The sequence below is a fragment of the Chiroxiphia lanceolata genome, chromosome 17 (assembly GCF_009829145.1).
Source record: "Chiroxiphia lanceolata isolate bChiLan1 chromosome 17, bChiLan1.pri, whole genome shotgun sequence".
In the NCBI taxonomy this organism is placed as follows: domain Eukaryota; kingdom Metazoa; phylum Chordata; class Aves; order Passeriformes; family Pipridae; genus Chiroxiphia; species Chiroxiphia lanceolata.
The window spans coordinates 10,451,755-10,579,274 of NC_045653.1; the positions used below are offsets into that span (position 1 = coordinate 10,451,755).

Genomic DNA, 127,520 nt, shown 5'->3' on the forward strand with positions numbered 1-127,520 from the left:
GTTCTGTGGGCTGGTGTATTAATAGGATTGGATTTGAAGCACTTTCATGAATCATGTTGCAAGCTACAGTTAGCTATTTCTAGCTATTACAATACATAAAGTTTTGAGGCAATCAAATGACATGGCAGGGGAGGCCAGGAGAAAGAATTAGGGCAGGAGATTGAAAGAGTTGAATCCTCTAGGAGATCACAAGATGGGTATCTGTTACTCACCTGTGCATTAGTTCTGGCAGTCTGTATTTATAGTATGTGTACTTTTTACAAGAGCATGCAGTGATAGGACAAAGGGGAATGGTTTTAAAGTAAAAGAGGAGAGATTTAGATTCACTGTTCTTTATTCAGATAGTAGTAAGGCCCTGGCACAGGTTGCCCAGAGAAGCTGTGGCTGCCCCGTCCCTGGAAGTGTCCAAGGCCAGGTTGGACAGGGCTTGGAGAAACCTGGTCTGGTGGAAGGTGTCCCTACCCATGTCAGGGGGTTGGAATGAGATGGTCTTTAAGGTCCCTTCCAACCCAAACTGTTTTGTGATTCTATGATTTATTTCACAGCAACATTTTTCAGAATTAATGATTGTTATTGTTTGGAGCAATAAATCATTTAGTATTATTAATGTGTTAAATTTGGTTTTCATTATTATTGAAAAGTCCCCCGAGAGAAGTGCAGCAAGGAAGACATTGCTAGGCAGAGAAGATCCCTTTAGATGTAAAGCTGTGGGAAAAGAAAGAACCTTGAGCTGGATGAAACAGCAAAGTGAGACTTCTGAGCTTTGCCCTAAGGGAATGACTTTGTGTTTGTCCCAGGGGTGACCAGTCACTTTTCAGCGTGTCTTGTCATTATTCACTGGGTTGGATCCTTTTGCTTGTCCACAGTGGAGTTGTTTTATGGATGTTGTGGAGCTCTGTGTCAAGAGCCAGTGATGTGCTTTGGTCCCTCAGCGCTGCACTGGGAGGCAGCTGAGCAGTCAGGGATCCTCCTGGATTTCACTGTGGCAGGAGCAGTGACAGCAACTCCCTGGAGAGCAGGAGAGTGCAGGTGCTTTGCTGCAGGATGAGACCAGCTGGCCCTTCAGTGTGAAGGAAGTTGAAGGATGACAGACAAAGAAGAGGCAACCAGAAGAGGGGAAGCAAGGCCCTAAATGCAGAAACATCAGCAATCATCTACTTCTAGGGCTACAAATGTAATGATTTTTTCTACTCTGCTTCAGGCTGGAAAGCAGTTCTATCACAAAGCCTGAATGTTTTGTTCTGAAAAATGGATCCTCGTCTTCATAGTGGTTAACAGTGGTTCTGAGCAAGTGAGAATAGCAATTATGCCATAAATTTTCTTGATATCCAGCTAGCTCCTTTACACACCAGTTGCAGTGGCAAGCTGTGGCACCTTTATCTGTGTTCCAGCCTCTTTGCTTCTTTACTTATGCCAACTGATACCTTTTTCCCCCAGCTATAAAAGCCTCTTTCCTCAGTAAACAATTTATTGATGAAAGCACATTAGTCTTCCTCAAGCTAAACCACATGGAACAGCTTCATCCCCTTACAGCTGTGTAGCACCTCGAGGTTAGAGATGCTGAATTCTACTGGAGTTTTTCCAGGGGCTCCAGTCACTTCAGCCCTTTCAAGCTCTTCATCATGCTGTCTCCAGCTATATTTTGGCCCTTGTATTTATTGATTGCTTTCCTTCCAAATCAGGTTGATGTTAGTAAACATATTTTTTGATTAATTATGTTTATATTCTTTTCTTCATCGAGTGTTTCAAATCACTGTCTAGTGACGGCACTGTTGATCATTATCACTGAACTATCCTGGACTCCTGATTGATGTTTACTGATTCCCACATTTGTTTGTCATTAGCTCACAGCACTCTTCGTTGTAAGAAGCATTCAGAAGTTCAGTAGGACATCTTAATTCTCTGAAAAGGGACTAAAAATGTATATGACTTACTAAAAAAGCGTTAGTATTACCTGCATACAACACATTACTGAATATTATATTTGCTTTCCAAATTTTGGTGTGCTATAATAAACCCCCCATCATTTATACACAGTGACTTATTTTTACTTGCTCTCAGCACGAGACTTGATGTCACTTCATCTTCTTCTGCTGTGATCATCTCACCAGTCCTCCTGAGCTTTGCTTTGTTGGTGAAATGTTCTCCCCAAAATCACTAGTGTATCCCCATATAAAACCAACCTTAAACCTGCCTTGAAGCTTCTGTGATGGAAGAATGTTGTGTATACAGAGAAAAAAACCCTAATAATCCCTGCCAGAATCAGTCAAATGCTGTCAGTTAACTTAGAAGGTGCTTTTGAGCTCCTATGAGATTTATACAGCTTTTCCCTCTTTAACAGTCACACTGGGGGCTGCCCAGTGCACCTCCTGAGATCACCTGTGGGAAGGCAGGTGGTTAAAGGCAGCACAAGATGTGTTCATTGCTTGTAAAATGCTTCATAAGACCAAAATTATCAATCATTTTATCAATTAACGAGTGATTTGCTACAACCCATCAGCAGTCCCCAAACAGCCTCTCTAGGAGGGACTTTGCTAAATCTGGGTCTTAGGATTTTAGGACATATCCTTCAAAAATCAACATAGAATTAGAAAGATGAGGATCCATGGAGTAGAAGAGAATGTGCAATTATTTTTTATATGCATTTTATTATATATAAATTCATTAAGGACAAAAAACCCCCCAACACATTCGCTAGTTACAAGCTTCTGTAAATGTTGTATATGAGCACTGCCCTCTACTGCTCAGGGGCTTTCATTAAAGAGTATTTAATTAAAAAAACCCCAACACTGTTCTTTGTAATGAAAATATTTGTATAGACTTGCCTGTAACAAAAAGGACTCTGGATCTTTTTATTCGAAGAAAAATCCTAATTTATCATTTTTTTATAAACAGAAACCACCTGTGTTCTTATGTTTGCACAGAGAACTGATGTTTTGTCAAGCACACAGTTTAGAATAAGCTTCATCTCTCAGGCAGAAATGTGGTAAATGAAAATGCATTTCCAAGTAATTGCAGCTTTCAAAACTACCTTTAAAATCTTCCATTCTGAACTGTGACCACAGGAAGGCAAAGGAATAGGAAGATTTCAAAATGTGAAAATGCAATGGCAGCAAAAGAGCATTGATTCCCAAAGTAAAGCCAAGGCAATCTGTTTAAGCTGTATTGAGAAAATTCTTCTTGCTATTTATCTGTTAATCTTACAGTATATTTTCTTAAGGAATGTAAGGTGCAAAACACGTGTGAGAGCAAGTTGAAAAAATGCAGAAATACTGTTATTAGAGTCTCAGCAAAATAGGAGGATGGGAGTCATTGTATCATAGGAACCAAATGTCCTGCCTGGCACTCTACTCTGTTTTAACAAGATCCCAAGACTTAGTTGCTATTATTATTTTCATCAGGGACCCAAAAGGTTTTTTTCTGTAGAAAGTTCAAGCTTATCTTTGTACCCTTCCCTGGTGACCCCCACACTTATTAAGATCAAATGTGAACTCATTAGCCAATAGGGAATTTCAGCCCAAACCCAGCCAATAGGGGAAAACAAAGCATTAGAAATAGCCTCTGAGGCAGCTGGGTTCACTTCCACCAAGGAAGGGTTTCTGCCTGTTTGAAAGAGGCTTTGCTGTTGTTGGGAAGAGAGTTGTGTGAAGCTTGTGGAGTTGAGAGAGTTTTAGTTCATGGAAGCGTTCTGGGGTTTTGTTCTTAGGTTGCAGGTAAAGTTGGTGGTTTGGGGTTTGTTTTAATAATTTTATTTTCATTGTGTTAATTGTAAGGAAGTGTCGATATGAGCTGTAATGTTGCTTTGGCTTTATATTAATGTGTAAGTAGGGGGTTGTGTGAGAATATTGGCTTTTAGTGGTGTTGTAACTATTTTAAATGTTGACTTGAAGAGCCTTATTAGCCAAGCTAATGAATTTTCTGCAGAGCATATAAATGTCTTCAGTGCAGGAAAACCATAACAGGGTTCTTCATAAGCAAAAGATAAATATATTTGTTCTCCGATATTGCATTTCTCATTTATTAAAAAAAAAAAAGGTTTTGGTGGAAGAAATAATTTTAGTTTTGTTTTGCCATGAAACTTGCTCTGATGTGCATTTCTTAAGTGGAAGTAGGCTGCAAACTTGTTCATTGTGTAGGTGAGACACAGCATTTGTTGTAGCTCAAGAGTTATAGCTTTTGTTTTGTTAGGGCTCAATATGAGAGCAGCCCTGACTGTGGAGCTGTGCCTGATGAACAAGTCTCTCTGTTGTTTCTCTGTGTTCTGAGAGCAAAATCTGCTGTGCAGGCTGAAAAAACTGTGTGCTCCTCAGTTTGCTTAACTTGCAAATTCTGCTGGGTATCAGGGACTTAATGGCTTTGGTTTTTTTCTTTTTGTATGGATTTTTCTCTATACCAGTGACATAGTTCTTGAGTAACCACTTTATTGTGTTAAATAAAGCACAGTTTCTGAAACTTTAGAGCTGCTTCCTACAACTCTGCTTTCTGTCACCATAGAAGATAATTCTAGTTGCTAATAAACTTTCTCTTCCTTGCTCCCCTTCACTCTGAGAATATATGGTTGAGCAAGCTTGGTTTTGCTCTTAGAATCTCACTAAATGTGTAATACCTATGGAGGATGGATTTATTAACTCTGGCTGTGGTCTGGTGACTAAAATGCCCTCTAAAGTTTTTTTTTTTCTCCCTAAATGTGCTGCAGCACTTCATTAAGAGGAAGAATAATTCAGAGATGTACTGGTTTGAGTGTTTCTTAAGCCCCTTCATGGTCTCTGTGATGGTGTTTACTGCAGAGTAGCTGCTACACAAGTGGTCTCCACTTGTTTGTATTTTACTCTATGCCTCTTCCAAAGAGTGCACTGCTGTAGTTATCTTAATGTGCTGTACCATCTTTGAAACCCCATAATTTTTTAGGGTGTGTATTTATATTTTTTTGCTTGTATTTCCTTATATTTGCCTTTGTGATGTTTTGGGGTCTGTGTGCTTATAATGCCTAACCCTGATAACCAGTAGATAGTTTTCACCTCTTTGGGATGAACTTACCTATCGAGTTAGGTGGTAAAAGGATCTTCAGGGCAATAAATTAAAAAAAAAAAAAGTTGATTGCACCTACCAGTTAATCACACACTTGGCTCCAAAAGAATTCCTTTGATGTAACTAGTTAAATTGTTCCTTATTTTCAGTTGTGCCACTGTATGGCATTTTGAAAGTGTCTTTGCCAGCCAGGTGGAAAATATTGGAAGCAGTAGCTGAGTTGCAGCTCACATAGAGAAGGGCTGTTACCTTAGGTAGGATGAGGGCTTGGATAATCAGGCACTTGGTAACTTCTTTAATTTCACTTTTCCTCTTGCACAGAACTAGCAAAGGCAGAAAATGAGAAAAATGAGAAAATCCTTGATTTAAGAACAATGCCTCATAGAAACTGCACCTAATTATTTTAGGCTGTCCCCTGGGGAAGCCCTTTCATAGAGGTATTTCTAGATATTCACTGTTTAATTAGGACAATACAATTATGAAAAATCTACTGATTTGCGTAGTGTTTGGCTGTAAACTGGAGATGATGAGACACTTCTTGTTTGGGTGTGGCTGTTTTCTGCTTTGTTATGGCATGCCTACTGAAATCTGCTTTTAGGAATAAAAAAATTTTAATACTAGTTTAAAGGCTGAGCAAAATGACTGGGGATTTATCTTGCAGATCAGATGCCTAAAGCTGGATTGGCTCAGCTTGGGAGGCAGCACAGGTTTTGCCCTCCCCCTCTGCTCTATGTTCCATCTCTACTGTAAATTGGCAGGGGGGCTCTGAAAGTGCTGGTCCCTTCCCATCAGACACTAGTGAGGGCTCAGCAAAAGTTCAACAGCAAAGCACAGAAGCACCGGATCTGTGTTTGGGCTGCAATTCCGAAACAAGCTCGGCTTTGTCCAGACCGGGAGCTTTCTGGAATATACACGGGGCTGAGGAACAAATAACACAGGGTGAGTGCTGCCTGACCTGGGAATCCAGCTGACTGCTCTGGGATTTCTCATCCTCTCTTTCAGAACAGGGCCATGGGGGATGCGGCACCGGCCGAGGGGACGGAGCGTGGGGCTGGCTCTTCCCAGCTCTTCGATTCCAGCATGAGGAGTGTGGCAAGGAGACTCAGGACTTTCCAGCGATGGCCACGCACCTCACCTGTGTCCCCCCGAGACCTGGTCGAGGCCGGGTTCTTCTACGTGGGTCCCAGGGATGAAGTGCAGTGTTTCTGCTGCGGGGGTGTCCTGAAGGACTGGAGGGCCGGGGACTGCCCCATAATAGAGCACCTGAATTTCTTCCCTTCCTGTAAATACATTTGTGGTGAGGATGTTGGGAACCAAGAGATGCTGTCGCTCCAGGAGATCTTTGACACTGTGGATGGGCAGTTCCTCAGTCTCTTGCAGGGGATAGTCAGTGAGGAGACAGCCCTGCCCAATGAACCAGAATACCCAGAGATGGTCACAGAGGAGATGAGACTCTCTACCTTTGAGAGCTGGCCACAAAATTCTGACATTCATCCAGAGGAACTGGCCAGAGCAGGGTTCTTTTACACAGGTAGGTACCCTGGGGAGATATTCTTAACTCTTATTCAAGTTAACTTTTGGAAGTTGCACTATGTTTTATTGCTTTTACAAATGCTTGCAAGCATGTGTGTTGTAGCTAGAAACCTCCTCCTCCCTTCAGCATATGCTGTTTCACTTGCTGCTTGTGCAGAACTTACTCCTGTTTGAGTAATGGGGGCTCCACTAGTAAGTGAATTCCCTTGCCAGCATGAGTGGAGAAAGTGATGTGTTTTGAACAGATGTTTTACTGGCAGAAAAGTGTGTACTTTAAGATCCATTGAGCTTGTTTACTAGTGGCACTTCTTAAAGGACTTGAGGAGCTTGCTTGGCACGTCATATCTTGTATAAAGTGTCTTACACTGAAGCCTTCTCTTCTCAAACCCCCAAATCTGAGTGAAATCTGTAGGTAGTCAGCCCATCTGGCTGTCAATGTGAGTTGTTGCTCTAAGGACTCCAGATTTGTAATTCAGAAATAAGATACTAATTTTTCAGTAAAATAGGCAATATTTCTTGTAATCACATGCATGTGAATATCAATATAACATTATTGTTTCCCTTTGAGAAGGCTTTGCTGATTAGGTAATAGTTTTAAAGAAATATTCCTCTCTGGATTGACCAATCAGAGGAAGTATTTACACTATGTTAATGCTTGACTGCAATTAAATATTGAGGGGAGTCCTGGGTTTTGGAAGCTAATAATTTAGGGATACTTGTGTATTACTAGTGTGATGACTTTGATATGAAAGAATCTATTTGGTTTTGCATGTCAAACTGAGACATGGAAGGAAGTCACAGGCAGGTTCTATAAACTAAAGGTCCCTAAGCAGAAACAAACGTGAACACCCTGAACACTTCAGAATCACTGTTGAAGTATGATTGAATTGCCCCTCTCTCCACTTATTTAAGTAGCATTTGTTGGTAAAGATGGGAGTGGGGAAAAAGCAGCCTTAAATATTGTGATAGCTGGAAAAATCTGAGCTGTCAGTGACAGGGATGTAGGAAAGTCTAAGTACCTGCCCTTCTGTTCTTTTAGCTTGAGTTGGAGGAAGTGGCAGGTTAGTTTGCTAGTACTTCTCAATTTCTGCAAGGTTTTCACTCAAACTGCATAAGCCAGATCTTGCTATAAATCCAACTAAAAAGCTGTGTTCTGTGTTAGATTTATCACTTTCAGAGCTGTTTGATAGCCCAGCACAGACTTACTTTGGGGACTCATTAGGCACAGCAGTCTCACATGGCACTCCCCAGCAGTCCCCTGACCTGGAGAACTCTGGAACCGAGCGCTGAGTGAAGCCAAGCAGTGCTCTAACATGATGCTTGGGAGATCATGCCTGTGACCCAAGCTCACTGGCAGCCTTTACTGACATTGTTTGTGTCCTCAGGGCAGGGTACTTATCTGCAGTTCTTCTTAATGGTGTTTGGATTTTTTTCCCCCCTGTGATTTCTCTGAAGAGAAGCACAGAGCAGCCAGGGACCACGCTCTGGCAAGTTCTTATACCTGTGAGATGGAATCTGTGTACACTGCCTGCCTGTGCCTGCTGGTTATGGCAGATTGTGGTTAGTGAACACAATGTGTTTATAGGTATAACTAGCTACAGTTCTACTCTAAATAGGGTAGAAGAGGAATTGGGTAAGGTGTGTGTACACATGGGAGCTCAGGTGCTCACATTCATGCTGCCTGTTAGCTTGTGACCCAGTTCTGGAATCATCTCAACCAGCTGCAGCTCTGGGAATTCAAACTGATTTCCTGGCCCTGCACGGTGCTGGTAAATTGTCACCTGTTCATCTGTTCTGTCAGACTGTGCTTTGTGCTCAGTGCCTCCCCAGGTTCTCCTCCAGGGTCAGTAGAGCACCCAGTGCCTCAGATATAAAATAACCTCTTGATATCCCTTTCAGGACGAGGTGATGTAGTGAGATGCTTTTACTGTGATGGAGGTGTGAGGAGCTGGTCGTTCGGAGATGATCCTTGGAGGGAACATGCCAAATGGTATCCAGAGTAAGTCAGTCTGAGTTCACAAATGCCCCTCACAGCAAGATCAAAAGATGGGTCATGCATTTTACACTGATAGATTTGGCTTTTTTTCCCCCCATAGGCTAGAAATATTTAGAACCTCTCACTTTAAAAGCAAAATAAAATATTCAAGCTCAGGTAGAATGGCACAGTTCAGACCTGAGATTTTCTAATTTGATCCAGAGTTCACCATCTAAGAGTTCAATTAAAATCACTTTCTTTGACACAAAGTCAAACAGCTTTGATTACTACTACTCTGAGGTACAAAAAGAAATGTATTGTAAACCTTGGGTTTCTTTAGCAGTTCTTATGGCTCTTTTTTTTCTGTGAACTGCTCTCTTATCACAGTTCTGTGGTCCATTCCAAAACACAAAGATTGAATTAAGGGAGAGGAATCATGAACCTCTTACTGTCAACCTTTGTGCAGGAAGTGGGAGTGAGAAACCCCATGATACCCCATCTTTAATGAATATATAGCAGTTTGCTCATAACTCATAGCACCCTTTGCTTCTAAAATTCAAACTACTCCTGCTACTTTCACTTGAGAGATCCTGTACTAATATGTGTAAACCTTTCTGCTTATAGGTGTGAATTCTTATTGCATTCAAAGGGGAGAGAATTTGTTAGCAGTGTTCAGGAGACCTTTTCTACCACCCTGCTAGCTCCAGTGAGTCATTATGTACTTTGTGTGTAGTAGATGGAGGTTTGGTAGATGGGGGAGTTTTGAACACATGCTTCTCTTTTTGTGTCACTTTCCAGAGACGTTCCTGGGATCAGACTGAACAGGACTCCTCTCCTTCCCAAGGTCAGTGCTGTGATTACATCTTCTGTGTTTCATCTTCTGTTGGAAGTGGTGTGGTCTTAGTTCTACCACCCCACCCCAGCTACTGTCCACTCTGTAGACATGGTATTTGTGAGATGTTTTGATATTCCAGAAGCAGTTTCACTTTGTTTTTAGGAAAGTCTCTAGCTCAAGAAACAAAATTACTTGTCCTTGTGAGACCTCTTAGTCTAAGACCAGAGACACTTAGCTAGTCTGGATAATGGTGTGAGTTTTGAGTGTTTGCCCAATGTTCCTTTGACTTGTGCATGCTCTTGATGTTGTTGTCTGTCTATAGAGTCTTTCACACTGCAACATTTTAAACAAGCTTGATAAGGCACAAGAGAACAGCTAGAGTGTCTAGATGTTTGTGAGGGTGTCGATCCTGGGGATTATTCCCATTCATCAGTTGCTCCTGGAAATTTAAGTAGGTGAAATTTTGCTCCCATGAGCTTAAGCAAGACTTGAGTCTTTGAACAGGCTGTCAGCTGATTTTCTTACTTCTGTTGTTACTGATGAATGGTTGAGCTAGACTGAGGTAGGAGATACTTCAGTTGGGATGTTCCACTTGATATTCATGAAAACAATTTTAAGGCTTCTGTTCTGGGATGTGAAAACAAAGATAAGGATTCTGGACTGAGGCCAAACTTAGCTCACTGACAGAGGGAGACTTAGTTTACAGTAAGAATAAACCATCCAAGATTATTCCCTGGGCTTTTATGAAATTGCTTTTGATTAACTTGCTTGTGAATTATGATTGAAAGTAAAAACTGTAAATTTGGATGTTAGTCTAGCTATATAGATAGCCTGAGGAGTGTTTAAGAGTATATTAATACCAATTTATATATAATAGCTCTGGGGAATGGCACACTTGGGGCAAAAAGTTCTGCCTTCTTGGTAAAGTATCTGCTCGCTGCTTTACAGATCCTCTGAGTGCTTGGAAAGAGCTGGCTCATCCTTCTCAGGATCAGCGTAACATAGTGCACAATGTCCTGCAGATGGGCTTTGACCCCACTTGCGTGGCAAACCTGGTAGAGAATAAATTTGGGTTGACTGGGGCTTTCTACCTTTCTGAGTCTGAGCTGGTTTCAGATCTGCTGCAGTCGGGCCGGGCAGAGAGCAGCGGTGCCGCGGGAGGCAGAGGTAGGCCTGGCTCCACACCTGGTCTGGGGGCTGTGTCACCTCTTCCTTCACCCTGAGCCCTGCTGTGGTGTCTTGCAGTTCTGCCTTCTCTCTTCCCAGGCTGGAATTAAGAGGAGTAATGCCCACAAGCCTGCCTTTCCTGGCTAGGCTGAACAATGGGATTCTGATTTAAAGAAACCTGAAGGAGCTGTGGTTACTGGGTTATCAGTGACTATCTCTGCCTCCACTAGGCTCTGGTGTAGATATCTTCAATGGTCCCCACTGCCCTTAGACCTTCAGTAGCAGCTCCACAATGTGGAGACTTTTGGCATAAATTCACATCTGATCCAGACAGAGGCAGCTGTCTGAAGCAAAGCTTCTAGGATGGATGATTACTCCAAGCCTATTTAAAATTGGATCAATAAATTGATCAGAAACAGCCATACTACTTGTCTGGATGATATGTAGCTTCCTCAACTTCTGTCTGTCTTGTGTTACCTGTTTTGTGGAGTCTGTTTGCCAAGTGAGGTTTACTTGAAGGTGCGGTTTCCAAGGCTCCCGTCTCCATAGCATGGTCTGACATTTCTGTAGCTAACATGGAAAAGAGAAGTCCACAAAACTGAAAATGTGATTAAATAGTAGGAATGAGCAGCTGATGGCTCTTGCTGTCTGATAAATAAAGTAGCTTTGAGGAGAGAATGTGATGTGGACATGCCTTGATATGGACGTTCACTTATATGGTGAGTGAGCGTGTGAAATTAAGAGCAGAGTCAAGAAGTGTGTAACCAAAGGCTCCTGAGATCCAGGATGCTTCATCTTTTCATACTGCACTGTCTGGAGAGGGAGACAAGGGTAGCATTTAATACCATCTTCTTTCCTGGTTACACAGATCCTGTTCGGAGGGAGGCTGGAACATCAAGAGAAGAAATGCAGTCTGTGCAGCAAAAGGAATCAGGTGCTCTGGGCTGACAGTGGTGGTGGAATTGAGCTTAGGCATAATTGTGATGAGTTTAAGAATAATGGCATCAGCAATCATTATATTAATTGATTTTATTATTTTTTTTTTTTAAATCCTGAAGGGGAGAGTGTGCTTGCTTGAGTGGTACCTACATTAGAAACCCTTATTCAGGAATTAGAGTTCCACTGTGAATCAGACTGTTTAAAAAAAAAAATCCAGTTTATTGGGATAATTTGCATACCACAGTAAAGTGACGTTGATCTCTGTCCCTGCTCAGTCCAGCATGTGTAGATAAACTGAACCTTGTGCAGATAAGCCAGGTTATAATGGCTGTAGTCTTCCAGCTTAAATGAACCTTGCCTGAGAGGCACTTTTGCCATGTCCACAGTCAGTCTCGGAACAAAACAACAAACAAGTTGCAGTGTGACTTCCTAAGCTGTCAGGACTGGCACTCTGGAGCTGTGAGAATATTAACAGTTTGGGCTTTTTTTTTTTTTTTTTTTCTTTTCTGGTAAAGATGAGTCTCAGCTGAGCACAGAAGAACAGCTCCGCCGCCTGCAAGAGGAAAGGATGTGCAAAGTGTGCCTGGACAGAGATGTGTCTGTTGTGTTTGTTCCCTGTGGCCACCTGGTAGCTTGTGGAGACTGTGCCCTCAATTTGAGGTTGTGTCCCATCTGCAGAGCTGTCATCCAGGGGACTGTGAGGACTTTCATGTCCTGAGCTGTGATGCACCCAAAGGGAAAGATAAGTCTGTACAGCTCACTGATAACACAGCAGAGGAAGAAAATCACTAAATAGATTGATGCTGGAGCAGTTTTATTTGCAGGGTATCTTGGTATATGTGTAAAAACTCACTAAATGTGCCTCCTGTGCACAGTGTTTCTAGGAGGAGCTGCTGGTTTGCTGTACTGTTGCTGTAGGACTGTTCCAGAAAAACTCTGCTGGGTTCTTTTGTCCTCCAAAGAGAGGCTTTTGTTGACAGACTCTCCTCCAAATTCCTGTGTTCTCAAATGAATCTTTGCTCTGTGTTGAAATCAAAGGCTGTTTTTAGTAGGCTCTCTGATTCTTTTTCACACATTTAGCAGTTGTTTAGAGATTATTCTGCTAGAGCTTCCTTCAGTAAGTTTGAGTGAAAATGGGAGGGTTTTGTATACAAAATGCATTCCATTGAGACAAGAATACTCAGCAGCAATGTGTTGTGGGAGGGGGAGAATCTAACTTTTTCTTCTGAGCTCTTTCCTGTCCTCCCCTCTTTTTTTGTTGAATTTTCAACAATTGATGAAAGGTTTTACTGGTACTCAAGTCTGCGTAACAAAATGGAAAAGCCTGGCCTGTAGTAGACTCTCCAACCTCTTTACTCTCAGTTGCCCTCCCCAGGTGAAAGACTCTTTGCTCAGGGTCACTATGGTCTCCTGGAAGCTTCTCGTGGAGCTCTTCCCTGGCTGTTGGGTACTATCCTACTAGAAGACAGCTATGGAAACTTACCTTTTTAGGACTTCTGTTTGCTGGTTAAACTGGTGATTCTTATTTAAAATGGAATATTCTATCATTTAGCCAAAAAGAGTAAGTTTTGTCCATACCAGAGGTTGTTAACTGAAGGGGAAAGGAAATATGTTTTTAAAAATAAACTGTTCTTTTTCATGGAATAAAATTTTTCCTTTGTTTAACTTAGAGGTCTGAGTATCTGATTCTAGCACAATTCCCTCCTTGGGGAGGGAGGGCTGTGGTGGTGTCCTCAAATGTTAGAGTGACATCAGGTTGTAGATGACTTCTGTCCCTCAGTGCTACATGGGCATGAGAAAAGTAACTGTTCTGACCATGGAATTCACAAGACAACAGGTCATGGAGGCATAGGACTGGGTTGGAAAGGACCTTAAAGACCATCTTGTTCCACCCCCAGACCAGAGTGGATGCTCTCTTCATCCCTGCCTTCAGAAGAAGAACGTGGTAGTAGTAGTGAACTTTTTGGCAAAGATGAGGGAAATTACTAGTTGAGCAGTTTGAACTCTCCAACTCTTGGAGGAATTGGTGGGTCTCTGCCAGACAGCAGCTTTCATGGAGAGCAGAATGTCACCAACATGCTAAACTAGGTGTTGCGTGGGTTCAAGATATCACTGGCTTTGTTTTGCCACTATAAATAACAGCAAAATATTACAGTTTAAATAGAAGTGCTAATCATAGAAGGGAAAACAAAACCAACTCTCTGCTGGAATAGTGTTATTTCCTCTTAAACTCAGCTCAGTGTGGCTTGAACCTAAAGTAAGTGTGAGCAGGACTACAGGGCTGGAAATGTGCAGCTATTTCTGGGGCTTCTCTTATTGAACACTTTGAAAACCGTGGCTTTTCCACGTCTGGAAGGGAGAAGCTGGTTTTTCCTGTGGCAAGATGTTCCTCCAGAAATAGGTTTTTAGTGGTAGCATCACTGGTAGCATCTCCAGTGATGCCTGTCCCCAACAGAGGGCACTCCTAAACTGGAGATAAGGGAACCCACTGGAGCAAAACCCTCAGCTGCTCCTCGCTCTGAGAGCACCCTGGGGGTAGAACTGACTGCCAGTCCCTGCCCTCACCACTTTGTGACCTTGTGGTGCTCAGAGTGGCTCTAGCACAAGCAGACCAGGAGGGGTTTTCAGAGTATGAAGGATGAATGGCTCTGATTAATGAAAACCGGAGGATGTAATTAAGTGTGGAATATGACCCTTGGTAGCTTCTCTTAGTTTTTTCTCAGACTGTGGTGGCTTTTTTTTTTTTTCTTTTTATGATTTATGGCAGTCATTGATACTGCATATTATAGGCTTACCTGAATATAGGCTCAGTGTTTATTTTCCTTCTATTAATTGATGCTTTATGCTGCAATGAACATAGGTAGTGGAGTAGTAGTTATGAAGCTACTCAGTCATCACACTTTTATTTATTCACTTCACCAGTGTGTATTAAAGCCAAGAAGTAATGTTGTTAAGTACATAGTTTGATGTTTAGCCCCTTTAGAGTACTTGGCAAGTGTTTTTTATCAGTTTTATTAGTAAATGTGGCATCAGGGCCTGGAGATGTGTAGTGTTAAAAACATGCAGATGTCAAAATAATGCCAGGAGTTCCTTCATATGACCACCTAGAAGAATTCCTTCCTGAAACTATTAGTGAAATATTTCAGCTGTTCAGAGCTGAAGCTGTGCTTTCTCCACCATCTGGGCTGAATTTTGTTTGCTCTCAAACAAGGCCAATAATGACTGCTGGTATCTGATGCACAGCAATTCCTCTGAGGAAAAGAAATCATAGTAAAAGCAAACCAAAAAATGTGAAGTTGGTGTTTTTGGATGAGAGAAGGGAAGATTCATTTAAAAAGCCCCAAATAAATGAAATATTTCATGGAATAATCTCATCGACTAGAGGATCTTTATTCTTCTTCTATTCCTTTTTGGTTTCTGCCCCTCCAGGGAACATCAGGGCAGGTGGGAATGAGTGGGATGCAGAAATGAACTGAATCAAAGGCGGGGTGGAGAAAGAGCCAACAGACAGGGTATGCACTTTTCTGTTCATGGTGTTGAAATGGAGAGTAGCTTGTGTTTCACTGTTTAACTTAGTGGTGACACACTATTGACTAATAACTAAGTAGTTATATTTTGTCAGGCAGAGCTGTTTGAAAGATGGTTGATCTTTTTCTTCCTCTAGTCATGACACTAGTATCAAACCAGTTGTCTGTCTTGCTCAGTCAGAAGCTGTGGCTTTCAGTGGATATAAGAACGGGGGGAAAAAACTATACAGAAAACAACATTTTTACTTGTAGCTGCACCCAACCCCAACTCAGGATGTTAATTTGCAGTGGGTATCTGGAATAGAAGCCTCCCTGAACCAAAGAAATGCTCTCTTGGTGCTTATACGTTTGGGTTTATAAAAGAGAACTTTGCTTCCTGGGTTCTTTGGAATGGGAAAAAAAAATGCTGTATCATTGTCTTTGATTTAGCACTTAATGTTTTTATTTCTTTTCATTCTTCCTTCACACTTCTCCCTAGCATGGCATCCAGTTTGACTCCTCTGAAAAGCATTTTTCAAAAACTGCCAAGTAATCCCAAACAGATTAGGTAAGACAATAACAAATTACAACAGCACTTGGAAGGTACCAGCCACAGAATCCCACAGCTGGCTGGCCAAGTGCTCTTTCTCTTCTTGATACTCAGTGTGCTGGGAGACACAGCTGACATCACTGACATTGGGCTTGTTGTTGGTTTTGTTTTTTTTTTATTAATTGCTGCAGCTCATTAATGCAACTTAATTATACTTACATTCCCCCTTCAGCCCTTTCCTTCCCCTCAAAAAACCTGTCACAAAAAAACCTCCATCTTCCATGGGAATGTTGCCAGGCTTGTGCCTGGAATAAGCGTGGCTGCTCGATGGAGAAGGCAGGGGCAAACCCACCTGTGATCCATGAAGAACTAGGCTTTTTTCAGTGTCCTGCAGGGGGATTCAGCTGTGTACGTGGCTACACCAGTGTTAATTTAATGTGGCTGGGCAAACCCAGAGCAAGCTGCAGCTGCTCTGAGGATGGCTTGGCATGTTGAAATGGGGCAAAGCTCAGTGCTGAGTAAAGATTTGGTGCTTGTAGTAGTTTTTAGCTGTTCAGCATTACAGGAGTTAGGTCACGTGACACTGAAATCCAGGACAAATGCTTATTGCCAAGTCTACAGAGGATGAGGAAGGGAGTCCTGGATGGGCAGGGAGGAAGAAGGGAAGAGTTCTCAACTATAATTTAAAACCCAAAAAAGCCTAAGTAACTCAAATGTAAAGAGCCCCCACCAAGTTCTATACAGGCAGGGAGGAGATGAAGTTGTGTTAGGGGATTTAGGCTCTTTTCAGAACAAGGGAAAGGAGAAGGGGAAGACACTAACTACAGAACATGTAAAATGTCCCAGGGCGGTGCTTCCTTCTTTATGGATCCAAGGCCGCAAGGAAGCAGCTCCGACTTCAACTGCACCTCTTGAGAGAGGCTCTTGGTGAACTTGTTCTGCCAGAGGTCTCTAGGCCTGTGTCACTTCTTGGCTAGTGCCAGCAGACTGTGGTAGGAAAGGTTCATCAGGGCACTTGGAGAATTACAAACCAACTGTGTGGTTGTTCTTTGCTGTACATTCATTGCATTTGGAAAGAAGACAAGGAACAAAAAAATGGAATGGAGTTCACCATCCTGCATTTCCTCTGCCAAAGATCCAGGCCACAGGGGACTGTTTCCTGCAGCACCTTTGATGGTGGAGTGCAAGGTTTATCCATCCTCTGGCTCCTCTTCACTTACGCAGGCCTGTAAGGGGGGAAAAAAGGGTGAATGTGGGACAGCAGTGTGGAGCAAGTACTCAATTGCTTACTTAGGAGAACAGATATGGTGGGGAAAGAATTAGGACTTTTTTTTTTCCTCTTCTGAGCTTTTAAATATGCCTTCTTACAGATGAGGAATAGGATTGACAGCTCAGAATTAACGTGGTTAAGGAGTCTTCAAGCCTGGCAAGGACACTATGCACATGTCAGACCTGAATATGCTGCAGTTAGGCTAAGGAACAGATAAAAAAGCCAGTGTTAGATCTATGGATCCCTCAGCGTTTGGAGCTGCACAAAACTTGGTTAGGAATTGAAAAAGCTGAGGGTCATCTCTAGAATAAAGTAGCTGCTTTATATTGCAGTGATGTGCTTTTTGTGTAGATGCAGCAGTATAAGCAGATCTACTTTTGGAACCAGCAGTAAAGGTGAGTGAATGTTTTTGGCTGAAACATCACCTCTTACACATGCAGCTTCAGGTTGATCAAGAGAGTTTGCAAATTCATGTTGATATTCAGCAAACTGTTTGTTTGGGGAAAAGTCTACCTAGAAAGAGAAGCAGAAGCATTTTGTTTTGTGAGGTTTCTTCTCTCCTCAAAACAAAGTGGGATTTTTTTTTTCCCTGTTTAAGTAAACGTTTCCTTTGTAAAGTATTCTGGCCATCCTTAATTAATGTTATTAGTTAGATCAACTATCAGTTGATCTATTGAAGAACCCCCTTTCAGCCAGTAAGGGATGACTGTTGTATGGGGTCTAGTTCTTTAATGCTCATGCCCACAGCTGCTCATGCCCATGGCCAGCAGCCACTGCACCACAAAAGATTAAGGGAGTATTAAAGTGAGCAATTGCTAACTGGAGCCTTAGATCACTCAATTAACCAATACCCCCTGTTGCTGCCCTGTCAATACTGAGCTCTCCATCTGATAAAAGTCACACCCTCTCCAACCATATGGCCCTTTCCACTGGTAGATCTGAGGAATGGCAAGTCAGTGAAATCTGGCCACACAATTAAAATTAAAGCTCTCAAACCATTAATGTGATGTAGCACTTGGGGTGCCAGATCACAGTGAGTGTTACAGGCTGGAGCTTCACAACTGGGCAATTTGCTGCTTGGCCTTATAAATACAGTCTTAAAAGGCAGGGAGATCTATTGCTCATCTCTGTACCTTTTAAATAAATAGAGGCCACCTCCTGTCACCCAGCAGGTTCTTGCTTTAGCACTAAACTGTGTACAAAATCGTGCTTTGAGGCTATTCTGCTTTATAATTGAGATTGCACAGCAATGCTTTCTGAAACAAATTCGGAGAATGATGTCAAGAGACTAAATGGATGCAGCAGGAGGGAAGTGCTGACAAATGATCAGGATGCTCTGGGCCTCCTCCTGCCTTGGCAGGTAGTGCAGGGTGCTTGGAGATAAGAGCTTTAGTGGGAAATGTCAAAGCTGGCTCAGTTAACCCTTCCACAGTTATCGGTGCAAAAATGCTTCTGTGCCTCAAATGATGAGAATTCTGTGACTACAAGTGAACAGGAACAAAACCTGGAGCTGAGGGCCTGAGCTGTGCAGCCCAAGGGGAGACAGTGGTGCCAGCAGGCACAGCCTGAACTTGGGCTTTAGCTAAAGGAGGGAAAGGGCTCAGCCTTTCCTTCCTGAAAACTCTTTTGGCCTTAGGAGAGTAACTTTGGCTTTCAAGAAGTGATTTATTATCCTTTGGCTACGCACTTTGACACAGAAACTCAGGCACTGAAGACTTTACCATGTCTTCTATCAAGATTCCTGAGATATTATTATTAAATAATTAGTGTAGTCCCTTAATTGGTAATCAGCAGTGAGATTAAGGGTAATTCTGTTACACAGTAAAACTTCCAGAGCAATTTTTCCATGATAATTTGAGCTTCTTTTACTTAAGGTTGTGACTTGAAATAGTAACTATCCCAGCCAAACTCCCCTGGAGTCAATGAAATGTAGAGCAGAAACAGTTGTGGAACCTAAATAGAAATAACTGTATTTTTAGACAACCATTTTTGCTGTGTAAGTGTTGGAGGTACAAATTAAGATGAAGCAAATTTACATGTTGCCATTGTAAGTAGTAGTACAAAATGATGGTTGGTTTTTTTTGTTGCTGTTGGTTTTTTAAATAGAGAAAAATAACAGCTGACTTGATAATTTGTCAGGTTTTCCTGACAACTGGAGACTTGCAACTGAGTTTAAGGAAGGCAATAGATCACCATGATAAAGCTGGGAGATAACTGGATTGTGGTCTGGAAGTACCTATTATCAGTAAAAGGTTTTGGAGGGATGCTTTTTCCTCCTAGTAGGAGGCAAAGGTATTTAAGAACTTCTTGCAGAGCAGTAGATGGAAGCTGAGGGCCAGAAATGGGGTGTACAGTTTGAATACTGAATTTAGCAGCTGATAACCACTGATTTAGGCTGCCAAGGAACACTGCAGTTTCCCTTTAGTATCTTTGAACTGTGGCAGCATATTTAAAAGTTTTCTAACTTGGGCTGTGTGTTCAATACAGAGATTGTGAGGGTTAGTCTTGGGTATAAACCATGCTCATCAGTCCAGGTCACATGAGTGTTCTGTGGGGCCTTGGATCTCTGAAAACTCATAAATTTGGAGAGATGAAGAAGAGAGATTAGGGAAAAATGCAAGCCAGGACAAGGGAAAGGGCACATTGAGAGGAAAGAGTGTGATCTGATCAGAAAAGGATAAATAAAACTGGAGTGAATAGGATAATTCCACTAGGGAAGAAAGGAAAGTGATCCTGTTAGAGAGTTGTGGCAGCCCAGCAAGTGCTGGATAAGGGAGTGATGCCATCCTGAAATGAAAGTTCATGGCTGCAGTCAGCTCCAAGTTGTGTGGAATACATTTGGTTTTGTTCAGCATTTCCATTAACAAAAAGGAGTTAAAATCAGAAAGCCCATGTTCCAGATCCCTAGCTCTTCTATAAATTTACACTTCAAAGAAGTTGGATGTATTTGTTGTTTTGCATCTTCTTGAACAGGATATAAAAATAAAATGCCTTCAAGTCATCACTAAAGGATTTTCACAGCAGGACGAGGGCATCTGGCACTCAGTGCCCCAGACTGCAACACTCCATGGTATCATTAGTTGAGAATCAATAATCCCTTCCTCCCCTCACTCCCACTCATACATGTGGAAGAAAGGCAAGAGCAAGGCTGAAATAAATAAACAGAAATTGCTGTTTGGTGGCTGCTGTGAAATTTATAGAGGGTCACTTTATCTGCTGCTCAGCAGCTGTTTTCACGTGCTGGTAGCCAGAAAGAAATATTCTTGTGTGGTGGCAGAAGCCATCAACAGAGAAGTGATGGGCTGAAGAATGGGAGTGAGGAACTGCAAAATTATCTGTGTACTTCAGCAGCAGCTTCCCATCTTACTGAGGCCCTGGCAGGAAGTCTTACATTTTGAAGTTCTGTCTGTATTCTAGTCTCCCCACATAGAAAACTTCATTTATAAGTGATAGCCCCTTTCACAAGCAGAATTGGTCATTTGAAGAAAAAAGCAGCCCCAACCCAGCACTGTAAAAGTGTGTGATGTTCCCTATGTTCCCTCAGCAGGCTGCTGCATCAAGGGAGTAAATCAGGGAGCTGCTTAAGGCTCCACAGCTTCTGCAGCCTATGAAAAATTCCACCCCACTGTGACAAAATGAGAGAGAAATCAATATTTAATCTCCTGTAGCATCCCTTGTAACAACAGTATAGAACCCCCAAAGTTACAGGGAATTCAACTGCTTTGCAAAAATTACTTGTTCTCCTGATCTTGTACTGCAGTGACAAAGTGGGCAGTAAGTCCTTGTGAAATTAGAGGGGCACATCTACCAATCTATTTGAGGGGAGTTTTTCTTCCCTCAGCCCCAGTCTTCTCCCCCCTTCTCACATCCTTCTTTTTGGCAGGACTCTGGTAACATTATTCCCCAAAACAACCTCTCTTAGCAGCTGCTTTAAACAAATTCTACGTGTTGAACTGCCTCTTACAGATCAATTTAAAAAATATTAAAAAATCACATCTCCTTGTTGTTTTGAGCAGACAATACTGGCCTTTATGGTTCAGAATCTTATTAAGAACTAGCTTTTAAGTGGACAGAGTGAAATTGTGATCTTGTGCGTTCAGCAATGGAAGGGATTATTAGAGGGCAGAAATGCGAATTCAACAATGGATCTCTATTACTGGTATGAGAGATGCTGCTGTGGAAAACTCCTCTTTCTGCTCCCTGCTCTCAGCTGAACTCTTGGGCTGCCTCACACATGGATGCCTCAGTTCTTGTAGGCAACCGAATTTAAAATAAATAAATTAAAAGAAAAAAAACAAACCCTTTAAGAGCAAATCTGTGCCATCCTGAATACAAACCACCTAAAGCTCACTTAAATTTAATTCACTGGAGCGTTACCTTTGTACCCTCCAGGATCCCTGGAAGTACAAGCAGGGACAGAGAGACCCTGTTCCCAAAACAAAGTCAATTTTTGCAGTGCTACTGTGAGAGGATTATTGGAGGATGACACAGACAAGGCTGTGGTTAAAATGACACAGATGTGTAGGTCACAGCTCAGTTATGACTGTCCACAGAGCTAAATACAGCTTAAATAACTCGATGTTGCATAAATTTTACCCCCCTACAAATGTTTTGTTGAAGCTTTGCCTGACAGACCACAATTTAACTTTGACAGTGAGGATCGTGTTCTGCTGGTGCTGTGGCTGACCCTCCCTCCCTCACAGCTTCTCCTTGGGAACCAATCATGGCTGAAAAAAACCTCCCTTTGCTTTCTTCAAGGAAAAGGCATCCAGTAGTTTGTTTACAATAATATCCTATAGCTGGCCCCACTGTTTCCTATCCAACAGCACTGCCATAAGCCAAGCACAGCAACTCCAGCTTCACCCTGGGGCTGAGCAGGGGCTGCTTCACCCCTTCTGGTGTCCATTCCTTCCCTCCTTCCATGCCTGAAAAGCCTGTTGGAGAAAACAACCTGCAAGGAGGAAAAAAACCCAAACCTGTGGTACCCTTGAGCCACCAAACCAAGACACACTCAGCACAGCCTCTTTAGCACAGGAGATGATACTTACAGGTATGTCTGCTTGAACAAAAGGTTGGTGGGTTTTTCATTGACATGGTAGAGAGGAAATGGATCAAATCCACCAATGAAATCAACTGAAAAAAAATCAAAACTCAAATAAACAAACAAACATGGCCAGAAAGTTGAAAGGAAATGAGAGAAAGGGTTGGTGCGTGTCGTGGCATAACGTAAAAATTAGTGACAGAACAGACAAATGATTTTTCAGGTATGGATTCCTGGGATCTGCTGGGATGGGCAAATGTGCCAAAGAGGAGATTCAGCCAACACAAGACTTATAGCAGAGCTAACAAAAGACTCCGGGAAAAAAAACCTCCTTGGATATTGCCAGCACGCTGTAACTTCACATGAGAGTGAGCCTACAAAGGCTCGGCCATTCCACACTGTGCCGAAGGGAGGAAGCTGGGGAACGGTTCCTGAGTGAATGCCAGGGAAAAGCTGGCAGCACAGCAATCCCCTTGAAGGCTATATAGTGAAGTGGGAATTTTCTTGCCCCACTTGTCTTTCCTGCAAGACAACAGCAGCTTTGGAAAACTGCAAGCACCTCATTATCCTCAGCTCTGATATTTTTCACGTCCCCTCTGCCAACTCAATTTCTTTTAATTGTGTACAAATAGGAACAATGATTCCCTTCTCCAGTGTTCACAGAAGGGCAGCGTAACTCAGCAGGGACAGTTTTAAGTGACAATTCCCTTAGTAACCAGAGAAGCATTTTCCAAGCCTGTCTCAGTTCCCCTGACATTAAGCCAAGCCTGTATCACTGAGCTGGCCAGCACAGCCCGGGCAGGAGGGGTGTGATGTGGTGTGATTTGTGACTGACCTTGCAGGCCTTGCAAAACCCTTTAAAATAGATTCAGCTTAGACCACTTTTTTGTGCCAAGTTAGTGCATTTCGTTTGGAAGTGTGAAAGCCATCCTGTCCAAGTGCCATTTAAAAATGACTGGAAAGTCTTATTAACTATGTAAGTGCCTGTTTACTTTTCTTTCCTGAAGGTGGCACTATTATTTTAAATTTTAGCTGAAGAGTTTTGGTATTTTTCAGTGATCAAACAACAGAAAAAAATAGTTACTAATATACTGAATGTGAAAAAAACCCTCTTAAAAATATATTTAGAAACCTAATGGCAAGAAATTCCAAGAAATTCCATCTTGATGGAGAGCTTCATGCTGACACTGTGATTTTGGTAATGGGTGAAATCCGTAGAGGTTCTAAGTTAATTGTGGGGATAATTCCCAAATAGTGAGACTTGACCTTTCCTCAGCCAATTTTGAAAACATTTGAGTATCTTAAAATCAAAAAAAGGCTGCACCTTTAAAAACCAGACACTTTATTACCTCAGTTGTGGAATGTCTAAATCAGGAAACCTTTAAGAACTGCAGTTGAGTAACTATCTAGTACCTTGAACAAACACACGTCCTATCATCTGAGCATCTATGGGATAATGGTTGAGTGCACTCAAAGTCCAAGTCACTTAAAAAAAAAAATCCTAAGTGTGGTTCATTGTTGCAATATATTACAGTGCATTAGCACATCTAAAATATTCCTGCCCACAAATCAGCATTAGTAGATCCCTACTGCTGTGTTTTCTCATGAAAATCACGTTAGCAGGAGCTTCCTGATTAATGTGCCTCAGCACTTATAATTACTTCATGCTGCATATCAAAGCAACATTTAAAGGAAGCCACAAATGGAAGAGAAAATTAAAACGCAGCTCAAATTTATTCAGGTCACTGGAAGGATCTACCCCTGCGAGTGTGAAATATTGATGGTTTGTCATTGTTAATTATTCAAACTGGCATTTTAACTCCAAGCTGGGAAACTGGGAGGGAAAGTGAATTTGTTAGTGGCAAAAAAAATAATATGTATCCTGAAATTAACAGCTCTGCATTTCTAGATAAAGCTTCCTTCCATGTGGTTGCTTCTCCTAAAGGATCCCTACTATAAAAATGAGCTCTGTCAAGTTACTGCTTTACAATATTCAGCAGGGGCTCAAAACTGAAGCTGTTTAGCTAATAGAAGAGCTATAGGGTAATTTAAAAAATATTACTATAATGTAGCACCTTCTCTAAGTGCACTGCCAAGCTCTAAATAAAATGATCAATAAAGCCACTAGAATGAGTTCAGCCACACAGGAAGGAAGGAAAAAAACATGAGGACAAGTCAGATAAGTAATGCATCTCCTCTCACTCCTATGAAAACACATTCTTCACACACTTTCAAATATTCAGTTCAAAGCTGTTGTTTTTCAGCTCTCATCCATGCCAGCTGCTCTTTAAAACAACAAAGCTGCTTGCACAAACCTAATCAATGCCTTAAAGAATTGATATTTGGATGCAAAACCTGTGGATCAGACCCTTTGCTGGAGTAAACTGACTTAGGCCCAGCACATTGCCAAAGAAATCAAACTCCACGTCTGTTTTAACTCCAAGCATCCGTTCTTCTGCTTGTAAAATTATTGGTCTCAAAGTTTTGAGTTTTAGAAGGGCAGAGTAATCCAAGGGCAGGTTATGGATACCTGCACAGATCCCACAGACCCAGGCGATGCCCCTGAGCCTTTGCTGACACACGTCCAGTGACGGCACGTCACTGAAGAGATTTGTGTGCCAAACACGAGGGGGTTGGCTCCTTCCTCCTCCTTGTAATTCAAGTACAGTACTTCCTCTGCTCTTAAATTAAGTGGTCAGATTGGTCCTTGGCAAGAAATCTCATGTTCTCCTTCATTCTCAGCTTGTGGCACATGAGACTCAGCAGGTCACCTACTGGGATGAATTGTCGTAGGTGCTCTTAATCACAGCAGTAATATCTCAGTAGCATTATTCTTAGGCTATACAAGCTTGAGAACAGAAGCAGCTGCCCAGTTTATCTAAAGCTTAGTCCAGCTGAGAAGTCAAAACCAAGCTCTTTTATGGTGGAAGTGTAGCAGAATTACAGCATCTAGCACATACTAACATGTGGGGAAAACACCCTCACAGTAAAACCAGCTGATCCTTGAGAGGCAGGTAGTGCCACAACCCATAGAGGCAGAGATGGAAAGAAATCTGATAGCAACTCAGTCCTGGCAGACAAACATCTGAGAGAGAAACACAATTCACTATAACCTTTTGCCAAGGGATCTGTTGATAAATACTTACAGCTGTCTTCTTCTTCTGTAAAAACACTAACAACGTAACAGGCGTAGACAAAGCCCACCAGCTGGAAAATAGAGAGAATAAATCATTTTAGAATCAGTCGTGTGAGCCTGGTCAAAACCAGCTCAGCAGCACTTCAACAGCCAGTATTTACACTCCTCTTGGCAGCATTACTGTAATGGTGGAGCCAAGTCTTATTTGCTGTAGGCAGGAGGTGCAGGTGTAGGTGGCAGGGAAGATGCTAATGGAGCACAATCAAAGCTTGAAAATAAAAACTTGCAAGGCCCACCCTCACTTTCAGAGTAGCAGCATGCAGTTGTGTGAGTGATTGGCAAGAACATGGGTTGGCTTTGTTGAAACTGAAACTCTCTGTGAGAAGTGATGGGGATGCAGGAGAGGGCCCTGTGTAACATTTTAGACAGATGGCTACACACAGGAGACACACAGGGGTAGGTTTTATTAGGAGGTCCAGGGACAAGAACTCATCAGCTCTGCATTCCTGTCATATGGGGCATGCAAGGGAAGAGAAATTAATTCGGTGCAGGAGCTACCAATCACATGTGAGTAGTTTTTGTGCAGATGAGAAGGTAGTTAACCATAAAAATGGTGATGTAGTGGTAGAAATATTCAGAGACATTGAAATCCTTAGTAGCTCAGCTGGTAGTTTGTAGAAGCTCTAACACATCAGAACTGCCTCATTCAGCCTCAGTAGGCAAGTTGTTAATCAGCCTGAACAGAGAAACAAACTCCTGATACTATGGGAGTTATGCATTCTAGATCCAGAAGGGTCTTATTTTGCTTTGCCTTCTTCCTGTTAATCAAATATCCTCTCCATCCTTCATTTTACATCTTTACATAACACCCCACTTAGAGAGATCTTGGTTGACAGTAACTGTGTTAGTAAAGTTATTGTGAGGCATAATTGTTTTCCACTGTGAACTCAATTCTTTCGAGCAAGAGTCAGCCTGTAACACACAGTGACTCACTCCAAGGGGAGACAGAATGATGCATGGTAGGGCTTGAAAAGTAGAGTCCATTCATTTTTAATATGACAGAAAAATACATCACACTAGAAAACAAAAGGCAAGATAATGAGATTTCTACTGGGGAGTTATACAACATTTGTGACTTTTCCAGCTCTCCCTGACAAAACACGCCTTGTTGGAAAGGAATTGAGATGTTTTTGTAGCATCACTAAACCCCGTTTTTCCTTTACATTTTTCTATAATCGTATGAAAGACAAGCCAGCTTACTCCTGTCCTCTTGGGTGAGCCTTATGGAAGTACATCCCAGTACCTCTGTGGAGGAGGGGTAGCTCTGGGGACTCCCCTCATTCCCCTGCTGTGCATTTCTGAAACCAGGGCTGCTTCAGGCTGAGTTTCAGTGAGTGACAGGGTAAAATAAATCCTCTGGGTGTGATGCTAACCACAAGACCACGTGCAATGGCCAGTCTAATTGTACCTGCTGACTTTCAGAATTGCCTCTGAGTGCAAGCATTGCTTTTTAAAGGCAGACAAAGCTGAACAAAACAATCAGATTAATCAGAGACTTTTTCGCTCTCCTATTGCCTGTACTGTGCTAACATAAAACCTGAAGTGGTTTTGGTTTTTTTTTTCTTTAAGTTTGTAGTATTTTGGGGCAGGAAAGAGCAAAAAAGCTGGGAAAGGGTCTGGAGCACAGGCCTGATGAGGAGCAGCTGAGGGATCTGGGGGGGCTCAGCCTGGAGAAAAGGAGGCTCGGGGGGACCTTCTTGCTCTCAGCAACGCCCTGACAGGAGGGTGGAGCTGGATGGGGGTCGGGCTCTGCTCCCAAGTAACAAGCAGACAAGTTGTGCCATGGGAGGTTTAGAGTGGATATTAGGGAGTACTTCTTCTCTGAAAGGGTTGTCCAGCCCTGGCACAGCTGCCCAGGGCAGTGGTGGAGTCACCACCCCTGGAGAGATGTAAAAGACAGGTGGATGTGGCACTTGGGGACATGGTCCAGTGGTTGGGCTTGGTAGTGCTGGGGGAACAGGTGGACTTGGTGATCTGGGAGGGCTTTCCAAACCCAAAGGATTCCAGGACTCGGAGCCCGGGCCGGGCTCTGGCCGTGGTGCTGAAGCCCCGAGGCCGCTCCCGGGAGCCCCGTGAAAGCCGCAGTGAGCGCTCATCCCTGGGCGGGGGGACCTCACCTTGCTGACACCGAGAGACGCTCTTGGAAAAAAACAGAGTGCTTTCTGCACACCCCAGCATTCCATGAAACGTCCACCCACCCTTCTGCTCACTCTGGTCTCCAGCATAAGTGCATTTGCCCAAGCAACAAATTAGGAGTGTGGTCACACACCCCCTCTGCACTTGCTCTGGCATTTTCATAGGCTGGAGATCCAGCCTTTCACATAAGATCAAACCATGCGATTTACATACACACAGAAAATCAGGAAAGATGCATCTTGGACGTCTACCCTGATTCCAAGGGAACTCTAGGACAGTTTTCTCCCTCCCCAGTTTTCCCATCATGCCTCAGAGTAGGAACTTCTGGGTTAACAGCCGTGTAAAGTGGCAGCCTGAAATCCATTCACTATTATTATACTCCATAACATGTAGACACAAATCTTATGTGATACCTGTGTCAGGAAACTCCTGATAGAATTAACAATGAAAATGATTTACCTGCCCAGTTTATGGGCAGAGTGTGTAAGCGATTATCAGCTCCACTGTCACAGCAAACCTGATAAACCTCCGAGCATTTTTCACGGTTCAGAAGCACCAAGCGATAGGAGTGACTTGGGAAGTTTGTTTTGCACAGAAATTAATGCCTCATAACCCTCAACCATCATTCCACTCACCCCATACATTTTTCCTTTTACGACTAAGGTGACTTTTTGCATTCATAACAACAAACCAATCAAACAGAAACTAGTGAATGAAGTGAACTTCCCTAAGTCTCTAATTCCAGCTCCATTGGAGTGGAGGGTTTTCTCTTTTTTATTTCTTCCATCTCCTGCCTTTGTTTCAAAATTACCTGCTTAGTGCTTAAAATCTACTTTTTATTGACTTTATAGTCCATTCCTGTTTTATATAATTTCATCAATAAAAACCCTGTTTATTTAATGGTACTTTTTATTCCAATAAGTTTTTTTTAGTCTTGTGATCTGGCCAGAACAGGAGAGTTTCAGTGGCAAATAGATGTACAACAAAACATGAGCTGCATTTTTATATGGGCTGACCCAAACTGTAATTAAACATACCATCTCAGGGATTAACTGAACTCACAGGAATCCTTATGTCATTTAGAATGAATTATGAATGAAATATAGCTGCAGAGTAGAAATGCCATTCATACTGTCCAGTCCTTCCCACTGGAAGAGTCTGCTGGGGTTTGGAATGAGCAGACTCCAAGAGACACCAACAGCTCTTTTTTTACTGAGTCCCTGATAAAGATGTATCAAGCCCACAGACACCACCCAGTTTATGAGCAATTAACACAGAGCAGAAAGCTTCACAGAGACCAAGAATTTGGAATCCCACCCTTGCACATCTTGGTTGCTGATTTCAATGCAAAAAGAGGGCTTTAATCTCTACTATCTCAGGAAAACAAAAATAATTCTTAGATCTTTGCAAATCATGCAGGGGAGGTGGAAGATGTAAAATGACACTAAGCTACTGCTCTAATTCCCCAAAGAATGTTCTAGGGCTTTAGTCTCTGCTGCTGTTTCTCTACTTGTTCTGCCTGTTCAGTACCAGCTTTCTCCAAGCTGCAGAAGTATCCAATTAAGCCTTTTTATTAGGAACACATGTTGTAGGCAGGTGTGTTCCGTCAGCCCGTCAGACAGCCTGGGAACGCACACGCTGCCGAACAAAAGAGGATGGAGCTGGGGCGTCCCGAGCACTCTGCAGGCAAATAAACAGAGCAGGAAAGACAGGAAGAGACAAGTGTCCCCAAAGGGAACGAGGAAAACATATGTCTGAACATCCCTCTGCCCCTCAGCCCTCTGAAGTTAACTTTTCCACAGCGATTCCTAAAACAGCAGCATCGAACTGAGGTGCTGGAGCCAGAAAGACTGAATTAGAGCAAGAGCTACAGAAAGGGACCAGCTGGCTGCAAGTGTGCAAAATACACGAAGGATGGGAAGGCAAATTTTAGGAGGTGTTACTGTTGTAGGATCTTAGTCTACTTCTGTCCTAGTGAAGAGTCTGGACTCTCCAACTCTTCTCTCAATAGACAAACTTGCTGTTGCTTTTTTCACCACAGAGAGTAGGTGCAGAGTCTCCTCCTTCAGGGCAGATGCATTCTAGGTTTCATTTCTAATCAGAGCTAATGAAGTGTGCACTCTCTCATCAGTGCAAGAGGGGGAAATGAAGAGATCTGTGCTATGAGAAAGCAAATATCCAGCTTGTGAAAGGGCTATTGTGGCCAGATAGCCAAAGGGAGGCAATCAAAATCCTTTGATTCCCTGACCTCCTTGGATGCAATACGGCCACTGAAAACCTACCTTCTGCCAAGAGCAAAGCATCTCTTGTGCCTTGATTCTCACATAACATCTGCTGTCAAGGCTTGCATTGCTGCCTTCCTGGGAACCTTCCAACCTGTCAGTCTGACTGAAAACAGCAGACAGGCAGGCAGTGAGACACTTCCAATTTCTACCGAATTCAATGAAGCCTCGGGAAAAGCCTAACCCTCCCCACCCCCAGAACTACCATATGGACAGCCCAGAGCTACGCCAGGTATTTCAGAACTGGGAATCACTCCTCTCCCTGCGGGCTGGCAAGCTGGCGAGAGGCAAGATGAATCCTTGCTAGGACAAAAACAAAGCAGATTTCTTTCCTTGAGAGAGTAGTTGCTGTTCCATTCCCTAACTGGGCTGGCAGGATTAGTTTTACAGTTCATTTCTATACCAGTGCAGACTTTTAGATGTCACAATAAGCTTTTTCCTCCGATGCATTTCATGCTAAAGCATTGAGAAAGATTTTCATGTTGGGCCCTACAGCTACTTGTATCACGTGTGGTGACTAATATGCCCAAGTTTGATGGCATTCCAGATTAAAGGGATTGCTTTTGCCTTCGAGGAGCACAGACAAGCTCTGAGCAAAAGCAGACTGAGACCTTATGTATCCTCAAATGTACGCCCAGGAGCAGGATGATACATCAGCAGGAGCCAAGACGACAGGCAACACTGTGCTCACCATATGGGTTCAGGTTTGCTTTCCCTCTCCTTTGGCATGAAAGACTGAATTCAGTGAGCCTTGCCCCACACACACAACGCTGTGCAGTAGTCTCAAGGAACTGGTACTTCCAGAAAACAACCAAAATACCCACAGCTGGGTGCTGCATAGCTAAAGGGCATGGATTTCACAGTGCTATATGTGGGATAAAAACCAAGCAAAGCCGAGCACACAACCACACCTTCACAGCTTCTAAAAACCATTAGGCAAAGCAAAAACAAACTACAGAAAACACAGTTTTGTCTGTCCCTTGCCCTTCTTAACAGGGAACTGGCTATTCTGGTCTCAGGCAAGGAGGGAACTAGGTCATGTCTCTTGCTGCATCCCCTGAGCCTTCAAGTTCCTGGCTGTGTTTTTGTACCATCGATCTGCCTGTCTGCAGCACTGTACCTGCCAGAGCCCTGGGGACAGCTGCCTGTAATAAAACCTGCCTCAAAGTGAGATAAAGAGAACAGAAAAAGATACTGGCAGGGATCAAAGAGTTTGACCCTCAGAGACTAAAAAGGGAGAGAACTGGCTGACTGCTTTCAGGCAAGGTCTGAGGGAGAAAGCGAGAAGATTTGCTTTCTGCCTGACCTCAAAGCAGAGGGGAAAAGCTCTATTTCTCCCACTACATGACAAAATTATATGAGCATTCCAGAGCCAGCAGCAGTTACAGGCCTGGGGCTTCAATACTCTCCTTTTATTTCAGGACAAGTAGAAACTTAGTTCCCTGCATAGCTCAGCCCATATGGGTTTCTTGCCTACAAGTATTTTAGCCTCATTTCCAGGGTTTAGGATTCAAAAACCCATTTCGCCCTAGATCTGAGGGAGAAGGAGAGAGAAAATATTTGCCTAAATCCTGTTTTATCTTATATTTCCCTCCTGTCTCCCCATCTGGCCCCTTAGTGGTGTTTTGCAGATGCACAGAGAATATTGTCACGTGCCTCTGGGAAGAACCAAAGGAAAAACCACTGCCAGAGACAGAGTCCTATATATCAGTGTGATCACTTAGCCCAGGGCCACGTGCCTAAGTCATTAAGCTGCCAAAAAACAAAGATCTGCTCCAAGCAAACTCAGGACCGTTTGTTGGCTCAACCTCTAGCCCAGGGCACAGGGGCTGTGCCAGCTCAGGAGTTCAGGAAGGATGTGAACAGTAACAAACTTCTGTGCTTTAAAAAGGGATGTTCTGACTTCCAGATCTGTCAATTGTTTCACCAAACTCGGGCTCAGCACCAGCTCAGCCCCACCAATCCTGTTCCAGCCAACAGCCCTTTCTAAAAGACAACAGGCTCTATTCTCCTGGATGCACAGGTCTGCCTTTCTCACACACGTGTGTGGAAGCAGCTCAGACAGTTTCATGCAGATGATTTTCCCTGAAGGAGAACTAACGGAATATTAACAGCCAGCACACGCCAGGGAGTCCATCCAACTCAGGAAACAGGAGCTTCTCCATCTGCCTCTTCTCTGTGACATGGCAAGAAAGGGGGCTGAGTCTTCCCCCATCCCTGCAGTTCACTGAGTCACACAGATCATCCCAGCTAATAGGAAATGCAGGATCAGGACAATGGAAAGTAGGACCAAAAACGTGCAGAGAAGTACTTGGCAATCCAGAAACTTGGAAAATCTCTGTTTGTTGTCCTTTAATATCTAAACAGGGCAAGATACTTCTCTTTTTTAAGCCAAAACTGGAAGCCAAAAAGTGAATGTTTCACCAGTCCACATCTGTACTTAGAGCCATTAACCCCAGAGTAACAACCCAAAGCAGATTAGAGATGTGAGCTGCTGACTCTAATGCAGCTACAAAATGCAAGAGCACCCACAAATTGAGGGGGAAAACAGACATTTTGTTTCAGTTAATTTCACAGAAAAGTGAGAAATAATTAACAGTGAACATTAAGGACATTGCATTGCTGCAGAGTACTTTAAAAAGCCTGTGGAAGACTGATGAGGAAAGAGTGGATGAGAACATTTAGTGCATATATCCTGGGTGTCAGCAAAAGGGAAATATGCTGCTTACTGCTTCCCTAATTTTTTTTTTTTATTTTCTGAAGATGAGGATCTTTTCTCTTTTAATTCTTCACAACAAATGTGCATCTATGTGCTCTGGCACCTATCACTAAGTCACGGGGAATGAGAGCAATCCTTCCTAGAATCATGCAAGTATTAAGGTAGGAAGAGACCTTTAAGATCAAGTCCAATCATCAACCCACCACCATCACCATGCTCATCACTAAACTATGACCTCAGGTGCCATATCCACTCATTCTCTGTACACTTCCAGGGATGGTGACTCCATCACTTCCCTGGGCAGTCCATTCCAGTGCTTTACAACCTTTTCTGTGAAGAAATAGTCCCCAAAATCTAAACTCAACCTCCCCAGGCGCCACTTAAGGACATTTCCTCTCATCCTATCAAAACTCTTGTCTCTTTACCCTTCTCCAGAAGGGTCTCTATCCTTGTCAAAACATGAATTTCCACCCCCCCAACAGGGTACAGAAGGATTTGTTATTGTATGGTTGGATGGATGCATTACTTCAGGCATTTCCAATTCTTTTGAGCAATACTTTTTAAAAGAGAGGACAGGAGAACAATCAGACAAAACGCATTTACAGAGGCCTTTTCAATCAGATGATACAAAATGTCATGGAAAACATGGGCCAACCTCTGTGCCTGGGAAAAAACAAAAGCAAACAGCATCTCCTCGACAAATGCTACCCCTCAGTGATGTACTCACCGCAATCAGGATCTGGAAGGAGCTGTGCATGACCTCGATGTACCTGTACTCCAGGGCACAGCCTATGACAGAGATGTAGGAATGGTTATCCAGCCCCTTGATGCCAGACATTGAAGCCTCCTTCCTTACACAGCCAGGGCCATTTTCACTCCACCACGATTGGTGCCGGGAGATGTTGAACGTCAGGAGTTCGCTGTCCTGGAGGGAAAAGTTGTAAAGAGATCCTCACTTACTCTAAGAGTGTCAGACAGGTTGTCAGATGGAGGTCATAGTAAATCAATGGAAAACCTAAAGTTTCTGAGATCCCCACTCTCAGGAAATGCCAGCACAGATCAAAGTACATTGGCTTTATATTCCCTCATGGAATGATTTTGGGTTGGAAGGGACCTTAAAGATCATCTGATTCCACGCCCTCTGCCATGGAAAGGGACACTGACCACTATCCCAGGTTGCTCCAAGCCCCATCCAACCTGGCCTTGAATGCTTCCAGGGATGGGGCAGCCACAGCTTCCCGGGATGGGGCAGCCACAGCTTCCCTGGGCAACCTGTGCCAGGGCCTCATCACACTCACAGGGAAGAATTTTGTCCTATTATCTAATCTAAATATATTTCACAGGCAGGCTTCTTCTAAACCATTTCTGAGGCAGCCTTACAGCAAGCACTCCAACAAACCTATTTGACTATCCCATAGCATAGTTTGGAAGCAAGCATGAGCAGCTTCCAAACTAGAATGACACCTTCTAGACTGCAGACCCAAGAACACTTTGCTAGTGGTTCCTGCACCCAGAAAAAAATCCTCAGCCTTTGGGCTTGGGAGATTAACTTTGCAAATCTAGAAGAAAAAGGTAAACAAGGCAGCACAAAGTGTCCTATCACAGAACCATGTGCTGTGGACATGCTCTCCCCAGCAAAGGAGTCACCACAGGGAACTGAAAAATATGAACTCCATAACCCCAAAGTGGGTTTCAAAACACAGCAGACCTTCCTCTGTTCTTAGCTTTTAACACACCTGACAAGCTCCTGTACCATTTCTGTCTGACTTCCTTCCACACTCTTCACATCTGGTTCTTCTGCATTTTCTGTCAGCCCCAGGTCAGACTGCCCAGCCAAGCTGACCTCAGGGTGCTGACTGCAGCTTCTTGTAAACACCTCCCCAGCAATTCCTTATCCTCCCTACCCCGAGAGGCTTTTTGTTTTGCTGTTCTTGTCTTAGCTTGTTAAATACCTTCAACCAGGCTGTTGAGGGGGTTACAGAGTGAAATGCCACTCAAGTGGTGCAGGGGTTTGATGTGCAGGCAGATGCTCACTTAAAAATGACCATACTTCCCTCACACCTGAGAAAAGAATACCCAGATGGGAATTTTTGAGTTTACAGGACATGGCAAAGCCCTGTAGGAAGTAAAAGACAAACTCAGGAGTGGCTGAACAGAGCAGCTGCATCCCTTTGCGATGAGTGACAAGTGCTGGGTGCCCCAGCAGCCCCCTCAGGTCAGTTTGATGCAGAATCAACAACCCCTCTTGACCACAAAACAAGGCAACAGGTTGGAAGTTTTATTCTAAAGGATAGATTGTCTTCATCACAATTTTTTAATCTGTGTCTCTGCAGAGTAGAGATAGGTACTGGAGTTACACACCCCACCTATCCATTACTAAAAGTTTTAGTATCTATCCATAACCTACTTCACACTCCTTGTGCCAGGGTCCTACACAGTCCCTGGAGGGAAGCAGTGGCTCCCAGCAGTCAGAGCTTGTGGTATTCACACTTCCCAGCATGGGAAACCTGTGGCAGCTCCTCTGTGCCAACTCCCCTCAGAGTCAAGAGGAAAAACAGATTCACAGAAGCTTATCCAAGCTCCTGCTCCAAATGACCCTCCTGAGAGAGGGCTTGTCTCCACAGCCAACACAGGAGCCCAGAAGATACAAACATGGACACAGGGAAGCATCTCCAGGGACAAACGTGAGTTGCAAGGGCAGAACTCCAAATGCCAGCCTGATAACCTGTGAACAGAAACCAACTGCCCTGCTCTGCACATGGTGGGGGTTCCCTCCACCCACCACAGAGACTCAAAACCAGCCTGCAGAGCCGTTATTAAAATATGCTGCAGGAAGCACATGTTAAGAAATGTGGACAATTAAGTGAGAAGGCAGCTGCCAAAGCTCCTGACATAATCACCACAGCAGATGGCATGTGCTTTACAGGAGATGGAGGAGGGCACAGAGATGGAGTGTGGCACCAGTGCAAAAGCAGCCTGAGCAGCAAAGGCAATGGGGAAAACTCCATTAACAGCTGGGAGCTCAGAGGGAGCTGTCTGTGCTTCGGAGGCTATGGGGAATAATTTTGGGATTGACAGTTACAGGGTAATGCAGTTACAGTGCAAGGTGCTGCGTTAGCTCCACTTCTAGAGACAGTTTTCTCTTCCAGCTTCTCACAATTTTGGCAAACGTCTTTGGCTTGCTCCCTCTGCTGGGCTTCACTCTTCAGTGGCCCACAGACATCTCACTTCCACCAAATCACATCTTTTCTGCAAAGCTTGTTCTTTTTCTCCCAAGTTTGCATGTTCTGAGACACATGGAGCTTTTCCCCCTGGAGACAGCCAGCCCTCCAAGCTGCTGGGCTCTTCTCCCTCTCACAAATCACTCACCACTTTGGTTGGGGGAGGAAAGAGTCACTTTCCTCATACCAAAAAAAAAAAAAAAAAAAAAAAAAAAAAGACTAAATTCCTGTTTCTTTGCCTAGGGCTTCCCCCAGTTAGCACAAAACCAAAGCTGTTCCCTAGGGCACCACAGGATCTACTCTTAACCTCAGACTCCAGGGCTTCCCTCTCCCAGCTCACAGATGGTGCCTTCCCAAACCTTCTGCCTCACTGATGCAGACAGACCCCTCAGTGCCTTCTCTGCCCTTTACAGAGGCATTGATGTGTGTTTGGCAAAGTAAGAAACAGGCTGCTTTCCTTCTAGAATCTCCCTTTTGTCAGCCAGATTTGGCTCTGGCTTAACTCTGCTGCAGAAGCTGAACTTGCTTGTGAATTAAGCCTGAAAAAGCAGAACAGGTGTGGCTGGAGGTTGGCAGGTGGAGGAACAGGAGGTCCTAACCAGCACTGGCTTCTTTTTACCTCCAATCACACTCCAGTTCTGTCCAAAAAAAAAAAAAAATTAAAAAATTATACATCAGTGAAGAACAGATTGGAAAAACTGAGCACATTTGGATTCTAAAGGCACCACAATGACTCGCACTCATGAGCCATCCATCTCACAGATGTAAAATGAATACTGATTGCACACTGGGATCATGGATGTCTTTGTGTTCAGAGACACCTTTCTGAACCAGCATCTGTCTGGAGCACAGCAGGGCAGAAGGGCAGCACGAATAAGAGGGTCTCAACATGCAAAGCAGTGCTGTTCCTTTCCTTGTGTCCCTGGCTGGATGCCCTGGGAAGGTACCTGCGTGATGGGGCACAATAAAAAAGCACTCAGGAAAATCCCTTAATTGACCTCCAGTCGCTCAGTGCTTGCTGGGAGAGGAGAAAAACAATCCCAGGATGTCTCCTGTGGTTTGCCAGCTTCATTTGTGAGAAGGTGGTTGGAGAGAAGTGAAACTATGAAATAGAACAACACACTAAAATCAGGAGAAAAGAACCAGTTGTAAGAAAGTCCAGGGAACAGCTGTTTCCCAAAACCTTTCTGCAATGCACTTGGGATCTAAACACACTGAAATACTCCCAGAAGTGCTTGTGGGTTGGAAGAGGTTAATCAGTCCCAGCAGTGAGCAAGCCCTGCTGCAGAGAGGGATCTGTGTGTGACTGCACTCCCCCTCTCCTCTTTCCAGAGCTATCGCTGCCTCTTTAACCTTCAGCCTGGAGAGAAATATGAGCCAAGAGTGACACAAGTTCCTTCTCAGGAGCATGCTGAAGGCCAGCCAAAAAAATCACAGCTCACTCTGAACTGTTGTAGCACCTGGCTGCCATCCGTTTGCCATCAGAGTGAGAAGGAAGACAACAGCACTAAAGCAGCACTAAACCAGCAGTACCTACATTTTACAGAGTCTATTTTCCGCTCCCAGCCTCACCCCACTGTGTCCCACGGGAAACTCACACCTACCTCTAACACCCACAGAGCCAGATGCATTTCTTTTCTAAAATAGCTTTCTGAAAGCTGTTCTGAAATTATTTGCCAAGGGACACTATCAGAGATGGTTTTATTTCTTGTTGTTAACAGCCTTCTGAACCGCCTCCCCCAAATTTCCTTAATTATCAGGCAAGACAGCACTATAACAGCTCTGGAACAAACTGAACCTCGCATGGGAGCCCCAGAGCTTGACAGTAGAATCATTTTAAAAATCTTTTTTAGATGGAAACATTTCTTATTAGAATAGGAAATATGATGTTCATCTTTCAGTCCTGTGTGCCAAGTAGCTGTATCACCCTGAGACACAGAGAAGCACTTCCAGTGTCTCTCAGGAGGCTTGTTGACAATGTCACAGCATTTAAAGGCCAAATCCCAGGCTTCAAGGTTCTAAATTTTGAGGGAGTTGAGGGACAGTTGTAAGTACAGATGCATTTATCCACCCTCCTCACAGTATTTTCCCCAGGTACAAAGTCATCCCAAGATGCTGTCCAGATTCTCTGGAATACAAATAACTCCCATTTGACTAATAAGGGCTGCTTCCACTTCAAGAGGAGATTTAGACCACCACAGCTCTGGATTCAGATCAAAGCACTGTGTAGACTAGAGAGAATATAAAGGAAGGATAAAAAAGTAAATTAACAATCACCATTCGAGATGAGAAATTCCAGTGGGAAAATACAAAGGAATACATTGAAATACACAACATCAGTTCCTCAAATCTCTCTGAACATTTCTCAAGTACATGATGAAGAGTCAGTCAGCATGGCAGCTGGACAGACAGATGCTCATATGTCTTAACAGCAGGATTTTAATAATTAACTCAGACTGAGGGGTTGCAGGAGGGATGTGTTTCACGCTCGGGTAGACAGGGAGAAGCTTAAGGTATTATTTCAAGCACAGCCTAGAAACTTCAGAGCTATCTCCCAGCAATTCAGCAAATCAAATGGCCAGATGGACAAAGAGAAGAGAGGGAGATGGAACAGGAGCAGACCACAGGAGGAGGAACAGCAATCTGGATATTCAGCTGTTAGCCCCACCACAGAGCAGAGCGACAGCACTTGGAAATGCTGCATTTCCCCCACATGCTGCAAGTGTGCTCAGAGGCAGGGGCAGAGCAAGTCAGCAAGGCAATGCTGCCAAAAGCTGCTCAGAGACACATCACCACCTCACTGCCAGTGCTGAGGAGCATCCCTTCAAATCCAGATTGCTCTATCACTCGCCTGCTCATTGGCAAAGCACTTACAGGAAAGCTGGCACAGGCTACATGCTTAGAGAGGCCCTTGCAGCACCAAGGGAAGTGCTTCCTTAGACACTTGTGCTGATCCACTTGTGTCTGGCCACCTAATGAAGTTCTGCTGTGCCATATTTCATACTCTTATTTCTGCTAAGAAAAGACTGCAAAAAAAAAAAAAAAGACAAGATAGAAAGATAGAAATCAGGCCAGTTTAGCTCTTCCAAGAAGTATGGAACAGATTCACAGAGTAGGAAAAAGTACTTTCCTTTTCCATAAAAAACTAAGGATAGTGCAACTAGTGATTTTAATTTGCAATAAGTGCACATAACTGTTTGCTCATCTTTTCAGTTCTCTGAGCTTTTTCTGAACTTTTTACATCAGAAACACTTGTACCCTTTCTCACCCCACCTGAGTTATCACCTGTCTCAGTTTCAGTGGGCTGTCATTACCAGCCACCAAAGTTAACAAACTCCATTCTTCCCATCTCCCTGCCCTTTCTGCATTCTGTCATTATCAATGAGCTGCTGACAGAGCCCGCCCTGGCAGGCTGCCCTTGTCAGGAGCACAGCGGGGTGAGCACAGGGCTGGCAGGAGCTACTCCCACTCCCCCAGGCTCATCAGTAATCACTGAGGAAACAGCACCCTGAAGATCTTCCTCAGAGCTATCAGTCCCTTAAGGCACTTGCACGGGAGCACAACCCTGTCTGAAACACTCCCCAGTGTATTCATGCTTAGTCTAGTAGTTAATGAGTTAGTGTTTATCAGACCAGCTCCATCAGTCTCACTCCACCAAAGCTCTTTTTCCAATATTTGCAATTTCCCTGCTTACTGCCAGGCTAATGATGAGCTTTGAGATTGACTTCTTATCAGAGGCAGCTTCCTCCCGAGGGCCCTGAGGGCACACAGAGGAACCTGTTCCTTGCAACACTGCATCCAAGCCCAGATCTGGGGTCTGATCCCAAGACTGAGATCAATAAGATGCTAGCTGGCTTTGGATCAGGTTTCCAGAGATGCAGCAGCAGAGCAACACCACTCCTGGGCCAGCCTACAGAGCACCACTGTCCTACAGAAACCTCAATTCCTGCTTCAGAAGCATCTTTTGGTCTCTTGTGGAAGTGAGGATTTGTTTTGCCACTACAAAGACCCAAATTACTTCAGTTAAGGGGGAGAAGGAGGACAGAAAGCAGCATCCTGAGTTTTTCTTACAAAACAGCTTTTTTAAGTGAAAGCAACTCATTAAGAACAGAGGCAAGGCTGTCAAGTATTTTACTGCCAAACAAGCACAAATAGTCTGTTGGTTTTGCTATTTGCCACTAAATTAACTATTTCTCAGTGCAGCTCTACAGAGAAATCCACCGAGTCAGTAACAACTGACACTGCAGCCCAATTCTATAAAAAAAGTCCCCAGTCACAAGTGTCATCCTGTAGGCTAAATAAAGCCTCTCTGTGTGCTGGCTTGGCTAAAATGAGCAAGGTTACCAGGTGAAGCTGCTCTGTAGGGGAGAAAGAGGAGTTTGTGCTGTTTGAATTGCAGAACAGAGCCCGACGTGGTGCAGGGCAGGTTGGGATTAGCAAACACGAGTAACCAGCTGGCTGGAAGCAAAGAGTGGCTGTCAGAGAAGCTCCCAGTGGACTTTACCAAGCCAATATATCCTCCACAGAAGGGAGCATTTCAATAGTTACATAAAATTCTTTCTTTTAATTCGTCGCAGCCAATATCGAGATCATCTCAGGCGGAGATTTCAGATCACGAGTAATCAAGAACTCCCTCAAAGTTTCTGGGGATAATTGAGAGGGGAAATGAAGATGAACTGAGAAATTAGGAAGCTACATTTTCTTATCTGCAAAAGATTTGTGCTGTCAGTCCTGACTTGCTGCCGGCCTGATAAAAACCACAGGGCAGTTCCAATTATGACTGCAACTTCAAGGCAAGACCTGGGAATTTAGGCCAGATGTAGAGTGCTCTGAAATGAACCCATATCCTACAATGACTCTCAGTCTGCTGTGCTACAGCAACACTTTTTAATTCATTGCTCATAGCCCAGGCTTAATTTAGGACCTGCCTCCCATTTTTATTATTTCTGACTCACCCCTCATTAAGCAGACAGCAATACTCAGCTAATCTAGTCTTCAAAGAGCTTCACATATTAACTTACAACACCCTGGCCAACAGCCACGAGTGACTACTACTGTATTTAAGAAGGAAGAATTAAGGCAGGGAAGCCACATCCCAAAGAGATGTGCCAGCCTCCCCAGCACCCCTCTGGGAAGGGATTTCTCTGTTCAGCAGAGAGAAGAGCCTCTCCCAAAAGGTACAATAGGAAATATTTTGCCTGGTGTGGCAACAAGCAGGTACTTATCCCTGCAGCTGAAGTGCACTGAGTCTCCAGCAGGACTGGGAAGCACAAAAATATCAAAAGCTGGTCAGGTATGGAGTTCCAGCAAAGTCCTTGGTCCAGCTCAGTCCAGCTCTTCCCTGGGACAGGGTGGCAGAGAGAACACACCCAATGCTGCACGAGGGCCTTCCCCTCCATCAGACACCTTCTTGCCAAGCTGGTGTCAGATCACAAAAGGATCAGCTATAACCTAGAAAGCTCATAGCCCTCCTCAGCCACCTCTGCATTATGGCTGGGAATTAGCCCTCAAAGCCCCTCTTCCCTCAGGATGGCTCTTGTTCCCACCTCTGGAAAGCAAATACACTCTACTTGCCATGAGGGGAAGGTTTATTCCAGCCACCATCTCCACTGATCAGCAAAGAACTCCAGAAATCAGCATTGGCTCCTCATTTTTCCGTAAAAAAGCAGTACTCCTCCATCCTCTCATAAAGCAACCCCCTCCACAGGCAAGTGGGCAGGATTAGGACCTGTTCCCAGACAGTCCCTGCCCTTCCCCTCCCCTCTCCACTAAACTCCATCCCCTCCACTGCAAAAGCTGGGAACTCACCCAACCAGTTCCCACTCACCTTTGAGAGACCTCCCACTTCTAAGTAAAAGCAGATGATGAAGATGTTCCAGGTGACCCAAATTGCAGTCCAGATGGCATACTGGAAGGGAATGGGGTTGGGGAGAGAGAAGCAATAAACATTAGGAAGTCACTGGAATTAGTGTACATATACGTGCTCTAGCTGGGGGCAGCTGAATGCCCCGAGTCAGCACTGCAATAGTTTTTTCTTCCTCTGTTTGTTTTCCACATGCAGATTATCTGTTGCCTGAAAGAGACACAGGGGCAGGAGTTTGGAGGGATGGAAGACCTTCTGACAAGCATTTGTCCAGCACCTCACTCTCCCTCTCTGCTGTGCAGTGTCTGGGTGTTACTTTAGCACCAGCAAGAATTATCTAAAATCTTCCAAGTTTGGCATAAGCACAGCACACTGAACATTGTGTTCCTAAGCACAGCCAGGCACCTTCTGCTAAAATAGTTTGCAGGGCTTGTGCCTGATTTCCCCAGGGCTTTACTCAGTTCCTCATCATGTGCCACGTCCCCCCAGAGCAGAGGCTGTGAAAGGCTCCGAGTGTGTCACTCACCACCACAATGTAGCGAGGTCTGTACTGGATGGTGCCAAACAGGCCCAGGATAACGATGATGATGTGGAGGAAGTTGGCCAGGATAGGGGCCCACTGGTATCCCAGGAAGTCGAACACTTGCCTCTCTAATGCAGCGAGCTGGAAGGGAGAAGGAAAAGGAGAGTTACGGTTTCTGAACGCACAGTGATTATTCTCAAGGTTTTAACGTGCTCCCCGAGCAAATCCCTGCAGCAGCTGAAGGTGGGACTCCATTCCCAAAGCAATTTGCTGCCTATGAACCAGGTCAGTAGGACACAACACTTGTCTACACATCCCCCTTCCCCTCTGTACTCATCCCACCTCTCCTCTGATGGCCAAACTAATGCAGACCAGAGAGCTCCAGTGGCTGTGTGGGGCGTTCCTCTGGTGTGTGCACTCTGGGGAGGTGCCTCTGGCAGAGGACAGAGGTGAGCAGCAGGGTGGTAACATCTCAAACGTGAAATATTCACATTCACAAAAACACAAAAATAACTTTCAAGAGCTCATTTGTCAGAGCCTTCAGCATCACTCCATCATTCCTGACACCTCTCATGTTTCTGCTTTCCAGCACACATCCATCAAAGTAAGAGAGACGAGGAAACTCTCTCCTCGACTTTAACCCCTCAGAAAATGCTGCCACCAGTAAAGGAATTCTGCAAACACATCAGTTTTCCAGGACAGGCTGTGTTCCTCTCCAGCACTAATAACATGGTTCAAGGCCAGTACTATGTCCTAGAAATAAAACTCCATTACTGTTGAAGTGCTGGGGCTGATTTTCAAACCACATTTGCATAAAGATGCACTTTTACCTGTGTTTGAGACAATGTCTGGTCCCCAGCTCTGAGCTGCTGTTCTACACTGCAGCTGAAAGAGCACAATGAACATGCAATTGCATGCTGGCCTTTGCATCCCCACAGCCTTTAAACACTGTATCTACAGGATAATCAGTGAGTGCAGGGGGCAAAACTGTTCCAGAAGGTTTTTCCCAGTGCCCAGCCTTACACAGAGAGATCTTCTCTTTGCATGTCTTCACTAACACAACATAACCCCCTCCATTGACCTGTCTTTGCTAGTGCCAAGGCACAGCAGGAGATCTCCCTGTCAGGATAAGATTTCAGTGTGTGTTCAATTATCATACTAGCACACTGGGATTGCATTATGACATTTCATATTTACTTTCACCTAAACAAATCATTACCATTTACTATCGATAGTCAATATTAATTTAACTACTAATTAGACATTAACCGTGGGTAATCCTAGTCTGCTGTGGGACACCTTTTCCTGGCTGGGAACTAAGCACCAGAGCTTGTGTGATGGCTTAAAGCATTTAAGGATGTGAGTGGTTGCAGGTGTCACTCAAGTCACATGATGAGAGACGCCTCATCTACTAAGGGGTCATTATTCCTCCTTCTTCCTGGATCAGTGGGGAAATTACCTTCACACCTCTCCTGGGCTAGGAAGGTATTGCAATTCTCAACACTGCCTTGAAAGTTCAATAAAAATCTGTACTTCAAAGAACACTCTGGCAGGCTGGTTAAGGGTGGTCAGTCAGGGCAGGGGCAAGCAGCTTTCCCTCTCCAACACCTTCACAAGCAAAGAGGGACAGAGAACGGGGAGGGAATGGAGGCAGTCACCAAATCTCTCACTTCTGCCAAATAGTTTTTCTCTCGAAGCAACACACACTGCCCTGCCCTGATCCATCTGAACCACCTGGAAGATGCTGTGGCCAAGCACGAGGCTGCAGGGCTGGGCTGTGGCAAGTGCTGCTCCCCCCCACAGCAGAGCAGCTTTGCTGTGTCTCGTCAGAAACACCAGTAATAGGTTAAACACTTAATCCCTCAGGAGGGGATTAAGACACACACCTTTACAGATATTTGTCAATTTTGCATCCTGACTGGCTGGCAAGGGGCCATTTGACTGTGACCACTTCATCCAATCAGGCATTTAATTGGCTTTGTGCATTACATGGTTGTGGGAGCGTGTGGCTGTCACTCTGCTGAGGGGACACAATGGGGGTGTTCTGCTGAGGTAATACCCTGCTCTGCTTTGCCTGTCACCCTCAGGTTCTGAAAATCAATATAAAGACAGACTCCTCCTACCCTCATGGCCTTCTGCCATGAGTTTTTCCACTCCAGAATCAGGGCACCCATGTCTGGAGAAGCGTTTTCTTCTCACAAAAGAACATTTGCCATTAGGGCTGTGTAAAAAGGGAGAAAGCTTCTCCTTCCACAGGCTCATGATGCATCGTGGTTTGTTTGGACCAGGGAAGATATCAGGCTGTGAAGTGAGAGGTATCCAACTACCCTGGAGATGGACCTGATGTTCTACACAGCTTCAGATTGGGGCACAGCTCCTTGAGAGGTCTCCGAGCTCTGGATTTTTCACTATGATCCCAAAAACTATCTTCATACCACACTTCCTTCTCCTTTAGTGCAACTGCCTTCGCCTCCAGGTTCTTTCCATCATGGCTTACATTCTTTTGCCACTTTCTCTGCATTTTTAAAATGTTTTTGTGTACCTGGGAGCTGCAGGCATGACTCAGCTGGTCCAGAGATGGGCTGTGCCCATCTGCTGGTTCAGCAGAGGAGAGAGGAGCCTTTGTGGGATGTGTGAGCTCACACAATCTGTTTCCTCACTTACAAAAAAAAAAAAAAAGGCAATTTTCTGTAAAATGTGTTGATTACAGGCAAATGCTGCTGCTGAAACTCCAACACTGTATCAGTGTCAGGCAGGCAGTGAGTCTCTGCTGTAATCCAGCTGTTGGAAATGCAGCCTGAAGTTACCTTGGGTTTGTCCCTGTTCCCTCAGGAACTTAGCATAATTAAAGAAATATTTGCTAAAAACAAATTGATAAACAACCATTTCACTCATTATGCTACAGGTCTGTGTGCAGAGCTTACCCACTAAATGCTGCTGAGATTTGCAGGTAAACAAGGCTGATGTTTGGGCTAAGTTGGCCTTGATTTGGGGTTGGGATGTGAAGAATGTCAGGGTATCCTTCAGTCCTGGTCCCTCCAGTCCTGCTCAGAGAGGGCAGGGTCAGGGTTTGCCCTGATTTATCTTTCCCCACGTACTGAACCAAGCTGAATCCCTCTTGTTGAGCAAGGAAATGCCATCTTCCTCTGTCCTGCCAAGTTTCTGCAGAGTAATATACTTGCTGTGGTGTTCCTTACAATGATTCACACTATTCTATTGAGAAATCCTATTACTTTCCAGAGGCATTGGAAAGTAATTGTAAAGAGAAATTTCACAGATTGTGACACAGGTTTCAACACATTCGAAGCTGACAGGACCTTTCCATCAGGGAGGACAAATTTTTCTTCTTTATGGCTATTCTTATTAAAACCAGGATTCCCTCTGCTCCTTTTGCTTCTCTAGCCCACAGAACATTTTTAGCTTTCATTCTTTAAATTAAATGATTTATTGCGATACTAAAATCAGAAGAGTTGTGGCAGAATTTTCTCTCCCGAAATAAACCACATTTCTGCTGATCTGAGCGAAACTGGAATAGCAAATGACCATGTGAAATAACTGTTAGCCAGGCAAACAACACAAGCCAAAGCTCTCTGTTGGGCCATCATTCATTTATACAGCTGGGAAAGATAAGAAAGGCAGAGAGAATGTTCTTCAGCTTACAGAGCCCTGTCACAGCTCACACACGGGGAGCAAAGAGAGGTTTGGACATGCTGAGGAGCATTACAGTATGAAAACTTCACCAGAGAGGGAAGCTATACCTGAGCTGCAGTGGAATATTGCCTGATGGACCCCACTGGAGAACAGGCAAATGAGTCTTAGAAAACATCTCAAAATGGGGAACAGTTTCTTCTTGGGAGTTCAAACCATTCCACTTGCATTCCAATGGCTCTGGCAGGGCAGTGTCACTGGCAGGTGTTGATGCCAGCAGGACACACTGAGCTGGTGCAGCACGGGCTGGGGGTGCTTGTTTAAATTCTAGTTCCTCAAATCTTTTCTATCCCCTCAACTCTGTCTTCTGTTGCTCCTGTCCTGCTGATAAAGCTGGAGAGTCCAACCTGTTCCCTTGTGCCCCCATGCTGCTGAGGAGGAAGGGATGCTGATGAATAGTTAGTTACCTGTAATTCCTTGCCCTTTATAGCCTACTATCAAAGCCATGTCATCAGCTAGATTTGCTCTTCTTAATTTATTAAGCTTTTAAAGCCTTTAATCTTATTTAGTTTGGATCTGTGTCTTTCACTGCATTTCTGAAATCAATTGGGACACAAAAGAAAAAATATCACTTTCAATATGTTGACAACTTGTACAGATGCAGGGAAGACTCTCAGAGAACCCAGTGGCAGGTACAGTCCTGCCTACACACACATCCATAGGTATCTGCTCCTGCAAGCAAACCTGCTTTTAACCTTTCCAAGTTCAGTTTTAATAGGAGATTTATTTTTAAAATTAAACATTAGAAATAAATACACAAGCAAGCAATAAAGGGAACGAATGGGAAAGGCCGATCCTACTGCTGCAGCCAGGACTTAAGGGAGATACTCCTGCAAAAAAAAGAAAACAAACCCAAAATGTTTTACCCAGAAATCCAGGCAGTTTTCCACTTGACCTATAACAAAACAACCTGAAAACTCTCCTTTTACTCATTGTCTCTCACCAGTGTAAGGACACAGCCTCACAGACTGTTCCAGATCCTGCCCTGCTCTTGTTCAGGGGTGTATGCAGCAGCCTCAGACCCCTGTGTGCTTACATACAGCTTCAACTCGGACAAAATTGGCAACTTAACCCCCTGTATTTCCTTTCTCTCCAGCCTGAAGTGAGCAAGAGGCTCAGCTGCAGCCCTTGGTCCCCACCACACCGCTGGGATGTTCCGGGCTCCCGGCTGACTCCGATGCCTTGAATCAGCGTTTGAATTCCTGCCAACCGGCTTTGCTCTTTAAGAAGATGCTCTTTCTTTGTCTGCTGTGCAAACACCCCCGGAGCAGCCAAGACTTTCACTGGAAAAGGTCACAGGTCTTTTCTTGAGGCAAAACTTGCACTGATTTCCTGAGGTATTTTGGCCATGTGATGGGATGGCTTGAGTTCAGGACAAAGCCCCAGTGCTGCTACTCCTGTGAGACATCATATAAGGATGAAAGTTTAAGTCCTTCTAGCTGAAACAGCAGGAAGAAATTAAAAAGTCTCCAGTTAGATAATTTGAAAAAGATATCTATTTAGGTCTTGAACACAAATATCTGCATTTTTGGTTCTTCCACACAGTTTAAGTTTGGCAATACTAAACACCTGTCTGCTTTTTATTTTTAATGTACTGGTGTTATTATGATACATTATATAATTATACATATCTTTCTATACAGTTGCTTTGCCTTTGTAAATGGTGGAACAATGCTAGTTCTAAAGACTCCTAAACCCAAGCTGCAGTGTGCTGAAACTATCAGCAGTGAGCAGAGAATTCCCTTCCGTGCCAGTGCTTATTCAAGGTGGAGAGGATTTCGTGGGTAGAAAAATAATTAAACAATAAGTCTGCTTTTACCACGGTGGCTGCATTTCTAAATAAATATGAACGGTTGTAATAGCTCTTCAATTAAGTTTATCTGAAAAAGCAGGACACTGAGCCACTACTTCAACACCCCCAAACCGAGGGGCTCGTTCTGCGAGGTGCCACGTCCTTGTCTCTCCCAAAGTCAGCCTCTCACGTGTTAACTCCCGCTGCATTCATGAAATCTCATTTTTCTTCAGTAAGTGTTGTCAAGGAAACATTCCTTGGGGCCTTGTGAGCCACAGCTCCTTTCCCAGCATCCCTCGCCCAACCACAGAGGTCAAGAGACTAATTGCACAGGAGGTCTCTGTTTGTCACTTTGTCTCTCAGGCCCCTTTGGTCACTCTGGCCACTGGATACAATACACCCCATTCTCTGCTTCTTTGGTCTGTTTTCTCCCCAGAAGCTGCTGAAACCTCTTCTATTCACACAGACATTAGAGAGGCCTCCAACAGCAGGGCTGATACCCTTAAATCATTTATGTTTCTGAAGCAAACTGGTCAGTGTTCTGCCTGGAGGACTGATCCCTGCCAAAGGGACCCACGAGGCAGCAGGAAAAGTCCCCGTTGCTGGCATGACTCCACAGCAGGTCACTCCCTGGCTGCTTCTGAGGCATCACACTCCAGGAAACACAGCTTTCAGACTGCCCCGTGCCATAGCTGAGGATCAGGACTTCTCCCAGCCCAGCACCGTCCTGTGCAGAGCCTGGGTTACTCTTTCCCCTCTGAAGTGGTTGAGCACAACTTCCCTGCTGAAGCCTGGAGCATCCTGCTGTCAAACATCCCGGTGCTGAGTCCTCATCTCCTCGTTCCCCCTGGCCTGGCACCTTTGAGCTCTGCATTCTCCCCTCCCAGAATCATTCTGTGTGTTGGCAATGATGCTCTCAGGAGTTCCACTGCTGTGACCTTGATCCCTGAGCTTTCTGCTGCCAAAGCCTTTCAGAAACGTCCTAGCTGCAAAGATATGTCATTATTCAGTCCCACATGCCCAAATACTGCTTAGCATTCCAGGAAAGGCACAGTCCTGCTAAACATAAGGGATGAGACTGGCACTCAGCAGTGCAGAAGCCTGTTTGTTTGTGTCTGGGGTTGAGGCTCTGCCTTCAGAAGGACTGAGGTTTTCTAAGTACATCACAAAAAGCCATTAGTCCTGCTCAGCTGAAGACATGGGCCATGCACAAGCATTCACAGAATCATGGAATCACTCAGGTTGGAAAAGGCCTCCAAAATCACAGAGCCCAACTGTTCCCTCAGCACTGCCAAGCTCACCTCTAAACCACGTCTGCAAGTGCCACATGCACACACCTTTTAAATCCCTCCAGGAATGGTGACTGCCCTGGGTAGCCTGTTCCAATGCTTGACAGCCCTCTTGGTGAAGGAATTGTTCCTCACATCCAAACTAAACCTCCTCCCCTGGAACAACAACCTGAGGCACACATCCACACAAACCTCTTAAGCCTTTTTACTCCAAGTGTTGGGTTGTGTCACAGAATTGGCAAAACAGCAGGAGCTGGCAGTACTTTTTCTAGCAAGGCACTACAGTCCCTGATCCCTGCCAGATGGCAAATCCACAAGTGCCCTCTCCTGCTCCATAACCCTCTCAGTGGGGTGGTCAGCAGGACAGTGAATTAGCTGCTTGCACATGATGTTGCAGAGGGGAGAAGAGGTTGCCCAGCACTGGCATTCTGAATGGAGCTCAGAATACAGCTCCCAGGAAAAAGACTGCTTCCTAGGAGGAATGTTTCAGTAAAATGATTGCCCTGTAGTGCCTAAACTTCTCCCAAATCAAGGTCAGTCATGTGCCTGGTGAGGCTTGTGCTCTGTACACCCCACAGAGCCTCTGGTCTGCTTGGTTTTCCTGGTTCTGCCCTTGGGGCTCAGATCTCAGGGATGCAGGGAGGTGCCTGTTCCCTGTGCTCCTGCCTGTGTCTCCTGGTGGTCCCTCAGCACTGAATGCTGCTGTGATTGCTGATTATTGAGATTTAGCAATCAGGCTAAATTAATAAGCAGGTGCCTTTGTGATCCAGGCAAAAAAGGACCCTGACGAGAATGACAAATTTGTTTTATTTGTAACCTACGTCAACACTCAATCCTAAATTCCCCAAAGATAATTAAATTAATCTGTTGTGCCCACAACGTTCCCCCCTGCTCCCTCTTCCCCTGGTATTTTTCTCCTCCCTCAGTTTCACAGCTCAGCTTTGGGGCTTCAGCTTTGTGATGGAGAGAAGGGGCACTGGGATGAAGGGGATGTGACTGTATTTGCAACAGACATAAAAATTAATGAGTTTCTTCAACAACTGCCTGACGTTTTCATCACCCAGATCCTCATAAGGCACAGCCCTATCCCAGGCTCAGGCTCCACACTCACAGCTTTCCCTCACTTGTTGAAGGACTTGCCAGTCTATCTTAACCCATCTCATACTGATGATCATCCTTGCTGCTCCCCCAGACAGCATCCTGGCGTGGCAGAGAGCACTGGGGGAGGAACCACTCTCACCAGTAGCACAAATTTCCTCACTGAGTGAAATAATATATATTAAAGACATGCCATTAACTCACCAGCCATTTTGCACCAGAGATCTGCTGCTGTTATGAACCCATCCAAACTCTAAAAAGGCTGTGAGGCAGAGCAGTGCTGGAGATCAGCAAGAATTTAATTTTCTAATAGAGAGATTTATTCCCTACCAACGGGGCATTATATTCCATGATCCCTGCCTCTGCTCAGCCACGAAGCCTATCCAAAATTTGGGCTTGTTCACATGACAGAGATGCAGGGAAAAAAATGAAAATACTTGAAAATTAATCAATGGGTTGTTGGATTTAGGGAATATACCCTATATTCTCTGGACCTGCTATCCCAAGCATCCTCTGCTTAGCTCACAGAGCCATCTCTATTGCTGGAGGGAGCTGCCACAAAAAGCTCAAGGCTGCACTGAAGCACTGCTTGAGCCAGGACTGCCCAGCCTGTCTCCTCCTGATGCAGCTCTCTGGAGTCTCCTGGATGTGGGAGCAGCAGTTTGGGAACATCTTGGAGATTCCCATAAACTCTCAAGTGTACTAGAATTAAAATTAATCAGAGGTTGGACCAAAACTCACAGTGTGTATAAAGCCCATGAGATACCAGCTGGACTCACCTAGTTTAGACAAAATTCTGGCTATCTTTGCTATTTTATAGGCACTTACTACTGCAAACTGCAATTTTATTTTGCCACTCGTTACTCCAGGGTTGAATTGTGGCCTTAAATATACCACTGGCACTTTCCCAAAGGGAGCAATAACTCTTGCCTCAGGCTCAAAGAGTGAAACTCAGTTGTTCTTCTGTCCTGTCCACACACAGTCAAGGCTCACTGTGTCCAAGTGACACTGAGAACATCCCCTGTCTTTGGCTTTATGAACAAATTCATTGGTGTTCCCTGCCAGTCTAATTCACTGCTGGCACCTGCACCACTTTCTCTTCAGGAAGGGTCAGCTGTGCCCTGAGTTACAAAAATGCCCCTCTGAAGGCAAAACACCCACAGAAAGCCACTTGAAGTCATTTTGCTCATCCAGCAGAAGACGAAGATGAAAGTTTCTCGGTGGCCTCGTAGCACAACCATCAAAGCCCCACTCCCTGCACAGGGCTGTGTCCGAGCAGCCCTCACTCCACAGGATGCTCCCAGTAAATGGGATGAACAATCTCTGTGCTGCTGGACTTTTGTGGAATCCCCCCAGGGCCTTGCTAGACAAAGCTCCCTGCTCTCCCCTTTGCTCGATGGTCCCTCTCCACCCACCCCACACCCCACACCCCTCACCCTCCCTGTCCCTCTCCAGCCGGCTCAGCGCCCGCTCTCCCCCAGCTCCTTCCTGCACATGGCACTGGGAGCTCGAGCAGCTGATCCCCTTAATTAGGTCACAAATAGATCACGTGTAAAACACTTGCACCAGCCAGATCCTCTGAAGGAAAAACATGCAAGCCCTGCAACTGGGCTAAAAGCTCGGGAGAGGAAGGATGCCAAAGCTGAAATAACTCTTCAAAACTTTGTCTGTAGGAGCCCTGCTTCAGTTTCTGCTCGACAGCTGGGTCCCTGCTCCCTGACACTGGAGCTAAGTGGTAGCACGGCTTTAATTTCCTCTTGCTTCTGCTGCAATGCCAGATTGCTTGGATATTCGTAAACAGAAGGAGTTTAATGAAAATTATAATTAGAGCCCTGCGGTGCTCTTGCAGGTCGCCTTTACACTGGGCTGCCTATTTACATTACAAATCAGGCTGGTGTCACTGCAGAGTCTACAGCAAGAGAGGAGAGTTTTATTAAAAGGGAAGCGCAGGGTGGGTGAGAAATAGGGGAGAGAGAAAATGATATTGTTGTTATTAATAATCTAGGAAATTGGGATCTGCCATGGTCTTGCTGCAACTTTGCTCCTTGAAGGAAAGCCCATCGTAACCAACCTGAAGCAGTAGGGGACAAAGCACAGCCACCCGGAAAATTCCACTGGTAATTACCGTACAAACGGGCCCTTTCTCATAAAGCAAGGCTTTCTCACCCCCACCAGGACACAGAGAAGTGCTCTTAGCACTTCTGCTTCCTAATACCTAGCTGTGAAGTTGTGGGGGCCAGGAAGAGACAACACGTGAAGCCTAAGCGATGCATTTGCCATTATTTTACAGCTTTTCCTTCCCACCTGCCAGCAGCTCCATGTGATGCTTTCTGCCCCCTTGTAATGCCATGAGCAGCAGCTCCTTGGGAGACACAGAAGCCCTCACTGACTGAAGGTCTGGAGCATCTGCTGGCTTGAGGCACAGTGACAGTCCAGCTGCAGTCATGTGCTGAAGGGCTCTGTAAACTCTGGGTTTGACAGAGCAGGAGAAAAGATCCCATGGGAACAACAGGGAGACATCTGGGAATTGATGTGCTGACACCCAGCCTGGCTCTCACACATGGCAGCACAAACCAGTGTTATCCCAAACATGGATGAGTCTCCTGGGGTTGATTCTGCTCCTGTTCCTTCAGGCGAAGCCCATCAGCAAAGTTGTTAACTGTCTTCCCATCTATACAGTGAAATTAGGAATAACACCCTCATTTTACACAGAGGATAGCTGGAGACTTGGGTCATATTTGTAAAATCTTCAGGAATATTTCACGCTGATCATCCTGCATTGGCACAAACCACATCTGCACTGCAAAATGTTCTTCTGGATGCTCACCTGCCCTGTGGCAAAAAGAGGTGGCATTTTAGGTTTGGAACCTCCTGTCATGGTTACAGCACCAGCCCAAACCTCTCACCTTTCCCACCACTGTCACATTCTCAACAGGGAGGTGAACTCACCCTGCTCCTGTGCCTGCATCCCTCCAAATTCATCCCTAGTGATGCTCTGAACAACTCCCTGCAATACCCAGCAATGGATGTTGAGCCAGATCCCCCCTCCTGCCCACCTCCACTGCCAATCCCACCTCACCCTCTGTGGGCAGGGGACGTAACTTTGGTCTGACAAGCAGCTGGGAATTCAGGACAGAGCAGATGAGTACTGTGAATATTGGCTTTATATATCAAAACCTCCCCAGGAGACTTTTGCAAGTTGTGGCAGTATGCAGAAAGTTTTCAGGCAAATGAGCAGCTGGAGGTATTTTAGGAGTTGGGCTGCAAACAGGCAAAGTTGTTTGTTTGCATTTCATCCACACTATCATCGTATAAAGTGACAGCTGAGTTTTAATCACTACTAGTAACATTGATGTTTGTGCTTTGCCCAAAAAAATCCGACTGAAACATAAAAATGTGCTTATTTCAGTTAAAAAAAAGGACAAAAGGAAAACTTCCTTTGAAAAACTACAGTTAAAAAAACATGCAGCCATTTTTTTCAGCAGAAAAATAAATGTCAGTGAATAAATACTGCACAACTCTCCCCTAATGAATGTACCAGGAAACTTCCAGGCCTGTCATCAGAGCATGAACTGAAAAAGAACTGGGAAGAAAGTAGTATTTTGGACAAGAAAAACATTTAGCAGTTCAGCTTCTGGTTCCAGTGAAATGCTTTTGACAGGAAGAGTTTTAAATTGGAACAAACAAGAAAACAACTATTTTGTTCAAAGCAGGGACTGTTGGAGGCTTTTGGGGCATTGCAGGAATTTTTCAATAACCACAATCCCCAGAAACAATCTTGTTCTATGAAGTGGGCAGAAAATAAATCAATCACTATTGATTTTCATCTTCTGATTGCTTCTCTGGAAGAAAATCAGTCCTACTTAAGTAATTGAATAATTACCTTAGTAGTTACAGGTAAAAAATCTTAGCTTCCCTTGCCTCCCTCGAGACATGTAAACTAGGGATATTTCAGCTTTCCAGCCATTTTAGGAGGCAAAGTCAATTTTATATGATCAAAGATGATTTATGAGCTGTCACCCCCCTCTCAGGAGTCACCAGCACACTGGGCATGGCACCAGCAGTGCAGTGCCTGCTGCTTACAGAGGTGAGGAAGGCTGGCCACCTCCTGGGCTTCTTCCTCAGCTGTAACCTCCCCACAAGCAATGCAGGCTGGAGAGCAGAGATCCAGCTCTATTTCTCTTAAGTCAATAAAAGCAAGAAAACGGAGACACACAAAGTGCTCCAATGGATTAATGGAGTGAATATCTGAGGCTGGAGGTGGCAAAAAGTTTAAACACAATTTGAGGCTGAAGATCAGCCTCTCTCAAGGGGTGATGAAGTAGCTTGGGAACTGCAACCTGCTCTGAGCAGTCACTGAAAGGTAAGAGCACAGCTCTGCTACAAACCAGTCTGAGTGCTGGAAATCAGGGCTCTGGGGTGGAGAGCTGGACTCACAGCGTGACAGTGGCTGTGGAGGAAGTCACTAAGCCTGTGGTTTTCTCATGGTCACCGTCCCCTCCACTACTGAGTTTTCTGCTCTACCTGAGAAGAGTTCAGTGAAACCACAGATTCTCATTGGGGATCTATTAGCAATGCAGAATCATGCTAAAAAAATGCTAAGGTTTAACAAGGTCCCCCATTTGTACTGATGGCATTGACCATCTCACTTTTGGTGCAAAAACCTTTGTTTTTGCTCTTCAGTCCAAGTCGATGATGAAATGAGACCCATGACGTTCACTTTGATGGAGGCGAGCTGCTGGCTTTCCAACAGGGTAAGTAAGGATTCAGTGCCTTTTAAAAAGCATTATTTTTAAAGGAAAGCCCTTTTGAGTGAGGGCTAGAATGGGGTTATTTTCCACATGACCAAGCACCAAAAGGAAAGCGGCAGCCCGGTCCATGCTCTTATCACCCTCCCTGAGTCACCCACTGGATAGATTTGTCACAAGGTGAAGTAAGAGCAACCCCTCAATTTATTATCATTTTCTACTTGTCCTCCTTAATGCAGCTCCTGACAGGATGAGTTTGCTGTGGGAAAGTGGAATGAAACCAGGCCTTTCAGTCTGCTGCTAAATGGGACTGGGGGGAGGCTTCCAGGGGGGAGGGAAAAATCTTCCTCATTAGAAGGGGAAAATGTGCAATGCAGAGTTTTCATCGGATGCTGCCCAGCCTCCCAATTAGGGTGGCTGGGACAAACAGTGGTGTTATTATATGTAACTATTTATCCAGTGTCGCTCAGCCATTGTTTATTTTATGAGCATAATTTATCTCCTCCGTTGTGCTACCCAATTTGTTTGCATTTTCAGTCCAGTCGAGTGTTTCTCTTTCATTGTATGCATCTTTTGGCCTCCCACCAACCAACTCTCCAAGTAAGTTTCCAGGAGTGTCACACAATGGCCAGGCCCCTCCTGCGCTTCATTTTTCGCATGACATTTGTGTCCCCTTATTTCTGTGCTGCCCCTGCCCCTCCCCTGCCGACTTGCAGCTCCTCAATGGCTCATGGTTTATTCAACAGTAAAGCTGAATTTCTCTTTTCCTTCTCCCCCTTTTAAAATAGAGGCTGGTCAATAGATGCCACTTCAGCAGCTCTGGAGAACAAAGTTCACTTGCAGCAAATCTTTAGTGGCTGTGTCTCCACAGGGCAAGAGTTTGGTGATCCTGCAGGGGCTGAACCCCAACCCACAGGCAGCAGCTCACCCACAGGGCACTTATGGACTCTTGCATCTCCTCCAGCCATGGAAGGGGACAAAAACTTGCCCTCTATTAGCTTGTGACACCAAACCTTCATCCACACATCACCCTTCCTCCCCACTGCTATCACCCCTTGGAGGTGTGAGATGATTCCTCATCCCTGGAACGATGACATCTTTGGTTTGTTCCTACTCAAGACTTTCTGACCATTTTTTTTCCAAGTCTTTTGATCTTCTTGCTTGCAGGTCTGACTCCAAGGATTAGCTAAAATAGAAAAGTGCTAATCCACATAATGGAAATTCAAATTCTTGCTGCTCCATTAAGTAATTTCAAGGAAGTTTGATCTGGCAAGACTCTGAGGTGACTCCAGACAGTTATAACAATATCTCTGCATCACCTCTTCCACCAGCATGGTGACACTGCAGCAGGAAGAAGCAGCACTTTCCTCCTCATCGTAGCAGGCTCCATCCCTATTTCTGATGGGGTCCAAAAAACCCCATTGAGCTCTCAACCTGGGCTACAGCTGAACATGGGATTTACTGCTCCATTCTTTTGAGTCTGCCAGGGTTGAGTTTCCAGGATTTCTGCTAAAAAAACGCACAGTATCTCACCACTGAACCCTGGAGCTCCATCTGAAATGCAGATTGAAACTTGTTTGCGGGTTTTGCAGTTTGTCCAAAACTGTGAGCGAGGAACTTTACATGGCCAAGGGAGCCTCCATGAGGAAAACTTGGCAGCCATGAAACCTGGGATACGTCTCGTGCAAGGAAAACATCCTTTGGCTGAGTGATTTGCAGAGGAGTTTACTGCCCCTCCACCTCCTGTCACTGTGAGCTGCTTCAGAAATTCATCGTACTTTAAATGATTCACTCAAGTATCCATTCAGTCCCAGTTCATAGATTGCAGAGCCTTTATTACACAGCCATATATTTAACACTGGGATAGTTTTCAGCAGTTCTAACAGCCCTGCCATCTAAGGAATAAAACAAAGAGCCATTATTCATCAGAAGGGAGACACAGTCTTTATTGTCTGAAGCTATGGCAGAGTTTTTATATCACCCTATCTATTCTTTCACGCCGTCACACAATTCAGCTTTAAGCTGTTTCAGTGGCAGCCCTGGAAGCCCAAATGCTTTAGCTTCTCCCAGCTAACTGCCCAGCTAATGCTGTGTTGAACTGACAGCAGGACTGATCCCAAGCTCACAGGAGCAGGAAGGTTAACCTTTCCAGAAGAGCTGGAGGTAGACACTAGTCTCTGGTTAGGTCAGGAATAAAAGCTATGCAGGGTTATTTAAAGATATGAGGAAGCCCAGTTATAAGGGTGAGCTGTGGATGGATGGATGAATGTGCACTTTGGGCACTGATTATATCCAGAAGATCTGGGGTTTGGCTGTGGTCTGATGGCAGAGCTGTGTAGACTGTGGGACCCAAGGACACACTGAGCTGTGCACACCTGCTGTCCCAACCTCCCTGCAGCCCTCCCAAACAGTCATGGTTTTCTTGGTGGATCTCTGTCCAGCGTGGAGCTGAAAGCAGCAGCCTGGTTCTCTGGATCTAGACATCTGGGGACTAAAACCTTGAGATGTACTCAGCACGAACCACCTTCCACCCTGCCTAGCACCTGCCTGACTTCCTCTGCACCTCTGGGAAAAGCAGGTCAGATTTTGGGCCAGAAGACTTCTTCTGTGTGCAAACAAGCCTATTAAATGAAAACGAAGCAGCAGCAATCACAGAACCAACTACATCATGGTCTCCTCAGGCTTCAAGAGCATTTGAGACTCTGCCTCAAAGAGTCAGAGGCAGAGGCAGGATAAGGGGAAGAACAGATCCTTCTGAGAAGGTGCCATGCAGGGGCTCTCACCAGCTCTTGGCAGAGAGGCAGACCCCTCTTTCCCTTGGATGTCTCAGCTCAAAATGATGAGATGGGAAACTTGAAGACCCAAAATCTTAAGAAGTGTCAGACATTTGAAAAATAATTGCCCTTTCCCAGCTTTTTAATTTGTTTTAAGGCTGGCAATCACATCCCCAATTGCTCATGCTCACTTCTCTCCACAAACTCAGACAGCAAAGGGCACATAACAGCCTGTGAACTCCCATCACACTTCTCCCAGCACCCGCTCTACTCCCTGCTGAACAGCCAGCAATCTCCCAGGCTAATTAGCCAAACGGTATTCTGCACATATTTAGCATTTCTGAGTAATTAGGATAATCAGATTTCTCCCCTAATTCTGTACATATACAATCTAAGCAGGTGTATTGCCTTTCCCACAATGATATCACAAAAAGTGTGTTGTCTCTGGAGCCAGGGATGCCAGACGCCTGTCAGAGCCCATTCCCATCTCCCACATGGAAACCTGCTGCTAATGGATTACCAGTAGCCATGGGGAATTAGGAACTGGGTCTGATTTGGCAAAGCAACCAACAGTTCCAATATTCGTGCAAGTTATCTAAATGCCCAGCCTTCAAACCATCCTCCAGGGAAGAGCTGCGGGAGAAGTTGTTTTGCTCTGCAAAACAGGAGGTGTTTGGCCCAGAACCTCGAAGGTGTTTTGGGTACTGGGGAGTTTCTGGGAGTCTGCCCAAGGCTCAGGACTCAGGTCTTGGTCATTCTCCACAAGGTTAATCAGCTCCTGGGCCTGGACCTTATCTCAGTGAACCTGTGAGCTGGGAAGCACGTATTTGTGGTCCGTGCCTCTTTCAAGGTCCCTAAATGAAGGTCCAAACTGGCCAGGCCAGGCCAGCTCTTTCTTGTCCTATTGAGGTGGGTCTTTGGAGTTTTTCCTCCATCCAGCTTCACTCAGTAATTCCTTCTCAGGGAAGCAGAAAAGTCTGTTTTAAGTGCTGCTGTGTAGGCCCTGGTCCTTGGAGCAGGTCCTTTGGATGTGGTGCTTCCACCAAAGTGGGACTATTTCACTCTTAACGGAGTATCAAGGGTCCAGCAGCTCTGAAAAGAGGAAAGGATGTTCCCAAGTCCCACAGGCACTCCTGAGTATCTGGACCATAGCAGAAATATTAAGCAAAGACCCTGCCACATTCCCTCCACAAAAAGCCCATCCATCTGCTGAGCAGGGGAGAAGTTTTGCTTGTAGGCCTTAGAGTAGAACCCAACATAAAGAAGCCACTTGTAACGTGCAGGGCAATGCTCTTGTAGTACTGTAAAATAATGCACAAACCTCCTAAATATGAACAAACCTGAGTAAGGCTGGGATTTAGATTACTCCTGATCTCCAGGTAGTTCAACCATGCTGGTACTGAGATTGAGCTCTTGTTGCTAGAGAGGTAATTTTTAGGTGGAGCTGAAGGAAGACAGTGACAAACTGTTAATTGTGGTGAGGCTGTTTATCCATGATGGATGAGCACACCACACACAGCACTCCATGCAAGGCTACACTCAATATTTTATAAGTTGTATGTGGATAGTAAAATGCTCCATCCCCTTCTTTGGTGTCCTCTATCTCACCTTCCCTGTTCAGATGAAACGGTGCTCACAGATGAACTATCCCCAGAGAACAGCTCTTGGAAAACATAAATCAGCACCAACTGCTTTAATGGGTCCAAGGCTGTTGTCAGGGTCACCACAGACACAAGACGGGTCCCTGTTCCCCAGAGATGTGTCACAGGAGACATCTTCCCAGGCTTTGTACATTTGCTTTGTGTATTCCTCTGAGCACCTGGATTCATTTTTTATTAAGTGCTTTTAGGACTTCAGGAGAAGTGAAATCCAACTGTCCTCAGTAATGTTCAATTCTTGTTCTTTCATACCTTTGACCAGGTGTCTGAGTGCCCAAGGGCTCACTCATGAAGGGCAGAGTCTGTCTTCTGTCATTCTGACCTTAGGTCAGTGATGTCCCAGGTCACTCAGGAATGGCACAATTACATGGAAAGAGAGTTGGAGAACTGTGCTGAGGAAAGAGATTGTGTCACAGAGCATTGTCCTCCTCCATAGACCTGGAGACCAAGCTCTTGTGGGCAGTTCTGGGGAGTGTGAGGAGGAGCAAGCTGGGATGAGGATGTTCCAGGCATTCCATCTCCAGGGATCTCATCAGTGGGACCCTCAGCTGTGTTCTTGTCTACTCTGAGGGCAGCACAATGGGGAGTAAGTCTGTGTAAGGGGCTGCCCCCAAGTGCAGAAAGGACCTGAAGGTTGGTCCCACACACACACACTGAGCCCTGACCCATCACTGTGCAGTGAGATGGTCTGAAGCTGAAACAGGGAGGGCAACTTGTGCTCCCACACTGCTGAACATCAGGGCCTGGGTGGACATCTGTGTGCTTGCTCCATTGGTGCAGAAAAAATATGACGATGATCCTGCTTTTCTTGAGTTTTGAGCATTGGAGTTAAAAAATGGAGCAAAAAGAAAAAAAAGGGGGAAGCAAACCAATATTTTGCTGGCCTGAGGGAGCCCAGGGAGCAGGTGGGAACCTGCCTGCAGGGTTGGCCAATGCTGAAAGGTGGCAAAGGAAGCTGGCTCAGGGACAGCAGCTCCTGATGTCTGCCTCCCTTGAGCAGGTGATGAAGACAAGCTGTTGCCTCGATTCCCACAGTATATTTTCATTAAGCCCAGGCAGATGGCAGCGGAGGTCACTGCTTCCACACCATCATCCTTTCAGCTGAGAGGTGTCAGGGAATCTGACATCTCAATTATTAAACCTAGATTCGACCAAACAACACCCAGGACGATGGGGGGAGGGGGATCAGAAAAGCTGTGCTCCTAATTTCCAAGAACCCTCACCTTTGAGAGAAAATCTGGGACGTGCGTTTCCCTGATAAGCAACATATTTGTGTCTAATGTCCTGACACAGAAGCAGCTGTGCTGAGAATGAGTCACAGACACCAAGAAAACAGCAATTAAGTCCTTGTGGAAAATAGACCAAAAAGCAGCCCTTGGAAAAGACAGTTGATGTTAATGAGCTACAGCAAAGTCAAGGGAGGAGATATTGATCTTGCCCCAGCAGAAAGCTGCTGCTCGCTCTTCTCTAGTCTGTGAAGCCTCTGAGCTAAATAAAACTTCAGTTCTTCACAAGGACTCTCAGATGGGGGCCCAGGGCTCGGCTAAGCCAGGAGGAGCCAGAACACCACCAACATTGACTTTTCTGTGTTCAATGTGAGACATGGTTCCAACCTGCTGGTGAGAAGCAGCACTTCTGCTGAAGCACCATCTCAGAGATTTCTGCCAGATATTTCAATCAGTTCAGTTTTTCTCCTCCCCACTATTACTACCTACTTCCCTATTACTACTCTACTACTACTGATTCCCTACTTTTTACTACTATTAATCCTTATTTTTGCCATCCCTACTATTACTGCTGGCAAGAAGAATAAGAATTTGTAAGCTGACACTTACAAATAAATAAACAAAGCAGAAGTTGTTTATTATTATTCTGAAATCTCATGAACTTTAAAGTAATATTATGACTCTGGAATGATTACAAAATATCTCAGATTCACGTTTCCACAGGGCATTTATTCATTGAGTTTCCTTCCACAACAAAAATACCCAAAACCACTGGCTTGGGAGCAGATGAGTCACCACAACACAGCACCACCCTGCAGCAACACCCAAACCTGTGCTTTCTCTTCCAGGACTTTTCCCCTTAAACCTCACCATGAGCTGGGCTTGGGGGAGACATCATGATGTCAGAGATACTTGGAAGATGAGAATGTCCAGAGTGCACAACTCCAATGAAAAAAAAGCCAACAAACCAACTTGTTTTTAGAGAGATTTTTCAATTATTTTCAGAAGTGTTTTCAAGCTTCTGTAAAAGTTCAAAATATTTGGGCTTTGGCACAATAAACACCCCCATCATTTTCAGCAAACTTTGCCAAATGCCGGAGTATTTTCATTTTTTTTTTGTGCAGAAATGTAATTTTTTTCCCTCCTCCTGTTCTGTACATAGGGAGAGGGAAAAAAAATACTGTTTAAGTTTTCACTGGGTTGAAAAACTCCCTTTCTACAAAACTTAAACACAGAGACACAACCTGTGCAGTTGGGTGTGCTCATCACATCTACTGCAGGAGTGGGGACAAAGGGAACTCCACGAGCATGAGGACATTAAATCACAAATTATCCCTGGCTTTTGTTTTTGTGGTTTTTTTCTAAATAAGAAAGAAAAGTTCAATCCTACTGACCTCAGACCCAATGTTTTGTTAATGGGAAAGGGAATGCTACAGCTGGGGCACTTGCTGCTCCTTAGATCATATGCGTTTTCTTAAGTGCTCAAAAAGCAACGGGCTAGTCCAGGGTTTTCCTGGAGGAAAAGTGATCACAATCTGGCCTTTGTTATCCAGTTTGTTCTCCAAGAGTTCATACTTTCGGGCCCCTGGCGCAGATTCTTGGAAGAGCTCCATTTTGCACCCCAGCCAAAATGATCCGAGTTTCCATATATTATTAGCACACAATGGAGCAACGTCAGCTCCCTTAACCCCACACCAGCCAGGGGGAGAGGGTCCCCCTCGGGGAAAACCAGCTCCTTCTCTTCTTGTAGGGCTCTGGTGCTTGGAAAGAGGAAAAAGGGGAAGGCAAAGGAGCAGAGAGTGGCCGGGAGAAGTCAGAGAGTGGTCAACAAACATCCTGTGTCAGCTGAAACAAAACCCCGCTTCTCCAGGGAGAGCTGACTTCAACACCACCCTGCCCTCAGTTGTTTTCTGGCTTGGCTTTGGCCAAATTTCATTCCTGGTCTGAATGGGTTTGGTTAGAGGACAGTTCCTGTGAGTCATCTGCAATCTCCACCACCGCGATGGGAAACGCGGATGTGGACAGCCGGGGGATCTGCAACGGGGCACAGTTGAAACACAGACCCCAAGCTGCTCCTCCCCAAGCTGCTGCAGTGTACTTACTCCAGCTGCTCAGGAAAAAAGTGCAAAAAAAAAAAAAAAAAAAAAAAAAGAAAAATCTCACGCAAAAATTCATCTTTTTGTAAGAAAAGCTCCACCGCTCTAAAATTAAAAATGTTTGCCAGCACAGCAAACATTTGCCAGCACATTTTTGATTTTTCGCCAAAATATTCTGGCCAAAACTTGGGAGAAAAACTCAGGATTGTCTATGGAAAGCAGATACTTCTCATGAAAATATTCATTTAGTCAAATCCCCAGGTTTCTACTGAAAGTCAGCTTCAGTGGAAAATGCTGACAAGCTCTATTACTGGCACAGCTTTAATTTTCCTTTGTCTGGAACAGACACGGAGAAGACAGCATCTGTCAAACGTACTCTTCAGACTTACGTTATTATTTAGCCTGGAGTATTGTTCAAGGACTTCAGGAAAGGTTTGAGCCATCACAGTGCTGGGTGCTGTGCATATCCACGAAAGATAGCCCTTCCCTAGAGGGATTATAATTTAAGCACAAACCATGGAGAAGATAAACAGCTGGGGAGAGCACAAGGTAATTTTGGAGGGGTCTTGAGCAGCGTGATGAGCAAAGGGATGCTGTGCTTCCCCTTGCACCTGCTCTTCCCTCCAAGGCTTTGTGCTCGGCCAAACCACAGCTGCGCGGGCTCACAGCTCCCTCAGGAGAGGCAGAGTCTGCCCCAGCTCCAGAGGCAGCTGCAGAGGAGGGCAGAGATGGGTCCTGCTCCTCTCACTCAGCCTCCAGTTCAAAATATCCCTGGGGTAAAGGAGAAAGCCGAGCAAGTCATCCCTACAGTCCCCAGACACCACAATCCTGCTTGTCCCTTACCCTGGGCAGGAAGATGCTCTGCCACCCTCCCTCTTGCAGCCCACGTGTGCTGATCAGTCAAGGCACAGAACCATTTTTGGGTTTGGGTTGGAAGGGACCTTAAAGTTCTTCTTTTTCCAACCCCCCTTCCATGGCCAGGGACACCTTCCACTAGGCCAGGTTGTTCCAGCTTTGTCCAACCTGCCCTAAAACACTTGCAGGGATGGGGCAGCCACAGCTTCTCTGGGCAAACCTGTGCCAGGGCCTCACCACCCTCACAGGGAAGAATTTCTTACCAGTAACCAGTCTAAACTCACTCTCTTTCAAATTAAAGCCATTCCCTCTTGTCCCACCGCTACATGCCCTTGTAAAACATCCCTCTATTCCACCTATTTTAACTAGTTCACCTATTCTAACTCACACTTTTTTGTTTGCCCACATCCTGCCTTCTGCCCTCACCCCCCACGTGCTCTGCATCACTTCATGTCTCGATCAAACCAACACGATTGCTTTAACTACAAGAGAGTAGTTAGAGAAGGATCTGTGCTGGTTTCAAATGGCTTCCAGAACTGGTCACCCCCTTCTGTAAGAGATTAAAAAGGAATCACTGAGAAAGGAGTGAGGCAGAAAAAGAGCATGAGAAAATAAATAAATAAAGGTATATAGTTACTTTTGGTTAGTCTCAATGTGCAGCCCCGTCCCAGGGCGCCTTGTTCTGTGCTCATTTGAAGTATTAGTCACTTTTTCCATTAGAAGCTGTTATTCTAGGGGGATTTATAATGTATCTGTAAAATTGTCTCCAGGCTTTGCTTGGCATCTGAGCTCTCAATCCACGGACAGAATGTAAAGAAACTACAGTTGTTTGATTTATTGGGACAGGGCATGGGGAGGGAGGGAGTTTTTCCATGCTCAGTGGAAATAAATTCACATAGTGCCTCCGGTGCACAATCACTTACTGCTCCAGAAAATACAACGTTTGGGTGCAATCTCACAGTGGTAGAGAAAAAAGAAGCAAATCAATGATTATTTAATACCTCCCTGCCTGAGACCCAGCCCTGGTTTGTGGTTTCTCACCACGAGCCACCCAGTCCACAGTCCTGCTGGATGCAACAGTCTGTCATACCACTCAGGTTCGGAAACCCTGTCCTTGGCAAACCTTTTTCAACCTTAGCTTCTGTAAGGGATATTTCTTAAGTCACTACAGAGCCTCCCTGATAGAGTCACGATTTTTTTCTGGGGAGGCCTAGGGCTCATTTAAGCTTTACTCTCAATTTACATCTGCCCAAAGCCTGGGAGGGATGAGGAAGGGCTGGTGATCTGCTGTAGGTAACACCAGCACCTGGATGGCAGAGGTGTTCAGGCAAAGCAAGAATGCAGAGGTGACAACTCCCTTGGGATTCACAAACTCTGGGAAAACACCCCATCACCTTGCTGACTCCACATCATCCACAGCTGAGGATAAGCCTGTTTTCAGGGTGGCCCTGACTTGGGTCAACTTTCACCCAAAATTCTGCTGGAGGTAGGAGTGGACTAGAAAAAAAGGGAAGGATTAGGGACAGCACTGCACACCAGGACCAGAGGGAGGGAGAGCCAGAACCTTCTTGCAGCTTCCCTGCAGGACCGACCGTCAAAGCACGAGCCTAACGTGGACGCTCGATGGAAACAATAACCTAAAATTGGAACACGGCAAATTATTTATTCAAACTACAGCCTTCCCTCCCCCCTTGATTAGCAAACCGCTGGGGAGTCAGCCCTGATTTTCTTCAGACAGATGCATACGCTCTCCTCCTCTCTGCGCCACGAGGCTCAGCCCGTGGGGGGCTGAGGATCTCGTTGGTATTCGCATTGTGTAGCAGCTCCCTGAATTCACACGTTGTTGTTCTGCTCTCCGGCTGGATCACAAACTTTTTCTTTGGGAACACACACTGCAATGATGAATATGTTTGTTTTCTGCCTTTTTCTTTTTCCCCCAAGGAAAACATTTAGACTGCAGTGTGCAAACACTTCCCCACACACTCACTCAACTGCCTGCACCTAATAATAAAGCAATTTCTGTGAAGAATTGCAACTCAAATCTCTAATTTGAGTTTTTGGAGGGGTTGTTTCAGGTTTTCATTCAGCAATTATAAAAAGCCTCAGTGAAGCTCTGAGGAACAGACATGAGAACATGCAGTGGAACTCAGGGGTGTGCTGCAGAACTGAAGTGGGAGATCCCAGCACTGAAATCTTCTCCCCATTTAAGTCAGAGACAAAACGTCCATAGAAGAGACAGGATTTCACCCCTGGAACTTTAGTAGCGGGAGACATGGAGCTTGGCAACAAACAGGGAAGACTGTGAAGGGTTCAAAGTATCAAATGAAGCCGAGCAGAGACATGAGAGGAACAAAGGAAGTTCACGTCATTATAATTTATTGATGATCTTGGCCTGATCACTTCAGTGTTTTGTCTCAGCAGAGCCCACCCTGAGCAGCAGCGAGTCCTGCACGTCACTCGGCTTGTATGGATGTGGGAGTGATGTGATGATTTACAGACAAACTTTGCTTAATAAAATAAAATAAAAAAGCACCATGCTGAATCTCACCCTCACCCAAGCACTTGCTGGGAACTGGCCAGGATCTCCTGACCTCACCCCCACCGGAGCGCAGCTCCAGAAATTCCCTCACCATAGTTCACATTTTTCCAGCTCTACCAATTCACCCAGCAAGTGCCATGGGAAATTGCTAGGGCTGAGGCATCCAAACTTGCTTAAGAATGAGCCAAGCTGATTCTTTTCTTCAAGGAGGAGGGTCCTAAGGAAAATAAAATGCTGGGGGTTCTTTGTCCCTGTATCTTGGATACAAGAAAACTCCCACGCTTGTCAGAAAGCAGAACAGCACCAGCAGCCCCTGGTTTCTTCTCTTTTTTATTTTTTTTTTTTTTTTACCCCAGTATGTTGAGTGTGTGCCTTAAAGTAGGATGACATAGTGATGAGTTTAAGAGACAGTGAGTGTTGAGATGCCAGTTTCTAATGTAATACAGGGTACAGCTTCTTTCTTCTGTGATCACGGGTGAAAAATCAAAAGAAATAATCCAGGAGACTAAACACACTCCCCAGCCATTCAGCTCGCTCATAAATATGCCAAGCAAGACGCTTTGTGCACGAAAACCCCACCACTTCCATTCTGCATTTTGTTTAACTACGAGTCAGATCTTCCACCCGCATCTTCTGATTGTGCCATTCAGAGTTCACCGGGGTGCATTCCCACCCTCTTCCCCTTCAGTTTGAGGCCGATGGTTATCATTTCAAAACTAGCAGGTTCCCCGTTTTCCTCTCCCACCTTCAGCCCAGGGCCGTCCCCCGCGCAGAAAACACTGCGCCGTCACAGTACCCAACTCCAAAACAAAGAGTTTTAACCAGACTCACCCCCTTGGCACCAGCAAACTATTCAATAGAACTTCGCAGGAAGTCTGCCCTTTCCTGTATTCCAGAATACAGCAAATTCGGGAGAAGTAAATGAAATTAAATACCTAGCTGCTGTCATTTCCTTTTTAAGGCTGGAGGAGCCCTGGAGCCCATTAGCTATTGACAAGAAGGGGACCCTCCAGATCCAGGCTGGATGCGCAGACACTCAGGGAACAACCAGACCTTTGTTTATCATCTATGCACATGTCAGGAGGAGCAGGAACCCCTGCCCACCAGGGACCGACCCGTGCCCGCCAGGGTCCACACTCTCCGCACACTGAGAAGTTTATTCCTACATAAATATATGTATATTAATAAGCACATTATATCCAAGCACTTCATCCCGGCGGAGTTTGAAAGAATTCCTTCCAAACCAGCACAAACCCCAGCAGGGTGGGATGCAGGCGTGCAGGGGGGGACGCGGGTGGACCTCTTTCTTGCAGCTGGACATGAAAGAGGCTGAAGGTACCGGTGGGTTTTGGCACGTATGAAGTTTGATTTGGTTTGCAACATCGCCACCGAGCCGCCGGGACTCCTCTCACAGAGTGATTTTCTTTTTTTTTTTTTTTTTAGTTGTATTTTATAAGCACAAACTTATTAATTGAAAACTACTCTTTTTTTCCTTTTTCTTTTTCTTTTTTTTTTAATGAGTTTTAGGCACCCGTAAATCACCCCGGCGCAGCAAAGCGTCCCCGGAGCGCACCCCGACATCCCTCCTCCGAGCCGAAGTTGTGGAGGGAGCGGAGCCCTGTCCGGGGCAGCACCGAGACCCTGGAGGGGGGCTTTTGTTCCCGGCTCCGTCCCGGGGAGCCGAACCCCCCGTTCTCCGCCGCGTCCCCCCGAACCCCGAGCGCCTCCACTCACCAGCTGCAAAGTGCAGAGGAAGATGAGGGTGCAGCGGCCGGTGCAGCATCCCATGGTCCCCGAGCGGCGGGGGCAGGGCAGGGGCAGCCCGGTGGCCGCGGCCCCGCCGCCGCCCTGGGGCTCTGGGATGCCCGGTCCGGCAGCGAGGCGGGCACGGAGATCTGTCTGTCGGTCGGTCGGTCGGTCGGTCGGTGTCGGTTGCCGGAGCCCCTCCGGGAGCCGGGGTGGAGGCAAGTGGGGCCACAGCTTAAAAGGGCAACGCTCCGGCGGCGCTGCCGTCCCGGAGGCTGGGCGGGCTGGCGGGGCGGGGGCTGCCGCCGCCGCCGGGATGCGCCCCCCGGGCCCCCGCAGGCGCGCTGGGATGCTCCGGTCCCGGCACCCGGCCCTCCCCCGGGAGGCGGGAGCAGGTCCTGTTCCCCCGGACAGGGCGGCCCCTCGTTTTCCCTTTGGTGGGACGCGGTGCCGGTCTGTGCTGGGGAAGAGCGCTGTGCTGGCCAGGCAAGGTGTGTGTACAGGACACACGGCTTATAGAGCTCCTCTCCTCTTTCCACAAGTGCTCATCACCTTCCTCCGCAGGCAGGTGCTGGTATGTTAACCCTGAATATTAGGAAGACTAGAATGAACCTAAAATACAGCGATTCTTCCCATAAAATTTGTCAGCGCGAGTGCACATGGAAGACAAACTCAGAAAGGGGCATAAGACAAGGAATTCTTGAAAATGCACATTTACGGATATTTTGAAGTATATACGGAGGCTTGGGAATGAATCCCAGATGAGTGGTAGCAGAGGGATGTAGGAGAACATCTCTCTGCTTCCAAGAAGAGTTTCTACCTGAGCACCATCTACACACTCGCTGTGCCCTGCATCTGCACAACAGCAAGTCAGTCTAATTGTGAACAGTAGAGCAAACCCACAATCACACAACCATCTCCTTTACACGCCTGAGTCCTTCCCATTGTCTCCCCTCCTGAAATAGAAGCAGGATCCAGAAGACATGGATCATGCCAGCCCTCCCTGCCACACATGATCCTGGCTGGCCCGAGGAGCAGGTCACACACCACACATTATGACTGGCACAGACTTGTTGCTAAGCTCAGCACAACAGGATAAGAAGCTTTGGGAGAGCCTCATCTCATGACGAGGTTGTGTCTTCGCAATCTCCGGTGGCTCCACTGTCTGCATGACAGTTTGTTCTGTCACCTCTGGCTGCTCCTTCTTCCTCTGAAGCACATCAGGGCTTTGCTTCTGCCTCCAAAGCAATGTGTGGCTTCTCACCATCAGTGATCAGCTTCACTTTCCGTTTAAATGGGCACTGACCACTGCTCATTGCAGTGGGGTGGGAAGGAGATGGCAGCTGAAATCATAAAAGCTTTGTCATTTTACTCAAGGAGAGCATTGCCTGACTATATCCTAAGGAAGGAGGATTAGTCCTCCAGTGCTAGGAATGTTTAAAACCTTATATTCACAACATTATTGTTATTCCCATCAGCCACAGGGAGAAACAGAACAAACAAACAAACGTACTCTGAATACCTGAGATTAGAAGGCAGACTCTGAATTAGGAGGCAGACTCTGAATTGATCATAAATCCTACTGGTTTTAAATGGTAAAATATATTGATTATGTGACCTGTGTATTGTGCATAATCAAGGCATCAACTAATGCAGTCAGATACAATAAAACACATTTTATTATAGATGAAAGGAAAACACCCAGAAAAGAAACCAATTTATTTCACCTGGAAAACTGTGGACTGAAGACGCTTTAGCAGTATTTGTATTCCTGGGAATGTGGGTTTTGGATGGAAAAGGCAAGAAAGATATGTTTATTTTTTAAAGAAAGCAGATAAAACATTCCTTACAAACTGCACAGGGACGTTTCACTCAGCAGTGTAGGGTCAGACAACCTGACATCAGAATTAAAACAGGAGCTCAAGCTGGCTGAAAGCAGGCTGGGGTTGGGCTGGTTTTGTTATATGCTCTGGAAACTGCTGGGAACAGCATGGGAAAGGCTGGGATACAGCCATGTAGGTACTAACCTGGCCTTTGTGCCAGTTCTTAAGGTTTTCTGCATCTCTTGTTCTGCCTCCCGCTTCTAAAAACCTCCCGTAGGCATTGTGATTTTCCAGCTCAGTTGTACTGCAGAGGAAACACGGTGTGAAACAGCAAAAGGTATTGCTGCTGAAATGATAAGTTTGACTTAAACAGGATTTTTTCCACCTGCACTTTTATCTTAATAAGCCATGCAGGGAGCAACTACGTGTTGGCTGGGACTCCACACGCATCTGAAGGAAAACACACTGACTGTCCTTAGATTTTAAGAGGAGTGAAACCACAGGAATATCACAACCTGTATTTCAAAGAGAGACTTAAAACTGCCAGAGCCTGATCTTATAATCTTCATTCCTATGATTTCTTATCTGTGTTGGTGTAGCAGGTGGTCTGAACACAAAGGGGATCCACCTTGACGCATCCAAGCAGCTTCACTGGTTTCAGCGGGGCTACTCACATGTTAAAATTTGGACACTTGCTTCTACTGTGGTCTCCCACCTCTTTTGATTATGGAACCAGTGGAGGTGCATTGAGATTGAATCTCCTGACAACAGATTTGGTTTTTTGATGACTCTTTACAGGCTGAGTAAAAAAGCCTCCTGCAGACCACCAGAAAATCCTTTACTTCCATCAGATCAAAAATTAACTTAGCTGAATTTGGGCCTAAGTGAATAAAACACATAGAACTTAGATCATAATTAGTTTAATTAGCAAGTGGATTAACAAGGCACCATTGAATGAGGCAGCCATCCCTGATGGGCAGTATATCACCAGTGATCCCCACTGTGCCACTATGCAGTGGCACTTGGCATGGCCACAGCAGCTGCCAGCATCTCCTAAAAGTTGTGTGAAGTCCTGACCATCTGAATTCCTGCATGAGTGCTGCAGGACCACACATCTACCCTGAAAGTTTAATTCATAAAACCCACTACAGCTTTAACTTAGCAAAAAAAGAAAAAAAAGCCAAAATTGCTCACTGTCTTGAATTTTTTATTGCCTGGAGTGTAACCTCTCCCTCAGCTTTTGATGGATGAAATGTTGCTTCAAGAGTTCAGTCTGAATGTCAAGAAGGTTTTCTCCTGATTAAGGGCTTCTGGATGGGTTCTGAGGAATTCTTAGCAGGGATATTGATGCACAGGGATATGTGTACACAGAGTAAGGCAATTGCAGGCAGTTCCATCCCTTGCCATCACGAGAGGACCAAGAAAAGGGAATTGTTGTTGCATGGATCCAGCTGCATTGTTAGGGGTGATTAACCTTAGACAACTGGACTTTGTTATCACTTGTTTCTGGCCAATTACATCAAAATTACTTCGAGAAGTCCCAGGTTTACTTTAAGAGAAATCAAAAAACAAAGTTAGCAAGCTTGAAACAAAGCAGCAGTATCTTGCCACAGCTTGTTCTCTCATATCTGCAGCCTCCTTGCTCTGACAGATCAAGATGAGCAATAGAGGCTAAAAGTATTAGCTGGGGACATGTCTCTTCACAGCCCAATCTCTGTAATTGTCACAGCTGCTGAAAGCCATAGATGGTCTTACATCCCACAGTACCATGGGGTGCATTATTCCACTCAGTTCATTTACATCCACCTCCTCTCCATTTTAATAATGTCACCTGGTGCCTTTACAGATGCCTGATCAAACACAGCCACATCCAAAAGGCAAAGCGTGCCTGTCCCAGTGCTCTAGGAGCTCATCAGCCAGCCCTCTCCCCTCCTCCAGGGCAGACAGCAGCCTTCCCAAGATGGTCTGTCACATCCTATTTCTCTGTCACAATCAGAAGTAAAACCCACTGCCTGAGTGATGCTGGCTGTGCACTGAGCACAGCAGGATTTCCTGGGGACACATTCAAAATGATCCGCTGGAAAGTCTTCACGTAAGAGGTGGGTGAGCTGTGAAGCTTCCAGCCACAGGACACTGTGGATGCTTAAAATGTGTGTGGGTACAAATGGATTAGGACAAATCATCTTCCTGGGTGGGAGGAGGAAAGGGCACTAGGCTCTGCCCTGTCTCCTCAAGAGTAATGTTGGATGCAGTGAGAGGATCTACCAGCTGGTGACCCGAAGTTGCTGCCTCTCACCTTGGGCAGCCAAGTCTGCTGTAAGAACTGGACTCTGTGACAGTTCCATGTGTCTTACTGAAGAATTCTTACATAAAAAAAGGTTACTGAACCATCTACAGAGAGATTGTGAAAAAAACACCAAAAACACAAGGGCTTTTGACCTTCTAATTTTAAATTTGTAATTTTTTTCAACTGCCATTACCCTGGGCTAATAACTAGAGCACTGTTACAGAGCTCAGCTGCTCTGGGACTGAAACCAGCTGAACCCAAGACTACCACAGTAGAAGACCCAAGAGAGGTGACACTAGCCCAGCCATGTCCTTCTCTCCAGAGGGACCAGAGAGGTAGAGAAACCCAAACTGATCAGCACCACAGTGACACACTCTTATCAGGCCAAAGGAACCACACTCTGCTCTTCCCCTTCTTTTGCAGCCTGGTGAATTCATTGCTGACAAAAACCAGCCCAGTGGCAGCAAAGCACACCATTTCAAAAATTGTTCTCATCACCACACAAGAAAGGAAAAATTCTCAATGACTTTTATGCTTTGAAATGGGTTCCCAGCAGCCCAGGGCGATCTGTAAAATTTATCAGAGCTGGTGTGTGAAATATGTCATTTTCTCTCTGATCCCTGTGAAGTCTTGGATGTTGGGGGGAGGCAGCTCCTAACCAGACTTTTCAGCATTTCTACACCACCATCATCTGCATTTCACATTTGTAATTCCCTAATATTAACTTGCTCGGCTGCACAACAAATTCTCATCACTCTTTGATGGGCAAGTGGAGGATGGCAGAGGTGGAAGGCAGATTCACCAAGCTCTCTGGTACCTCAGAATAACAGCAAAGTGAAGAATTTGTCCATATCTAGCTGACACAGCTGCCTTGTTTGTGTGATCAAGGGCTTGTAGGAAGGAAACATGACTGGCATCAATCCTCCCCTGGATCAAACACATCAGCACCCATTAACTGCTACAGTGGAGTCAAGGTTCAAATTCACACTTTTACAGCTTTTCTAAGATGCTTTGACAATTCTGCCATAACAGCCCACGAGTAGCCCTTCAAATAACTCTTTTTCTATTTCTTCGTGACTATAAAGGAAAAACATCAAGACAGAAACACCCTGGAAGCTGCCAGCATTTTTGTTAGTCCCAGGGGGATGCCTTGTGCCACAGACCACCTCACCCAAGCAGCAGCACTGAAGATCCTCCCTAATCCACTGAAATTCCCCATCTGTCTTATTTACAATATGAAGACTGAGAACATTTAACAACTACTGAAGCACTGTGGGGAAGGCTGCTCACACTAGTGTCATAGTGGTTCTGGGATGGCTTGTCCAGCAATAGGGCCCAAGGGAACAGCACGGAGCTGTGTCAGGAGAGGTTTAGGTTGGATATTGGGAAAAGGTTCTTCACCCAGAGGGTGGTTGGGCACTGGAACAGGCTCCCCCAGAGCAGTGGTCACGGCCCCAAGCCTGCCAGAGTTTAAGAAGTTCAAGTCAAGTCAAAGAGTTCAACGCTCTCAGGCACATGGTGGGATTTTGAGGGCATCCTGTGCAGCGCCAGGAGTTGGACTTCGATGATCCTTGTGGGTTCCTTCCAGCTCACGATATTCCATGATTCTCTGCCAGCATTCCTGATAAAGTGGCACAGGTGCTTTCACAGGCACGGGCTGGAGCAGAGAGGAGGGAGTGCCCGAAGGGTTAAGTGGAGGAGCAGGCTGTGGCAGCTGACACCCCAGCATCTCAGCCCCTGCAATCCGAGTAGCTGGCATGATTGCAGCCACATTTCCAGCAGCAATTTCACTAGGCACTGTGACCAAGAAGTAATTCAATGCAGCTGCCAAGGTCCCTGGGTATTGATACCAAGTGATTATTCAAGGTTTCCATGCAACAGTTGCATTTCTCAAATGATATGACCAAAAAAAAGGAGCCTGAAGGGTGAGTGCAGTCTCCAGTTTCGGGCAGTGCCTTAGGGCGCTCTCGTTTAGGAAAACTGCCTCCCCATTTGCTTAGGAATCATTTTTTCCTCTCAAAGGATTACAGACTTCCCCAAGCCAATTTTACAAGGCTCATGTGATACAGTGGAGAAGAAATCAATAACAAGTAGTTTCTTTGAGCGTGTCTTTTGAAGGACATCTGCAGCAGTGCGTGCACGGGCGTGCGGTGTCAGGAGCCGGCGTGTGAGTCCTGCCCCGAGGAAGGTATGAAACGTGCAGTCAGAAGCGATTCCAACACATACAGACACAAACCCAGCTATTTTTCTGCCGTGCTTTCAGTGATATTCTTTCCAATCCCAAGCCAGTGAGAGCTAATGCGTATTAAGAAGTCAGCAGTGTCAGGTGCCACCAGGCTGAAGGAGCATTTTTTACACACATTTGCTTTACAAAGACTTAATTGCCTTGGAAATAAGCCACTTGAACCAGCCTCCCAGAGTTCATTCTGAATATCCACAGAGTAGACACAGGTAGGTAGCAGCACTTCCAGGCTTTTTCACCCTGCCTGGACCATAGTGGCTGCCCACTTTGATTGACAGTGAGACAAACTGTGATGTGACACACATGGACTTGACATTAACAGAGTTTAAGCTGTGTGTAGTAACAGCTGCTTTTCAAATCAAAGGTTTTACTTTTCTGTTTCCTGTTTTAATATCAGAGTAAAGCTTCCTGCTGCCTTATATGAAAACTTTCCAAATTAGGTTTCATTTCTGAAATGAACAAAACGTGCACAGGTAGAAGGACTTATGGGGGTCTCTAAATATAACTACCTGCATAAGCTTTTCTTCAGCTGTAGTGATGAGGTGGAAAAGTATAAAGAAAGGGTGTCTTAGTAACCTGATGGGTAGTGGAAACACACACATTAAAATGCCCTCCCAGCTGCATGGGGGAGTGGGCACGGGGAGCTCAAATCAGAAGTGAATTCCCTATAAATATGGAGTGGAAGGATGGGGGTTGATTACTGTCCTGATCTTGTCTGTGTTTTGAAGAGCTGGACATGAATTTCAGAGCCAGAGGCTGTGGTGTGTGGTCCATGGTGTAGGCAGGACTCCATGATTCAGTTGTAGGACTAAACTCCTGCCTAAACTCTGGCTTTTGGTGCCTGACCACCAGCAGGGCCGTGCTGGCCATTAGATGGAATTACAGATTTGTGTCAGTGTCTAAGGAAACGTAAGGAAAGGTCTGAGGAAATGTATCAGAAAAGCCCTGATACAAGGGTTTCTCAGCTGAAAAGGAAGGAAAAAGTAATGTTCCCTTACACAACAAGAGGGAAGAGATTGTTTTATTACATCCACATGGCATTTCTGTAACTTAATGGCAATATTCATTGTAGCTGGGTAAGTTTGCTATGCTGTGGCTGCCAAATGCAATGAATATCAACAGCCCTGAATGCTATAATTCATAAAAATAAATCTTATTCATTCAGCATAACAAACAATAATAAACAATAAACATTTAATAACTACTGATATTTCATCCCATGGCAGAATACATTTCACACATTATTTTTCTAATTTTTTTTTAATGTGACATAATGTTAGCAGGAATGAGCTTCTGTCAAGATTTACAAGACACCCCCTGAAGTCACTTTGAACTCCCAAGCCTGTTAAGTTGAAAATGAGATCGAGAGTTCAGTGGCTCAGGTGACAATCTGCTCACAGTTCACAGGCTGCTATTCAGAGCATGCAACACACAGAAGCACCAAAAAACCCTCCTGGAAAAGGGTGTTACCACCCAGTCCCATCAATGAATGAGATTTCTCATGGTGCTAAAAGGGCTGAGTTCAGGGTTCTGTTATTATTCACACAGTTATATACACGGCTATATGTTATTCACACAGTTACATGAGTCATGCGCAGTGACAACGCAGAACTCGAACGGTGACATTTATCATGCAAACAGGTCCATTCCTCTCTCCTCACTCTTCAGATTTATTAAACAGATTTATCTAACAAGGGTATCTGCATTTCCTTTTGTTCCCCCTCAATTTAAGCATTGTCACATCCTAATATAGTGGCTAATCTCAGATGTGTGGGGAGGGGAAAAGGCAATAAAAATCCACGTCTTCTCAGTCCACGACAAGTGCTGCTAGTACAGAATACAGTATTCAGCCCACATAGGCATCAGTAAACAAGGCAAAACAAGGTTTTGTGGTATCTCTTTTTCCTTTAATATTTGAAGCTCATTTTGCCAGCTATTCTAGAAGAGGATTTTTCCAAAATTTTCTGTGTAATTTAAACCAAGTGGTAATGCCACTTCCTTTATGTCAGGGACTGTGATATTTAATAGCCAAAATCTAGTCTTCTTAATAGATTAGAAAGAGCTTAGTAAATCTGTAAAAGAGGAATAAGTGAAAATGAGTGCTCTTTGGTTTAAATCCTGTTCCCAAGATTTATTTTTTTTACCTAAGAAGTTTCAAAGCCATCATATAAAATCATTAACTTACAAGCAAAATTGTACACTAGGTAGCTTAGTAAGCTTCCACTTACTAAGTCTTCTTCACTGCAATTATGATGCACATGTTCATGAAATCTTTGTGGAATTGGGCTGTAGCTGTTTTCTGTGCTCTCAAATCAGCCTGCCCTTTACATGTTTGTATATTGTCTTTTTTGAAGCCAAGTAAAATAATTTCTATCTGCAAAATCTCAACATGGAAAATGGCTCAAAGAAACTGTGCCTGCCTTGCATTATTGTTATGCTGCAATTTGTTCCTTATCGTCACATTTCATATGTTCTTGACATTGGGCATAACAAATATAACAATGGCAATTGTGCTAAAAATATTTGTCATTTAGTTTCAAGGTAGAAACAGTTCATATGCAGATAAAGGGAACAAGTAGGGAACACAATGCCAGCAGGGAAAGGCACGCATGGTGCCTCTGTAAATGTTTCTTCTTGGCGTTATCTATTATCTCAGAATAGATATTTGTCACACATTGCAGAGATGGGGAGAGAGCTATGCACCCATCCCAAATTCCTGGAACAGTGCAAACTGGACAGGGAATGGCGTGCATTTATTTGCTTGCTGAGAAAGGAAAATGTTTGTGGCATCCCTTCATTCCTACTGGAAACCAGGCAGTCCCATCCTGCAGCCTTCATGTAGGTAAGTCTGCTGCTCACTGCACAGCAGGGGTTAAGGATGACTCCTGGTCCAAGGAAAATTGCAATGTAATCACTACAACAAAACAGAAGCACTATTTGTGCTTCTTTGGTTAAAGCAATTCTGGTCCCAGAAAGACAAAGCCACCACTATAAGGGTTGGCTGCCCAGAGTGTGAACATGCAAGTTTAGTAAATAAAGACCATGGGAGGCATCAGTCTCCCAGCCCAGCACCACAATGGATGAAAGATACCACCCAACACTGCTCCTGAGGCTGTGAGAACACACATTCACCCTTCCAGAACTGCTGCAGAGCCAACACCAACACCTGTCACTGGATTATCTACCAATTATGTGGGAAAACTAAGATTAATATTCTCATTAGGCCCTATAATACAGCGTCTGTGTAATGGGAACCTCATTGCCCATTGGTTCGTGTTTACCAGAAAATGATGGTGCTTATCAGAAGAGATCACTTTCTCCTTAACTGGAAAAGCAAACTATGTAAGGCCAGTCTGCTTTATCTTCCATACCCCTCCCTCTCTCCTCCTTACACACACACACTTAAGGGCCCATTATCTTCTCATTGATGTGAGGGTGTTATATGTAGCCACCATTAATGGTAATGAAAATGGCTCCCGTTAATCTCCCATGCACTGATAGGAAGATAATAGCCTACTTATTAACTACGAAGGCCAGATGAGGAGTTGCACTGAAACGAGCAGCATATTGTCTCGGTGGGATTCATACATAAATACTAAATCATTGCTCTGTGCCTAGAGCTGATGATTAAAAATAAATTAGCAGTAGCATAAATGTGCTCGCCTGGCACGTGCCTCCAGGCACCGCAAAGCAGCTCCAGGTCCTCTTTCCATCTGATCCACCCTCACCTTTGGGAGGATCTCTGGAGAGAATGTCCTGCGTTGGAAGAAACCCACAAGGATCATCGAGTCCAACTCCTGGCCCTGCACGGGACACCCTAAAATCCCACCTTGTGTCCAAACGCTCCTTGAGCTCTGGCAGCTGTGGTGCTGTGACCACTGCCCTGGGGAGCCTGTTCCAGTGCCTGACCACCCTCTGGGTGAAGAACCTTTTCCTAACACCCAACCTAAGCCTCCCCTGACACAAGTCCAGGCCGTTCCCTGGGTCCTGTCCCTGGTCACAGAGGGCAGAGGTTGGTGCTGCCCCTCCAGAGGAAGCTGCAGATCGTGATGGGGTCTGACCTCAGTCCCCTCCAGGCTGAACAAGCCGAGTGCCCTCAGCTGCTACTCGTATGGCTTCCCTAGACCCTTCTCCATCCTCGTGGTCTCCTCTGGACACTCTTTAGATGGCTTTAGATCCTTCTTATATTGTGGTTCCCCAACCCGCACCCAGTGCTGCCGCTGGGACCCCACCAGCACCGAGCGGAGCTGGAAGCGAAGCTGCTCCCCAGCACCAGGGGAGGGCCGGGGGTCCAAACCACCCCTCAACGTGTCTCCGGGCCTGGGACCAACGTGTGGCCTCTCTGAAAACCCACAATTCGATATAATTCACCTCTCTGGGCAGCCTCCCCCCGTCCCGAGATACACCCCGGGCTTGTTTTTGCCGTCTGGAACTGCACCGAGCGCAGCGCGCGCGCAGCTTCATCCTAGAGCTTTATTTCGGTTTTTCTTGGTGTGAAACACCCCAACATCCCCAAGCCCCCGGGGTTGTCCTTTAAGCGCAGAGAGTCGGATAACCGGCTGTTCCGGCCGCCCTTCTCTCTCCCCGTCCGGGCCGCAGCGGGTTAAGCCGCGCGCCCACAATGCCTCGCGCCCTGCAACGTCTGCGGCGCCGGGCGGGACCGGCACCGGGACCGGGACCGGGATTGGGATCGGGATAACGAACGGGGCCGGCGGCGCCCCGATTAGCGGCCCCGCGGCTCCCCCGGGCTGAGGTTCGCTGTCCCGGCAAGGCTCGTTCCCCCCAGCCCGGCCCCGCTGAGCTGGCGGCGCTCGGGCCCGGCCCCCGCGCTGTCACACGGGACGGTGCCGGGGGCGGGCGAGGGGCCGGTGCCAGGCTGGCGTGGCGGGGAGGAGGCATCTCCTTGCCCCGCGTTTCACCTATTTCTGCGTTGTTTTTTTTTTCCCCCCCTTTAGGAAGCAGAGGCCGGAGCGCTGTCCGGAACCCGGCCATGTTCTGAGCGGGGCTCCGCTGGGATCCAGGCAGCGCAGGTGTGGCTGAAGGCATCGCCCTCCCCGCGGCCCTGCGGGCTCTCGGTAAGGCTGCTGAAGGTGTGAGGCTGCTCCGCTTTGGCAGCACCTCCGGTGTGTCTGTGAACCGTGCCTGCTCCGCGGAGGTGGGGGCAGTGTGTGGTTCGAAGGGTTTCTTCAGCCTCTGGGGCCTTTTTTTGTCCTGGTGGAATTCGCAGGGAACCTTCAGGACCACGGAGTCACACAGACCACGTCACCCGCTGACTCTTCGCGTGCTGAATTGCAAAGCTCTTTCCACGTTGGCTGTGAATTTCCTGCTACATCAGGGGAGCAAAGTCCTGTTATGTCACATTTCCATGTAAAAGTGTCAGGTCCACTTCTGCCTTTTGGCTTGTTTTTAGCAAACTAGAGATTCCTAACCTGGAAATTCACGCGGTATATGTCTGGTTTTTGCTCTGGAAGCAGATTGTTTGGGAAATAAGAGTGTGATACTGGTCTGTGTGAAGCTGTCTATTTCCACCTTCGAGCCCTTAGGCAAAAATATTTATATTCTTCAGTGAAAAATTATTCCTAAACATTTTCATTACTGCTTGTGTCTGTTTACAAAACAATGCTTATTTATTTAAGGTGTCTGCACAGCTGTTTCTTCAGGATTTAATCCTGAAACTTAAACAGCACAGTGGTTATGTGTCCAGTCAGCTACCAGGGCTCAGCTTTTGGGTGTAAACAAAGATAATTTGGACACTTAAAACTTTGTGGGAAAATAATTGGAAACAAACCAGGCACTCTAATGACATGACCTCTTAGAAAGCTTAGAAGATGACTTTTTTTCCTTCTCCTTTATTTCCAAATGCTTTGGTGGAGGAGAAGAAGGTGACAAGCTGGGTGGCTTTAGTCAACTCCTGCTTTTCTTGGATGATATGGTATGGATGAAGCTCTGCCTTCCCACCAGGCAGATGTGATGGTTTGGTCAGGGAACTTGGTGCCTGTGGAATGGGTATGTGTTCAGACTGCAGTTGGCCAAAGTCTTTCCTTTAAAAAGTTTTTATAAAACTAAAAAATACCCCGCAGTTATGGCAGAACCAAAAGCAGTTGCTTCCTCTGTCAACTTAGAGCTGGGGATCTGAAACTCATACTGTATGTAAACACTGAAGGGGACTGGATATTGGCTTTTTGGGGATGGATGTCCCTTTCTACTCTTTAGACAAATTCCTGGTGCATGCAGAGTTGGAGTGGGAAAAGGCTTTCCTGATCACCTCTAGCAGTTCTCGTTTGCCATTGAGGCAGGAAAGCCTTTGCATATAGATTGCCTTTGTTGGTTATTGTGAATGAAAACCTGTGGAAAAGGAGGGAAAATGGTAATGGAAGGATAATAGTAAGAGGACTGAGCATCCAGCCAAAGAGAGGAGCTTGGAAGTTGTCAGTAGTGTACAAGAAGATGCTGGGCACAGGAATTGCTGAGGAAGAGGAGTTGTCATGCAAAGAGAGTATAGCAATCATGGCAAAGAGGAGGGCCTGGAGTGTGCACTGTTGTCTTTCTGGCTATTCTTGCTGAGTTATTTACTTAATTTATGTGATGTAGAGGAAGAATTTTCCCTTGTCTCACCAGGGGCAAATAATGAAGACGTGGACTTCGATTCATGTAAATGTGTTTATGGTCTTTGTTTAGGACATGAGCAAATGCATTTTATGTGCAGTGCTTTCTCCCTCCTCACATGCACATGAGTAAGTTGTGGGACACTGAATGATGCAATTGGAATGCTGGTGGAGAAGGTGTGTTCCATTATATGAGGGTTTGCTTGCCACACTTTTCCTGTTCCAAAAGTTAGACAATTTCTGTTTGATTATTGACAACAACAGTTGGGTTTTATTTTGATGCAGGATGACAGGAAGATTCTACTCACCTGTAACTGTAGTAACCTTTTCAGTCTAAACCACTTTTTTTCACAACTTACCTGTGCTTGTCTAATACAAATTAAGGTTGAAAGGCAGCACATTCTAAACATCAGTGGAAACAGTCCCTTGAATTCCACAGAACTAAGTATTTGTCAACAAATGTTTACAATGGAAGATGTTTATTTACAAAAGAAAATGTTTACAAACAAGATAAAAGGCAGTGAGTTCTGCTACAAATAACTTCTGCTTTTAACAGTGATGATATGTAGGTACAACATTGAGCTTATTCCTTTCTGAGTCAACTGGTGTTGCAAATAACTATTTGTTGTACCTCTGTGGTTGCAGTTCACAGAAAGGCTGCTCTACTTTGGGGATTTCTAAGAAATTGATATCACAGTCATACAAATTTAATGTTTTCTTACCTGTAGCATTTTTGTTTTAATAACAACCTTCTTTTTTATAATGAAGATATGTTCTCCTTCCGTCCCTTGGGGCTGTGGAAATTCTATGGAAGAGTTAATCATTTACCTTCTAAAATTATTGCAAGATTGTTAATTCTGTTGATATTTTAAGGACTTAGGGCTGGTTAGCCAAATAGCACAGTGAAGTATTGTCAGGCATTTGCATAAAGGCACTTTTCCCTCCCAGACCAGTATTTGATGCAAATATCAACCTGCTGTTTTATGCTTTGTATTTGGACTGACTAGAAAGCTTGACATTTACTACCTGATGATGTTTCTAGTCAGCTTGGTGACTTCTGTCTTGTTACATCTTAGAAGTTTGTTTTCTGGAGTAGAAATGAAAAGATGGAAGTAAAAAGAAAGAAGACATGTTATTTATTTAAGGTTAATTTAAATATCGTACTACTAGTTGGAAATAGGATTTTTTTTTTCTCTAAATTGCACTCTTATGCTGTACCCTACACTATATTTCTTTTAATCATGAATGTTTTTGTGTACTTTGGGCTTTTCCAGGCTGTGTACTGTGTATGAATCACATTTTTTTCTCTTAGTGAGGATTTTAGCAGTAGCTTGACTCTACTCCTTGCTGTTTCATGCATCATAAAAATTAGAGTGGGATGATGTGGTCTGCCAGCAAGACGTGACTGTTGGAACTAGAACTCTGTTTTCTGTGAAAGGTCCCAATAATTGCCTTGTTTTCTTAGAATTGCATTGATAATTAACTCAATATTTCTGGGAAATCACGATTTTTTTGTATCTTCTAGCAAAGTGCTCTTTTAGGAATGTCTTCAGCTCTCTTAAGTGTGAGAGTTTCTGTTATTTTTTGCTTAGGTCTGTTGAGTTTTATGCATGTGATCCTGTGTAATCATGGGTAAAGTGCTTTCAGGAAGGGTGGTGGGTTGGTCTGGGAGCAGCATCCAGTAGAGTCTGTTTTGATACAACACGTGACATAGAAGAGTTTCCATGTTTATCACCCCCCAACCCCTTTTCAGCCATGGCTGAATTACAGCTTTCCAGTTTTGGAACTGAGATGACTAAACCCCCCCCAAAAGTGCAAAGTAAATGGAAAAGTAAGACTGTGGAGTTTATGGTGGTTTGTTTTGTCTGTTTTTCCTCTGCAACTGCTTGTGAGTCAGTGGTTTGGATTCCAAGCTCTTTGTCACAGAGATGTGCTTGTAAGGGGCTGAACATCCTACTGAAATCAAATCCTTGATTGTGACTCAGTTTTATGTTTTTCTCCCTTTGCAGAATCATGGCAAGTCCAAGAACAAGGAAAGTTCTCAAGGAAGTCAGAGCACAAGATGAGAACAATGTGAGAAAATTATGATTTTCTTTAGATTAGCTTTGTAGAATTGGATTTTCTTTTTACCTACTCCAAATGTAGGTTGGGGTCTATTACAGCTGTTGTCTTTATAGTATGGCTCACTAATGGTAACATATGAATTTAGATGTCTCATATTTCTGTTAGTTCCAGTAACTTTTATTCATAGATGTATTATAATACATTGCTTCATCTTTGGCACAAGTCTTCTAGAAGTTCTAGTTATTCTGAAACCTCTGGAGTCTTTTGAACAAGTGGTGTCTTGGGCACAGCTTAATTAAAATTGTTTGTTTCAAGTAACTTGATTGTACACAACCTTAAATGTCATAGTCCATGGACAGGTTCAGTTTTATTTATGTCAGTTCATTAAACCTTGAGTGGTGATTCCAGTCATAAAACTTCAGTTGTTGCACTGTATGAGCAATACAGCTGTTTTTAAGGAAAAAAACCTCTGTTTAGATCTGCTATCATTTACTGCCAAACTGTAGTCTGACTGAATAAATGTTCCAAACTTTAAATGTTGCATCTTTATTTTGCCAAGGAAACCTCAAGAATTCAGTTTGGTTACTTTCTCCTCCCTCAAGACAATATGGAAATGAAACCAAATTGAATTCTTTGCTCAGTAATTTCCATTTGCTCATCTATATTTCCTCACTGGTTTCTAGTAGTTGGTACAGTAATTTTTATAATCCAAGTTAATGAGCATTTCTTTACATGCACCATAAATAAATACTTGAAGGAAGCTTCTGCTCTCAGGGAAGGTGTTTCCAAAGACTAAGAACTCTCCCTTCTGAAATTATCTTGGGCATGTAAAGTTTTCATGATTTGACTTTTTGAGCTGTACTGTGAAAACTTCCCCTGGACAAGTGATGGCTGATTGCAGAGATAATTGTTTTTCTCTCGCAGGTCTGTTTTGAATGTGGTGCATTTAACCCCCAGTGGGTGAGTGTGACCTATGGAATTTGGATCTGTCTTGAGTGCTCAGGAAAACACCGAGGCTTGGGAGTTCACCTCAGGTCAGCCTTTCAAGCAGACACAGACTGGGTTGGGTTACCTCAGTGATCGTGGCTGTGAACAGAATGTGCTGTTTTGGAATGTATAGAATGTCTCAAATCCAACATTTCACTGGCAGTTTTGCTCCATGTTCCTCTCCAAAGTGGGCTTTGCTCTCTGTGCCTTGTCTGTAATTAGTTTGGTATAGAACTAGTTTCCAAAACAGCTTTATTCTGTTCAGGAGGTTTCTTTTTTTTTTTTTTTCTAGTAATATAAATTATAATTTTTGTTGTTGTCCAAGAAACATCCTCAGCTGAGATGGGAATCTGTGGAATAGGTCTGGAGACTCACAGTGTGTGTATATGGAATAGGGGCAGAGCATGGGATAGTTACTCAAATGAGGAAGAAATAAGTCTAGAGGGGAAATGAGCAAAGCAAGGGGGTTGTTCAGAAGTATGTGCTTTGCTTTACAAGGGCTGATTTGAAACTCATTACTGAGTAGAAATAGCATAGAAAAGAAGAGTTTGGAACTATTCCATATGGTACATGAAAGAAAAAAGGAAATTACTGAGATGAGGGTGTGATGAAGGCTATTTCTTTAGGGAGAAAGAGAAAGAAATCAGTCAAGTTACAAGTTTTAAAGAGCCTTTTTCCCCTCCTTTGTGACCTTGTGTTTAACAACAAGGTACTGTTTGGGGTTGTTTTGTGTGTGGGGGAGGTTGTTTGTTTTTGTTTGTATGTTTTAATACAGTTTACTGAGCAAGAATTTATGACTGAAAGCAGAGTTGAGATGCCAGCTGCAGTCACAAGTGCCCTGGGATGAGGTCAGGTTTTAGGAAAGGCTGTTTTAAGCAGCTGAGCTGTCCAGTACCTGATGGTCATTGGGAGCAGAGGCAGGGACTGAGACAAGGAGGTGTCTTTGCAGGTCACTGAAGTGTAACTGTCATAATAGACAGAAAAAATTGCAGAGTGAAGTATGACAAAAATTTCTGTTATATGGTGGGTTAGATTAATTTCTGAAAGAAATTTCTTGAAGAAAGCTGCTTTTTCTATCACTTGCCTTCTGTTGATTGTCTCTTTAAAGTGCCAATAAATGACACAATTTTGGCTTATTTCAGTGAGGATCTACCCACCTTCTTATGATGATCTGTCTTTCTGTACTTGGAGAGTGTTCTCTAACATGTTTGTACTCTCAACTTTTGAGATAGCTTGTAATAAGCTTTTTTTTTTTGTTCCTGTTGATACAGCAGGAAATTATAACAAGCTGTGATTTAAAATTAAAAAAAATAAAACAAACCTGCTTTTTTCAGTTTTGTACGTTCTGTAACCATGGACAAGTGGAAGGATATTGAGCTGGAGAAAATGAAGGCTGGAGGTAACAGCAAATTTCGACAGTTCTTAGAGTCTCAAGATGACTATGATCCCTGCTGGACAATGCAAGAGAAGTACAACAGCAAAGCTGCAGCTCTCTTCAGAGACCAGGTAAGTTCAGTTTTGTGTGTTCTCACCCTCACGATCTGAAAATGTCAAAGTGCTTCGTAAGCACTTGTTTTTGAAAGGGCAGAGGAGGGCAAGTAGCAACTTTTGGAACCTCTGCAATAGTTCCTGAAAGGGTAAGTGTGAGAGACAAATCCTGAAGAGGTAATGTCTCAAATATTGGGCAGAAAAGGAGTGATAGTGTGTGATTGAGATAAGGTGCAGTTAGGATGGAGGGTCTTGGGGAGGCAGGAGCTTTTCTGGGACCAACTTCCTTATCCTGGGCAACTATCTCTAAAACCAAGTTTGAGACAATATTGCACTTTCATCTGTGGTGGGGATGAGGAATTGAAACCACAAGACTCCCCAGCCCCCTTCTGAAAAGTTTGAAAACCAAATGTGGCTGCTTGAAGAAGTTGCCTGAAATAAAACCAATGTTCAATTCAACATCACAGCCTGGGAGTCAAAAAAAAAAATAGTTTCTTGGGAAAACAAATTAATTGATCTCTGCAGCTGGCAGCAAATTGGAACAATGACTTGTTGTCATGATACAGAACCAGTGTATGACTTGCATGACAACTCTGACCTGGCATTCTTGACTGTTTTCCTGCCTCTCCTAGGTAGCTACAGTGGCTGAAGGCAAGGAGTGGTCTATTGAAACTTCTCCTGCCAGGAACTGGACCCCACCTCAGCCTAAAATGCCTCTCTCTTCCACTCACCGGTAGGTATCCGTGTTATCTAATGTTGCTGAAGATACAGCAGGGTCAAAACCTGGTCTTTGAATGTCTGCTGGTTTTATTCTGTTGATGGTGGTGTAATAATTCCCAGCTCCTCCACCTGAACCTTCAACCATGGCAGAGACAAATGAGCAAGGGCAGTGGACAAGCCAGGCTGGTTTTATCTTGACTTGTGATGCACCTGAAACATTTGTGTCACTCACAGGTGGTGTGCCAGTTTGGGATTGAATGCCAGGGAAGAGGAAACTGCTTTTTCCCTTGTAGTGCTCGTTACCAACAGGAGCATCAAAGCTGGACCACAGCAGTTTTGTTTTTCTGCTTTTGCATGTAGTGGTTGTTACCCTGTACACCCTGAGGACCAAGTTAACTGAAAAAGCAGTTGTAAATCAAAGGAACAAGCACGTCTTGGCTTTTAGTGGTTGCATTAGAGTTCCTTACTTGATAGATAAAAAAAATAATCCATTTTTCATCTGTATTATGATGATATACATCAAGCTGCATTGCAGAGCTGGGGGGGGATTTGCTTTACATGGTTTACTACTTAAATCTTTTATTTCAGAAGTTCTGCTGGACAATCTCACACTGCAACTGCCTCTTCTGACAAGGCTTTTGAAGACTGGTTAAATGATGATGTCAGCTCCTACCAAGGGTAATGTAATATTTACTGACCTTTTTGATTGCCTGTCTCTCTGGCATAACAAAGGTTTGGATGTTGTTCTACAGCTGCACAACTGTGATCCTGGTTCACTAGTGAGCAGTTATGGCTGGGTTAGTATTATAAATATGTTGGGATGTAAGATGAAGGAAAGTGTCTCAATGCATTTGTATAACAAAGATGTTTGAAGCATTGAAGGGAAAGCTTGTAACTGCAAATGTTACTGTGGTGGGCTTCAAACTAGGGAGTTCTGTTTGTGTGTTGTATCTTACAGTGATTTAAGTTAAACAGAGGGATTTATAAAACTAACAGTGTTTTCTTCTTTCTTTCTTTTCTCATTTTCATGTATCATTTTATTAGGATTTACTCAGCTTTATAATATCAGTGATCTGTTAAACCTGGAGAATCATTAGCTTGGACAGGGATCCTGCAATTTGCAAGGATTTCTCAGTGGATCCTTGCTGTTGTTACGTCTTCCTGAAGCGAGTGGTTTTGGTTTTTGGGTGCCAGGTGCTTTAACACTTTTTTTTTTTTTTCCCCAGGTGTAAAAACAATTGTCACTCTTTCATGCTTTTCAGTTTTTAATAGTTTTAATGAATGCTTGCTGATACAGATACTGTTCCTTTATTGTCTTACGGTAGTGGCCAAGAGAATCGCTACGTGGGGTTTGGAAACACAGTAAACCCTCCAAAAAAAGAGGATGACTTCCTGAATAATGCTATGTCTTCATTGTACTCGGTAAGGAATTGCTGGAAGCTTTCTGTTTTCTTCCATTGTATCCCCTGTTTTGGGAGAATATAAACAGAGAAGAGAAACTGAAGACTGCAGGTAGATACAGAGAAATGCAGAGTATTGATTGTATTCCCAAAGAGTGAAGAAGATACTGGAGGACTTTATAAGGTGAAATGAGGGGAGAAACTTGAGCAAAACTTAAGTTATGTCTGGTATCAGTTCATAGAACTAAGGAAATGAGGATGCAGCAATGGATCAAGAAATAATACTCAACAGGGCTGAAGGATAAAAAGTAATTACCTGTAGGGAGAAGCAGGTAGGCTGGTAATGCTCTAAATCAATTAACCATATTAGGTATGTTCAGTGGAAAACAACTGAAAATGTGTGTCTATGTGGTGCCAGAAGCCCTGAGCAGTGATGAAAACATTTGAAATACTTGTGACAGCGTGTGAAAAGATAACAGCATATGGTTGAACAGTTGTTGTGATTCAAGTAGAGACAGTGAAAGATGCATTGTTGAAGGAAAATGGGAATAAAGTCAGAGGCAGTCAGGGAAATATTGGTGCTTTGATAGGATGCAAAGTAACAGTGCCGAACCATATTTGGGATTTGGGGTCACTTGGAAATGCAGTAAGGTTTTCTACCAAGGTTAGTGGCCAGTAGCCTTCAATAGAGGCTTATTGGCCTGAATATCCACACCAGGTTCCATTGTTTGTTTAAAAATAAATAAGTAGTTTCACTAGAACTTAATGGAGATAGGTAATGCCTGAGCCTTTGATCAACATTCCAGGTGATCCCACAGGGTAGTTAGTATAGGTCTGCTGAATATTTTCTAGGTATGTCAGTTTATAGGCCAGAGAGTTCAGATTAGAAACCACATCTGTGATGTATTGCAGATGTGCTGAGACAGCAGAGGAGAGAGGACACCGTGTTCATGTTAGTGTGAACCTTTTATTTGAGTCCAGATCTCCTGAGTCTCTGGTTGGAATGCCCTCGTGTGACCACAGACACACATTACAGTGGGATTTTAGTCCATTACTGTGAGCCTGAGTTACTTGCATGGGGGTTCATCCTGTGAGGAAACCAATTCTTCCGCTGCATGGGATTGTTCTTCCCCACACATACAGTCATTTTTAGAAGAAAAACATCTGAAACGCTCAGGTTTGTTCAAAATTGCAGCTGGTTTGACACAAATACTGGGAATTCATCACTTAATTTCAGTAAATGAGAGGCTGTGATTTTTTCTCTCACTCGCACGTAGTTCTTACGACTACAGGACAAGCTGTATTGGAGAATTTTGACTTAATGTAACCTGTTATACTGAGCACTTGATTATTTGCTGTTATTATTCACAAATAGCTTATGGCTTCCTTGCTTTCTTTAAAGGGATGGAGCAGTTTCACAACTGGAGCAAGCAAAATTGCCTCGGCTGCTAAAGAGGGTGTAAGTAAATAAAACATGTTTTAGGTAATACTTGTAAAGTCAGAGATTCTGTTAGTGTTCTAATAGTGATGAAACTTGAGAAGGTTTACCAGGACAAACTAAATTTTACTCTTCCTTTCCTGGCCTAGGGCTTAGTTACATACAGTTTGCAGATCTCATGATCATTTCTTTTGTTTCTGGATGGACATTTTTGTAAATTTATCCACTGGATTTAGGAGAAAGAAGTCAAGAAAAAGTTTTGTTATAAAGTAGAAATTTCAGTCAGTGCCAAGTAAGGCTAAATTGGATTCTTCAGCAGGAGTTTGATACCAAGTTACAAACTGCTGATAGTTTTCTATTTTTCTTTCCTTTGTCTTCTCTCTACCTACAGCATTTCTGTCAGTCTAAATAGAAAGCATATTGGGCAGAATTTGTGTCCACTGGGATGATTTGGGAAAAACTGAGGAATGGTCTTCATGCTCTGCATGTTCTGCAAATTGGCACACTTAAGTGACAGTCATTCAGCTAACTGTAAATGAAAACCAGAGGAAATGAGAATTTATTTCTGTTTACATAGATGATGATGGAAAGAGACTAAATGTTTTTGTGAATATAATGCATTGCAACTTTTTTTCAGTTTTGCTTAGTATTATTCCAAACTTCCATGAGCATAACAATTACCTCTTACTTTGGGTGACATTATAAGAGACAAAAATATTGATACTCATCTGCATTGGCCCACCAAGTTCTAGTCTATGTTGAAAATCCTTTCTTCCCTCTGTTGCAAGTTGAGAAAGACTGATGCTTCCCCAGAGCAATCTGGAATACCAGAGGTGGTGATATGGATATTCTCTTCTCACTGTGAAATTCTGCCAAAGGTTCCATTTCTTTTGGAGAGGAAATGTGTGTATTTAAAAATTGAAGGGTTTATTCCTAGTAAATCTGAACGTATTTGCTTCTTTTCACTATCAGGCTACCAGATTTGGATCTCAAGCAAGTCAAAAGGTGATTATAGATTTAGCTCTGTCTTATTCACTGTAATTGTCCTTAAATGTCATGTATTTGCCTGTACCAATTGATTTAGATTTGATCATCAACAGATCAGTGTATTTTTCCTCCATAATGCACAGTAATGTTTAGATTCTAGCTTTTATTTCCATAGGAATTGCAATCAAGTGCAGTGATCAAATTAAGCAAGAAATAAACAGTGCTACTCTGCTCTTTGTACCTGTTGGGTGTATTGGAAAGGCAGTAGAGCTTACAGACATAAAATACCCTCATTTTATTTCTGTAAATCTTAGATATGGTCTATCTTGAAGCACTTTCCATGGTGATGTATTATAATGCAAGCCATCTTCCCATTGCTAAAGCCTAATAAGTTACAAATGTGAAATTATTATTAATAATAATTTATTAATATTATTAATAATATTAATATCATTAATAAATAATTTTGCTTGTGTGTATTTTAAAAAGTAATTATGACAAAAGCATTTAATTTTTCAAACTAGGGTTAAAACAGGGACAGACTTGAATTACACAGATCTCTCACATAAGATCTATTTGCATGGAAAAGTTTTAAATTCAAATGTAAACATTTGCAAAATAGGATTCTTAATTTGCCAAAGTTCTGAGTGAGACAGGACTTAGATATATTAATATATGATACAGGAGTTTTATTTGAACTATAACTCTTCTGTATGGGCAGCGTTAGCCTGGTTTGCTTTCTCATAGACATAGATGATATTGCTCAAAACAAATGTGAAGCAGCAGGTGTTGGTGTTCAGACAGGTGTATGCACTGGGATATTAATCCTCCAAATAGCCAAATTTGGGCATGTTTGCAATAAAAATGTCTTCTCAAAGCACCCAAACTTCCTACTTAAAAGCTTTAAAGAGTTTGCTGCTTGGCTTATGTAAGAAAAACAAAGTTTTCTACAGCTCTTCCTCTTTCACTCCTTCTGACGGTTTCCCTTTTAGAAGCTGTTCTTTCTTTAGTATTATTAACAAATGTAAATACAATATTAAGTGCCAAAGCTCATCACATCTACTGACAAGGACCTCAGCAGCATGGTGCTCTAGAATCTAAGCTGTGTTACTGAAGCTTAAATTTTGTTCCTGAAACTTCTGATCCTTTGCAGAACGGATTTAACATCTTTCTGATGTGGTATATCAGTTAAAAATGTATTTAGTGTCCAGGGACCAAACACATTTCACTGTTTGTCTTGTCAGTAGATGTCTAAGTTGGAAAAGGTTCATGCTACTTAACTTGCCTGAAAAAATGCTGCCAATTTGTTGCTAAAAGCTGCTTCTACCTTCCTTGCTCTTTCTCTTTTGCTCTCTGGGTAAAGTTTTGGGGCTACAAGCAGCAGCCAGAGCCGGTAACACCCTCACATATATTCTTGTGCATGGACTCCTTGTCACTGTTCGTGCTGAATATGTGCATTTGCTCCTGAGCTGTCTTTTCCTTTTCTGCCTTACATCAAATCTGTTTAGAATAATGTTCTGTGTTTTGTATCGTGATATTTCTTCAAACCTACTTAAAATAGGTCAAATAGGACAGAGATATCCAAGCTCTGCGCAGTCCGAAAAGGGACTCTACTGCTGTCCATGCTCTCCATAAGCACAGATGATTTCAGGATTTCTCTTTGCATGCCTGCTCCAGGAGTGCAGTGTACCAGGAGCTGGAGTGTTGTGGGACAATAGACTCTTAATGTAGTGTTCATAATGGTGGTTAGAGTGCTATCCTAAATTCAACAATAGGAAAGATGAAGAAGTGATTCAGATGAAAATACAATTGTACCCAAATCTTTCCATTCCATATTTACAAAATTATGTGCTTGAGGAAGAGGGATGATGTAAGAATTCTTCCTAATTCTAGCAGTGACTCCACTTAGCACACCTGAACTGTTACTCTGAGTGTATTACACTCTTTATTATATAACATAAACAGTTTGCCAGGTTTAATAGATCTCTGACTCATTCAAAGATGAGAAATCCCCTTTCTTGTTTTTCTTAAAAAGTTTCTGGCCTCGCTCCCAGTGGAAACAAGCCTTATATGATTTACATTCACATTTCTCACTAGGTGGAAGCAGGGTTACCTTTTGCCTTTGCTTCTCCAAGAACTTTGAGCCTGTAAGGAGCAGAAGTACTGGAGATAATGGTTAGGAAAAGAGGAGAATCTGGGAGTGCTGTGGGTTAGGGAAAGGCTTCTTAGGAAAGATCTCCAAAGTGATCCATTCCCAGGAAGAACATGAATGAAGGCTCACAGCCTGACCAATGTTAGTGAGAACATATAAACCCTTAGGAAATAAAGCTTCCTTAGTCTCTGCTGATGTTTAGGAATAATGTTTGCCTGGCAAGCATGTTGGCCCTTTTGGATTAACCAGGATAATTCAGAAGGCACTCAGTGTGATAGGACAATTCCAAAGAAAAGTTTAAATCTGTCAAAGGCTTACTATGTTAATAGGGAAAGGAATGATTTCAAGTGAAACTCTCCTAAACCCTGCTGTCCTTGTCAGCACTGTCTAATGAATGTAATTTAGTGGCTTACACTGTGGGCTTACATTTTTGTAAAATGCCTCAGAAGTACAATATCCTCATGCATCTTGTTCTGGATTGGAGTAGATTTCTGAAGCTCATTGTTTTTTCTCCCTGCAAACCTGGGGCTTTAAAAAAGATTACAAAAATCTTCTGTCACAGCTTTGGCTCTTGTGTATTGCTCAGAAACACTTGGGCTGTTACTAGTGGATGACAACTGGAGCAGTACAAGATGGAAGAATTGGGGAAAAATTAGGCACAAAAGATCTAATTCTGAAAGTAATTCCATTAGCAGGAAAAAAATAAGGGTAGATGAGGTCAGTTCTTCCAAACATTCAGCTGCAGGCATTAGCAAGGGGCCTGTCTTCAAGGCTGTTGCTGGTTGAACCATTGCTTCTGCTTCCAATGCAGGGCCAGACTTTGCTTGGGCTCTGGGCATCTATTGCCATGTGTATCTGATTTTATTTTATTGCCTTTTAATTTTTCCTGCAGCACTTTATTGTATGTGCTTTTCAGCTCATTCTGCTTCTGTGAATCAAAGCTTAAGGCTTCTTGTGTTTTTGGAGATACTGCTTAAAAATGAGGCTGCAGAAGGTGTTGGCTATTGTTTTTTGGGTTTTTTGTTTGTTTTTTTTAAAGAAAATATAACTGACTTTGTTTTTGTTTTGCTTTTAAATAGGCATCAGAGTTAGGTCAGACATTAAATGAAAATGTTCTCAAACCTGCACAGGAAAAGGTAACTCTGGAACTAGTAAATGACTTGGAGAAAAATGGTTATGATGTCTCAGGGAGTGTGTCCTTCTATAACGGGGAAACATCAGACAATTCAAAGCAGGATGTTAGCAAAGAAAGGTTAATGAGAGTAAATTCCCTCCACCAATCTTTCTCATTTTATAGATTTCATGCTTTCAATAATGGAAGATGGGACAGGATGAAAATGCACCCTAAATTCATATTGAAATCAGTTATTTTTTAAAATATATATATATATGTTAGTAGTAGTAGCTTTGATAGTTAAGTTCCTAGTGCTTTACTCATTTGCCTGTCTGCTTTGTTTTAGTTCAGTCAAGCATCTTTGAGCCACTGTAGTTCATCTGGGGGTAGAATTTGGGACAAAGTAAATGTTTAAGATGAATGGGGACAGTTCATCAATAAAAGTAACATGTTCTTCCAACCTTTGTTTCCTCAGAAGTGACCAGTGATCACTGATACTACAGATTTTAGTCAGAGATTCTCCCCAGGGTCAAATGTTGTCTTCCCGTGTCATATGTTTTAAAAAACGTACTTTTACATCCTTCCCATTTGGCCTGCATTTGTTCTGTGCTTTAGAATTTTGGGTCAGCTCCAAAATTCTGATAAAGTCTTTTCTGAGAATGTGGTGCTCCACTTACCTGCATAGTTTTTCTTAAAATACACTGGTTTTGATAAAGCAGACTGTCTTTGCTATCCTGAGAGAAGCAATGCCACCACTTTGAGATTTGGATTGATTTTCAATTGAAAAGAATGCCTTAATCACATTACAAAATAATTTCTCTTGCATTGCCTTTATTAATTCACCATTCTTTACATGGCATTTCAAACCACACAAGAAGACTCTAGTTGGTTTTCTGTTCCCTAGAATTATCCATAACTTATTTCTAAAGGCTTAGATGCATTATTTTCAGGGTTATTTTAGGGTGCATTTCCTTGAGCTGATTTTTATTTTGTAGGACAATTTAATGAGGAATGATGCATTCAGTATTAAAAAAGTAGTTCTATTTCCCTTAGGATGTTGTGTTGTTAGTTCTAAATAAGTGTTACTAACTAAAATAGGTTTTTTCTATATGGTTATACAAAGTCACTTGGTTTGGAACAACTGCCATTTATTAACTGGTAAAAGGCACCAGTTGTGTTCTGTTTGACCAAAGTTTAAAACCCTTTTAATATTTAAATAAGCATCTATAAAGGAGAGAGAATAAAATGGAAATGCTAAGTTTCTAAAAAACATCTTTGTATCTAGTAAAATATATGTATAAAACTTCATGTTTGCAGATTTTTTTATTTACTAGTGTTTTTATGCTCAGCAGTAGTATAATGATACCTTTTTCAAACTGTGTGTATATCTGTTAAATAAATTCCCACATTCCCAAGGTTCACTCCATTATACATCAACATCTTCTTAACTTTGTTAGTTTTAACTTAAATATATTTTGATTCAGTTTGGGGTTGGTTTTGGTTTTTTTTACACTTTATGTTTTTAGCTGTTAAGCACAAGTGAGCCTGTCTTAGAGTTTCAGTAATACTTTGTTTGATGGCTAATTATCAATCCTTTGATTCACATAGGTGAAAGAGGGGAAAATATTTGAGGAGGTCACCATGGGGGTATCGCAGTTGGCCAGCAAGGTATGAGGTGGCCTGCCTGGCTTCAGGGAGGCCAAACAACAAGCCAGTCTCCATATTCTTGTGAAAAGTGATAACAAAACCACAGTGCAGCTTTCATCTGCTTGTGTTGAAGAGAGAAAGTTGGAAAGTGGAACTTTGAGCAGACAGTCCTTCTGTTGGGATGTGAAAAGCTGTACGGGTGTGGTGTGGTCCTCGCAGCAGTCTCAGTGAGGACATGGTGTGGTTGTAAGGCAGCCAGTGTCCCAAACACAGAAAGGAAATGTGAGAGAGAATATGGAGACAGCTTGTGTTACACTGGTACAGTTAAACTTACTAATGGTCTGCACCTTCTCCTTTGTCTTCTTTCGCTCTCGTTGCTCGGTGATGTGGTAAGTGCTGCCTGTGGCTGCCAAGCACAGAAATCCTGCACAGTCTAATACCTGGTTTGATACCTTGCATGTCTTACATAGGAAGGTGTGTCTTTCTAGCACTGGAAGCTCTCTCACATACCAGCTTAGTTAGTGCCTTAGATTTTGGGCATATTTGAATAAAGTGAATTATGTTACCTGTTCTATTTAGAGCCTGACGACTCCAAAGCTGAATTCTGAGATTCATCCTCTGTATCTGTGACATAGAATAGCACCATCCATGGGTGTCACTTCAGAATTTGTGTTTCTAATCCAGTGCCAGTCCATTATAATAACCCCCAAAGGATTCTCCTAGCAGTCATGCTTATTCTAGGACTTAACTTTTGGCTTGTTTTACATGGGTAGTGTAATACAGAGTGAAGGTAGCTTTGTAGAGCAATAGAAATATAAATACTTCTTACAAGAATCTTGAGATCAAAACGTTAGTGCTGTCATTAAGTTTAATTTTATGTAAGGAGTAATTCCAGTATTTTTGTCAAGAAAATCCAGGAGAGAATTCAGAAGATGTTACAATGATGAGTGAAAAAACTAAACTTGACCTGCTTCTCAGCTCTTCCAGCAGCACGATGCTGTGAAATGTGTGTTCTTTACATCAATCAAAAATCTGCCCATCAAAAACACTAATGAGTTGTGAGTTAAATTTTCTGGTGAAAATGTGTTCTATTTATGGCAACAAGTGGAAGGATTGTTTTGTGGCTTTTGCTGTTGCACCTGGCAGAGGGGTTGGGTCAGCCCAGATGAATGGAGTGTCTTTTTTTTTCCTCTAGGTTCAGGGAGTTGGAAGTAAGGGATGGCGAGACGTCACCACTTTTTTTTCAGGCAAACCAGATGATAATTCTGAAAGGTAACTTTTTGTAGTTACTTTCTGTGTCTCTTTAGATGCATAGTTTTATCTCCTGTACGTTCTCAGCAGTGTAGTGGCAGATAATTTTTCAATATTTAGAAATTATTCTGTCTTTGCTAGCAGTCCTGCTCTATGTAAGATGGGAGGATTCAATATAACTATTTGTTTATAACTGAGAACAAAACAGGGCACACATCTTGGTTTAAAAATTGCTCCAAATGCATATTCCCTACCCTGGGACTGTTAAAGCTGGTAAGAAAATCTGTGAATTAGACTATAAGCGTTTGGCATTTGGAGCAATATATTTAGTTATACCTTTATCCTCAGTTTTGTTTAACCAAAGGGCAGTAGAATTGTAGTTTTCTTTGTGGTCATTTTTTAAAATTATTATATTTGGTGTAACTAATTTATTTCTTCCTTCCTTTCCCTCCCCTCCACCCCACAAAAGACCAGCTGAGGGAGACAGCTACCAGAACAGTGGAGGGGAGGGCTACCAGAACAATGCTGTAGATCAAAGCTTCTGGGAGACCTTTGGCAACTCAGATCCACCAAAAGCTCATAAATCTCCAAGCAGTGAGAGCTGGACCTATGTGGACAATTCCACAGAGAAGAAGAGCTCCGATAGCTGGGACGTGTGGGGCTCGGGAACAGTCTCCAACAAGAACAGTAACAGCGACAGTTGGGAAAACTGGGAGACCAACTGGGAAAACACAGGAGGGGAGAGCAAGACCAGGAAACCTCCTAAGGCAACAAAAAATGCATGGGATGACTTTTAGAACTCTGTTAAACCCTGGTTTGCACAGCGAGGAGAGGGAGGCTGTGCTGGCTGATGGAGGGGAGAAAGTTTTACACACAACTGGAGTATCATGGTTGACCTTACTGATCTGTTACTTTTGTGCTTCCCATTCATTCTCCTTTCTTATATCCTGGTTTAGGGGAAAAAAAAGTAGCATCTAAATCTTTTATCACATCTGGCTCTCCCTTTTTTAAGGATAGTGATAACTGTATTCTCCTTGCACTGTTGGCTACAGTGACTTTCTTAACACGAATGTTCAAATGAAAAAAGTCAGTGCAAGGACACTTTCATGGCACAACCTTGCATGTATAGGTTCATAGGTGTTCATCCAGTCCTCATCTAATTTGAGATTTGAGGTGTTTAATGCAAACAAAGGACAGGGTGTGACTTGAAAAGATAGTTATTAAATGAGCAAACTGCAGTTGAATAGATCTAGCTCAAATGCCTTATGTATTGCTCTGACTACGTTAAGTCTGGCAATTCAAGATGGTCTTTAAAGTATTTTTTACTGGAGCTTTGTTTTTAAACTTTATGACATTATTTTATTTTTTTTTTTTTTAGTATTTTAAAACTTATTTTCTCCCCTTAGAATTCATAAGGAATCTAGAGCTAGATAATTATTTGTGTAAACTTACAGGTTTGACCTGAGCTATCAAGGGATATCCAGAATGGCTGTACTTGCCCTACTCAATGGATTAAGAGTTTACACTGTGCAGCTCTGCTACACAGACAGAAAGCAAAGCTGTGGTGTTTTCCTTCCTCACCTACACCCTGCCCCAGTATGAGCATTTTATGTGGTCTGTTTTTTCTCTTTCTTCCTTCTACTCATCTACTGTACTGATTCTGATAAAAATGAAGTCTTTCTGCTGCTTGGCAGTGAAACAAATTTATAAAGAAGATTCCAGCAAGACAAAATGGGTGGAAAATATGAGAACACTAAGGGAAGAGTCTGGCAGCAAGCCCCTTTCAAGATGAGTAGATGTCTGGATTTAATAGTAAAATTTAATTTAAGCAGATGTTTTCCAAACGAATCTTTAATGTGTCAAACTGTATCTCTCTCTCTCTGTCATGCATTTCTCCACATTTCCTGGATCTTGTTAAAGAAACACTATTTTGGAAACTTCAGAAACTCCTTGTCAGCATCAAGGAATGGAACAGAAGATTCAGTTATGTCTCAGTTTTGACCCAGCAAATTGCTTTGCATGACACAAACCATAACTTCTGCAGAAGAACTGTGACTTTAACAGCAGAGGTGTCATAGGCATCCCATTTTATTTTTGGGGATGGGTTGTAAATGTACACTCAGCACGAAAACAATCAGCTCGCTTGAAAACCTCATGTTTTATGTAGTCTGCTTTACTGCCAGCATGGAGTTCTTCCTGTGAACCCTGTAAATCTTAATACTTACCTAAAAAGCCTTTTCTTTTTAAAATCAGTTAATTTGTTCAACAGCCAACCAGTGTTGTCAAAACTTAAATAACGCTTCATTTCTTTCCTCTTCAGAGAGGTTTTTGAGCTTATAGTAATATCAAGAGTTTTAAAAGGAAGGAAAATCATGAATTCCTCAAAAGCAGCAGATTTTAAAGGCTTAAGTCTAGGTAGAAGTAGCTGTATTTATAGCTTGGTTCTGTATTTCTATTAGTAGGATCTTTCAGATGGTGAACACAGTATTTTTTCTAGTCTCATCTTGCCCTGTCCTGCAAGAACTGGGATTTTTTTTTTTCCCTCTTTCTTCTCCTGAGCTCATGGTCTCTGAAGCTCATGGTCTCTGAGCCCCTGCAGCAGGACCCAGAGCTGCTCAGGACCCAAGTGCTCCTCCAGGCTGAGCCATTCCCAACACATCCTTGCTGACACTGACCCTTTTGAAGTGCCAAAGGCACGAGAGATCTGGGTTTACAGTTCTGCTCATGGTACCATTGGCAGAAGTTTACAGCCTGACTGTAAAACAAGGATTTTTTTCCTTCTTTTCTCCAGTTCCAAGTATAACTTTGTCATAGCTTAGTTGCATGTCAAATATAACTTTGGGTTTTTTATGCACACACCTCTGTTGCCTCCTTGTCACGTGTCTGCTGCCCAGTCCGAAGCTGATTCAGCTTCCTTTATACAAATTTATTACAGTTTCTCTTCCATAAATCTCCTGAAATAGCTCGTGGCAGGAGAGGCCATTCAATCAACAGCATTGTGGGGGGTTGTGTGCACGTTCTCCTCAGCTGTGAGCTTTGCCCAGGAGAAAACTGGTTTATTTATGTATCACTTGCAGCTACGGTTGGCATGAGCCATTTGTTTGTTCTTCTGATTTTATTTTTGTAGCTCTTGAAACTTTTATGTTCCAAATTAAACAGCCAGGGCCCTGCTCAAGCAGGAATTGTGGATAATGATTCTTCTAGTTGAGGAGACAGAGGCAGAAGTTTTGCTATCTCTTTTTTTGAAGTGCTGCAGAGAAGCAACAAAATGCTGCAACTCCCAGAAAGGTGTTACTGGAAGATTAAAAGAACCCATTATGACAGCAGAAAGTGTAACTGCAGACACAAACTATTATGCCAGCTGGTCTCAGTTTGAGAGGCAAATTGGTGTTGTGTAATGACTTGTCGGAGTCTGAACGTTTTGATCATGTCTTCCAGAGGAGAGGACAAAATGAGGGCATTTTCTTTTACAAAGCCTCTGTTTTATTGGATTTTACTTTTCCTTAGAGTAGGAGGCTGGGAATTTTCTGCAATTCAAAGAAATGCATCCAAGCAAGTTGCATGTGCGGAGCGAATGTTTCTGAATCAGATTTGGTTTTTTAACCCCCCCCTCCTCTCCCCAGGTCCTCCTTTTTTGGCCTGATGAGGAGCACTGTAGCAGAGGCACTGAGTGCAGGCTGCTGGAGCTGAGGCTGCCTGTCTAAGTGAAGATACAGCCATGAATCTGAGCCTGTGATTTGTAAAATGATCTTGTCACCATGTTCAGTGGGTGACCAGTGGGCTCTGCTTCCCTTTCAGTCCCACTCTGTGTTGTCACAATTTGAAGTCGTACAAGCAAATTGCCAGGAGATGGTGCAGTAGGTGAAAAGGCTGCTGCAACAATTGGACATTGCAGTGGTGGTTCAAATTTCCAGGTGTTTCAGGCTTTTATTTCTTTGTATGGCTTTGTATAACTTTGGAAAATACGGAGCAGCTGGATTCCTACAAGTAATCTGATAAAAGAAAAATTTCAAGACATTCAAGCTAAGTGCCACTTGAAAAAGAGTGAAAGTCTTGGAGAATGCTCCCAAACCTAATCCTAGGAGTTAGGGATTATTTTAAAATGTTTCATTTGTGTCTTTAAACCTGTTAGTAATGATTACAATTCAAGAAGTGCTTGGCCAGCTCTCCCTCATGGTTGGGACCTCAAGGATAATGCTGCTGCTTTTATTTTCCAGGCCAGACTGTAACATTCCATGGGTTCATAATGTACTTGTCAGTGTAATGGTCTGTGCAATAATTTAACAAGTGTAGATAAAACCTTTGTTTAACCCAGGATACATTTAAAGATACAGTGGTCCTCTTGGAGAGTAGCAGCCTACACAAGTACTTCAGTTCTCACCTTACTTTGGGAATATTACATTTCAGTGACCCAGTTAAAGGTTTGAGCAATCAATGATTTAAACAGAAATCAAGAAACATTTCAATGTCCATTACTGGAGTTTGATCCTAGTGGTTTAGTGGCCTCTAGTTGCAGAACCCCCTTTCATTCTCATGCCAGCAGAAACTTGGTCAGTAATGGAGTACTGTATCTTTAATTTTCCTGCTGTGTTTTTTGTGAAGTTCACAGGAATATTGATTTCAGTGAACACTATTCATTGTTCTGTAGAGTGGTTCTGGACTTGAACTGCAGTGTCATCTTTTAAAGAGCATTATAATAAAGCAAAGAGATATGGAGCAGAACGGTGTTCAGCCCTCTTTCAGCAGACTTAAGTTAATTTTAAACCCATGTGCTGGTGTCAGGCATATTCTTTCCTGCTAGTAATGGAAGCTGCCAATGTCAGTGACAGAGCCAAAAACATCTTTATATTTCCTTGGAATTTCACAGTCTAACTTAAAGTGCTAATTTTAGGTCTATTTGAATTCGGAACAGTTTTGAGACAACACTGGTTGCCTCCTTAATTTAAGGGGAGCTATAAAATAGAAAGTAAGGTGATTGCAAATAGATTCATGTATTCAGATTTTTATTAGCTTGTCTACAAAGGCACTTAACACAGCAGAAAAAGGTAACTTTTGAAGCAGTTTTCCTTTCCAAAAAGTGAGATTCCTCTGGCCAATCCTTCAGCTGGTGGTGATGGTTCACATTCAAGATTCCAGTTTCCTTCATTAGCCAGACAACCACGTGAGTACTCCAGATGACTGATGACTGCACTGAGCTTTATTTAAATTTAAAATATCTTTTACTCTGTTCTCGGTCAGCAGGACTGAATTGCACTTGCCTCGTGGGAGTAATTTTACTGATTTTTTTTACACCGAAAAAAGGTGGACATTGGACTTGGGTAATGTCACTGGTATTACTGCACTGTGTCCATTCTTGCCATATGGGCTGCTCTGTGAGTCGGATGCAAAGTTTTCACATGGGATTACTTAAAGTAAACAGGATATACTGTTTCTGGAGAGAGGATTTCAGCCCTCTCTTCTGACAACATACAGAGCCCAACAACTTATACAAAATACCATAAAAGCAGTAATGTGTATTCTGAATTTCAAGCTGATAGAAAAAGTGGAGTCTAGACCAGAAAATACCAGTCATTGACTTGAGGAAAGTCAGATCACTACTGACTTATCATGTGCACTTGCTTCTGCTGGGTGAGTTTCTGTGCCCCTTCACAGCTGTGGTCTGTGCTCTGATCCCAGGAATGTGAGTAAGTTTTTGAGATGGTTTGTCATTATTTTGTTGCACACTCCCATGGCATGTGGAGGCTCAGAAGGTGGCTCCCTGGGCTTCCAGGGCTTCACACCTCACTGACTTGAAGGAATCAGATTGTGTGCCCTCTGAGGTGTGCAAGCAGGCAGTGGGGATGTTTCCAGTTTCCTTGTGCTCCACCTATTCCAGTATGTTCATCCACAGGCGCTCCACCTTCTGCAACACGCTTTGGGTGGGCTCTCAGGAGCTGGTTGGCCATCATCACGTCCCCAAACTCCACAGGCTTAGCCCAGTACACAGGTTGGCTCTGCACCTCTCCACTGCTTTGCCAAAGGTTTGCAGGATGTGGCCATGGGGTGGAAACCGAAAGTCCCACAAAAAAAGAGCAGTGGAGCTGAGTTGTGCTGTTGGGAAGCTGTAAAACCCGAAGCTCTGACTTGCGTGCGGCGCGATCGCTCATCGTCTGTTCAGTCACTAATTTGCAAGGATGCCAAGACATGCTGCCTGTCCTGGCTCCAGCCATTTGTGCTCTGTCAGCAGGAAGCTGCATCTCCTCAGCAATGCAGGAAAAGAAAGGTCAGCCTCCTCCTCTGAGCAAGGTGCTGACGTTTGTTTTAGGCGAGATTAAACCAGCCTGCATTTTTATCCTCGAATGATGCATTGCCTCCAATCTCCGAATTTCACCAATGCTGCCCCAATGGCAATGTTTAAACTGGCTAAAACCAGAAGAGATGAAAGAAACAATGAAAAGACTTCTAGGAGAAGCTTCCTTGTACTTTCAATTGCTGAGAACAAATGGGAGAGACCGAGTCTCTGGCAGGACTGGCTGCTTGGACTGCCAAGAACAGTCGTGTTGTACCTCAGCAGGACCATGACCGCTGCTCAAGCAGGAAAATCCAGTGCTATCAGCTCTGCACAGTATGCAAACCAGTTCTTGTCTTTCCCTTTAAGCCCTGCCAAAACGTGCTCCCTCAGAGAGGCTGCTCAGCGTTGCTGAGGCTGTTGAATTTTACAATAGATAAATCAGCTCCTGCCAGGAAATGCAGAAAGGCTGGAGTGTGTCTTTTAGGAAAAAAAAAAAATCACCACTTCTGATTGAAGTACTCCTGCTTAATATCAGCAGTTCTGCACTGGACTGCTCATCTTGCCTTCAGTGTAACTCTGTTTGACTACTTAGGGCAAAAACCCACTTGTATATACATCTTTTTTTCCTACTCTGCTGACATAGATGGTTAATATATGTAAATTGATGTGCCAGCCTATATAAAGGCTGTTGTGATCAAGGTCAAACTAGGAATTTTCTTCTTTACAGAACTTTTTCTGTGTGTTGCTTTTACATAGAAGCTTGATACAGTTCCAAGAGGGAATTGCTATTTTAATTCTGTTTTCTCAAATTACCTATTGACTCCAGCCATCAGCTGTCACTTTTGGAGTGCAGCTCAATGCAATGCACTGGACTTGAATTACAAATTTAGTCCACCTAGACAGGGCTTCACCATTCAAGTCAAGCTCCCCAGTGTCACTGCAGTACTGGCAAGAAGAGAGAATCTGAATCTGAGACTGCTGCAAGTCTCCTTTTGTCCACACCAAGGTGTGGTCATCTGGTCATAGAACTTGTGATGGAGTACGAAGCACATCAAAGAAGTGGAATAAATACTTCTTGTGTAATCTAGGCTGCTGGTGATACCCCAGCTAGGTAAATTAAACTTCTGCAGAATGGAATTACCGGTTTCCATGTCTGTTAAATGCCCATCCTCTCTGTGATGGTGGTTGTGAAGGGCTTTTCATCATCTGCTGAAGGCCACGCGTGCCTTGGACTCTGCCAGTGATGGAGACAGAGACTCACCTGCCTTTCTGACCCATCTCCTTCCAGAACCCACGAGGCATCAGAGGTGAAACAGCTCAGCCGTGCTTGGCCAGTGGGACAGGAGCTGTGACACAGAGACTGACACGATCGGATGAATTATGTCTGAGTATCAGTGCCAGAGGGAAGCACTCATATGGTGAGGAGTGGCTGCAAAGCCCCAGCTCAGGACTGGTGAATCTTCCTTGGGCTGTTGTCCATTTTCTTGTGCAGTCTTAGTGCCAGCTGCGCTCTGCTGGATGTATTCCTTGGGCTGAAACTCCTCTGGATCAGTCCCAGATCAAACCCTCTCTTCCACTGGTTGTGAAGAAGGACTGGGGGACTCACCAGCTCACACAGAAGGTGCTGGTCTAGTGGAAGGTGTCCCTGCTTATGGTGGGGGGGTTGGAACTAGATGACCTTGAAGGCTGCTCCTGTCCCAAACTATTTTATGATTCTATGAAGATTCTTTCAGAGCTTGTGGTCAGATGGACGCTGCTGGTGGAGAGCCTCACTTCTCCTTTTTTCCTCTAGGGGGGATTGTGTCACTGTGCATGGGTCGTTGTTGGAGGAACTTCTTCCATGAGGTTCTAATAGCTGGATGCAGGGTTAGAAATGTGTTCCTGCTCGTGTATCTGCTCATCCACAGCCCCATCCTGTCCTCTGCTGGTGACTTTCATGCTGCATTTAAGCAAAACTATGCAAATTCCTCTCTTCCAACCACACACATGTACTCCTTCGATTTTGCTTGCTCTTTTGGGATTTCAGCTCTCCCTTCTCTCTGGCCGAGTGCACCAGACTGGATGGTGGCAGTTTAAAGCTCAGGCTGTAAAAAATACCAGGTTCTGGGCTTTTTTGTCCCTGTTACCCTGCCCCTTTTTTGTTAAGCCAGTGTAGCAGCCTTTCTTTATGATGAGGAAGCAGCAGACTCATGTACAGAGCTGGGACAGGGCTGTCTGTCCATCACCCCTGATACAGGTTGGCACAGCTACAGCCAACAGTTCTTTTTAATGGATTGTGATTGGATTACACTTCCCCTGCCAGGAGTGATTCCTTTGGCTGTGTTTAGTCCAGGCTAATTATAACATAATTAGCACATTCCCATTACAGCAGGAGACTTTCCCACATTTGAAGCTTGAGCATTCCTTCTCTGGGAGAAATGTGGGTCTAGAATTGGCCTCAGCACATACTGTGCAACACCTGGCAGGGCCCTGACCGAGCTCAGGGTGTCCAGACCATGCTGGGGAGCTGTGAGTGCTGCTCTGCAGTCTGCTCCTCCCAGAATCATGGAATCGTTTTGCTTGGAAAAGACCTCTGAGATCATTGATCCCTGAGAGGCTTCTGTGGAGATGGAGCAGCAGAGATGCACCTCGAGAGATGTCCCAGAGCAGGGGCAGGGAGGTCTCCATGTCCCCATCCCAGTGGTCTGCAACACCTGAGTGACCTAAAAAACCACGTTGAAGAGTCTCACCCTTAGGGTGAATGGAGGGAATTAAACTCATGTGCCCTGCTTCAAAGTCTCACACCCACACACTGGTTTGGGAGCTGAAAGTTAAGGACTGTTGACAGTTTTAAGTGTTCTGATGTTGAGGAATGGGGAAGTGGAGGTGACACAGATTCCGTGTCTTGTTGCATAAGAGCATTTCTTTTGTTGTCACTTGTTCTTTGTTGGTTTTTGGTTTGGTTTTTTTTCCCAATGAAAACTTTTCTTAGTTCATAATGAAAGTGAGTGCTTGGTGGTGTTTTTATTAAAGCTGCAGGTCCTGGAGCAATACAATCATAGGAAAATTTAATTTTTCAGTGTTTGGGTTTTTTGTTTCTTTTTTTGTATGTTTTTTTCCATGCTAAAGTTCTATTCTTTGTAGTTCTGGAGAACCATGACTGAGCTGTATTTGCTTACAACTTTAAGGGAAACAAAGAGCTTCCTATTTGCTACTTTGTAGCCAACCAAATTATTTTGACTTGCGTTTGATTGCTTGGGGTTAGCAGTCTTTATTTTCTGTGGAAAGAAGCAATATATTGCTCAAACATCCAAATTTCTTTTCTGGAAAAAAATGAAGGACACTCGATGACGAGAGAGCTCCAGCTCAGATTTATAACCAGGTAATGAGAAACTGCTGAATAACGTGCTCATTTTCTGACACCAGAAGGTAATAAATCTTCCCAATTTTCTTGGGCTGTGAGAACACTGCTGACCGGTCCCCTGAGCAGCTTCCAACACAGAAGTGGAGGAGTCTCTGTGGTGCAGCACATTTCCCTGGTGCACAGCAATCTCCAGGCTGCCTTTTATGATTACAAAACCATTCCCTGGGTGCTGGGGATGAGGGATCTCCAGACAAGATGCCCCCAGTATTGCTGATGTGCTATTCCAAGTGGGGGTTTTTATGGAGATGTTTGATGCAAAGGGGCTTCCAGCATTTGCTGTGGCACTGACACCAATGAGTTAAGCAGCAAATAGTCCCAGGGGTGGACTGTGAACTTTACTGCCAAATATAAACAACTCTTCTGAAAGCAGCAGGGAGAGCCTGGCTCCCAAACAATGCTGGGCTCTCTGGATGGGCTCCAGCCCAGGTGAGCACACCTTGCTGGCGACAAGGACTTACCCCTGAGGGAAATGTTCTCTGGCAAGGACAGCTCGGTGTCAGCTGGCCAGGGAAGGGCTGTCTCACTCAGAGGAAACATGGGCCCTGCAAAATCAGGGGGTTTATTGTGTTGATGTTGGCCGTGAACTCCTTTTTCAAATTTTTTAGGGTTTTTTTGCTCAAGCTAAATGAAAGTCGGTGTGTGGGGTGAGAAGCGATGGCTGGCTGCCAGCTGCTGGCGTTGGATGTGCCAGCTCAGAGCAGGAAAAATCTGAATCTCTCTGTTGCCAGACCCTGCTGCCCTGCACAGGAGATTTCTCCAGCTCTCTGCTTGAAATGCAGAGCCTGAACTGCCACAGGGAGGACAAAATTTAGGCAAAGGACTAAGGCAAACATTACAGTCAGTGACAAGGACGGCTGTGAAAGCTCACAGTGTCCTCTGTGCTGTCTCCTGGCAAGCCTTACAAACAGGTTTTTAATCTTTTTACAGCTTGTCAAAACAAACTCATCTAATTCCCTCCTGTCTTTTCCTCAACCCTGCTAGGGAAAAAAGAAGGAAAAAAAGAAATAAAAAAATCAGTGGGAGCTAAACCTTCTACTTGCTGTAACAATGTTGGGAGTTGAAGACCAAGGTACATGGCTGTACCCAGAGGTGCCTCTATCTTTTCTGGGCACTTAATGAGTCAAACTACTTCCTAATCTATTGAAACAGGAAAATTCAGACACTCCCTCTGGAGGGGAGACCTAGATGAAGGGACTCTAGTGCTGCTTGCAATTCATTGTGGCTTAGACTCCAAAGCCATGCTGTGAATGGCTCTTTTCATCTGTAGGTGGAGCTGATAACTAATCCCTTCATGTGTGGGGAGTGAGGGACATATATCTAGGGATTGTTTTTCCCAACCCTGAAATGCTGTCACCTCTAGGATGGAATTAACAGCAACTTGCAGGGTGTATTCCCCACATTCCCTTCAGTGACACGAATTGCTTGGGGTGAAAGGTGTCAAATCTGCAAAGGGCACTGCTGAGGTTGAAGAAAAGCTCGGTGCTGTGAGCATGGGGCACAGGGCTTCAGTTTAACGTGGCTTTGCTCCTGAATTGAGGACATGCTCTTCCCTCTAAATGTCAGTGTAAAAAGCCCTGAGGTTGTGACATTTGGAGTGTTGTGCTGGTGGAGAGCAGAAGTTCCTCCAGGCCTGGATCCTTGCTCTGATGTGGACCAATAACAGAAATCAGGGAAAGAGGAGGAGAAATGGCAAGTAACCTCTCCACTAACATATTCTTGCAGCTTCCACCAGTGAAGACAGAAGTAACCATCTGGATTTCCCTGATCAATACCAATACCATGTCCTGCATGAATTTACCTAGTGTCCTTTTTTAAAATCAATTAGGTTTTGAGGCTTTATATCAAGTGATGGCAACTTGCACAATTTAATTTTATGCTGCTGAAGGGGAAAAACCATCAAGCCTACTGACTTATGTTATGAGCTTGGCCCCAGTCCTTGTTGGGAAAACAGCTACTCCACAGTCACCTTCTCTTTAACAGCTGTAGGTTTACAGTGGTCCTCTGTCCTCTCAGGAGAAGTTTCAGTCCATCTATCTGCCTGTCATGCCCACAGGCAGCTTTCTGAGCACAGCTCCACCATCCTCAGCAGCTCTGGATATCTCTGGCTGCTGTGCCCTCTCTCTTCTCTCTTGACTGAAGTGCTTCCCAGGCTTGAGAGGGGGAGATAATATATTTCTAGTAGCTTCTCTTCCTTGTTTTTGCAGCTTAAGTAGAAACATTAATGTCTAATTTAAAGGGTACATTTTACAAGGTTATGGGAGCAATAAGCTTTTTTCCTCCTGTCTTTCATGAAAGAAGCTGGCAAGAGCTGAAGTCCTTTACCTTTTTGCTCTAAGAGTAAAACACTCTCAGGCTTGGAGCTGAGTGTCTCTTTTTTCTTTTCTTTTTCTCTTTTTCTTTTTTTTTTTAAGGAAAATATTTACTATGCAATGATTAAAAGAGCAGAAATTTTTCCCTAGCTGAAGAGATACAGGGAGTGATGAGATGGGCAGGTTTGGTGATGTTGGGGATCTCCCCCAACGGCATTTATGCTGGGAATGAAGGATGCTGCCCCCGTGCCTGCTCCAGGAGCACCTCAGGGCTGGCACAGACACACCAGCACCGGTGCTGCCAGAGGGGACTCGAGGAGCCGTCCTGAGCCTGCCCCAGGGCTGCCGGCTGAGCCTGCCCGTGTGCACAAGGCGAGCCTGTTTCCCTGTGTTTATGGCCTGGCATGAACAGCAGGACATGGGAGAGAGTGTGCTCTGGGAGAGCCTGGATAGAGGGAGCCTTGTTGGCACAGCCCATCACTGCTGCTCCCTGCATGGCCGGGCTGCAGTGGGTGTTTGACTTGGACAGGATTGCTGGGAGCGAGGTTTGTCCAGCTTTGCTGCTCCTCCATCAGCAGAGAACCAGCAGTGATGCTGGATTCAGGAAGACCAGTGTGCCTCCAGTTACTGCCGTGCCTTTACCCTGTGTCTCCTGTTCCTTCTGGCCCTGGCTGTTCCGTGCTGTGCTCCTCGAATCCCTAACCCAGGCTTGTTGGATTTAGCAGTATTATGGAACATAAGCCTGGAAGGGTCTGCTTGTGCTGATGGAGGTACTGGCTAATTCACTGCTGGCTGATGAATTGCTGCTAAAGATGAACTAATTAAAGATAGCATTTAGTTAACTGATGCTTTATCAGACTTCAAACTGAAGTAGAACCTCCTCAGCTGATAAAATTTCCTTCCCTTCCCTCGCTCCCGACTTCTCCACACACTCTTTTGGTAGGTTTTTTTTAGTGTTTCTGAGACTTGATCCTCTATGCCAGCCAATATTTTTCACTCCTGCTTTAACTCATGGAAATCTGATTTCAGATGAATCTGGTGGTAATGATGGATGTAATTAACCATCTCCACATCCCACTTCCTCTGCCCGTTTCTTTGCTGCCCACTGTCACTTTTAGGTCAGCTCTGGCCTGCAGAAAGTACCTCAAGTAATGGAAATGCTTGGTAACACCTGAGCAGGTACCAGTGCCTGGAGGCAGGTTTTAAAGGTGGTATCCAGTGTCAGCTTGGCACCTGCAGAGCCCCAGACTCATCAGTGCCAGCTCTTGCTCATTACAGCCTGTGCTTCTCCATCCAGCAGCCATCCATGTGATGGCTGCTGCACTGAGGAATGGCTCAAGCTGCTCTGAACCTCCTTTTTCGAAAGCGTTGGCCGTGGTGTTGGATGCATCCCACCCTGGGGAGAGGCAGGAAGTCCTCAGGGAGGAGGATGAGAACAAGGCACGTGGCTCGTGCTGGGGAATGGCACATCTTGAACCCTTGTAGGACAGTTACAGCCTAAGGAAGGAAGTGCTTTGTCCGTCTGATGGCTGATCAAACCACTCATCCTCCAGCCCATGTGTGCCCGGAGCCCGTCGCAGTCACCTTCCCTGAGCGAGCAGAGCGTCCTCTGTCCCAGCCTGCCGGGAGCATCCCTGCCACCTTCCCGGCTCCCAGCCCAAGCCTGGCTGGAGCCAGCGGGTGAGAAGCCCGCAGAGCCAGGCTCAGATTGCAACAGGCTCCTCCTCCGAAGCCTGCCGAGAGGGAAGGAGAGGCGGGGAGCAGGACTCAGCAACTTCAGGCTGCCAACCTGCACCCTGCCAGCGGCCGGGGACGGCGCTGGGGGCCCGCACCTTCCCAACCCGCATCCCATGGGGAGCATCTCCCACCGTCAGCCCGGCATGGAGAGCCTGAGCAGCAGCCTGAAGAAGAAAGCCACCGAGCAGCACTACCGGGCAGAGGTGATGATTGCTGGAGAGCAGCTGAGGTAGGAGGTGTGGGGTCCTCCTCCAGCCAGGGGCAGGGCTGTACCCGGGGCTCTGGACTCTATCCCGTTAGCAGGAGGCTCAAAGCTTTATCTCTGAGCAAGCACTTTCCCCCCAGGTATCAGTATCTCCCCCCTCCCCAGTACCTGCTGATCCTTCCTTCACCCACCAAACCAGTGTTGAACCAGGTCCTTTCCCACACAACCTTGTCCTGCTGCTCCTCTGTGGCATCTCCTGCAATTCACATCCAGGTGCCAGGAACTGGTAAGTGGGTTGAGGTGGCAACAATTTTTTTTTCTCCCTTTGCACCTTCCCCCCAGTGCAGAGCATGGTGTGCTGGCACTGAGCAGCACCCCCCCGAGGTCCCTGGTCCCTGGCTGGGTGGGGTCAGCATTGCTTCTGGGGATGCTTGGACTTTGGGGTGACTTGGAAGGGCATCTCCTGAGTGCCATGTGCCTGAATTGGATTTATCTCTCTTGAAAGTCACTTTTGGGAACTTCTGCTGGTTTGCAGTCCCAGCTTTTAAGCAGTTTCTGAGATTCATTTTTTCCTATGAAGACAAAAATCTATTCTGTGCAAGAAAACCTGTGTGACTGAGAAAGTGTGTTCCTTGTGCATCTGGGGGCAGAACCCTCACTTGCTTCAAAGCATGTGACTGTGGGCTTTCTTAGCTCTTGAGCAGAATGTGCTTGTTTGTATCTGAAGTCATTCTGGTTTGTTTTGAAATGTGGGTGGAAATTAGGAAATATATCCTTGAATAATGTAAATAGCCCAGGGTTTGATTTTTGCTAGCATCAGATTCCTAAAATTAGCTTGGTGTTGCTCTGTTGTCCATTCTCAGAGAGTACTGTTAGCTTTAGCTTTATTATTTGCACTGTATCAAGGATTGATAACTTCCAGCTAAGGACTGGGGCCCCATCTTGAAAATATAGCCAGTGTTCAAAGTGGCAGGGAAAGTTTATTCATATTTCTGTCTTATTTATATTTATATTTCCAGTATTTTACTCATCTGGGGTGACTGAGGTTTAAAAGGAGTCCTATAGCCAGGGCCAAAGGAAGGGATCAGGTATTCAGAGAGAAAATAAAATAATCAAGCTGTGAGTTAAAACTGTGCTCCATGTGTGGGGAGTGATGTGTCTTCCTTGTACCTCTTGCAGGACAGGAGCATATCAGATGCTGGACCATTGGGTGATTGTGGCTGTAAGGTGGAGAAGGGGATACAGTAAATTTATCTGTGAACAGAGCTCTTCTAGTACACTGCCCACTGGGATAGAGTTGAATAGAAAACCCAAATTCAAATAATTTTGGGGACACCATCTGAGAGTTCATGGTGATGGAAAGAAGGACCCTTTTGCTGGTTGCTGGGAATGCTGCAGCTGCATCCTTCTGCTTTGGTCTGGGCAGGAGCCCATTCCCAGTGCAGAAGGATGGGAAGGAGCTGCTGGCCAGCACAGGGTGTAAAACCTGGGGAGGAGGGTGAAGAGATGGACACCAGCCTGCAGCTGGGCTCCTCTTTCCCTGAACCCCTGGCTAGAAGGAGAACTGAGTGATGAAGAACATGCTGAATATTTATTTGGGGGATCTCACAGCCTGGCAGGCAAGTAGTTAGTGGTATGAATCTTCCTGGGACCTGGATTTCCAATGCATAGCAATGGGGAAGCTGAGGCAGAGAGGCTGGATGATGTCTCAGACAACAGCAGATAGACATGGCTAAATATCCACATTGTTCTCCCCCTGCTTTTCCCCACAGATGGAGTACAGAAGCATGTGAAGGAGCCTTACAGGCTGCCCTGACTCTGTAAACCTCCATCAGCAAATAACATTGTTGCATCTACATGAAATATCAAACATTTGTTTTTCCTTGTTCTCCACTTCCTGCCCTGCCTCCCCACAATCACATTTAGTCAAACAAACCTTTGCTCCATCTTTACAGTTCTTTGGCTTCCCAGCAAGTTTGCAAATCCCTCCGAGTTTGGTTTGGCCAGAGGGATGAGTCTGTTCAGTGTCAGGATGTGTTTCCCAGCCAGAAATAGCTGCACAAGAGAGGGGTGAGGGAATGCTTCGTGGGGATGGCTGGGAGTGAAATGGATCCTAAAGGAAGAGAGGGGAGATAGGCCAGTGTGGTTTGGGCTGTCTATCTGCTAGCTTCTCTCTGCTTCCATGAGGATGCTGCTGTTTGGTCTTTTAAGGGGGAAGAGGAGTTTTGGGTGTTGAGTGTCTCTCCACTAAAAAGATGAAAATAAAAATTCTAATTGATATTCCGGTCTGGAGTTTGAGAGGATTGCTGTCTCGGGCTCATTCCTCACATCTGCTGCCAGTCTTCTTGTTTCAGACATATAAACTTGCATGAAAAATCACACCAGTTTTACTGGGCGTTGTGTGTTCCTGGGTGGCATTCTGTAAGAGAGGCCCAATTAGTCACTTCTAATTGCAACAAATGGCTTATCTGCACAGAGATATTCTGGAACAGCTTCCACGCTTTGCATTCACACCCTGCTGTAATCAGAGACTCTCAAGTATGGACAAGTGCACTCTCACACGGGTATTCCCATGGTCAAGTGAACCAGCTGGGCTCTAATAACCCTGTTAAGCTGCATTAATCACTCTTAAACATAAAATATACTCAGTAAATTTATGTCTTGCACAGAAAAAGTGAGAGGAGAAGGAAGGTTTTCTCCTATGAAGAACAAAGTTGTGATTTCAGCCACTGTCCCAAGTTTTCAGAGGTGACGAGTGTTTTATTCGGATGCTCAAACTGCGATGCTGTTAAACAAAGTGTTCATGCTTTGATGCTCTGGAAATCGGGCTCACTTAAAGATGTGTAGCTGAACATGCAAACATTTGTATTCTTGCCCGAAAATCTTGGGTCTGCAGGAGTTTTGGTGGTTCTCTGTTGGACTTGTACCTCTTCCAGTGGGGATGTGTTCCTTGAAGAATCGTGAGGCACCGCTTGATGCAGCAGTGAATGTTATTCAGAAGATGATACTACATAGCCAGAATGACTTTTAGAAGTGAATTATTAAATTTTCAGCTCTAAAAGCTGAGTAAAAGCGAGGACTGGGAAGTAGACTTGTGCTTGCTGGGGTTTCTTTTTGAGATTTCGGTCTGTTTTAGATACAAACAGGAAAAGAAAACATCTCTGTACCACTTTGGGCTGCCACGGGCAGGCAAAACTCTCCCCTCTTCCCACATGTACTGGTGCTTTTGCAGACTGGGGGTGCAACAAACTGTTTGCAGTGCCTGTGTCGCCTGAATGTGCCTCTCCAGCAGCTGTTTTGCAGAGATTCTCTTGTGGCTGTTGCTACCTTTTAGTGAGCACTTAGCTGGTTTGGGGGGTTTTTTTGTTTGTTTGTTTGTTTGTTTTTTTCTGTGAAAATAGGAACAAAGATCCTTTGGATGAGGCATCTTTCCAAGGCCATTCATTAGTGCCGAACTGCTTTGGGAATGTGAACTGCAGTTAGTATCCTTGAAAGATCCACCTTGGCATTTGAGATGCTCAAGGTCTGTTTACACGGGAGGTGATGGAGGGTTTATTTCTCTTCTCTTTGCACTGCTGTGGATGTCCCTTTCAACAAGGTTACACAAAGATGAATAATGATGGCTTTGTAGTGACCTTGACAGAGAAACAATTTGCTTACCCAACACAGCCAACGCAAAGCAAATGCACGTGACTGCCAAGCCAGGAGTGTTTCATAAGAGCCCATTCCCATGTTCCAGCAAGTGTTTTATCCTGGTTTTATTCTTCTTTTTTTTTTTTTTCCCCTTTTGGAGAAATAATATGTTCACAGGGTGGATTTTGCCATCTAGAAAACTCATAATATTGCATTATATATATTTCCTTAATTTTTTTTTTTTAATCTGGAAGCATGATTATAACCCAGTCATGCTTTGTTTTATTACCATCATACAAGAGCTGCTGGAAGACGCAGTTGCTGTTACATCCTGTGTCTGAAGGGCAAAATTTGTCTCCTCAGAGTTGACAGGAAACAGTAAACAAGAGGAAAGTGAAAAGAGCACAAGGACACTCGAGCTGTGCCTTTTCCGCTGCCCTGGCTCTGTGGGACAGAGGGAAAACTTGTCACAGGCTTAAAACAGCCCACAAAGCTCCAACATGCTGCTGCTCCAGAGGTGCTGAAATACCACCTGACTCCTGTCCTGGCCATTTTCCCCAACAGGATAGTTTCAGAATAAATGCATTTTTTATTTTTATTTTTAAATCTTAGGTGTTAGCTGCACTGTTTGTTGGAAATAATTTTTCCTTTCTTTTTCTCCTGCAAGACCTCAGAAGTTTTTTTTTCTGTATTCTGAAACATGATAAAAAAAATATCTATGGGGAAATAGTGCTCTCCCAACTATTCAGGCCTTGTGTGTCTATGTGTTATTTTATGTGAAAGGCATGTCTGAGTGTGTATATACATATAAGTGTATGTGTGTGTGTGTATATCTCTATATATAGTGTTTGTGGAGTCCTGCAGACTCTTTATGGCAATAGAGCACTCTTGGAACATTTCTTATCTCTCCCAAACATGCCTCCAAAGTGCCTTCCCACTTGCTAATTGCAAAGGAAAGAAAGCATATAAAATTGAGTGTGTCTTCCCCTGTAGCAGAGGGAGGGGGAGCCTGTTTGTAGTCACTGCTGGCTGGGCCTGATTGCATTTTACAGTGGACCATGAAATAAAGGAAGGAAAAAGACAAAAACTCTAAAAATAGCAAGGCAGCTGTCAGTGGACTGTTCTTTCCAGGTAAAATCCGTATTCAGAATGAGTTCTGGTCACCTGTGGGAATGAACCTTCCAGGTAAAGAGTGAAATGCTGAATATAGACCTCAGGATTTGAGGGAGGTCTGTCAAAGGCAAGGCCAGGAGCTGGCTCTGCATGAATCTTTGGTTTAATATTTGAATTTCCAGGAAGGTCTAAAAATTTATGTTAATCATACTGGCTTGTAGTAGCCTCAGCATTAACTGCAATAATCAATTACTGATTTTTCATCCTAAAGAATTTTTTATCTTTAGATTTTTAGGACCTTAGTATTTGTAAATCCTACAATAGAGGATAATCCATTATTATCTGATAGATTTTTAGGGTATTTAAACTTCTCATATGGTACCTAAAACTGTTGTCCAGCATGCTTTGTTGTACACAGAACTTTTCCACAAAGAACAGAAGAACTTGAGGCATGAAATAATGAAAGGCTGCAGTGATTAATGCCTTAATAAAATACACTGGCCCAGGGTAAAACCAGGAATTGAGGAGAATAATTTGAAACCAAAAACATCCTGGAGTTACAGAGAAGAGGTTTATTTAATATCTCTCTTCTGAGCCTGCTGCATACAGCCTGCATTTTCCGGGGTTGGTGTTTTGGGAATGGTCATGACTATAGGGCAGAAGTTTGGCCCCTGGACAGATCTCCTGCCATACTGGGTTGGCTTTGGCTGGAACACAGAAGAACTCTGTGCCTTGTGGCTTGCTCAGTTGTTAAAGTCCTTTTGAAAGTCAAAGCCATGCTCACCTGAGTACTTTTGCCCGTATATATCTTTCCATCAGAGCTGCAGACTAGCCAAAACATTGGGGATTTCAGGATAGAAAGGTTGTTGTTTTGGTAGACTCTGTCCCAGTCAATCCCACTTTGAAGCAGAAAATGTCAGGACTGTTGTCCACTGTTGCTGTGGATTAGTGGTTCATGGATTAGTGGGTAGTGATGGGATCCATCTGGCACTCGCTGCTTTGACAGAAGAAACCAAGGCTCCTGTTACTGCTCCCACCTGGAGCTATGAGTAAGACTTTGTCCTGGGGGCAGCTTTATTCCTGTTTTCATGGTCATGGGGAAGGAGAACTAGACACAGAACGGTGCCAAGATGACAAATATATGTACTGCTATTCTTTTTCCTCAGTTTAGTCCCCTCTTCACCCCCTCTGGTTTGCTGCGGTGTGCTTTTTAGAGGCTTGCTTAGAGCGAAAAGACACGTGTGGGTCAGACTATGCCTGATGCAGGCAATTATATAACCTGCATAGTAACAACAGGAGAGAAGGGCCTGATGGAGAGGCTCCTTAGGATTGACTAATCCATTTTGCAATGCCAAGGGGTTTGGTTGAACTTTTTAGTCTCTGGGTGGTTGCCAGAAGTCCCAGCTCATCAGCGGTGTCTCCAAGCTGGACAGATGCTGGGCAGTCAGACCCAAATTCCCCTGTGACACCAGCTGTGCTCAGTGGCTGCCTTTCCCTCCAGGCTTCGCCTCCACGATGGGAAGCTCATCAAGGACAGACGTTTCCACCTCCGGACGTACCCGAACTGCTTCGTGGCCAAGGAACTCACGGACTGGCTGATCGACCACAAGGAAGCGCCCGACCGGGAGACCGGGATCCGCCTCATGCAGAAGCTGATGGACCATTACATCATCCATCACGGTGTGTGGGTGTCTCTGCTGCCTGCTGAGCCCCCTCAGGGAGCTGTCTGTGTGTCTGCTCACCGTGTGTCCGTCAGCCCAGGATGCAGAAGTGTGGCCAGGTCCCTGTCCACCACTTCCCTACGGGAAGAAGCTTCTCTCCTGGAGAAGCTGGGAGAGGATGGGTAGGCAGGAGGCTGTATGGGGCTGGATCTGTGGGATGGTGCGTTGCTCTGGGGAATGTACCAGCTCCCTGCTCACCAGAAAAGGAGCTTGGGCTGTGTGCTGGTTAAAGGGCATCTGAAGTGTCTCCCATTTGGAAGCAAGCTCAGTAACACCTGGTCTGCATTGTCCTGTATCCAGCCAGGTGGATATTTGTACAGAAGTTGGTCTGGCTCATGTTTGTGTCACGCAGAAGTGGAAGCTGAATTATAGCACACGCTTCACATCTGCAGAAAAATTAATTTTCTTTCCATAAAAGCCCAGTGTTCCTCAGTTTCCCCATGATGGGACAAGTGGGGCTGTGGAGTCCATCCACATCACTCCAAGCAAAAGTAATCTGGTACCTGTGAACCTGGAGCTTAAGCAATCCTATAGGAATGCCTCTCTTGGGATTTGTATGGAACTCATTTAAAAAAAAAAGAGGGACGGGGATAGGGGAGGAGGCAGCTTGATGCTCAAGCCCAGCTCTTAGTAATTCAGACTTATTTTCTTTTTAAAATTTATTTGGAACTTTCAGGAGTTCTGGATTAACTCAGGTCATGTACTGACGTCTGTGCCTGTCCCTGAGCTGCAGAGCAATCCCCAAGGTCCAGCCCTTGGTCCCAATACAACAACAGAAAACAAGTGCTTCAGACTGGCAAAAAGGCAGTTTCTCTCCATGTGATTTTCAGGCGCAATCAGGAACAAAAGTCCCAGATTATCAAATAGCTCTTGGACACCTTTGCCATCGGGGGAAAGGGCTGTGGCTGAGCTCTCTTGCTCCCAGGTCTTTGGGACAGGAGGTGTGGTAACCTGGAGCTGGGTGGTGGTTTGTCACACAAGGATGCAGCTGAGGAGACAGAAGCAATGACCACACCAAACCCAGTCCTCTCTTCCCCTCTCTCCTCCAGGGTCCAGAAGCAGCTGCCTTTGACCACTGCAATGCAAACACTCTCTATTGCCATCTGCTACTTGCTGAGGTTAAAGCCCTTTACATTAAACTGCCTTGAATAAAAATAGACTGCTGCTGTGCTTTATCACAAAAGCATAAAGCTGAAGCAGGGAGTTCTCAGTTAACCATTAACACTTAAAGCTGATTAATTTTCCATCTCTCCAGCTGACAGTTGCAAATAAGTCCATTAGTTAATTAAACCTGTGCAGCACTGGGTGCCAGTGTTGTTTTGATTCCTGACTGGGACGCGTCCATCCTGCCTCTGTGATAATTCCTGGCAGGACACAGAAGTTGACTTTCCAACTTGTTTTTTGTCCATTAATTTTTGTTAGGCCTGTGGAAAGAAGGCTGCCTGCTAATGCAGCACTGCTCTGGGTGCTTGGCAATTACCTGACTAAACTGTTTGCCCTCTTCTCTGCTGGGATCCAGATGATAATTATCTCGTGAAGATCATTGTGCTACCTCTTAATTGTCTGATGTGGTTTGAGCTTTGGTTCCATTACACGCTGAAAACACATTGAAAATGGTCTTTAAAGAGTAAAAGTGCTTTGGTTTTCTATGGGCACAGTCCTGTAAGGCTTTAAGTTCTATTCCTGATTACAATGGAATCAGAATGGCTGCTCCTTGGAGTTAGGAGGATGCAAACTTTCACTGTTCAAACAACCTTATCCTGCCCTCCTGCTCGATGACTCACTGGCTTTAGCGTCCTGATTTCATCCGAGACAACTGCTCAGCAGGAATGGTGAACTCCAGATCATCTGACAAGTTTTGGCATTTGCTGCTCACCAAAAGGGGAATGTGGTTTTGCTGGTCTGCTCAGAAGGATGGAAAAAGTGTTAAAATTTTCAGAAGAAGTGTCTTGTGCCTTTTGAATTTCACTCTAGTGGTTGATGTTATTTTAGTGGGGAAACATTTGTGGGTTTTCTGTTTTCCCTTGACTATTTTTCTTTGTTTTGTAGGCATATTCTTTTCTCTGGTTTTTTTTTTGTTTGTTTGTTTGTTTGTTTGTTTTTTTGTTTTGGTTTTTTTTGTTTGGTTGGGTTTTTGTTTATTTTTTTTGTTTTGGTTTTGGTTGGTTGGTTGGTTGGTTTGTGTGTTTTTTTTTTTGTTGTTTTTTTTTTTTTTTTTTTTTTTGTTTTTTTTGTTTTTTTTTGTTTTTTTTTTTTTTTTACCATTGAACTTTGTTCTTCTTGTTTCAGATGTGTGGACCTGAACACAGGCTGGTTTTTAAAAGCTGGTGTGTGATTTTTGGGCTGTTTTTTTGTCATAATTTTTTTTTTTTTTTAACTTGTAGTCTAGGAATGTGTAGCAAGTTCATCTCAAAGCTGCATCCCAACTATTTACCTGCTAAAGGTTGCATGGACTTAACAGCCATTCATTTACAGATAGTGTGCCCATGCCCAAGATGAAACTAAGACTTTTCAGACAGATTTGATTATTGCAGTTGTACGTATCTGGCTTTGAAGAAAACTTTCTCTTGAGGTCAGTTTGCCACACAAATGGATTGGGCAGGGTTGGCACAAAATGCTGTGGAAAAATTCATGCCACTGTATTTTTTAGCTTACAAGTATTTTTGACAGACAGAGGTGATTTTGGGGGTTTGGATGCAGTGTGAGTTTTTTTCCTCTGTCATCCAAATCTGCTTACAGCGGCAGCAGCTTTCTAAAAAAAGTTGATTGAGGGAATTCTGTTTGTTCTGTTTTAGTCTAAACCTAAACATTTAAATTAAAAGAAGGAAAAAAAATTCCTGTTTTTTCTAATGAATGTTTTAGTGTCTGGATCAATTGCAGACTCAAACTCCAGCTTTCCCGAGGTCTGTATGTTGGGGGTGACCTCTCCCACCAGCATGGGCTGCAGGTGTTTATAAGCAGCTACTTTTGGGGGACTGAAGGCTCAGATGCTGGTTGCTCCATGGTGCAAAGGGCACGGAGAAGGACACGGAGCAGCCCTCACAGCTTTGAACCTGGAGACAACATCCTGCTGAGTGTGAGCCCTGCCTGTCCCTCACGGACTGACATCCCTCCCCTGAACTCTTCCAGTCTGCGACGAGCACTCGGACTACAAGGATGCCAAGCTGCTCTACCGCTTCCGCAAGGATGACGGGACCTTCCCTCTCAGCAAGGATGTGAAGGTGTTCATGCGAGGGCAGAGTCTTTATGAGAAGTACGTGAGTCCTATCCCGGCACTGGGGTGTTGGGAATGTGCTCTGCTGGCTGTGCTGGCTGCTGGTGCTCTGCAGCTGGGAGCCACAGCTCCCACTGGCTTTGCTTTCCCTTCTCTGCACCCAGTGCTGTCCCTCTGGGAAATGCTGTTTCCTGAGCCCTGTCACAGCTGCAGGACAACCACCATCCTTGGAGATGGGGCAGGAGCTGTGCTATGAACTCATGGATGCTTCCAAGGGCTCCAGCCCATGTGCAGGTTCTGGGATCTGTATGGGGAAGCACTAGAGTTCAGTCTGAGTGCTCCTGGGATTGGAATGTCCAGTGGTCATTCCCAGCAACCTTCTACCCTCCTCCAATGAGCAGCTTCCACCAGCTCTTTTAGGACTTATGGCCAAAGTCAGCAGGGTATGGGATTTTCAACACACTTGTGAACCTGTGGCCCTGTGTCTCAGTCTATTTGCAAAATTTATCATGGAAAAGCTAATTCTCAGACAGTAAAGAAAACTCCTTCCACCTCCAAGTGTTTAGGTTTTTTTTGTGTTGATTGTTTCTGGCTTTAAATCCGGGCCACCTTCCCAGGGTTCAGCCCCAGTCCACCCTCTGGACTTGTTTCCTTTAACAGCCCCTTCACACCTTCACAACCTCACAGGCTGCTGATCAGTCACAAACTGGTGCTGAAGGAGAAGTTCTTCATCCAGGCAGGTGGTGATTTCGGGTGCCCCTTCTCCAGATGTGCATCCCTTGGACTTTGCTTTTGATCTGCAGCAGTGTCCATGGGATGGGGAGAGCATCCAGCCAACTTGTCTCATGGCTGAGCCAGCTGCACCCTCTCGTGGAGACACTGGATTTTGCTCTCACATATGCTGCAGATGGAATATGTGCCGTCTGAAAGCCACCTTCTCCATCCATTTGGATATCTGCCATGTGTTTCCTGCATTTGGTTGCTTTTCCCTGCGTTCTTTAGCTGAGGTGGCAGCTGAACTGGTTTTGCTGAAGCTGCTCCCTCTGCTGTGATGAAGATTTATAAAGATGCCTGACTGCAGCTCTGTGTTCCTCCCTCCTTTCCCACTGCTCCCAGGCAGCAATGTTTTGGCTGCAATGCTTTGCTCGCTTCTCTTGGCCTTGCTTTGTCTGTCTGCAGTTCCCATGAGGAGTGGCAGGGATGTGTAGCGTCATGGGAGCCGTGTCACTGCTTTGTGTGGCTGCAGCTCCTGTGAGGGATGGCAGGGATGTGCAGTGTCACGGGAGCCTTGTCCCACCTCTGTGCCAGGCTGGTGAGTGTGGAAGAGTCAATTCTGAAGGTGAGAGAGGAGAACTCAGTGAAGTACCAGAGGACTTTCCTGGGCTGTGAGATGGTCAACTGGCTCGTTCAGGAGGGAGAAGTGGAAAACAGGCAGGAAGCCGTGGAGCTGGGACAAGCACTGCTGGAGCATGGGATCATTCAGCATGGTGAGCAAGAGCCTGGCTGGAGCCAGGGTGGAAAGTGAGGGATGAGCATAACTGTCAAGGCTGTGCTGGGAACAAACCCCCATTCATGTCATGCAACAAGTGCTGGTCAAGTGCCCACTTGGAGATGGCAATGGAGCCTTTTAGTTCTATGTTTGGAGCTGGTGACCTTTGAAACCGGAGCAATCTTGCACCACCCGCAAAGGCTTTGAGTTGAAATCTGAGCTTCTGCTCTTCAGTTCTTCAAAGCCGCCGGCCACAGGCCTGGGATCCACCCCTGGGTTTGGAGGGCTGGGGTGTGAGGAAGTAACGTTCAGCTCTGCTTGGCTGGACATCATAACCACCTGCCAGAATTAAACTTGCAATTCGGAAGGCAGGAAGTCCTCTCAGTGTCTTGGGACAGGGGCAGGTGGAGGGCTGTGACATCAAGTGCACCCCTGGGAGATGGCATCTCTTGGGGAGGTGGCCCTGCTGTCCCTCCCTCCCCACAGGCAGTGTTCTCAAACAGTCAGAAAAACCTCAGTAGAGCACAGAGGCATTAAAAGCAATTCACTGGGATCACTCAGGATATTTGCTATATGGTTTTTGCACCCCCTCAGCCTCTCCCTCCTCCCCTGTTCTCTCCTAGTCTCCAATCGGCATCACTTCTTTGACAGTGACATCCTGTACCACTTCTGGATCAACTTCCGCCGCCGGCGGCGTCTCACAGAGCTGCTCAATGAGAACTCTTCTCGTGCCCTCTCCGAGAGCCCCGACAGCCCCTTCTGCCTTCGCAAGCTCAACCCGGACCCAGGCAACACCAGCTTTCTCTCTGGTAACTGGGTGTGTTTGTGGAGGGGTGTGAAAGCAAGGATTACATCACCAGAGTGTCCCAGAGCTGAGGGTGTTGCTCCAGCAGAGTGTAGGATGTCCCTCCAGACATCCTGTGAAGTGACCCCCCATCCCACTGGTTTGTGGTGGATGTCACAACACAGTGGCAATCTCTGTCACAGCTCCCCACCCCAGGAAAATAACTCAGCTTAGCATCAGCTCAGCTCTAGATCTTTCTTTGAAGTTGGATTTATTCTTTCTAAGCTCAAATGCCATCTTCAGTGGGTGCTTACCCTTCAGGTGTGGGTCAGGCTGGGGGGTGAAGGTTGTTATTTTAAACTAGACTGTTTCCTCCTTGAGCAATTGTTATTTCTGCCTCTTTCAGTCCAGACCAACAAGGAGATCAAAATCGTCTCAGCAGTTCGAAGGAGTAGCATCACTTCCCTCTCTGGAAACTCCAACCCCTACTTCAGTGCTGCTCCTACATTGGTATTCCCTCCTGTGGCCGAGTGCAACCCGAAATCAGGTCTGGGCTTCTGCATTGCCCTGTTGTTACATGGGATACATCCATTCCTTCAGGGCACAGGCTCGCTCAACCCCAACTCATCAAGAGGAGAGGGTCAGCCTCACCTCTGCTTTGTGATTTAAAAAGTTGTGCAAGTGTTTGGAAAAACCCTGAGATGAATGCAAGGAATTCTGTGTGCAGAATGGGTAATCCCCAGGCTGCCTTGTTATGCACTTTACAGTACAAACTCCTTGATTCTGACAGAATCTGTCACCTTCTGCTCTAGTGTTAAAGAGACCCGTCACCAACGAAGAGCTCCTGTCCCCTGGGGCCCCTTATGTCAAGAAAACTCTGACTGTGAGTGACCATTGTGCATGGCATTGCCAATCCATCAGTATCCAGCTCCCTGCCTGTGCTTGGATGGCTTTCTGCTGGCTGCTCTGACCTCTCTATGTTATAGCTTTGATTGCATGTCACATCATCCTGACTTTTGGTTGGTGACTCTCAATGGGGAAATGTCTTCACATATTCTTGTGGGTGAAAATGTGCTCAGCCCCTGCAAAAGTTTAATGTATATTAAAGGGATAGATTAGGAAAGACAATGTTTCCTGGACAGGAAAAAACCTCCCATTTTGGAGGGTTTTTTTTTGGTGAAGCCCTGGCACAGGTTGCCCAGAGAAGCTGTGGCTGCCCCATTCCTAGAAGTGCCTAAGGTCAGGTTGGACAGGGCTTGGAGCAACCTGGCTGAGTGGAAGGTGTCCCTGCCCATGGCAGGGGGTTGGAATGAGATGATCTTTAAGGTCCATTCCAATCCAGCCCATACTAAGATTCTATGATTTCTGTTTTATCCAGCTCCATGCAAACTATAGAATCAGTAAGTCTTGTGACAGCTGAGACCGTGACACTCATCCTCTGTCACATGGCTTTATGCACAGCTTTATGCACCTTTCAGGTTCCTCTGCAGATCAGGGTGTGTTGATGTGATCCATCAGCAGCACAGAATAGGGGGAGCATCCAAGGGCCACTCTTGCCTTTCTTATGATGGGCTTTTTGCATGGACAAATCTCCAGGATGCTGCAGACAACCTGAGTTTGAGCCTTTTCGTTTTCTAATTATTTCTAAAGCTGTAGGATGAGTCAAGGCAGGGCTGGTGGGTGCTGGGTGTAAATGTTGCAAGACAGCTCCTGACCTGTGGGTCTTACTGTGCTTGGTTATTTTTGTGTAAAACTTCTCATGTCTTCACTGCCTGCCTCTGAAAGGGGGGATCTCACAGAAACCAGGGGGGTTGTCTTCCATACTGATTTGACACAAGTGGGGTTACAAAAGGAGCTGTGGATAAGGTTCCCAAATTAAGTGTGCTGTAGAAAGTGGTGGGAAAGAGCAAGAAAAATAAAGCTGGTGATTAGCATGGCACGTATGAGGACGTGCTGTTCATTCTCCTCCTGAATGCTCTTGCCCTGCCCTTCAACTCTGCCAGCCTGGGCCTTTCATGGCTCATTTCCTCCTGCTTAGCTCTGCAGTTGCTGTATTTATTTATATGGGTAATGTGCAAAGTCTCTTGGGAATTCCTTTTCTCTTTTAGTCACATCAGAGGGCCGCAGTACTACAGCAAACTGCCCTGACAGACTGAGATCAGAGTGGAAAAGGCAAGAGGGGCTACATCCACCCTGGAAATGCTCTGCTGTGCCAAGGAAAAGGCACCGTGTGCGTGCTCTGGAAATGTTCTCAGCACACTCTTGGTGCATGCCTCACACTTCAGCTTAATGCCTATGCTTCACTCTTCTGCTCTTGCTGGCAGGGAGTATTAATCACAAAGCAGCTTTGCAGAGAGCAATTAACCAGTTCTTTATCTCACTGGTGCACAGCCCTTTCTCTCCCACCCAAAAGAGATTAGGATCATGAGCTCTGGGAACTGTTGCATCTCCTCTACCCAGCCCATTCCTTGGTTTTTAAAACCCTTTTGTTCTGCTTGTAGATTGTGGGGGATGCAGTGGGCTGGGGGTTTGTGGTCCGAGGAGGAAGACCTTGCCACATCCAGGCAGTGGACCCAGGAGGACCTGCTGCTGCTGCAGGGATGAAGGTACTTCTTACTCACGGTGACTTAACTGGAGGCAAGACTTCTGTCCTGTTTGAGCTTTCTGGGCTGAACACATCCTCCATGATAATCCCACCTCCTGCAGTGGAGATTAGACCTAAGGAGTCAGCACATGGAGCTGTGGGAGAGGTGGAGGGAAGGATGACCTCTGCAGGCAAAGTGCACCCTGTGTGGTGGCACAGGGGAGGATTTGCCTTTGCCAGGGCAGAACAGGGGCTGTGGGCAGCTAGAACTCAAAAAACTCTCTCAAAACTAAACCATCCCCGTGGTAGACTTTGGAGCTGTCAAAACTGTTTGAGCTGCTGAAAACAAAACAGAGAATTCCCAGTTCAGCTCCAGTGATTTCCCAGTGAAGCAGGGAAGGAGCAGAGCTTTATCCTGGATCACCTACTCTCACAGCTCCTGAGATGCAACACATTTTGTTTCCCTGCTATCAACAATGGAGTTCTACATGGAGCTTTTTTCCATGTGCATGAAAGATGAATAACCTTAGACTGATGGCTTGATTTGATTCATCAAGTAACTTCCAGTACTTCCAGCTCAGGTGAAATGAACTGAGATCTTGAAACTCATTTTGGGCCCAGGCATGTATGAGTTTCACCTATAGGATTTTAGGCATGCATGAAAGAAATGTTGAGTTTCCAGTTCCCTATAAAGACCCCAGCAGCCAGAGAGAATAATTTCTACAAGCTGATATAAGTCTAAAGTCACATGGATATTTGAAATAATGGGATCCTTCAGAGGCAGAGTGTGACTCCTTGTTTGCTTCAGGCAGGATTGGGAGGGGACGGATGAATTTGTTTCATTTACTCAAGAGCCCAGTTAATTTCTCTTTACCTAATCTCATTTGCTACCAAATTGCTAGATGTTAATATTGTGCCTCATTTCCATCTGTGAAATGAACCACTGCTCATAAATGAGTCTTTTTTTTCTCTGTTAGCTCACAGTCTAAATCCCTTTGGTCCCATTTTTATGACACAGTGATTGTAGCGCTGTGATATCAGTGTAGCTGTGGAGTGGTGATGCTTTAGGGTTTCAAGGATTTTGAGGCAAGTTATTTGCATCACAGCCTCTGGCTCTGGTCAGTCATGGGCAGAAGGTGCCAAGAGACTGAGGGTAACCTGTCCCTCCTCTCTTGCAGGTGTGCCAGTTTGTTTTCTCAGTGAATGGTGCATGTGTTTTGCATCTGGACTATCAGACCATCAACAGCCTCATCATGACAGGACCACGGACTCTCGTGATGGAAGTCATGGAAGCCATTGATGAATGAAGGAGTCTCATCCCACTGCTGTTAGGAAAGGCAGGAATCTCTACGAAAGCAGGGATGGACTGTGGGGAGGGACCAAGCTTGACCATTCACTGTGACGTGTTACCCAGGCATTTTAATATATTTTCAAATAAATACATTCTAATGGACAAGTCTTGGATTTTTACATTCTTCAGATTCTCTCCCTGCTCTCAGGCATGCCTCAGCTCTTGCAGCTCCTTTTTAGTGCCAGTGAGAGAATTCAGCACTTTATGACCCAAGCCTTAGAACAAGCCATCCACCAGCCAGGCTGCAAGGCAGGTGGTAAAGCTGGTAAGCAGCAAGAAGTTTGATACCCAGTGAGTATGTCTGAGCTGCCCTGAGCTGTCTGTGCAGTCTACCAAGAACACAATGTGCTCTCCAGATGGCCCCATAAGCTGTGCCATCGGCTCTGTCAAGAAAATAAGGAAATGAATACAGGAATGTGTGCTTCCTTGGAAAGTCTGAGGCTCCTGCTACTCTGTTGGCTTAGCCACACTCACAGCCAGGGCTGGTTGCTGTTCCCAGCTGTTTCTTGAAAAGGGGAGACTTCCATGATAGTGCTTTTTGTGCTCCTAGCCCTTAATAATGCTTAAATTAATTATTCAGCTTCACCTCAGCATGGAGGCAGGAGAGGTCCCAAATATTGTAGGCTTCTACCAACCAAGTGTGGGGGGCAGTGGGGGAAAGGAGAGACCAAAAGCAGAGTGTGCCCAAAAGTGTGTCCTAGTTGGAGTTTGACTCGGGGAGGGAACAGAAAAGAGTGAAAGCCACCAAAATGCAGCCCACCTGGACTCTGTTGCTTGCAGGATGACTGTGTTTGTAGTCAGTGCAAAATATTCCTTGCAAACTACCCTGAAAGTGAACTAAAAATAGAATAACAGGTAATAACAAGAAACTGGGGAGGTTTCTTGCTTTCCAGTTCATAGAGCATCCTGCTTGTGATTAGCCTGCTGTGCTGTGCATGGAGAGGATGATCTCCAGCACTCCTGCTTAGGGCAGGGCTCTCTGTGCAGCTTGGCCACAAACCAAGCCTTAAAAAAACCCAAAACCAACCCAAACCCAAAAAAGTCCCCAAATAGTAATTCTGGTTTGTGTTCAAGTGGGGTTGACTTTCTTGGAAAATCTGGTGGCAGCTGTGTATTAGGTATTGCCTTACTGCTGGCTGCCTTTTTTTTTTCCCTTGGTATAAAGGGATATGTGTTCCCCCAGTTCTGGTGCTGAAGTAATAGGACTACTTGGAGCTCAGCATTCCTGGAACACGGTGCAGGCAAGATGTTTGCATTGATAATCCACTGGGGTCCCTCCAGCCCCTAAGTGAAACCAGACCATCTTCTCAACCTGTTTGTCAATACACTCCCGGTTGTTATTTGTAGCCATTCAGTGCACAAATAAAGCAGCCTCAATCTGCCTTTTTGTTTTTTTAAATTCTCTTCAGGGAGTGTTTGGGTGTCCGTGATGGCCCAAAGGTTTAACTCAAGGTGTGTTTGGCTTAAACTAAGGTCAAATCCAGGCACTGTGTGGGTACCTTGGGAAAGGCAGGCCAGAAAGCAGCAACCTGAACACAAGCACTAGAAACAGCTCCAGATTTTTCTGATGTAAACACAGCAGGAATTTTTAGCCTGCATCTGAATTCCATGAAGTGAAGCACAGGAGATATGTGCTTTTTCCTTTCTCACCTTCTCCTATTTTTAAAGTAAACTGTAGCAAATCTGAGCAAATTCTGAAATCCAGTAGGAATTACAGAAGAGCTAATTTGTGGTATTTACTTGGTAAGGCAATGACAACCCTCTCTCCGTGGGGTACCAAATGCTCCATGTTTTGTTTTAATATGATTTGTTGCCCACATGTTGCCCAGGGAAGCTGTGTCTGCCCCATCCCTGGAAATATTCAAGGTTAGGTTGGACTGAGCTTGGAGCAACCTGGTGGAAGATATCCCTGTCCATGGCAGGAAGATTGGAACAAGGTGGTCTTTAAGGTTCCTTCTAATCCTTTCTGTGATTCTATGATTTAAGTGCTTCATTTTGGTGTTATCCTTTTGGTCTGTATATTGTGATGCTTTAAAATACTTACAAAGTTGTGAAACAAAACTGTGATGAACTAACAAATGTTCATTTATTATGCAAAATATTTTGAAAACTATTATTTTTTTCCATCTAGCGTGATTGTTCCAAAGGCACCTGTGTTTCCCATGGAATGGCAATTCCAAGTGTCTTA

At 44.5% G+C, this 127,520-nt stretch overlaps 4 protein-coding genes across 12 annotated transcripts; 3 read left to right on the forward strand and 1 right to left on the reverse strand.

The window, feature by feature from the left end:
• Positions 1-6,039: 6,039 nt before the first annotated feature.
• Positions 6,040-13,139, forward strand: BIRC7 (baculoviral IAP repeat containing 7). Its single transcript, XM_032704930.1, has 6 exons — positions 6,040-6,559; positions 8,461-8,560; positions 9,161-9,242; positions 9,335-9,380; positions 11,407-11,472; positions 11,993-13,139. The coding sequence occupies exons 1-6, from the start codon at positions 6,040-6,042 to the stop codon at positions 12,193-12,195; spliced, it is 1,017 nt and encodes a 338-aa protein (XP_032560821.1). The 3' UTR covers positions 12,196-13,139.
• A 1,204-nt stretch (positions 13,140-14,343) lies between these two features.
• NKAIN4 (sodium/potassium transporting ATPase interacting 4) lies at positions 14,344-67,593 on the reverse strand. 3 transcript variants are annotated; one of them, XR_004360063.1, is made up of 8 exons: positions 67,302-67,593; positions 41,788-41,925; positions 41,226-41,306; positions 32,905-33,102; positions 24,991-25,051; positions 21,852-21,936; positions 17,229-17,316; positions 14,344-16,759 (listed from the first exon to the last, which is right to left on the reverse strand). XR_004360063.1 is itself a non-coding variant. In XM_032705181.1 (7 exons), the coding sequence occupies exons 1-7, from the start codon at positions 67,353-67,355 to the stop codon at positions 16,750-16,752; spliced, it is 627 nt and encodes a 208-aa protein (XP_032561072.1). In that variant the 5' UTR covers positions 67,356-67,592; the 3' UTR covers positions 14,344-16,749. The 3 variants fall into 3 exon arrangements, 2 of the variants coding, with proteins under 2 accessions (XP_032561072.1, XP_032561073.1); XM_032705181.1 differs by lacking the exon at positions 17,229-17,316 and having other exon boundaries at positions 67,302-67,592; XM_032705182.1 differs by lacking the exons at positions 17,229-17,316; positions 21,852-21,936.
• Positions 67,594-78,291: 10,698 nt separating this feature from the next.
• On the forward strand, positions 78,292-100,237 carry ARFGAP1 (ADP ribosylation factor GTPase activating protein 1). 7 transcript variants are annotated; one of them, XM_032704714.1, is made up of 15 exons: positions 78,292-78,418; positions 78,621-78,740; positions 82,280-82,343; positions 83,259-83,368; positions 84,656-84,827; positions 85,442-85,542; positions 86,118-86,207; positions 86,855-86,951; positions 88,332-88,388; positions 89,340-89,372; positions 90,718-90,747; positions 92,586-92,642; positions 94,229-94,288; positions 95,463-95,539; positions 95,988-100,237. In XM_032704714.1, the coding sequence occupies exons 3-15, from the start codon at positions 82,284-82,286 to the stop codon at positions 96,313-96,315; spliced, it is 1,272 nt and encodes a 423-aa protein (XP_032560605.1). In that variant the 5' UTR covers positions 78,292-78,418; positions 78,621-78,740; positions 82,280-82,283; the 3' UTR covers positions 96,316-100,237. The 7 variants fall into 7 exon arrangements, with proteins under 7 accessions (XP_032560605.1, XP_032560607.1, XP_032560606.1 ...); XM_032704716.1 differs by lacking the exon at positions 94,229-94,288 and having other exon boundaries at positions 95,469-95,539; XM_032704715.1 differs by lacking the exon at positions 90,718-90,747.
• Positions 100,238-109,214: 8,977 nt separating this feature from the next.
• Positions 109,215-125,434, forward strand: LOC116795225 (DEP domain-containing mTOR-interacting protein-like). Its single transcript, XM_032704722.1, has 9 exons — positions 109,215-109,467; positions 115,691-115,869; positions 119,040-119,163; positions 120,433-120,611; positions 121,237-121,422; positions 121,804-121,944; positions 122,210-122,280; positions 123,899-124,003; positions 125,160-125,434. The coding sequence occupies exons 1-9, from the start codon at positions 109,352-109,354 to the stop codon at positions 125,286-125,288; spliced, it is 1,230 nt and encodes a 409-aa protein (XP_032560613.1). The 5' UTR covers positions 109,215-109,351; the 3' UTR covers positions 125,289-125,434.
• Positions 125,435-127,520: the final 2,086 nt, after the last annotated feature.

What these genes read in the sequence shown, in the direction of transcription:
- BIRC7 (XM_032704930.1), top strand. Translation starts at nt 6,040, where the DNA reads ATGGGGGATGCGGCACCGGCCGAGGGGACGGAGCGTGGGGCTGGCTCT. An exon ending in CATGCCAAATGGTATCCAGA is followed by an intron (nt 8,561 to 9,160) that starts GTAAGTCAGTCT and finishes TTCTGCTTATAG; the next exon opens with GTGTGAATTCTTATTGCATT. An exon ending in CTACCACCCTGCTAGCTCCA is followed by an intron (nt 9,243 to 9,334) that starts GTGAGTCATTAT and finishes GTCACTTTCCAG; the next exon opens with AGACGTTCCTGGGATCAGAC.
- LOC116795225 (XM_032704722.1), top strand. Translation starts at nt 109,352, where the DNA reads ATGGGGAGCATCTCCCACCGTCAGCCCGGCATGGAGAGCCTGAGCAGC. An exon ending in CCATTACATCATCCATCACG is followed by an intron (nt 115,870 to 119,039) that starts GTGTGTGGGTGT and finishes GAACTCTTCCAG; the next exon opens with TCTGCGACGAGCACTCGGAC. An exon ending in CTGCTGCTGCAGGGATGAAG is followed by an intron (nt 124,004 to 125,159) that starts GTACTTCTTACT and finishes CCTCTCTTGCAG; the next exon opens with GTGTGCCAGTTTGTTTTCTC.
- ARFGAP1 (XM_032704714.1), top strand. Translation starts at nt 82,284, where the DNA reads ATGGCAAGTCCAAGAACAAGGAAAGTTCTCAAGGAAGTCAGAGCACAA. An exon ending in CAGCTCTCTTCAGAGACCAG is followed by an intron (nt 84,828 to 85,441) that starts GTAAGTTCAGTT and finishes TGCCTCTCCTAG; the next exon opens with GTAGCTACAGTGGCTGAAGG. An exon ending in GATGTCAGCTCCTACCAAGG is followed by an intron (nt 86,208 to 86,854) that starts GTAATGTAATAT and finishes GTCTTACGGTAG; the next exon opens with TGGCCAAGAGAATCGCTACG.
- NKAIN4 (XM_032705181.1), bottom strand. Translation starts at nt 67,355, where the DNA reads ATGGGATGCTGCACCGGCCGCTGCACCCTCATCTTCCTCTGCACTTTG. An exon ending in AAGTGGGAGGTCTCTCAAAG is followed by an intron (nt 33,103 to 41,225) that starts GTGAGTGGGAAC and finishes TTTTCCCTCCAG; the next exon opens with GACAGCGAACTCCTGACGTT. An exon ending in CCTTCCAGATCCTGATTGCG is followed by an intron (nt 25,052 to 32,904) that starts GTGAGTACATCA and finishes TCTATTTTCCAG; the next exon opens with CTGGTGGGCTTTGTCTACGC.